We start from the raw sequence: 144,179 nt of genomic DNA, 5'->3' as shown, positions 1-144,179 counted from the left end.
TGGGGTATGATGATTTTTAGGTGGCGGAAAGATTTAGACTTTACAAGAAAGCTAACATTTGCAAGAGATAAAGTGGTTGAAAGTTATTTTTGGATTATTTGGGTATACTTTGAGCCTTAATACTCTCTTAGTAGAAAGATGTCGACAAAAGCAATAGCCATGTCATCTATCATTGACAATACATGTGGAGATCCACACCCAACTTGAGGGTATTTGTTAAACATTTAACTTAAAATCAATTGACAATAAATGGATATTAAAATTTTATTAAGTAAGGAATAACTCACTTTAATAAACCCCAATAAATCCCCATCATGTGTAGGCAAAGATAAAATAAGTCTATCACGTGACAAATTTGGAAAGAGCAATAGAAAAGTTTTTTGGCTTTAATATCATATTAAACATTTAACTTAAAACTAATTAACAATAAATGAAGGGGCTCAACTTGAATATAAAACTACATGATATTAAAAATTTATTCGATTTGGATAACTCACTTTAACATTATTGTTTACTTTGACTTGAGAATCTCATGATTTTATCTCACAAAAGATATCTCATAAGTATAAGATTAAGTCTCTACTTATATATCATAGTAAATCCTCAGAATCTCTCGATATGAGATTGGGGTGTCACAATACATATGATTCATATGCAACATATGATGAGTTCATTCCCTATATAGATGCAAGCAAGAGGATAGATTTGTTGAATATAAATTAACATTCATTTTCAACTTTTTGTATGATCAATTGATCGAATATTAAATGTATAACCTTGAAATTGTGTTTCAGGTGTGATATTAAATGCATGTATCAGGTCCCAGATTACATGAAAATAAGCTATAAGGCTCTATTAGATGTTTATGAAGAAATGGAACAACTTTTGGCAGAGCATGGGAGACAATACCGGGTCGTGTATGCAAGAAAGGCAGTATGTAACAGTACTGAACATCAATATCACAAAAAAAAAAAAAAGCTTATCAATATCATTTAGTCGAATCATAATACCTACAACTCTTTTTCCTGTCCTTGGGTTATAATCTCTTTTGTATAAAATAAAAATCACCATATAATCATTCACATTTGTTTTGAGCCAATATGATCGTCGACAAATTAATACCCAATTTGCTTTGACCATAAACATATAAATACGAAATTTCATTAACTATAGTTGTTGGATTTTGGCGCCCACGTGCCAGATGATACGACTTGCTCAAGCTTACCTTCTGGAGGCCAAATGGACTCATCTAAACTACAAACCAACATTCGAGGAGTTTAGGGCTAATGCATTGCCAACCTCTGGCTATGCCACGCTTGCTATCATAGCTTTCGTGGGCATGGGAGATGTTATAACTCGAGAGACCTCTGAAAGGGCAGCCATTGACCCTAAGATCATCAAAGCTTCCATAATCATTTTCAGGTTCATGGATGATGTTGCTGAACACAAGGTATACCATACACTATAAGTCTATAATCAAAACAAATTGCTCCCTAATTTGCAAAATCAATGTCTTCCTACAAATTGTTAATAACGAATCAAACAATAATTTTATCCTGATTTAAAACAAATAAAAGGATTAATCTTTACATGAGCAACAGCTCAAAGTTTTAGATCTAAATTGAACAATTAACCTATTTTTTTACGGCTGCAGTTCAACCACAGGAGAGAGGACGATTGGTCAGCCATCGAGTGTTACATGGAACTATACGGTGAATCGTCAGAAGAGGCATACGCTGAGCTTAACAAGCATACTGAGAGTTCCTGGAAGGATATGAATCAAGAGTTCCTGAAACCAACCGAAATGCCAGTAGCAGATCTGAATAGTAGTCTCAACCTGGCAAGGGTGTTGGATGTACTTTACAGAGAGGGAGATGGTTATGTTGGGCTAAAAGCCTCCAATCCAATCACACTAGCGGAAGCAAAATCAAACAATAAATCAAACACACAAGAGACAACAATTTAACGTGGTTCTGTCCAACTGACCTACATCCACGGATGAGAAACAAGATCCACTAGTTGTAGAGAATTACAAACATACATCATATCATCAACCTCACTCAACAATCAATACTCATAAGACACTCTCAATCTTCTCTAGTCCTATAGAGTATTCTCAACCCAAATAAACATAAACCCAAATCCTTGTGTACCCTTTCAACATAACCAAACACATACCCATATGCTCCCATACATCATACCTATGTGGACCCTCTCAATCTCTTTTAGTCCACTCACAAACAAACATACACACCCATAAGACGTAGAGCCCCAATACTCCTATGAGGTGTCTATCCCACAAAACCCTACAACTCTCTTACATCTTTTTCTCATACCTAACCCTGTAGAGACTTCACCTATTTATAACCATACAAACTTGCCCATTAAGAATCCCTCTCCTCTTAGAATTCTTCTCCTGTAAGTCAAACTTGCCTATTAAAAATCCCTTTCCTTTTAGAATTCTTCTCTTGCAAGTCAAACTTACCTATTAAGAATCCTCTTTCTCTTAGAATTTTTCTTTTGCAAGTCTTCTTGTCCATCAAGCAATATCTGACAAATCCCAAACAAATCTCTAACAAATCCCAAACAAATCTCTTATGGGATTTGAGTCATTATTCCCAACAATCTCCACCTTGACTCAAATTTCATCAATCATCTGTCTTCATGCTAGACATGCTTGGCTCCACCTACAATGGAAGTCTCACAATCATCTTCTCTTCTCTTGTGTCTTCACGCTTCATACAAACCAATCATCAATCTTCAAAACTTGAACTCGAACTCTTCTCTCGAATCGAGCTCTTCTGAACTTGCTTCTTTCCATGTCTCAAATCATGCACTTCCCAAACCTCGAACTGTCAACTCTTCCCATGTCTCGAACCATCGGCTCTTCCCACATCTTGAATCTTCAACTCTTCTCACGTTTCGAACCTTCAGCTCTGATATCACTTGTTAGAGAACACCACAGCTCTGATACCATTTGTTGGGCTAAAAGCCTCCAATCCAATCACACCAGCGGAAGCAAAATCAAACAATAAATCAAACACACAAGAGACAACAATTTAACGTGATTCTGTCCAACTGACCTACATCAACGGATGAGAAACAAGATCCACTAGTTGTAGAGAATTACAAACATACATCATATCATCAACCTCACTCAACAATCAATACTCATAAGACACTCTCAATCTCCTCTAGTCCTATAGAGTATTCTCAACCCAAACAAACATAAACTCAAATCCTTGTGTACCCTTTCAACATAACCAAACACATACCCATATGCTCCCATACATCATACCTATGTGGACCCTCTCAATCTCTTTTAGTCCACTCACAAACAAACATACACACCCATAAGACGTAGAGCCCCAATACTCCTATGAGGTGTCATCCCACAAAATCCTACAACTCTCTTACATCTTTTTCTCATACCTAACCCTGTAGAGACTTCACCTATTTATAACCATACAAACTTGCCCATTAAGAATCCCTCTCCTCTTAGAATTCTTCTCCTGTAAGTCAAACTTGCCTATTAAAAATCCCTTTCCTTTTAGAATTCTTCTCTTGCAAGTCAAACTTACCTATTAAGAATCCTCTTTCTCTTAGAATTTTTCTTTTGCAAGTCTTCTTGTCCATCAAGCAATATCTGACAAATCCCAAACAAATCTCTAACAAATCCCAAACAAATCTCTTATGGGATTTGAGTCATTATTCCCAACAATCTCCACCTTGACTCAAATTTCATCAATCATCTGTCTTCATGCTAGACATGCTTGGCTCCACCTACAATGGAAGTCTCACAATCATCTTCTCTTCTCTTGTGTCTTCACGCTTCATACAAACCAATCATCAATCTTCAAAACTTGAACTCGAACTCTTCTCTCGAATCGAGCTCTTCTGAACTTGCTTCTTTCCATGTCTCAAATCATGCACTTCCCAAACCTCGAACTGTCAACTCTTCCCATGTCTCGAACCATCGGCTCTTCCCACATCTTGAATCTTCAACTCTTCTCACGTTTCGAACCTTCAGCTCTGATATCACTTGTTAGAGAACACCACAGCTCTGATACCATTTGTTGGGCTAAAAGCCTCCAATCCAATCACACCAGCGGAAGCAAAATCAAACAATAAATCAAACACACAAGAGACAACAATTTAACGTGGTTCTGTCCAACTGACCTACATCCATGGATGAGAAACAAGATCCACTAGTTGTAGAGAATTACAAACATACATCATATCATCAACCTCACTCAATAATCAATACTCATAAGACACTCTCAATCTCCTCTAGTCCTATAGAGTATTCTCAACCCAAACAAACATAAACCCAAATCCTTGTGTACCCTTTTAACATAACCAAACACATACCCATATGCTCCCATACATCATACCTATGTGGACCCTCTCAATCTCTTTTAGTCCACTCACAAACAAACATACACACCCATAAGACGTAGAGCCCCAATACTCCTATGAGGTGTCTATCCCACAAAATCCTACAATTCTCTTACATCTTTTTCTCATACCTAACCCTGTAGAGACTTCACCTATTTATAACCATACAAACTTGCCCATTAAGAATCCCTCTCCTCTTAAAATTCTTCTCCTGTAAGTCAAACTTGCCTATTAAAAATCCTTTTCCTTTTAGAATTCTTCTCTTGCAAGTCAAACTTACCTATTAAGAATCCTCTTTCTCTTAGAATTCTTCTTTTGCAAGTCTTCTTGTCCATCAAGCAATATCTGACAAATCCCAAACAAATCTCTAACAAATCCCAAACAAATCTCAAACAAATCTCTTATGAGATTTGAGTCATTATTCCCAACAGATTACACACATGTTGGGAAAGCTGCTAAAGGTGGGATCACTTCATTGCTGATTGATCCAGTCCCACTTTGAATTACCTCTTTGGAGCTGATTCCTATGGAATAAAATAATAAGTTTGAACCTAAAGGATGGGATTTTCTCATCTCCAAAAATTAGCTCAAGAGATGAGATTTTCTTTCATATTTATAAATGACCATCAGTCCCTTTCACAACCGATTTAAGATAACCCTCCTCCTTCATACATAAAACTGTAGGAGAGAGTTTTTATGTCTGACTCAATGAAAGATATTGATAATCAGGGTTTGATACCATTAATAAGTGATGTTATGCCTTCTCAATCCTGAAAGCTCATAAGAAGTGAGATTTTTTTTCATCCTTATAAAGTGATCACCAGTTTTTTTCACAACTGATATAAGATAACTTCAACACCAATACAGTAAATTAACATAATAATAAAAAAAAAAAAAAAGATAAAGGCAAAGCAAATTACAACCAAAATACAAAAGAAAGAAATTATGAAACATATCTAGAGCCAGATGGAAAAGATTTCATCTGTCCATGTCCATTTTCGCTAAAGAATCCCAATGGCAGTTTTAATAGTCAAGATCTCATTTACATTCAAATCATGTCACCGACATGATCATATAATTATTGGTTTAATTGTAATATCTCATTATGAATTAATTGAATTATTTTATAAATATATACCATGTGAGAAAATAAAAAAGCTTAGGATATAATCCATGAAGTAAATAACATGACTATTTTTAAAAATACATATACGAAAAATGATAAAAAAACTATATATTAAATTTGATGATATATATATTATCGCAAAAGAAGCTTATTAATAGATGAAATTTAAAAAGAAAAAATTAAATCGGCTTAGATCTCCCTTAACAGCTAATGATGCCAAGTGATTTCAATAGATATAGTTCACATACTAATGAAATCCACCCACTAACCTAGAAAAGAAAATGAAAATCCTTTATTTTTATGGAAATAGATTTAATGAAGTCCACCCACTACCTTCTTGGCGCAATTATATCCATAGTCATGCTAATTGTTCTATCAATTTATTTTATTTTACTTTTAACTTAGCATATAATTATTACATAAATTTAAAGATGGAGATACTGAACCATAAATAAATTAACTAATTCATAAACCGACAATCATATACTTTATCGTCCCGTTATTTTTGTATATCTTTTTTTTTATGTTTCAAAACTATATTTTTTTTAACATTTAAAATTCTTTTTATATTTTAAAATTATTTTTTACTTTTTAATATAAAAATCATGAAACTTTAATTTTATAACAAAATTTTAAATTTAATAGTAAATTCATTAAAGTTAAAACTTTTTTAACCTTGTGAAAATCAATAACATTCAAATAATTTAGGATGAAAAGAGTATATATATATATATATATATATATATTCAAAAAATATAAATATTTCAAGCAAAATTAATAAAAAAAAATTAGTATTTTCTACATCCAAATGTTGGTAAATTAAGTATTTAACTAGAAGAATTAAGTCGATCTTACTCGGATCATAACTTTGTTCAATATGAACAAATAATAGGTATTTTCAAATAATATTTCATGTGAATAAAAAAATATCATTTAATGAAACTCATTTGATGCATAAATTAAAAATTAAAACTTATTTTTTAATGACACAAACCAAAAACTTATATTTTTGCAACATACTCAAACACGAAAAGACTAAAATATAACAATAGAAATTTGATTCATGAGTATTTATGTTATTCAATAAATATGCTAAACTTAAATTACACTAATAATTAAGTACATTTATTTATAATGAATTAGATTCATGGATATCACAAACTCATGAATGGATAAATTTATTAATAGTTAGATTCATGCAATTTAAATTTGATTCATTATTATTTATATATATTACTCAATCGTAGATATAAATCTAGACTCAAAATATTAAATTTAAATCAAATTAAATATGAAGTACATTCATTCATAACTAATTAATTTCATAAATACCATGAATTTAATTATATTTAAAATAATTAAATTCATTAATAATTAAATTTATATAATTTAAAATAATATAATATAATATCCATAAATCGATTAATTACAATTTAAATAATAGATATCTTATAATTCATTCAACTCAATACAATTAAATCTCACAATAAAATCATTTATCATTCAATTAAGCACCTTAATTGATCAAATATCATCTTATCTCTTTAATACTTCAAAATAATAGTATGTTATAAATTATTTTAAAAAATACAATTAATGCCACATGATTACTTTATTATTTATGTCATATAACGTGCCAGGAACTGTAACATCAAGTCTAGCAACGTATTGGCCGTGTTATATTCAAATTGAGTATTTAGTTGGGTGATGTTGAAAAAGTATTAAAATTTTAATTTTAATGATTAAAATTTAAATATAAATAATTTTGAATATGAAAAAATAATATTATTATTAGAATTTTTTCATAACCAATAAATTGGATAGAATTTCTTTAATATTGTTAGTAAATTGTAACACATTCTATTTCTACCTTAGTAAAAAATTTAAAAATTCTTAAATTTTTTTATTAAAAATAACTGTTAAAACCATTTAAACAATACAAGACTAAAATATTGCCACTTTTATTAAATCATCTTGAATCAAAATCACTAGTGGAGGCGGTGGCTGCTGGATATATATATGTATTGATAAGGAATATGATAATTACACGATGTTACACAATCGTAATCCACCTCACAAGTGAAAAAGAATTGATAGCTCATATCATGAAATGATAGTTCTTTAATTGGAGTAATGTACCGAAAATTTTTTGAGTATTTTTTTTTGGGGGGGGGGGGGGGGGGGGGAGGGGTTGGGGGGCCTTAGGTTCCGTTTGGATCAAGGAAAATATGAGGAAATAATGAAATCAAGGATTATATTTGTTATAATATATTTTTTTGTTTGCTGGAGAAAAGACGAAGGAAAATTCATTTAAAAAAATGTAAAGTAAAATTTCTAACAAAAAATTTCCCCAACTTTGTGAAAAAAAATTGCAAAAAAAAAAAAAAATTCCAGGTCTGACATTTCGCTCAAACAACGAGCCAAAAGCCTTCACATCTTAAGAACTTTTGGGGTGCATTTCGAATCGACCAAACTCCCAGTAGTGTTGCGGCTTGCATGAAAAGATGGGACATACAGACTGAAAACTCCGTCGGTATTTTATTTATATTTTTTTGCCTTTTTGTCCTTCAAAACTGAGTTGTAAAGATAAAATTATCCTTTTAAATTTAAATTTTGATTTTTATTTAAAAATTATAAAAATAATTGTATTAATTTAATATAATAAATAAATTTTATTATATAATAAATTAATAAATATATTTTATTATATAATAAATTAATAAATAAATGTTAATTATTTATTAACAAAAACTATTATTTAATTTCAAAAAATAATTTAATAAATTTTTTAATTATTTATTAATTGTAAATACTAAATACTTTAAGATTTTATTACATATAATTTTATAATTAATATTTTTAATGATCATTCATTTTTTTAAATTTTTTAATATTGTTAATGATAATTTATTTTAATGATCATTTATTTACATCCAAACATATATCTTATTATTATTTTTAATCTCATCATTATAATAATTAATTTGACATCTATTATTATTTTTAATTTCATAAAAATTAATCTGACTATTCATCCAATCAAATTCTTAATCACTCCAACCGGGAGACACCTCCAGTGAGTCTAGACTTTCAATTCCTTCAAAGTATCAATACAATGGACCATGAATGGAGCTTGAAAGTTCAATGTTTGACAAATGAAAGAAATGTTTGACTATGGTCACATGATTTCTGTTTTTTTTTTTTTTTCAAAAACTTGTTGAAAATGAAAGATGTGAATTATTTTTCTTTTGAAAAATATTAGCAAATTATTAATGATCATAGTTATGATTAATTACTATTTCCAATTGATGGTAGCTTTGTCTAATCTTATTTTGTTTCTTTTTGTTTTCTAGTCACCTTGAGCAACTTGATATTTTCCTTCTCATCCAAACAAAATGAGAAATTTCAAATTTTCAATTTTCATTTTTTTTTTTAAGTTTCTTTGATACCTTATACTTTCTTTTCAAAATTTTCATGAACTAAACAGAGTCTAAAAATTTTTAGACAAATTGTTATAATATATAGATTCAAAAATTTATAGTTAGATTTAACAAATGAATGAAGTCGTCACTAATCTTTTTTACTAGGTGTGATTGGTCATTTAAAGAATCTATCATTGTAGGGAACTCCTAAGCTTGACTAAAGGTCCTTAAAAGAATAAGTTCAAGTATACTAACTAGAACAAGATTCGAGAGTCGGTTACATATGAGAAAGGTTATAGCACCCCCGCATGCCCATCCGAATGATGGTACCATATTATTTTGAATTTATCCTAAGGTCTTGAGTCTAATGATTTCAAATTTTAACGTCAAATATTGGAAATAATTCATAAGATTCTTCCATCAATCTGGTAGATCTCTTAAAAAAATATTTTCTCACCTTAAGAGTATTCAAGAATCCAATTTAAATATCTTGAAAAGGCTCCATCGTCGGAAAAATGTTTGATTATTATTATTTATTATTATCATTCATATTTTTTGTTGAATATATCTAATTATTCCACCATTTGGGCCAAATTAGAAGTATTTTCTTTTTTTTGAATTTCTAAAATTTTCACTATTTGGGCTTATTTAGAAATTTTTTTATTATTTTTTTCTTTGGAAAGAAAATAATAATAATTACTTTTATTGAAATTTTTTATCTAAATTATTCCACCATTTGGGTCAAATTTAGATAAAATTTCTCACTTAGAGATTTCTTATTACCATTTAAAATTTCTAAGAATCTCATCTTTGGATAATTATCAAATATTTACAATCCAAATTTTATTTGGAAGAGAATACAATTACTTTTATTAAAATTTTATCTAAATTATTCCACCATTTGGGCCAAACTTAAATAAAATTTCTCACCTAGAGAGTTCTTAGAAAATTTATCATTTGAAATTTCTAAAAAAATCTCATCATTGGATAATTTGTATTTAATTCTAAAATTTTTATATTTTTTATATTTTTTAATTTTTAATTTTTTAATTTTTTTTGTTTGAAAATAAATATTAATTATTGTTATTGAAATTTCATTTAAATTATTCCACCATTTGAGATAAACTTAGATAAAGTTTCTCACCTAAGAATTTTATAAAAATTTACTATTTAAAATTTTTATAAATTTCATCATTGGATAATTAATATTTATTCCAAAATTTTATTTTTTTATTATTATCTTTTTTATTTTAATTTAATAAAAAACTAAGTGAAATAAATAAATAAAATGCTTAAATAAAATAAATAAGAAAATACCTAAAAAAATGAAATCGACTCGGCTTGGGTTGAAAAACGGCTCGGCTCAAGATAGAAAAGACGGCTCGAAAATGCGACTTGGAGAAGCTGACTCGGCTCGGCTCCAAGGGTCGGCTAGCACTCAAGTCAACGTGGGTTGGCGCTTGGATCAGGTAGCCCGATTTCAAAATGCGCGGATCCTCTAGGAATAATAACACCAAAATGACGTCGTTTTGAGCAAGTATAAAAGGCTCCAACCTTTGTTTTTTTCGCAGATGGCTTCTTTTCTCTCTCTCTCTCCTCTTCTTTTTTCCCCTCTTTCTCTCTAAATAGAGTCCAGATTCCGATTGAATGTTTGTCGAATCTGGAAAAACTAGTTGAAAACTTCAAAGTTGGCCAGAAATATCGCCAGAAAACTTGAATCTTGCTGAAAAATTTCATCAAATTCTGAAAATTTTTCAAAAATTTTCCAAGAAAAACCTTCGAAAAAAATCGAAAAACTCCTAAAGTAGTTTCTAACACCCAGAACCTTTTTTAACTTCTATTTTCTCTTTGTTTTCTTTTCTGATTTCTATCTGATTCCCCTCAATTCCCCTTCATATGTTTCTGTTTGAGCCTCTATTTATAGGCATTAATCAGAAATAATTTCTGATCAATTCCTATTCCCTTTTTTACTAGGATTCAAGGACCAACTCTACCAACCCCTATTCCAGAAGGAAACAAAAATTAAAGCTTTAATTTATGACCAAAAAAATAATAAAATAAACATAAAATAGCGAAAATAAGAAAATAATAAAAATAATAAAAATAATAATAAAAAAATAATAAAAATAATAATAAATTAAAATTAAAATTAAAAATTAAAACTAAAATTGGGCCAGAACTGAGCTAAGCCTAATGGGCTTAGGCTTAGCCCCTATTGAATCAAGCCCAATGGGCTCGGGCTTAGACTCGGATAAATTAGGGTATCTATAGCTATCCCTCTTTGCACATTTTCTGTGAAACAGGAATTGTGCAAAGACGTAGACACTCTGCTCATGGTCATCCCAACCAATTTATGCTTTTTTTTTTAACAAAACTCTTCTAAATAGAAGCAACAAACTTAAAAAATAAATGGCTCTTCTGAATAGAGGCAACGGACTTTGAAAAATAAATAGCTCCTCTGAATAGAGGTAATGAACTTTGAAAAATAAATGGCTCATTTGAATAGAGGCAACGAACTTTGAAAAATAAATGGCTCATTTGAATAGAGGCAACAGACTTTGAAAAAATAAATGGCTTCTCTGAATAGAGGCAACAAACTTGGAAAAATAAACGGCTCATCTGAATAGAGGCAACGAACTTTGAGAATAAATAAATACTCATTGACAATCATGTCCAAAGGAAACAAAGATCATGTTTGAAGGAATTTCAGGAAATTATACCCAAAGGTCTTACAAATTGATCCTGATACCAAGAGATATCCTTTTTCAAAGGTTAAAAACTTACCTCACAAGCTTTTTCTCGAACGAAAATTAAAAAATTTAAAAGTCTTTACATCTATCTTCTCCATATAGGGATCCTAGAATACCCTTGCTTTTTGAACTTATGCACTATGCTTACTTGAATGCAGTATATGCTATACAACATACAATACGTGTAAAATTCAATGCATGCTATGCAAATGCTGGCTAATTAATTCCCATTTAGTTATGGTACTCATGTTTTTCAAGCTTTTTCTTGGGCCTCGAACCTTTTGTTCTGCAAAGATCAAGTCAGCATAGCTTGTAATCATTTTTTCATTGAATTCTCACATTCTTTTTGCAAGAAATTTCCTTCCAAATATGTGTCCTTATTAAGAACTGAACATATCAAATTTGCCTTTATCACTCTTAACCTTTCCAATGTAATGTAGAAATCTTTCATACTATTATTTATTTATCAATCACTATTTCAATCTCAAAAGTAAGAATGCATTCACATATTTCTTCCATTGCAAGGTATTAAGGAGAAAAGAATAAGGATGGTTAGGAAATAATCAACAGTAGAGACACACAAAGAATAAAGTAGAATGTCTTTTATTAGCAAAAATGCTGACAAACTCTGGGCGATGAAAGAATTACAAAAATAGGTATAGGGAAAGTAAAGCCCAAAAATGATAACACATCTCAAAGTCCATTTGAAAACTCAACCATCTGATGCACTTAACAACTTAGAGCTTCTCAGAATATGCTAGCCTCTATACCAATGAGCTTTCAAATTCGATGCTGTATTCTCCTCATCTAAGTTGCCCTTTTAGGTTTTCAAGTTAGATGATCCTTTATGACTCAAATCGTCCTTTTCAAATTTTTGCCTTGAGTCTTCCTTTTTCATTTTTTCTCTTTTTTAATTTTTTAATTTTTAATTTTGCATTTTTTTTCTCTTTTTTTAAACATAGTACTTCTTCACAGCATTAGAATTTATAGGATAGGATAAATTATTTTCATCTATCTCTGCTAATATCAATGCTCCACCCGAGAAAGCTCGTTTCACCACATATCCCAATTCGAGGTTCATTTCCCTCTATTATCATGCTGATTTGGAAAAATTCTTTTTAAGATCAACTCTCCTTCTCGAAAACAATGAGGTTAGACCTTTTTGTCATGAGCCTTTATCATTCATCTTTGATATAGCTGACCATGGCATAACGCTGTCAATCTCTTTTCTTCAATGAGATTCAACTGTTCATAACATTTCGAATCCATTCAGCCTCCTCTAGTTTAATTTCCTTTAAAACCCTCAAGGATGGATCTTTACTTCCACTGGCAATATGGCTTCCATCTCATAAACCAAAGAAAATGGGATTGCCCCAGTAAAGGTATGCACTGATGTCCGATAAGCATGCAATGCAAATGGTAACTTCTCATGCCAATCTTTATAGGTTTTAGTCATTTTCTCAAGAATTCTTTTTATATTCTTATTAGCTACCTCTACTGCCCCATTCATTTTTGGACGATACGACGTTGAATTATGATGCTTAATCTTATACTGGGCATATATTTCTTGCATCATCTTACTATTCAGATTCTTTGTATTGTCTGAAATGATTCTCTCTGAAAGTTCGTATCTGTAAAAAATTTCCTTTTTTATAAAGTTACAGACTATAGATCATGTCACACTTCCAAATGATGCTATTTCCACCCATTTCGTGAAATAATCTATCATCACGAAAATGAACCTATGCCTGTTAGAAGCTTTTGGGGTAATAGGACCAATGACATCTATACCCCACATAAAAAATGGCTAGGGTGGTGCCAAAACATGTAACGCAAATGGCAGAGCATGAATCTTATTAGCATAGATTTAGCACTTGTGACATTTTCGAGCATAGTCAATATAATCACTCTCTATTGTTAACCAATAGTACCCTACTCTCATGATTCGTCTTGCCATCATATGTCCATTGATATGTGCCCCACACATTCCATCATGTACCTCTTCAACAATTTTCTTAGCCTTATCCTTATTTACATACTTTAACAATACTTGGTCACGGCTTCTTTTGTAAAGAACATCTCCATCTATGAAAAAATTCATGGCTAATCTTCGGATGACCCTTTTATCATTCTTTGTTGCTTGGACAAGGTATTGTTGATTCTTAATGTACTGTAAGATATCATAATACCAAGGCTTCCTATAATCTTTTTTTACATTAGAGTAGTGAGCCGGTATGTTCTTGACATCTAATTTGATGGGCTGGATGTCAACATTATCACTAATTCGAACCATTATTGTTAAAGTAGCCAAGGCATCAGCAATCAAATTCTCTTCTCGAGGTAAATGATCAAATTGAATAACTTCAAACTGCTTGATCAACTCTAAAATATACTTGCGATATAAAATGAGTTTCGAATCTCTCGTTTCCCATTCTCCTTTCAATTGATATATAACTAGACCTAAATCTCCAAACACCTTCAATGCCTTAACCTTTCTGTCTAAAACAGCTTGCAAACTCATGACACATGCCTCATATTCAGTGATGTTATTTGTGCAATTAAAATTCAACCTCGCTGTTATGGGATAGTATTGCTCCTCTGGAGAAATCAAAATTGCCCCAATTCTATGTCCCAAAGTATTGGTAGTTCCATCAAAATACATTTTCCAATGGTATTCTTTATACCTTTCCCTTTCTAACTGAGAAACAATCATCAAATCTTCCTTAGGAAATTTCAATTTCATCAGCTCATAACCTTCAGTAGTACGATTTACGAGAAACTCGACTATGACACTTCTTTTAATTGTTTTCTGGTTTACATACACAATATCATACTCTGAGAGCTTTACTTGCCATCTAACAATTCTTTCAAACAAAGAAGGCTTCTCAAAGAAATATTTAATTAGATCTAATTTTGCTATAAGCCATGTGGTATGATAGAGCATATACTGTCTGAATCTTTTAGCAGTCCAAGCTAATGCACAACATATTTTTTCTAATGAAAAATAATTGGACTCGTACTCTATGAATTTTTTACTCAGATAGTAAATAGCTCTTTCCTTTCTGCTAGACTCATCTTGTTGCCCCAGCACACATTTCATTGAATTCTAGTATATTGTGGGTATAAGATTAAGGGCTTTCTTAGAACAGATGGCACGAATTGTAGACACCCAATTTGGTCCAGGCCCGGATCAATTGGACCTGGTCCAAATAGGTAAGCCCATTTCAATTTGTTTTATTTTATTTTATTTTATTTTTATTTGTTTTATTTATTCTGTATTCTGTATTTTATGTATTATTTATTTATTTATCTATTATTATTATTTATTAATATATATATTTTTATCTGTTTATATATCTATTATATATTATTATTTATCTATTATTATTATTATTTATCTATTTACATATTATCATTTATCTATTAATATATATTTTTTATTTTATTTTATTTTTTTCTTGGTTGAATCTCGATTGGGATTAGGATTAGAAGGATTGAAATTCTGGCAAAAATTTAGGGCTGGCAAAGTTGAGATTGGATTCAAAGATTGAATCCTAGTCCCAGAGGGAATTAGGATTGATCAAAAACTCTTCTGATCAATCCCTTTAAATAGGTGTTGAAAGAACAGAAACAGGGACACAGAGAAAACGCAGACACAGAGAAGAAACAAAAGCTAAAAAAGGGTTTTTGTGTGTTAGCATAGCTCTAGGAATCGGTGGAATTTTTTTAGAATTTTTGGTGAATTGTTTTTCTAAAAATTTTTGAAAAATTTCTAGATTTCGGTTGAATTTTTCGGCGAAGTTTGAATTTTTCGGCTAGCTACCCAGTTTTCGATGACTATTTCGAGAAATCGATCAGCTTTTTTACAAACTTTCAATGAAAAACCCAGATTCTGACGAAAATTTTCAGAATCCAACGAGAATTCAGCCGGAGTTCTTCGTCTGTTTAGAGAGAACGGAGAGGAAAGGAAGGGAAGAGAGAGAGGGAAGGCTCGGTCTGCTAAAAAACAAAAGCGATAGCCTTTTATACCTGTTGAAAATGATGTAGTTTTGACATTACTGTGCCTAGAGGATCCACGCGTTTTGAAATCGGACGACCCGACCCGAGCGTCAACCCTTTTTTGACCCGCGTTCAACCCAAGTGCAAGCCGTTTCTGAAACCAAGTCGATCCGAGCTGAGTCGCGTCTTCGAGCCGTCCTTTCCACCTCAAGCCGCGTCGAGCCGAACCGCTAAGCGGAGCCATTCCCAGGTTTTTTTTTTCATTTTTTATTATTTATTATTGTTATTATTATTATTATTTATTGATTAGATTAGAATTGTTTAATACTTTTTATTTTATTTTTAATTTTATTTTATTTTATTTTCTTTAAATAAAATTCAAAAAAAAATATTTTTGAGGAAAAGTTGAAAGTATTAATTTTCCTTGAAAATAAGTTTTCTAAAAAAAATATTTTTGAAAAAAAGTTGAAAGTATCAATTTTCCTTAAAAATAAGTTTTCAAAAGTGAATTTTTGAAGAAAAATTGAAAGTATCAATATTTCTCAAAATTAAAGTTCTAAAATATATTTTAGGGAAAAGTTGAAAGTATCAATTTTTCCTGTACAAAAGTAATCATTTTTTTCTCTTTCTTGAATTTTTTTTAATGTTAAATAATCTGATTATGGAGCCTCTACAAGTGAAACAGTAGTTTTCTTGCATACTCTTGAGGTGAGGGAATTCTCAATTTTTTGCTAAAAGTATTAGAGTTAATTAAGAATAATTTTCAATAATTAATTACTTGGTAAATTTTTAAGGCTTATTGGATAACACAAAATTAAGTTGATACCATCTTTCGATGGACGTTGTGAGGGTGCTATAACCTTCTTCACACGTAACCGAACTCCCAAACCCTGTTCTAGTTAGTAGACCTGAACCTATTCTTTTAGAGACCCTTAAACTTAGGTATTCTCTGAAAGGACAGATTCCTTGGTGGCTAATCGCACCTAGATAAAAAAGATTAGTGGCGACTACTTCAAGTCAATATCTAGCGATGGATCCATGGATCTAGATGTTATGATAGCTTGACTACTCCACTAGGGATGTCTGAGAGTTAGGCCAGCAAATAAATTTGTGTTATCCAAAAGCCTAATAAAATTGAACCTTTTTGTATATATTTTATTTATTCATTCATGTTTATTTACTTTATTAATTACACCATTCATATGCATATGCATAACATGAGCTCTATACCGAGCTTTTTCCTTCTAGGAGGAAGTAAAGTACCTATTGCTTTCATGAGGTTTAATGCCTCCGCAGTGGCTAGTGAAATACTCCCATTCAAATTAAACCTTTTCCGCTTGTAGCTTGTAATGGGTGAGGATTAGGGTGCCTTACTAGTCTATGATGGACAAGGATGTAAGGAGCAATTTAGGAACCTTTAGACTTTAACCTCAAACCACATATAGTGAACCTTAAGAATGCCAACTTATAGATAGAGCCATCATTCTTCCCTTTTAGAATTGACCAGAAGCATAGGGTTCATTCCTCTTATTCTGTGTGACGTTTTAATTTACTTAGTTATTTATTTATTCTTTTTTTTTCCTGGGCATACTAACCTTTTCTCTTATTCTTTTGCATTGGTTCATGCTCATATCATAAAGTTGCATAAAGAACATTTGCTTGAAAGATGGTCTTTAACAAAAATTTTTCTTAGACTCTACAGAATGACTAGTTTGTTCTTCACCTGTATTAGCACATTGTGAGTCACCCAACAAAGTAAGGGTTCAGTAAAAAAAGATTCAACTGAAAATAGGAGATTGTTTACCAATCAGATATGATTCTACCTTGTCTCAAGAAACATCTATCCTCCTTAAACAAAATAATCTAAAAGATTTGGTTGACATATAGAAGAAGATGAGTCCGTCAAGACAATAGTAGTTTTGCTAGAGACACGGGCATAAAGCACACCTTCTTGCAGTAGTTGTTGATGATCAACTATTCAAAACTGTAATGTAATTTTGGGATCCTGCATACAAGTGTTTCATTTTTAATGAAGTTGATATGACTCCAACCATTGAAGAATATTCGATTTTATTAGGTTTGCACCTCAAGGCTCCTGATAAGATATATGTCAAAAAACACAAGTTAGGATTTCGTAAAGGTTTGGCTCAACTCATGGGGATAAACAAAGAAGTTATGGATTCTTATACAAAGAAGAAACAAAAATAGGTTTGCCTATCTTGAAAGTTCTTTTATGAGTTTCTAGTGCAACATGCCAACGAAGAACGGGGGTTAGATATATTTGCCTTAGCCATATACGAAATGGTGATCTTCTAAAAAACTTTAGGTTATATTAAGATAGCAGTGGTTAACTTCTTCGAGAGTGTGATCAATGACTGTAACCCTTCAACGATAATATTAGCAGAGACGATCAGATCTTTGAGTTACTGTCATCGAAATGAAGGGCATTTTATAGGCTATATGCAGTTATTATACTTATGGATGAAAAGCCATTTTGAGTAAGAAAAAAGGGCTTTCTCGAAGCTTTATATCCGCAATCGAGCTCTGATCACAAAATTTTGTGAAAGTGGGTAGTCAGAACGAAAGTCTAAAAAAGAATGGATAGCTTTCCTACAAAAATTGACTAGTGTCGAAGTAAGATGGTTAGCCCTATGGATGAATCATGAGCCTATGTTGTATCAATGTAGGGATAATATAGTGGTCCCACTTCTAGGTTTATGAGGAGCAACAAATTATGCACCACTCCTAGTGAGAAGGTAGTTTGGGGGAGAACAATTTATTCCTATGACGTATGGGCTTCGTCAGTTAGATTTCTCTTACAGTGAGTTAAAAGCATTTCAAAGGATGAATAAAATGATTAAAGCATGGAAAAATTCATGGAGAGTGAGTCATGGACCGTTTACTGATAAAGTCACTCCAGGGTATTTGGTTTAGAGAGCAAAACGAATACAAGAAATGGTATTCACTTATGAAAGCTTTCAACCGCCAACAGGAGGAAAACCGAAAGAGACACCATCAGAATTAGAGCTTGCGACAAAAGAGTTTAAGTTTGAAAAGGGTAAGTTAAGCAAGAAATCCAGAAGCTTAAAAAAAAAAAGACCAGTGAAAAGATAGAGCTTAAAGTCATGAAGCTAGAGTTTGCAAGATTACGAGAGAACGTGATACAGCTGTTGAAGACTTAGCAAAGCAACACCAAAAACATAAAAGGTTATGTGTGAGAGAAAAGGCCAAAGAGATAACCACTCTTGAGCTGATTAAAGAGAATGCAAGATTGAAGCAAGAGTATGCTGAATTAGAAGAAAAAACTACCTAAGTACAGATAGAGAATAACATGCTGAATAGCTATCTAAGCAGGCTGAGATAAAAGTTGAATGAACAAGAAAACCATATTGCTGCATTGGTTAGGGAGCATAAAGAGTTATCATACCAAATCTGGTGTGATAAAAGAGAGAACTTAGGAAGACAGAAATATATTGAGCACCTAACGACCCAAATTTGTAAAAAGGTATGCAAGGTAAGAGAGATGGTGGAAGAGGCAGAGGCATCGAAATAAGTGGTGACCCTAGTAGGAGAACATGGACAACGTCTATTGAACTTCATCGAAGAAGCCAAGACCCAGTATGAACAGATCAAGCAATTTTATGGTTATAATTCTAGGATGATAAACTCAATGTAAATAAAATTTTTTTAGAATAAATGAAATCTTTTAGTTAAATATCGTCTTTAAGGTAAATGTTCTTTGCATACATGCATTCTCATTCATTGTATTCTCACTCATTACACTTAACAAAGTAATCATGAGATAGTCATGCAAATTTACTAATTCTAAGATATGGTCCTCAAGGTTCAAGGATAGCTCCATCTAGTAAGAACCCTGTCCATCGATACAACACAAGATCCAGAGCTAGACAAATGGAGCAAAAAAACTCCCACAGATTTGAAAAGCTAGAAAAAACACAAGAAAAGATTGAAAATGAGTTGAGCAAGATTCTAGATGCTCTCAATAAGCTGAATAAGAGAAAATGAGTAGAAAAAATACAAGCCAACAAGTTCCCCCATTACAAGAAGTGGCTGACCCTTTGTATCCTCCAAGTTTTGGTCCACCTCAAGCCTAGTACACAAAAGGTTTCACCACAACACTTCGCATATCCTACATATCCTGGAATGCCATCAGCCTCCAATCCAGGGTATTACCATAGCTATGTAAATCTTGTCTTTACTGAAAAGACAGTAAAATCGATTCCTGATCTAGATGACTTGAAAAATAAGGAGAAAGCAAAAGTGGCAGAGTCTCAGGAAGATACAAAGATTAATATGCTAGAACAAAGATTACGGGTTGTAGAAAGGATTGGATTTTATGGTTTTGTTGATGCTGCTGGGCTGTGTTTAGTCCCGGATGTAGTCATTCCACCAAAGTTCAAAGTACCAAAATTTGAGAAATATGATGGTACGAAATGCCCCAAAACTTATATCACCATGTATTGTGGGAAGATGGCAGCCCATGTTCACAATAAAAAAAACTCTTAATGTATGTTTTTCAAGATAGCCTTACAGGCTCTGCTGCCAAGTGGTATGTCCAGTTGGACAGAACCTGCATCCATTCTTAGAATGATATGACTCATGACTTTATTAGCCAATATTAACATATTATCGATCTGGCTCCTGATCGTTTGTCTTTACAGAACCTAAAGAAAAAGGTAAATGAGTATTTTAAAGAATACGCCTAGAGATAAAGGGATATAGCTTCTCAAGTACAACCTCTTCTGACTGAGAAAGAGACTACAGTGCTATTTGTTAACACTTTGAACCTCCCTATTATAAGAAGATGATAGGGAATGCAATTAAAAATTTTACTGATATGGTAATTTTGAGAAAAATTATCGAGAGTGCCATCAAGAATGACAAGTTGGAAAGAAGTGAAGCATCTAGCAAAAAAGTCCTGAAGAAAAAAGAGACTGAAGCTCAAGCTGTGAGCTTTGATAGATAGTAATTTGAGGGTTATCAACCCTACTCACCACAAAGATATCTTTCATATTACCCTACTGTAAATAACACTTATTTTTACCCATACCAACCATTTGTACAGTCACCTTATCCCCAAACATATCAACCTCCTCTTAAGCCTCAAAATACCATATATAGTCCTAACTTAACCTACCTTAAGACCCCAAACCTGTTCAGCTATCCCAATTGGTGGTTCACAGGAGCAACAAACTACTCGTAAAAAATTTATATTTGACCCAATCTCAATTACTTATACAGAATTATATCGGGAGCTTTACAATAGTCATTTGATTGCTCCTAGTAAATTAGAGCCCCTCAAGAAACATTACCTTAAGTGATATGATCTCACAACCCATTGTGACTATCATATGGGATTGTCGATTTCTCCATAAAAAATTACATCCCCTGAAACACAAAGTGCAATGATTAATCAAGGATGGAATGATTAGCTTCGATACAGAAGGGTTGGCTGCACCAAATGTCAGTGCCAATCCCTTGCCTAATCATAATGTGAATGCTTTAAGTGAAAAACAAAAGTGCCATTTGAAGAAAAAAGTGGCAAATATTAAAACACCTCTCAGTCAGCTGTTTGATATTTTATGAAAAGCTAACATGATACAACTAGTGAGTCCACACAGTTATCATAGAGTATATATAGCTGACACTAGTTGTAAATATCATAGTGGGGCAATGGGCCACTCTATTGAAACTTGTGAATAGTTTCACCAAGAGGTGTAAAAACTCTTAGATTCATACCAGATAAAGGTCTATGAAAGAGGAGAAGACTTAGGAAGTGTTGAACTATCCATGACTGATAAGCCTGTAAAGCTGCTTTCAAAGCCAGTGACAATTCATTGTGGGAACAAGCCAAAATCTATCATAGACAAACTCATTCTCAGGTCGATAACTTTTAAAGTTTTGACTCCCTTCCTATATAAGGATGATAAAGCTGTACCCTGAAAATATGACTGCGATACAATAGTTCAAAGGTAAGAAGGGAATGTCTCTAAAGTTGACACCTCCAATATAACTGGTGTAGGAGGCATTACCCGAAGTAAAAGGTGCTACACTCTAAAAATGTTAGAGAAGGCTAGAAGAGAGAAAGCCAAAGAAAGAGAAGGATGAACTAACCCCGAAGTAGAATCTGAGAAAGATCGCCTAAAGTCGATGTCAGAAAAAGAGGCTTGTGAATTCCTGAAGCTAGTAAAACATAGTGAGTATTCAGTTGTTGAACAGTTGAACAAAATGCCAGCATGAATCTCATTATTATCACTGCTATTAAATTCAGAGCCACACCGAAATACCCTGTTGAAAGTGTTGAATCAGGCATACGTAGCACATAATGTATCTATTGAATATATGAACCATCTGACTAGAAATCTAGTCATGTCGAATCACATTTCATTTAACGATGATGAGATTTTCTTAAAGAGAAAAGGAAATGCCAAGGCTTTGCATATCACGGTCAAGTGCAAGAGTCATATCATAGCCAAGGTCTTTATTGATAATGGCTTTGCTATCAATGTTATGTCTATGTCAACTTTGGCAAGGCTACCCATTGACTACTCTCATATGAAAGACAGTCAGATGATTGTGAGAGCTTTTGTTGGGACCAAAAGAGAAGTCCTGGGGGATATCGGGATGCCCTTACAAATTGGGCCATGCATTTTTAATGTAAAGTTTCAAGTGATGGATATCTCTCCATCCTACAGCTATTTATTAGAAAGGCCATGGATTCATATGACAGGAGCTGTGCCTTCTACCTTATACCAAAAAATTAAGTTTAATGTAAAAGGTCAATTGGTAATGGTAGTTGGGGAGGAAGACATGCTAGTGACCTAACCGTTGAATGCTCCATATATAAATGCTGTCGAAGAAGCTGTAGAATGCTCCTACTGATCTTTTGAGCTAGTTAATTCTATAGGTGAAGGATTTAAAAATCAATTTTTTTCAAGGATAGTGATGAGCCAAGTCATCAATAAAGGTTGGTATCTAGGATTAGGGCTGGGCAAAAACTTACAGAGAATAAAAGAACCCCTGACGGTGATAGATAATAGTGAAAGATTAGGCCTAGGATATGAGGTAGCAGAATGAGAGATCAAGAGAAGGCCAACAAGAAAAATAGCAAGACTAATGGTTATTCCACACATGTACATAACTTTCAGACCTAGAGGATTCATGTATCCAGATATAGGAAAAAACATGGAAAGGGTTTTTACCAGGTTAACCATTAATGCTATTAAAGATGAAGTGAGGCTTAATCAAGAGGGGTGGGTCTATCTTTGTCCGTCAAATTATGAGCTGAATAATTGGAGTGCCATTGAAATGCCTGTGACTTTTGAAACTAATACAATGTAATTGTAACATCCCAATAGCTATTACCCAAGGCATTGGGGTGATCTTTCTTGTTTGGGCCATTTATCTTTTATTATTTTAATAAAAATTAAGAATGATGCATTTTCATTCATTTTTTCTTGTGTCTTCATTATTTTCATCTTTCAAACACATCTTGTCAACATATCTCATTTCATCCAATTTCAGGTCCTTAAATGAACATGAAGATAATCATGATAACAATCAAGAAGTTAGTTTTGAGAATTCAATTAACACTTATGAACTTGACAATGAAGAGAATTTTGAGGAATATGTTATGCCTCCGGACCTAATGAGATTGATTGAACAAGAAAATAAGCCAATTGAACCTCATCAGGAGATAGTTGACTTAGTGAATCTAAGAGATGAAGAGAATAAGAAAAATGTCAGAATTGGTACTTCACTTTCATCAGGTGATAGACAACGTTTGGTAGATCTACTTCGAGAATTCATGGATGTATGTGCTTGGTCTTACCAGGATATGCTAGGGCTGAGCACAAAGATAGTAGAGCACAGATTGCCCCTAAAGCCATAATATAAGCCAGTCCAACAAAATTTGAGAAGAATGAAGCTTGAAATGCTACAAAGATCAAAGAAGAGGTGAAAAAATAGTTTGATGCAGGTTTTGTACAAGTGGCTAAGTATCCAAAGTGGGTAGCCAATATAGTACCCGTTTCTAAGAAAGATGGAAAGGTATGAATGTGTGTAAACTATCGTGATTTGAATAAAGCTAGTCCAAATGATAACTTTTCTTTACCTCATATCGACACACTGGTAGATAACACGGCTAGGCATTCAATTTTTTCCTTTATGGATGATTTCTCAGGGTATAATCAGATAAAAATGACTACAGATGATATGAAAAAGACCATTTTCCTGACTATGTGAGAAATCTTTTGTTACAAGGTTATGCCTTTTGGGTTAAAGAATGCTGGGGTAACATATCAAAGGGCCATGGTAACACTCTTCCATGACATGATGTATAAAAAGATTGAGGTATATGTAGATGATATGATTGTAAAATCTTACGAGAATGAAGATCATGTCACCAGCCTCAAAAAGTTATTTGAGAGATTAAGAAGGTTTCAACTCAAGTTAAACCCAGCCAAGTGCACCTTTAAGGTAAAGTCAGAGAAGTTACTAAGCTTTGTGGTCAGTGAAAGAGGAATTGAAGTTGATCCAGATAAGATATGGGCCATTCAAAATTTGTCACCTCCGAGTACACCAAAGGAAGTTTGAGGTTTTCTGAGAAAATTGAATTACATTTCTCAGTTTATCTCTCAGCTTATCTACAAATGTGATATCATATTTAAGCTTCTTCACAAGAGTAATCCTGAAAAATGGAATGAGGAATGTTAAGTAGCTTTTGACAAAATTAAGCAATACTTGTCAAACCCTTCAGTGTTAGTGCCACCTGTTCTAAGGAAACCTTTATTTTTATACTTGACAGTATATGAAAATTTAATAGGATATGTGTTGGGGCAACAAAATGAGTCTAGCCGAAAAGAGAGAGCTATTTACTATTTAAGTAAAAAGTTCACAGAGTATAAATCCAAGTATTCCTCATTGGAGAAAATGTATTGTGCATTAGCGTGGACTACCAAAAGACTCAGACAGTATATGCTCTATCGTACTACATGGCTCATAGCAAAATTGGATCCAATTAAATATATCTTCAAAAAACTTTCTTTGTCTGAAAGAATTGTTAAATGGCAAGTAATGCTCTCAGAATATGATATTATATATGTAAGCCAAAAGGTAATAAAAGAGGGTGCTATAGCAGAGTTCCTTGCAGATCATGCTACTGAAGAATATGAACCAATGAGGTTGGAATTCCCTGATAAAGATCTCATGATTATTTCCCAACTAGAGAAAGGGGAGCATGAAGAAAAGTGTTGGAGAATGTATTTTGATAGAGTTACCAATGCCTTGGGACATGGAATTGGGGTAATTTTGATCTCTTTAGAAGAACAATATTGTCCTGTAATAGCAAGGTTAAATTTTAATTGCACAAATAACATTGCTGAATATGAGGCATGTGTCATGGGCTTACAAGCTGCTATAGATAGAAGAGTGAAAGCATTGAAAATGTTTAGAGACTCAGCTCTAGTGATATATCAATTGAAAGAGGAATGAGAGACGAGAGATTCAAAACTCATTCCATATCATATGTATATTCTAGAGTTGATAAAATAATTTGAAGATATCCAGTTTGACCATTTACCTCGAGAAAAAAATCTGATTGTCAATGCATTAGTTACTTTGGCTGTAATGATACGAATTGATGACAATAATGACATTCAACCCATCAGGCTAGATGTTAAGGATATGCTAGCTCATTGCTTCAATGTAGAAGATGAAAAAGATGGGAAGTCCTAGTATTATGATATCTTATAGTATATTAAGGATCAGCAATACCCCGTTCAAGCAATAAAAAATGATAAAAGGGTCATCCGAAGATTGGCTATGAGTTTTTTCCTGGATGGGGATGTTCTGTACAAAAGAAGCCAGGATCAAGTATTACTAAAGTGCGTAAGTAAGGTTGAAGCAAGAAAAATCATTGAAGAGGTGCATGATGGAATTTGTGGGGCACATACCAGTGGACATATGATAGCGAGATAAATCATGAGAGCTGGATATTACTAGTTGACAATGGAGAGTGATTGCATTGACTATGCTCGTAAGTGCCATAAATGCCAGATATATGCTGATAAAATCCATGCTCCACCATCTGCTTTACATGCTATGGTACCACCTTAGCCATTCTCAATGTGGGGCATGGATGTCATTGGTCTTATCACCCCAAAGGCTTCTAATGGGCATAGATTTATTTTTGTAATTATAGATTACTTCACAAAATGGGTGAAGGCAGCATCATATGCAAGTGTAACATGATCTATGATTTGTAAGTTCATAAAGAGAGAGATCATTTGTAGATATAGACTTTTAGAGAAAATTATTTCAGACAATGCCAAGAATCTAAATAGTAAGATGATACAAGAAATATGTGCTTAATACAAGATTAAGCATCATAACTCGGTACCATACCGTCTGAAAATGAATGGGGTAGTTGAGGCAGCCAACAAGAATATAAAAAAAATATTTGAAAAAATGACCGAGACTTATAAAGATTGGCATGAGAAGTTGTCATTTGCACTGCATGTATATCGAACGTCAATGCGCACCTCTACTGAGGCAACCTTATTTTTTTTGGTTTGGGATGGAAGCTGTACTACCAGTAGAAATGGAGATCCCATCCTTGAGGTTTCTAAAAGAAGTTGAGTTGAAAGAAGCTGAATGGATTCAAAAATGCTATGAACAGTTAAATTTCATAGAAGAAAAGAGATTGACTGCATTGTGCCATAGTTAACTATATCAAAGAAGAATGATGAGGGCTTATGACAAAAAGATTCAACCCCGTTGCTTTCGAGAAGGAGAGTTGGCCTTGAAAAGAATCCTTTCAATCCAACACAATAATAGAGAAAAATGGACTCCGAATTGAGAAGGACCATATGTGACGAAACAGGCTTTCTCGGGTAGAACGCTGAAACTGACTGAGATAGATGGAAATGATTTACTCTATCTTATAAATTTTGATGTTGTGAAGAAATACTATGCTTGAAATGAAAAAAAAAATAAAAATGAAAAAAGAATAAAAATGAAAATGAAAAAAAAAAAAGTGAATGAAAAAGGAGGACTCAAGGCGAAAATCCTAAAAGGGCGGTTTGTGTCATAGAGGATTTATCTAAATTGAAAACCTAAAAAGGTAGCTTAGATAAGGAGAATACAGCATCAAATTTAAAAATCTATTGGCATAGAGGTTAACAAATTCGGAGGAGCTTTGAGTTGTTAAATACATCAGATGGTTGGGTTTTCAGAAAAACCTTAAGATGTGTTATCATAATTGTTCGATTATTCATTTTTAGGCTTTATCCCCCATACTTATCCTTGTAATTCTTTCTTGGCCAAAGTTTGCCAATATTTTGCTAATAAAAGACATTTTATTTCACTCTTTGTGTCCCTTTTTTGGTGACTATTTCTCAACCATTCTTATTATTTTCTTCTTAATACCCTACAATGGAAGAAATGTGCAAATGCATTCTTACTTTTTGAGTTTGAAATAATGATTAATGAATGAATAATGGCATGAAAGATTTTTACATTACATTGAATAAGTCAAGGTGATAAAAGCATAATCAAAATGTTCAGTTATTGATAAGGACATTGAATTTGGAAATAGAAGAATGTGAGTGGAAGAGATGATTGAGAGCTACATTGGCTCGATCTTAGAAGAGCAGCGTAATCTGGTCTTTGAAGAATAAAGGTTAATGCCCAAGAAGAGAGCTTGAGAAACTTGAGTACCATAATTAGTCAACATTCGTATAGCATGCATTGAATTTCATATGCATTGTATAGCATATACTAAATTCAAGAGAATATAGTGCATAAATTCAAGAAGCAGGGGTATTCCAACATCCCACATAGGGAAGACAGATGTGAAGATATTTTCAAATTTGAGAAAAAGCTTGTCAGGTAAGGTTTTAATCCTTGAAATAGGATGTCTTGCGGTATCAGGGTTGATTTGTAAGACCTTTGGGCATAATCTCCTAAAATTCCTTCAAACATAAATTTTTTAACTCCTTTGGACAATCTTCAAGGAGCATTTATTTTCAAAAGTTGTTGAGCCTCTGATAAAGGAGCTTTGTTTATGTTTTTCAAAGTCGTTGAGTCTCTGTTTAGAGGAGCAATTTATTTTTCAAAAGTCATTGAGCCTCTGATTATATGAGCCTTTTATTTTTTAAAAAAGTCATTAAGCCTCTGATTAGATGAGCCATTTGTTTTCAAAATCGTTGAGCCTCTGATTAGAGGAGCTTTGTTTATCTTTCAAAGTCGTAGAGCCTCTGATTAGATGAGCTTTGTTTATGTTTTTCAAAGTCATTGAGCCTCTACTTAGAGGAGTTTTAATCAGAATTTTAACGAAAAACATAAAAAAAAGGTCAAGTGGAGCCTTGAATGGGTGTCTACGTCTTTGTGCAAGTTCTGTTTCACAGAAAATGTGCAAAGAGGGGCAGCTGTAGACACCCAATTTGGTCCAAGCCTGGATCAATTGGGCTTGGTCCAAATGGGTAAGCCCATTTCAATTTATTTTATTTTATTTTATTTTTTTATTTATTCTGTATTTTGTATTTTTATATTTTATTTATTTATTTATTATTTATTTATCTATTATTACTATTTATTAATATATATATTTTTTATCTGTTTATATATCTATTATATATTATTATATATCTATTATATATTATTATTTATCTATTATTATTATTATTTATCTATTATTATTATTATTTATCTATTTACATATTATCATTTATCTATTAATATATATTTTTTATTTTATTTTATATTTTTTCTTGGTTGAATCCCGATTGGGATTAGGATTAAAAGGACTGGAATTCTGGCGAAAATTTGGGGCTGACAGAGTTAGGATTGGATTCAAAGATTGAATCCAAGTCCCAAAGGGAACTGAGATTGATCAAAAACTCTTCTGATCAATCTCTGTAAATAGGTACTGGAAGAACAGAAACAGGGACAGAGAAAACGCAAACACAAAAAAGAAACAGAAGCTAAAAAAAGATTTTTGTGTGTTAGAATAGCTCTAGGAATCGGTGGAATTTTTTTTAAATTTTTGGCAAATTTTTTTTTCTAAAAATTTTTAGAAAATTTTCAGATTTCGATTGAATTTTTTGACGAAGTTTGAATTTTTCGGTGACTTTTTCGGTAAAGTTTGAATTTTTTGGCTAGCTACCCAGTTTTCGATGACTATTTTTCAGAAATCGACCAGCTTTTCAACGAACTTTCGATGAAAAATCCAGATTCAGAAGAAAATTTTCAGAATTCGACGAGAATTCAACCGGAGTTCTTTGTCTGTTTAGAGAGAAGGGAGAGGAAAAGAAGGGAAGAGAGAGAGAGGGAAGGCTCGATCTGCTGAAAAACAAAAGGGATAGCTTTTTATACCTGTTGAAAATGACATCGTTTTGACGTTATTGTGCCTAGAGGATCCGTGCATTTTGAAATCGGGTGACCCGACACGAGCGTTAACCCGTTTTCGACCCGCGTTCAACCCAAGTGCGAGCCGTTTCTGAAGCCAACCCGATCCGAGCTGAGTAGCATCTTAGAGTCATCTTTTCCATCTCAAGCCGCGTCGAGCCGAGCCGCTAAGCTGAGTCGTTCCCAGGTTTTTTTTTTATTTTTTTTTATTATTTATTTATTAGATTAGAATTGTTTAATACTTTTTATTTTATTTTTATTTTTATTTTTATTTTATTTTTCTTTATTTTTATTTTATTTTATTTTAATTTTATTTTCTTTAAATAAAATTCAAAAAAAAATATTTTTGACGAAAAGTTGAAAATATCAATTTTCTTTAAAAAAAAAGCTTTCTAAAAAAATATTTTTGGAAAAAAGTTGAAAGTATCAATTTTCCTCGAAATTAAAGTTTCTAAAATATATTTTAGAGAAAAGTTGAAAGTATTAATTTTTTATGTACAAAAGTAATAATTTTTTTTCTCTTTCTTGAATTTTCTTTAATGTTAAATAATCCGACAATGGAGCCTCTGCAAGTGAAATAGTAATTTTCTTGCATATTTTTGAGGTGAAGGAATTTTTTCAATTTTTTGCTAAAAGTATTAAAGTCAATTGAGAATAATTTTCAATAATTAATTACTTGGTAAATTTTTAAGGCTTATTGGATAACACAAAATTAAGCTGGTGCCATCTTTCGATGGGCGTTGTGAGGGTGCTATAACCTTCCTCACACGTAACCGAACTTCTGAACCATGTTCTGGTTAGTAGACCTGAACCTATTCTTTTAAGGACTCTTAAACTTAGGTGTTTCCTGAAAAGCAGATTCCTTAGGTGGCCAATCGCACCTAAATAAAAAAGATTGGTGGCGACTCCTTCAAGTCCATGTCTAGCGATGGATCCCCGGATCTAGACGTTATGACACCAACACTGGAGGATTAGACAAGTATTGCTTTATTTTATCAAAAGCCACTTGGCATTCCTCATTCCATTTTTCAGGGTTGTTCTTGTGAAGAAACTTAAATATGGGATCACATTTGTAAGTAAGTTGAGAGATAAATCGAGATATATAGTTCAATCTACCAAAAAAATCTCGAACTTCTTTTGGTGTGCTGGGTGGTGATAAATTTTGAATGGCCCATATTTTATCTGGATCAACTTCAATCCCTCTTTCACTGACCACAAAACCTAGAACTTCCTTGACTTTATCCCGAAGGTGCACTTAGCTGGATTCAACTTGAGTTGAAATTTTTTCAACCTTTCAAATAGCTTTCTAAGATTGGTGACATAATTAAAATACATTCTTTAATGGTACTCTTTATACCTTTCCCTTTCTAGTTGAGAAACAATCATCAAATCTTTATTAGGAAATTCCAATTTCATCGGCTCATAACCTTCAGCAGCACGATTTGTGAGAAACTCGACTATGACACTTCCTTTAATTGTTTTCTAGTTTACATACACAATATCATCCTCTAAGAGCATTACTTGCCATCTAGCAATTCTTTCAAACAAAGAGGGCTTCTCAAATATGTATTTAATTGGATCTAATTTTGCTATGAGCCATGTGGTATAATAGAGCATATACTATCTGAATCTTTTAGTAGTCCAAGCTAATGCACAACATATTTTTTTAATGAAAAATAATTGGACTCGTATTCTATGAATTTTTTACTCAGATAGTAAATAGCTCTTTCTTTTTTGCTAGACTTATCTTGCTGTCCTAGTATACATCCCATTAAGTTCTCGTATATTGTGGGTATAAGATTAAGGGCTTTTTTGGAATAGGTAGCACCAACACTGGAGGATTAGACAAGTATTGCTTTATTTTATCAAAAGCCACTTGGCATTCCTCATTCCATTTCAGGGTTGTTCTTGCGAAGAAGCTTAAATATGGGATCACATTTATAGGTAAGCTGAGAGATAAACCGAGATATATAGTTCAATCTACCCAAAAACCTCAAACTTCTTTTGGTCTGTTGGGTGGTGATAAATTTTGAATGGCTCGTATTTTATTTGGATCAACTTCAATCCCTCTTTCACTGACCACAAAACCTAGTAACTTTTTTTACTTTACCCCGAAAGTGCACTTAGCTGGATTCAACTTGAGTTGAAATTTTTTCAACCTCTAAAATAGCTTTTTGATATTGGTGACATGATCTTCACTTTCTCAAGATTTTGCAATCATATCATCTACATACACTTCAATCTCTTTATGCATCATGTCATGAAAAAATGTCACCATGACTTTTTGATATGTTGCCCCAGCATTCTTTAACCCAAAGGGCATGACTTTATAGCAAAAGGTCCTTCACATAGTCACGAAAGTGGTCTTTTTCATGTCATCTCTAGCCATCTTTATCTAGTTATATCCTGAAAACCCATCCATAAAAGAGAACATTGAATGCTTGGCCGTGTTGTCTACCAGTGTATCAATATGAGGTAAAAAAAAGTTATCCTTTGGGCTAACCTTATTTAAATCATGATAGTCTACACATATTCGTACCTTTTCATCTTTTTAAAAATTGGTACTATATTGGCTACCCATTTTGGATACTTGGCCACTTGCAAAAAACCTGCATCAAATTGTTTTTTCACCTCTTCCTTAATCTTTAGTAACATTTCAGGCTTTATTCGCCTCAATTTTTATTGGACTAGTTTACATTCTGGCTTCAAAGGTAGTTTATGCTCTACTATTTCTATATTGAGCCCATGCATATCCTGATAAGACCAAGCAAATACATCTACGAATTCTCAAAGTAGATTTTTCAATTGTTGTTTATCTGTCGACGAGAGCGATGTGCCAATCTTAACCTCTTTCTTATTCTCTTCATTTCCCAAATTCACCAATTTAGTCATCGCTTAATGGGGCTCAATTGGTTTACTTTCTTGCTCAATCGATCTCATTAGATCTGGAGAAATAGTATATTCTTCAAAATCATCTTCATTATCAAGTGCATCAGTATTAATTGATTTTTCAAAATTAACCCCTTGATCGTTATCATGATTATTTTCCTGTTCATTCAAAGACCTGAAATCGAATGAAATGGGATGTATTGGCGAAATGTATGGAAAAATGGGAAAACAAAAAATGAAAGTATTAGAAGAAATGAATGAAAATGCATTTTTCCTAATTTTATTAAAATAATAATAGATAAAGGGCCCAAACAAGAAATAACGCCCCAAGGCTTTGTGCATAAGCTATTGGGATGTTTAATTACATTGAACTGGTATAAAAAATAGCAGGTATCTTAATAATGTTCCAGTTGTTCAGCTCGTAATCTAGTAGACAAGGATGAACCCATGTTTCATTCTCATTCCCATTTTTATCTTCAATTGCATGAATGAACAAATCAGCAAATGTTTCTTCCATGTTTTGTTCTAAATCTTCCTTTGCAATTGGGTACAGGAACCCTTCAGGCTTGAAAGTCTCATATAAATGTGGGATAATCGTTACTGTCTTGCTAGTTTGTCTTCCCCTAATTTTCCAGTCTTTCACTTCATAACCAAGGCCCAATCTCTTCTTGTTGTCCATTGTTGTTGGAGGCTCCTTTATCCCTTGTAAATTTTTATCCAATCCCATTTTAGGATACCAGCCTTTATTGATTACCTAACACCTCACTATCTTTGAACAATGTTGACTTTTGGGTCCCTCACCCATAGAGTTGACTAACTTAAAAGATCGATAAGAGCATTTTATTACTTCTTTAGTAGCTTCCACATATGAAGCATTCAAAGGCTGAGTTACCAACATGTCTTCTTCTCCAAACACTATTACCAACTGCCCATCCACATTGAACTTGATCTTTTGGTGCAGGGTAGAAGGAACATCACCTACCATGTGAATCCATGGCCTTCCCAATAAGCAGCTATAAGACGAAGAGATATCCATCACTTAAAATTTTACATTAAAGGTGCTTAACCCAATTTGCAAGGGCATCTTTATATCTCCAAGAACTTATCGCCTGGTCCCATCAAATGCTTTAATGATCATTTGACTATCTTTCATATGGGAATAATCAATAGGTAACCTTGCCAAAGTTGACATAGGTATGACATTGATAGCAAAACCGTTGTCGATTAAGACTTTGGCTATAATATGGCTCTTACACTTAATAGTGATATGCAGAGCCTTGGTGCTTCTTCTTCCTTCTGGAGGAATCTCTTCATCACCGAATGATATGTAATTTGGCATGACCAGGTTTCCAACTAAATGGTTCACATATTTAACAGACACATTATGTGCCACGCATGCCTGATTCAGAACTTTTAGCAAAGTATTTCGATATGGTTCTGAATTCAATAAGAGTAATAATAATGAGATACATGCCGGCATCTTATTTAACTGTTCCACCATTGAGTATTCACTATGTTTTATTAGTTTTAAGAATTCATAAGCTTCTTTTTCGATATCGATTTTGGACAATCCTCTTCAGGCACCACTTCAGGGTTATTCCTTTCTTCACTTACCTTGGCCTTTTTTTTTCTAGCCCTTTCCAATATTTTTGGAGTATAGCATATTCTACTTCAGGTGATACTTCCCACACCAGTTATATTGGTAGTATCAGGCTTAGAGACATTCTCTTCTTGCCTCTGAATTATTGTGTCACAACCATATTTCCATGGCATAGCTCTATTGTTCTGGTAAGGGAATGGAGCAGGGACTTTGAAAGTTACTGGCCTAGGGGCGAACTTGTCTACGGTTGGCCTTGGCTTATTCCCATAATAAATTGTTAATGGTTTTGGAAATAGTTTTGTTGGTTGGTCAGTCATCAAGACTTTAACATTTTTTGAATCCCAATTTTCTTCATAGAATTCAATCTGGTGTAAGTCCATGAGTTTTTGCACTTCTTGGCAAAATTGCTTACAAGTTTCAATAGAGTGACCAGATGCCCCACTATGGTACTTATAGCTTTCATCAGCTATACATGCTCTATGAGAAGTATATGGACTGACTAGTTGTATCATGTCAGCTTTCTATAAAATATCAAATAACTGACTAAGAGGGGTTTTGACCTCTGCCATTTTTTCCTTCAGATACTACCCTCGTTCGTCACTTAGAGCATTCACATAATGATTAAGCAAAGGATTGCCACTAACATTTGGTGGAGCTTCACTTTCTGTATCAAAATTGACCACTCCATCGTTGATCAATCTTTGCACTTTATGTTTCAGGGTAGTGCAATTTTCAGTGGAATGACTAAATCCCATAGTGATATTCACAATGAGTTGTGAGATCGTACCATTTGAGATATGGTGGCTTGGGTGGCTCTACTCGATTAGGAGCAACTAGATGATTATTGTAGAGCTCTCGATATAATTCTGTATATGTCATGAGAATTGGATCAAATACAGATTTTTCATGAGTAATTTGTTGCTCTCGTGAACCACTCATATGATCAGCCAGACGAATTTGAGGTTTAGGATAAGGTTGAGCATTAGAACCATAAATGGTAGTCTATGGTCTAAAAGAGGATCGAAGGGTTGCGGAATAAAGTGGCTATGGATTTGGTTGGTATTGGTAAACATTATTCATAGTGGAATAATTTTGAGAGTAGCTCTGTGGTGTGTAGGGCTGATAACCCCTGAACTATTATTTATCAAAGCTCACAGCTTGAGCTTCAGTCTCTTTCTTCTTTGAGGCCCTTTTGGTAGATGCTTCCCCTTCTTCTAACTTACCATTTTTTATGGCACTTTCAATAATTTCACTTGAGATCACCATGTCGACAAAATTCTTTGTTGCATTCCCTATCATTTTTTCATAATAGAGAGATTTTAGAGTGTTAACAAATAACACTATAGTTTTCTTTTCAGTTAAAGGAGGTTACACCTGAAAAGCTACATCTTTCCATCTCTGAGCATATTCTTTGAATGATTTATTTGCCTTTTTCTTTATATTTTACAAAGACAAACGATCAGGGACCAAATCCATGATATGTCGATATTTACTGATAAAATCATGGGCCATGTCGTTCTAGGAACGGATGCGAGTTCTATCTAACTGGACATATCACTTAACAACAAAACCAGTAAGGCTGTCTTGGAAAACATGCATTAATAACTTTTCATTATAAGCATGAGCTACCATCTTCCAACAGTAGATGGTAATATGAGTTTTTAGGCACTTTGTACCATCATATTTTTTAAATTTTGATACTTTGAACTTAGGAAGAATGACCACATCAGGGACTAAGCAAAGCCCAGCAGCATCAACTGAACCATAAAAATCAATTTCTTTCATAGTCTGTAGCCTTTGTTCTAGCATACTGATTTTAGAGTCTTTCTGTGCTTTCACTTTTATCTTTTCCTTATCTTTTTCTTCCAGTTCATCTAGATCAGGGACTTGAATTAGTTCTATTACCTTTTTAGTAAAGACAGGATTCACATAACTGTGGTAATGCCCTTGATTAGAGACTGAGGGCATTCTAGGATATGTGGGATATGTAAATTGTTGTGGTGGAATCTCTTGTGTGGATTGGGCTTGAGGTGGGTCAAAACCAGGTGGATGCAAGGGATCAGTCACTTCTTATGATGTAAGGCCTTGTTGGTTTGTGTTCTCTTCTACCTCTTTTCCCTTGTTCAACTTGTTGAGAGCATCCAGAATCTTAACCAACTCAGTCTCAATCTTTTCTTGAGCTTTTTCCAATTTTTCAAATCAATAAGAGTTTTCTTGCTCCATTTGTCTAACTCTGGCTCTGGTGTTATATCGATGGGTAGGGTTTCTGCTGGATGAAGCTATCCTTGAACTTTAAGTACCACAATTATATAATTATTAGAAACTATGTATTCTATGTATGATATGCAAATGTATGCATGAAATATACTAATATTTACCACATCACCAATATTGATAAAAGAAATCTCCATTTGAAACTTTATTAAATAAAATTTCATAATTACATCCTAATAAAGTCAAAGCAATATTCTAAAGTCCTAAACATCATCATTTGTTTCTAATGTCTCTTTATAAACTTCCTAGCTTGCTGATAATGATTTTATACCTCATCTAGGAAATCAAGCAGTTGTTGTCTATGAACTCCTACTAGTTGTACCACGGCCTTCAAATCTTTCACTTTTTCTTCCATTTTTGATGCTTTATCTGCAAAATGCATAACTGATCAAACAAATGCCTTATATGCACTTGTTTTTTTGTGCACTTGTTTTTTCATAGCCTATTCTGTTGAGTTTGTCTCCTGCACTCATCAGATAAGGCTTCTACTTATGCTGTGCATCGATCCACTATCTCTTGTAACATCTAGCTATGTCTATGTGCTCTAACAGTGGCCTTTTGTTCTTTCTCCACCCTTACTTTTCGCAATTCATTTTTTTTAAAAAATCAAGCAAGCTTAGGTGTGACTAATGAATGTGTCATATCTAGATCATTAAATAAAGCTCTTTACTGATATTTTTGCTCTGTCAAGCTCTGGATTTTTAGTTTTTGAAGTTGTAGACTCTCTTTCATTTTTAATTTTAATCGCTTATTTTTTATTCCAACTCATCTTTCTCGGATTGGAGTTTTCTCTCAGCTATTTCCATTTTAAGCAAAGGATTCTGAAAAATGGGTTTTGAAGAATGCCCTATATGTTCACTAGGAAGCACAATGTCCTTTCCCCTCTTTGCATGCCACACACTATATTCTAGGGTGACGTCGTAAATAAACCTACCTTGGTTAACCCTGGTGGTTTGCTTCCATGCTTTCTTGATCTTTTCAACTATTCCATATGCCCCTTTATCAGTGAATGAGAACTCTTACTAGTTAAGTCCATAGATTTTCGAAATGAATTGCTCACATCCAGATTATCTTTTCATCAAAGTTAGGGCATAAGTAATAGCACCCAATAAGCCTAATAAGAATACCCATGGCTAATTTCCACTACAGTATAATACTGTATCATGATGCATCCAAGGTGTTTTCCAAACTATTCTTAGACTATCAAAGGCTCAAAAATAGGAAACCCATTCTTCTTTTAATTTTGCTTGAGGCCATGTGCTGTAACAAAATTCTTAGATAGGGATGCTAGAACGAAGGTATGGTTTGTGAAATTGACTTTCTTTACATTCCATGTGACTCTTGATCCATACATAAAGCAACTGTAAACATCCATTGAATTGACCTTTACCATTTTTATGACAAAAGTTTAGAGATTGGATGGTTTCTGCCAAAATGGTTGGTGCTGCATTGACCTGATATGCTAACTGATCAACAAAATCTACCACTGCGACATCAACATATCCGATGACTTTCGAAAAGATCACCAATCCATATAAAGCTATAGCCATAGCCACTAATCCCTAATCATCATCTATGTGCCCCTGGATGAAATCTCGCAAAAAACTTCATGGAATAGCCTTACTTTCACCCTTTATCTTGACACATGAATCGACTTAAGACAAACTAAGTCCAAGCATTTGCACTAGCTTTTTACGATAGCCCACCTTGTTGGACCAGTAAATCTTGTCTGGGTTTAGTAGATTGAAGCGAAGTAGAACCATATACTCTTCGATTATGGGCACCATGTCTACTTCATTGAAGATGAAACATCTATAAGAAGGATCCCAAAATTGGATGATAGCCCTAATCAAATTATTGTCCACTTCCACCTAAAGCAATGAAGCTATATCTCCATATTTGTTCTTAAATGCTTCCTGCCTTATCCTACTCATGCATCCCCAAACGCTGCTTAAGTCAGCTAGATTATTTTGCTGTAGCTTAAGATGAACTTTCTCAGGTAATGATGAAATAAAGCCCTCAGGCAAGCAATTTTTTTATTTTTTTTGACCTTTTTATGACTTGATTTTCAGTTGATGGGCAGACTCATGATGGACTGGTGTAGACTTTGGTTGTATTTCACTTTTCATGGATGTAAATGGGAGATTTGATTTATCAATAATTGATATGTGGCAAATATTTCCTATATGCAAATGATAGTGTTAGACATGATTATGAAAATGATGCATAAAATGATATGATATAATAATGCTTAAAACATGAGGATGGAAATGATGCATAGAATGATGTAACATGATAATGCTTAAAACATTAGGATGCATGTTGTGATGCATAAAAACAAACAAAAACGGTTAGATAACGAACTATTCCTTCTTATGTCTTAATTTTGGGTTATATCTATTAATAGGTAGGAAGGGCTCTATCTTAAGGTTGGCTTTTTAGGGGTAAACTATATGCAGGGTTTGGTGGTTTTAACCACTAAAGGTTCTCAAATTGTTCCTTACATCATTGTCAATCACAGACTAGTAAGGCAGTCCAATCCTCAACCATCACAGGCTACCAACGAAAAAGATTCAATTTGAGTGGAGTATTTCACTAGCCATTGCAAAGATTATCATCTCATGAGAGTGTAGGTACTTTACTCCCTCCTAAGAGGGACAGAGCCCGAGTATAGAGCTCATATAATGCAAATGCATGTGATAGTGTGTGCGAAGGAACATATGGTTATCATCCCTATAAATTAGACAAAAATAAGAGAAAAAAACGTTAATAAACAAATAACTTAAAACCATTAGTTCAAAGGATAAGATAAATTCAAAAATTATGGCTTGACTCTCTAAGGGTCCTTAGTGGAGTCGTCAAACTGTCATAACATATAGATTCAAAAATCTATAGCTAGATTTAACAAATGAATGCAATTGCCACCAATCTTTTTTACTAGGTGTGATTGGCCACCTAAAGAATCTATCCTCTTAGAGAACTCCTAAGCTTGACTAAGGGTCCCTAAAAGAATAGGTTCAGGTCTACTAATTAGAACAAGGTTCGAGAGTCAGTTACATGTGAGGAAGGTTATAACACCCTCACATGCCCATCCGAATGATGGTACCATATTATTTTGAATTTATCCTAAGGTCTTGAGTTTAATGGTTTCAAATTTTAACGTCAAATATTTGAAATAATTCATAAGATTCTTCCATCAATCTGGTAGATCTCTTAAAAAAATATTTTCTCACCTAAAAAATGTTCAAGAATCCAATTTAGATATCTTGAAGAGGCTCCATCGTCGAAAAAATGTTTGATTATTATTATTTATTATTATCATTCATTTTTTTGTTGAATATATCTAATTATTCCACCATTTCGATCAAATTAGAAATATTTTTCTTTTTTTGAATTTTTAAAATTTTCACCATTTGGGCCTATATAGAAATTCTTTTTATTATTTTTTTCTTTGGAAAGAAAATAATAATAATTACTTTTATTGAAATTTTTTATCTAAATTATTCCACCATTTGGACCAAATTTAAAGAAAATTTCTCACCTAGAGATTTCTTAGAAATTTACCATTTGAAATTTCTAAGAATCTCATCTTTGGATAATTATCAAATATTTACAATCTAAATTTTATTTGGAAGAGAATACAATTACTTTTATTAAAATTTTATCTAAATTATTTCACTATTTAGGCTAAACTTAAATAAAATTTCTCATTAAGAGATTCTTAGAAAATTTACCATTTGAAATTTCTAAAAAAATCTCGTCATTGGATAATTTGTATTTAATTCTAAACTTTTTATATTTTATATTTTTTTAATTTTTAATTTTTTTGGTTTAAAAATAAATATTAATTATTGTTATTGAAATTTCATCTAAATTATTCCACAATTTGGGACAAACTTAGATAAAAATTCTCATCTAGGAATTGCTCCTCCTCTATATATCGTGAATTTCAATGTCAGTTATCTCTGTTATTGCCTCCTTTCCCTTTGATCACAAATTTAAGATTTTTATATAGGGATTGAATCTCTTTCAATTTTGAAAAAATTAATTTAATCAAATCTAAATTTTTTTTTAAATTTTAGTTTCTGTGTAATTTTTTTTAATAGATTGAGCTACAAATTTTTTTCAAAATTATTTAACCACTAAAGTTAAAATATGAAATAGAGTCCAAAAATTAAAATTGAATTCAAGATTTTTTATGCAAAATTCTATATTTTTTTCTTTTTTATATTTATTTTTTACCAAATGACTTTGATTCTTTTGATTAAAAAAATAAAAATTACACAAAAAATTAAACTAAAAAATTAAAATATAAATAAAATTTAAGACTGCATTTTTTAATCTAAAATTTATTTTTTCAATTAAGACACGATTGTATAATCAAAATTAAAATTTAAAATCCAATAAATTTCAAAAAAATCTCCATACAAAATAGTATATCGACGAAAAGGAACCCCTAAAATTTACGGTAAAGGCCGCGACGTTGAACAGAAAATGAAAGCAAGAAAATGAAAAAAATGAAAGAGCCGCCCCAATGAAAGCAAGAAAATGAAAAAATGAAAGAGACTCCCAAGAATAAGTCAAGCCCCCAACTAATACATGAAAACCAGCTCAAATAAGACCCAAAAGTCACAGTAAAAAATCAGTAACGGTCTCCAGTGACGTTAACCCCGAAAATGGGAGAAGAAAAACGTTTCCTCCTCATGTTGGTTCTCCTTTGTGTTGGTTTTTTTTCGACAATTAATTTTTTCCACGACAAATTATCAAAGGAGTAAACATGAAGCAATGGAAAGACCAGCAAAAATGCTACCTAACCTATGACTGTACTACCAAAGAAAAACTTTAAACTCCCCATCAACAAATTTGAAGACAGGTTCGGCTCCCCTCTTAAATATGGAAATTCTTGTCCGCTTTTATTTAATGAAAATGGAAGACAACTTAAAGCCACCTCTGAAAATTCAACGCAACAAATACCTCCAAAACCGTGACTTTTGGCAGCACATGTTTTTTGATGCAGCTCACTCATGCACAAAAAAATTGCTCTCGGCTTGGACATTCTAAGAACATGGCTTTGGATTGGCTTATGGTTTTGGCGGCTTCACCACCTCTTCAAGGCTCCTTCAAGCTCTAGAATTCATCCTTTTCCTTCCCATGCAGCTCAAGCACAACCAGCTAGTTCAAACAAAACCAAAATGTGCAACTTTTGAAGCCAAGTAAAATGCACACTGCCCAACCCCATAAAACCGTGACTGCCTTGGGTGCTAGCTCCAGTTTTTGCTGCCAATTTCAGCCTATAAAAATAAGCATTCAAATTTCATCCAATGTAACTTGAGTTTAGCGTCAATTCAGCTCATTTAACAACTTCAAGTCTTGGAAGAATCAACGCCAAATACAGTCCACAAGTGACGTCACAGCTACTTTGTTTTCTTCATGTCTTTGTCTAGCTTTTCGCGTCCAATTTGGCTTTTATTTATAGTTATTTAATTCAATCACTTCACTTTGAATTTTAAATTTAACTTTTATTTTTAGTTATTTAATTCAGTCACTTCATCTTAAATTTTAAATAGTATTTTTAATTTATTCTCCTCAATCTTTCATTTTACCTATATTTTGAATAATTAACATATTTAAATAAAAAAAATTTAATCAAGTAAAAATTAAAAATAAAAGTGTTATAATTTAACATAAAATCCTATGATAATTCTATATAAAAAAATAGAATTATCAACTGTGCTGCCAACTTTTGCTTCTCCCAGTTGCAATTAATGTGTTCTGCGGATATTTCTATTTCTTCCTTCTATATTTCAGTATCAAGATTTTAGTTTGAAAAACTTACATTTCGTTCTGAATTTTATTGTAATCACATGAGAAATAAACCTAATTGATATCATGTGATAAATTAGCTTGCTAATATGGCAGATAAGTGCTTTCTTTTTTTTAATATAGGAGATCACAATTTAAAAATAAAATAAAAAAATTACAGACGTTAGAACTCAGACTTCAGAAATTTTGTTTTTTTTTTTTCCTAAATGTACCACCCAAAATTGTTTTAAGAAGTTCATGAATGAAAAACACCCATCACTCTCTTATATGAAAGGGACTTGGAGCCTCACACGTGACATTCATTGTTTGACCGTTGTTGTCAACACCTCATTTTATTAAGAAATTTTTTGGGTATTAAATGGGTTTTGTATTCTTTGAATTTTAATAGAGTGTTGATTGAAAATTTGAATTTTAGGTCTGGAGCTCAATTCAATGTATTTATATAATCACATGATATTAAATTTGAAATTCAAATTTTAATATTTATAATTTTTTTTTTTTTTCAAGTTAAGAGCTTACTTAACATTTCAATGCTGGCAAACATCTATAAATACAACAACATGGGAGCAGTTAGGCTCACACCAAATTCGATCGCTAAGACCACAAGGCAAAAAAAATCCGTATTACAAGATCATCTCATTTTATAGTGTTTCCAACATAATTACTTAGCTCGAGAGATGTCTTCTCCACTTTCTTCATCACTTCCAGCTTCAGCTCATGATTCCAAGTCCATCAAGAATCGTCGCTCTGCCAATTTTCATCGTAGCATCTGGGGGGATCTTTTCCTTTCAAGTCCTTGTAAAATGGTAAATAATTTAGATGGTGAATTCCCCAATTCCCCCTCTAGTTTGCACGTATTGATTCATGCATGCATGCGTGTATTCGATATGAGCAAGAACGTGTGCAAAACAAAATGTTTGCCTCCTTAACATTATATTTACGAATTTTTTTCCTACAAACAATTCTGCAGAATATCAATGCTACAACTCAACTACAATACGAAGAATTGAAGCAAGAAGTAAGGACGATGCTTATGGTACATACAGATGATTCATCTCACAAATTGCATTTAATTGACATAATCAAACGCTTAGATGTGAGTTACCATTTCGAAAGAGAGATACAGGATGCATTGCAAAATATTAACGATGACCATGAGTACAAAGATGACAAAAGTCTCGAGGCTACATCTCTTCAATTTCGATTACTTAGAGAGAATGGATTTAATGTTCAATGTGGTAAGTCCAATATCTCCTATTATGCACTTCCACAATGGAGAAATTCCATATAATATATATATGTATGTATATAGTACTACTATGTCAAACTTTGGTGAATGTTTAATATACCTTCCTTGATTAAGCAGAAACATTCAACAAGTTCAAAGATGATGAAGGACACTTCAAGATGTCCTTAACAAGTGACGTGAAAGGCTTGCTAGAATTATATGAAGCTGCACATTTATGTGTGCATGGAGAACATGTACTAGAAGAAGCACTTGCTTTCACCACCACTCATCTAGATTTGGCAGAAAGTAGTAGCATTGAATATCCCCTTTCAGCACTAGTCTCCCATGCCCGAAAACGACCCATCCGCAAAAGCTTGCCAAGGCTAGAGGCTAGGCGATACATTTCTATATATCAAGAAGATGGTTCACATGACAAAACGTTACTAAATTTTGCGAAGTTGGATTTCAACTTATTACAAAATTTGCACAACGAAGAGCTAAGCAAGATCTCTAGGTAATTACTTCTTAATGCTTCTATATGAAATTGTTGTCAACAGCCATGTAAGCTGTTGGTAGAATGCCGAACAATCAGATTTCGAGCCTAAACAACTTCCGAGAACCGAACAGTATGTAATACTTGGGCTAATTGTTTTATTTCAGGTGGTATAAAGATTTAGATTTTCCTGGAAAACTGCCATTTGCACGGGATAGATTGGTTGAAGGTTATTTTTGGATATTGGGAGTATACTTTGAGCCTCAATACTCCCTTGCTAGAGAGATATTGACAAAAACAATAGCCATGGCGTCAGCTATGGATGACATATATGATGTACATGGCACATTTGAAGAACTTGAACTCCTTACAAACGCAATTGAGAGGTAATTAAGCAATTTATATCTTCAAATTATGGACTATATAGTAGAATTTGGTTGAATTTTGGATTTTATTAATCCATAATTTGTATTCCAGGTGGGATACCGACTGTATAGATCAACTCCCAACATACATGAAAATCTTCTACAAGGCCCTCTTAGATGTTTATGAAGAAATGGAAGAAGTGATGACAAAGCAAGGAAAATTATACCCTGTCCAGTATGCGAAAGAAGAAGTAAATTCAGACTAAACCACTTTCTCATTTACAGTTTTCATGAGATAAATTCGTTCAATTCAAAGGTGAAACTAAATATAAACAGTAAAAGACCACCACACACTTCCCTCTCGTTTGCCCAAAAAATATCGTTTAAAATGACAAAAAAAAATAAAGAAGAGAATCTTACATGAAAAATTATTTGGACCACAAGCTGATAATAATATAGATTCCTTGGCCTTTTCATTTCTCAGATGAAACAATTATCGCAATCGTATTTTGTTGAGGCCAAATGGTACCATGAAAACTACGTACCATCGGTGGAGGAATACATGATAAATGGATTAGTATCTGCTGGCTACATCATGTTTGCTATCACATCTTTTGTTGGAATGGGAGACATTGTGACAAAAGAGATATTTGATTGGGCATCTAGCAACCCTAAAATCATTAAAGCTTCTTCAGTAATTGCCCGTCTCATGGATGATATTGGTTCACACAAGGTGCATCATGTATCTATCTTTTTCTTTTATATCATTTTTTATATTTGAAATGATCAAAAATAAAATTTTAATTAATAAAATTAAAAGTTTTAACACTTTATTGACAAATCACATAATTAATTGACTACGTATTATTTATTTTTTACTTTTCTTGACATTGCTTAATATGAAAATTAGTATAACGCATTTTCTATCATAACTAATGAATAAGAATAAAATCATGCATTTTATCAACGACAATCAAATAGAATTGTGAGAAATTAAAGCTTCTTATTGGTGCAAAGTATTATAAGAATTAATTTTCCCATATATTTATTTAGAAATATTATGATTATGCAGTTTGAGCAGGAGAGAGGGCATGTTGCATCGGCCGTTGAATGCTACATGAAGCAGCATGGAGTTTCAGAAGAAAATGCATGCAGTGAGTTGAACAAGCAAATTGAGAATGCTTGGAAGGATATAAACCAGGAGTTGGTACTTAGGCCGACACCTTGGGTCCCAATGCCTATCCTCACACGAATTCTCAACCTTGCAAGGGTGATGGATTTCCTCTACAAGGATGGAGATGGGTACACACACGTTGGAAATGTTGTCAAGTGCGGAATCACTTCATTGCTCATTGATCCAATCCCACTTTGAAGATCCAAGAATTTACAGATAGAATAAATAAATAAGAAACTAAAAGAACAAAATTGTCCGGGCTGCCAAGAATTGAAATCTTTTGGTGTTATATATGAGATAAAATAATTTATTGCCAGTGTAATTTCACTTTTTAATATTAAAATGTATTGCACGTTTATGTGGTTTTATACATGTTTAATTTTTTTTTTAATCTTTTTTAGTAATTGGTATCGATGCAATATTTAATATTGTCAAGATGTTTCAATTTTATAGAATTTTGTCCCTACATTTTTTCTTTGATTCTTTTTACCAAAACAAAAAACTTCAGTAACCATAAAATCATTAAAGCTTTAGTAATTGCCCGTCTCATGGACGACAATTGATCACACAAAAAACATCATGTATTTATCTTGTTCTTTTTTATCATTTTTTTATATTAGAAATGATCGAAAATTAAATTTTAATCAAATAATTTAAAGCCACCTCTGAAAACTCAACGCAACAAATCCTCCCAAAACTGTGACTTTTGGCAGCACATGTTTTTTGATGCAGCTCACTCGTGCGCACAGAAATTGCTCTCAGCTTGGACATTCTAAGAGCATGGCTTTGGATTGGCTTATGGTTTTGGCAGCTTCTCCACCTCTTCAAGGCTTCTTCAAAGGTCTAGAATTCATCCTTTTCCTTCCCATGTAGCTCATGCACAACCAGCTAGTTCAAACAAAACTAAAATGTGCAACTTTAAAGCCAAGTAAAAGGCACACTGCCCAGCGCTATAAACCGTGACTGCCTTGGGTGCTTGCTCCAGTTTTTGCTTCCGATTTCAGCCTATAAAATGAGCATTCAAATATCATCCAATGAAGCTTAAGTTTAGCTTCAATTCAGCTCATTTAACAGCTTCAAGTCTTGCAAGAATTAACGCCAAAAACGGTCCACAACTGACGCCACTGCTGCCTTGTTTTCTTCAAGTTTTTGTCTAGCTTTTTGCATCCAATTTGACTTCCACTTTTAGCTCTTCAATTTTAAATTGTATTTTCAATTTATTCTCCTCAATCTTTCATTTTACTTATGTTTTGAATAATTAGCATATTTAGGTAGAAAATAGATTTAATCAAATAGAAATCAAGCATAGAAGCATTATAATTAGCATAAAACTATCTGATAATTTTGCATATAAAAAAAAGAAAAAAAAGACTTATCAACTTTGATGCCAACTTTTGCTTCTCCCAACTGCAATTAATTGGTTCTGCAGATATTTCTACTTCTCCCTTCTATATTTTAGTATCAAGATTTTTGAAAAACTTACATTTCGTTCTGAATTTTATTGTAATCATATGAGAAATAAAACTAATTGACATCATGTGATAAAGTAGCTTGCTAATATGGCAGATGGTGTCATAATGTCTAGATCCGGAGATCTATTGCTAAACATTGACTTGAATGAGTCACCACCAATCATATTTATCTAGGTGCGATTGGCCACTTAAGGAATCTATTCTTTCAGGGAACACTTAAGTTTAAGGGTTCCTAAAAGAATAGGTTCGGGTCTACTAACCAGAACAGGGTTCGGGAGTTCGATTACGTGTGAGGAAGGTTATAGCACCCTCACAACACCCATCAAAAGATGGTATCAGCTTAATTTTGTGTTATCCAATAAGCCTTAAAAATTTACCAAGTAATTAGTTATTGAAAATTATTCTCAATTGACTCTAATACTTTTAGCAGAAAATTAAGAAAATTCTCTTACCTCAAGAGTATGCAAGAAACTACTGTTTTACTTGCAGAGACTCTATCGTCGGATTATTTAACATTAAAGAAAATTCAAGAAAATAGAAAGAAAAAAAATTGATTACTTTTGTACAGGGAAAATTGATACTTTCAACTTTTCCTCGAAAATATTTTTTAGAAACTTTAATTTCGAGGAAAATTGATACTTTCAACTTTTCCTAAAAAAAAAAACCTTTTTTGAAAACTTATTTTTAAGGAAAATTGATACTTTCAACTTTTCCTTAAAGCATTTGAAAAATTTTTTCAAGGGAAATTGATACTTTCAACTTTCCCTAAACTGTTTGTTTTTTCTCTTTCTCGTTTGCTTCTCTCTTTCTTAGACTTACAGTCAGGGCACTTTTTTCCTTGCTTTTTCCCACCAGCTGGTGACTCTACACGATGGTCTACTGCATGTTGCTGCTCTAAACACAAGCTATGCCAATTTCTCTATTTCACTATGAATTTTCTTGCATGTTTCTGATCTTTAGATTTTTTTTTCTGTGATTCCTTTTTGATCTCTCTGTTCTATTTTCGTTCCCCTGTTGCTGTTGCTCACGTATTTGCAATCAGGAGACATAGTTCCTATAAAATGTTGACAGACATACTAATACAATCTCCAAGCATCGCTTCCAAGAATATCCTCGGTTGCTGGTCGCATTGGAGTTATAGGAGGATGATCGCCAGCATATGTTCCTGAGCATGGTTTATGATAACCTTCAGCAAGTAGTCTTTGGACATAGTCACTCTATAGTGGATTGCTTTCTATTACCTTAAGTGTGCTTTTGAAATCAAACGATGAAGGATATGTTGTACTTTTGGTTCGTGGATAGCTTATGAAACCTTATGTATATAAGTGTTCAGCAATTTGCATGGCCGTCTGAGGTCCAAAACCTAATGCACTTGAAGCAACCTTCAAAAGATTCACTGTGTTGATACCAGAAGGTCGACCTTTGCTTTCCTATTTTTCTGATACATCAATTACTTCAAGAATTCCATCCTCTGTCACCAACTTTTGGAACATTGTTACAACATCTAAGTCAAACAACTTTTGACGTTTCCATCCTAGATGAAGCTTATAACCATTCTGAATAATATAGGGATGTAATGCCCAAAACTTTTCGGGCTTAAAAGTATTAATTTGCAAATATCGCTGCACACAAAACCCAAGTGTAGGGGTTTAACATGGTCCATAGCTGAAATAAGCAATTAATTAGCAGATTAAATAGTTACGCCCAAGCTAAAAATAAACAAAATCATTTTTATGAAATAGTCAGAATAACTCTAGAGAATGAGAATGAATTAAGAGCAAAAAATCAACATTGCCTAGGCTAAAAGTAAAAGGTAAGACTAAAAGCATAAAATTATGTCGACAGACAAGTAAAGCCCTAAACTTTCATATAGTTGGTTAAAAAGAGAAACCTAGAGATGAAGCTCACTAGATCAATATCCAAAAAACAAAATTGTGAATAAGCAAAGGTAAAAACACCACCAAAAATGACATGCTAGCATGCATGGCATATGATATGGTAAATCAATCAAGCTTGAGTTTAAAATAGATGTTTTTGATGATGAAGCATATTAAAGCAACAATTGTTAATTAATGGTCAAATAAACATAGGTGAGAGCTGAAAGAAAAATTAAACACACAACATATAAGAAGGGGATATGAGAACATAGGAATGACATACCGTACCTTACCACTCAGAGACTGTGTAGTTAATTAAGTTATCAAACTAGCAAGGGTACAAACCTAGTGCAACAATGAATTTCGATGTCAGTAGAATATTATTGCCAACAGAACTACAATGTAACCTAGACTCCTGGTATAAGCATATGAGAATTGCACAAACTTCCCATATCCTTGGTGAGGATATCATAATTATGCAAATAAATGCAACAGAAAGAAAGGATGCATGAAAACCCCAATGAAAAATGCATAATGAACTACAAAATGCTAGGAAAGAGATGAAAAAACCAATGAGATAACCTTGGAGTCAAGATTCCCATATTTTTTTTGAAAATAACTAGTTTGAAATCGGATAAATGCAACACCAACTTTTAAATCTATCTCTTGCCGAGCATCCACAGCCAATGCCTCATGTCTGTTCGGTTCCACTAGATTGTCCATAGCCTTCAAGATGTCTTTCTCGGTCACAGAAGAAAACCTAGCACGATAAACCCTTTTCTTTGCCTCATTCACATGAAATCTTGTAAACTCAATGACTTCAAAACAAATGTTTTCTCCTTCATGATCACAATCCAACCATAATACCAAATGATGACAACCACAAGCCTCTTGACTTAAATGTCTAGAAATATGGGCCTTTAGGTTTGATTCTGTCTTGATAACTGATGCTTGAAATAGGTCTAGAGGATTAGTGGCATTCCAGTCTTGATAAGAAGCTGGAAAATCTACACTTAATACATGTCCAATAACTAAAGTCACTTTGAAATGAGAATGAAAGCCAAGAAAAGGCCCGTTGAACTCATGGACATTTGTACTGCCCTTCTTTCTCGTCATTTGGCCATGAGAGAGTACTGAAGCAATGGAGAGAGTGATGCTAGGCTTCTCCACAACCATGAGAACTTTGGAAAGAGGAGACATTTTTCCAATTTTCAGTTCCACTTTTCTTTCTTGGGTTTTAGCTTGTTGCTTTTATTTTCTGTGTTTCTCCCCCTTTTTGTTTTGTTGCTTTATTGCTGTTTATAGGACCATATCAGAAGAATTTCTAATCAGATTAAAGCCCTCATTCGACTGGGTTATCAAAAATTTAAGACTTATCTTACCTCATATTAAAACCTATAGGAACTCTACAACCTCCAATTTAGGACCAAAGATATAATTTTTTATATTTTTTATCACTAAATCTTGTTAAACTAATGATAAATCTAATAAAACAGATAAATCAACTAAAAAAAATAAAAATAAAAGTTAATTGGTCCTGCTAGTTGGATCATAAATCGAGTCCAATGGGCTTAGACCCAAACCCTATTAGACCAAACCTAATAGGCTTGGGTCCGGACTAAATAGGGTGTCTACAGCTGTCCCTCTTTGCACATTTTTTACGAAGCAGGAATTGTGCAAAGACGTAAACACCCATTCAAGACTCAACTTGACATTTTCTTTGTTTTTATTATTTTTTTTTGTTTGTTAAAATTTTGATCAAAGCTCCTCTAAGCAGAGGCTTAACGACTTTGAGAAACATAAACAAAGCTCCTCTAATAATAGGCTCAACGATTTTGAAAAAATAAATGGCTCCTCTAATCAGAGGCACCACAACTTTCTCCTATAAACAGAGGCACCACAACTTTGAAAAGTAAATTACTCCTCTAAATAGAGGCAATCCCGACTTTAAAAAATAAATTACTCCTTAACAATCATGTCCAAAGGAGTTATAGATCATGACTGAAGGAATTTTGTAATGGGAACTCAAGGATTTATAATTTGAGTTCAATATTCAGAGGTTCAAATTCGCAAGAATCTTTCAACTTCGTAAGAATTTACTGAAATTTGATTCTCAAAATTTCAGTTTCATTCAAATTTGTAATATCTTGAGATTTACATTTACAACTTGCAAGACTCGCATCCAACATTTAAAGATCCTTATTTGAATTTTGAAGATTCAAATCCAAAAGTTCAAGGCTTTTCAAAGGTTCTCATTTGGCAAACTTGAAATTCATATCCAGAAACCTAAAGCTTTTCATTTGAATTTTGGAGATTCACATCCAAAAATTCAAAGCTTCTCATTTGAGTTCAAAGGCTCACATGCAATAAAACTTAGAGTTTCACATCTAAGTTCAAAGGTTCTCATTTAAGACATTAGAAATTCATATCCAAAAAGTTGAAGCTTTGTATTTTGGAGATTCATATCCAAAAGTTCAAAACTTTTCATTTGTTCGAAGATTCACATTCGATGAACTTTAGGGTTTTCACTCCTCAAAGATTCTCATTTTGAAACTCAAAGATTCTCATTTGAGTTTTCAAAATTTCTCATCAAAATATTCACAATTTTTTTTTCAAGTGACTCAAAAATTTGCATGAATGAATGTTATGATAAAAAATGCAAATGCCTTCTTAATGATGTAAATGCAACAACCTAGATTCTCATAGTGCCATGCATGTCCAAACAAAGTTTAATTCATCAAATTATGTGCATGTACTATTCAAGCAATGATGCCAACATGTTGCATGTAATGCGAATGTCAATAATGTCATGAAATCTTAAATAATTGTGGAATATGGTCCTTAAGACCCTACCATCTCACATTTTCCCTTTATTTAGCTTCTTAACATTTTGGAACAAGCTTCATCAATTGATCATCATTGTTTCCATTACTTGATCACCATCCAATGGTTTTTCAACATCAACAAATTTTACCTATTACCCTACATGCTAGGCTTATCAGCACTAACCATTTCAAAATAAATTTCATGTTTTGTCACTTGGTCATCGTTCATAAGCTTCTCAATACTAGCCATTTCAAAACAAATTTCATCATCTGTCACTTGGTCATCATTCATAAGCTTCTCAGCACCAGTTTCGTCTATTGCCCCATATCATTTTTATCACTTAATAATAACTCATAAGTTATATCGACCAATAAATGTCCATATTCATCACTTGATTATACCATTTTTCAAGATTTGCCCCATCTTCATTTTATTATCCAATCCATCATCATATTCTCCATTTGGTCACATCATATGTCCTTCTAAATCATCTCTTTTAGGTTTCTATCATTTCTTCATTTTGTTACCACCCTCATCTTAGACTTCTCTTTAAAGGAATGCAAGACTTTTTTATGCACATTGTCATTCATTCATCATCATTTCAATTCTTGACAAATATAATGTACTCATTTTTTTGATTTATTCTAGGGATGCAATAATAAGAGAACACAAAGTGAATTATGGTAAAGATAATCAATGAAGATCTATTTTGGTACAAAACAAATGGAAAAGGAAATAAATTGGATACATGTCATTGGGATGAATAGTATGTCCAAACGATGAATATTTGGATAATTCTCAACATTAATCTAGGATTTTTTTTCAAAAACTCATTCCATATACTGTTGAAGTCATTTTGAGCTTGGCGAACTTTACCCCAATTTTTTAAGGATCTTTAGATGTCTTTGATCTTCCATCCATGTGAACCATTTGACCTAGATCTTTTTCTACCCAAATCACCTTTTCAGGTTTTCAATTTGAATCGTTTTTTTTCATTTTCTCATTTTTTTCTTTTTTTTTTCTTTTTTTTTTCTCCATTTTTTTCATTTTTTCTTTTTTCATCATCTTTTTTTCTTTTTTTTTCATTTTTTATCCATTGTTGATATCTTTCCACACATCAAACTTTAGAGCAATGTAGCATGATTCCATTGTTTCATCATGAGCATGCCTTTGTCCAACATATGATCATTTAAGTTGAGCATTCACACTTAATCCAAATAGACTTTTCAAGGTTGTAATGTAGGTCAAGGTGAGGGATCATAAAAGAAATGGATATAATAGGCTCAAAACATGTATTAAAAAAGTTCAAGACCAAAGGATCATTTGATGTAACTTGGCATTTTACCCCCACATCATTTCACTACTTTTTCTTTCCTCACACAAAATATTCTCATTATTTTACCCCAAATCATGTGTGGCATTTATTTTTTCTTTTGCTTTTCTTTCTTTTTCCATCTTTAAGACCTTTTGTGATATTTTTTTCAAAAATTACCCCCCAATGTAAAAGGTGATCCTTGGTTGGGGTTCTTCAAAAAAAAGAAATCATAATAGGATCAAAAGGGTAGCAATAAATGGTTTTTCGAATGGTAAAAGAAAGATGGTCATTTTTCATCTCAATTGTGAATACTTTTCTTGAACATCATCTATTGAACAAAGCTCATGAACCTGTATAAAAGATTGCACATCTTTAAGACATATCTATTTCACCTCTGGTAACAGCTTGCTTTTTTGCTCAAATCATCTCCTCATATTAATGTGGATGAGTTCTCAAAATTAAATTCTAGAATTATTGTTATCATTGTCTAAATATTCATCATCTGAAATTTGAGAATGGGAATGTAAAGTTATGAAAGGTAACAGAGCATGGAATAATGGTCGAGTGAAAGAGAAAATGTAATGAAATGCATTAACTTGCCTTTATTAAAATGATAACAGGTGAAATCATATTGCAAGAAAGAAATCCTAACATTACTTTAAAAGAACTCTTAGAATGATAAGAGCATTCAACCAGTTTTAATATCCTTATTTAAAATCATGCCCCTATGCAATCAAGTGAAGGATTTTTATCTCACCCCTTTGATTCATTGCGACTCTTCAAGCCTTTTTGAATTAACATATTCTTGATTCTCATTCAAAGCATTGACATTGTGATTAGGTAATGGATTAACACTAACATTAGGTGTTGTTGCTCTTCTTTGATCAAAACTTACCATTCCATCCTTGATTAACCGTTGCACCTTATGCTTTAGAGTAATGCAATTTTTAGTGAAATGGCTAGCAATTCTATAGTGATAGTCACAGTGAGCTGTAGGATCATATCACTTAGGATAAGGTGGCTTGAGCGGTTTCACATGACTTGGGGGCAATCAAGTGGCTATTATAGAGCTCTCGGTATAACTCCATATAAGTTATGGGGATTGGATCAAATACGAGCTTTTCTCAAATAGTCTATTGCTCTCGTGAACCATTTGCCAAGTTAACAAGATGAATTTGAAGTCTTGCGGGAGTTTGAATGTTAAGACTGTATGTGGGGGCTTGGGGATAAAAATGGGCTAGTATATGGATGAATTAGGTGGTTGTGAGGCTGGTTGGTATGGATAACATGAAACATTGTTCACAACAAGATAGCATGGAGAGTAACCTTAGGGTGGATAGGGTTGATATCCCTTGAACTGTCTATCAAAGCCTACAGCTTAAACTTCAGTCTCTTTCTTCTTGGGTGCCTTCTTGGTTTCTCCTCATTTCAGTTTACCATTTTTTAATGGCATTCTCAATGATTTCTCATGAGATCACTATGTCAACGAAATTCTTTATGGCATTCCTTATCATATTTTCATAATATGAGGATTTCAAAGTGCTGACAAATAATACGGTGGTTTCTTTTTCAGTCAAAAAAGGTTGTACTTAAGAAGCAATATCCCTCTACCGTTGGGCATATTTTTTGAATGATTCAGTTGGTTTTTCTTCATATTCTATAAAGAAAGATGATTAGGGGCCAAGTCTATTATATGCTGGTATTGACTAATGAAAGCATGAGCCATATCGCTCTAAGAACGAATACGGATCCTGTCCAATTAGACATACCACCTTACAAGATAGCTTGTTAGGCTGTCTTGGAACACATGCATTAATAGCTTTTCATTATTAGCATGGGTAGCCATTTTTTTATAGTACATGGTAATGTGAGTTTTGGACATTTTATACCATCATACTTCTTAAACTTTGACACCTTGAATTTTGGAAGAATAACCATATCTGGGATTAAACAAAATCCAGCAGCATCAACTGAGCCATACAAACCGACTCTCTCCACTGCTTGCAACCTTTCCTCTAACAAGTTTATCTTTTATTTAGCTTTTGAGGTTTTTACAGGCTCCTTTCTCTTTGGGCCTCTATTTTTTTTTGGATCATCCAAATTAGGGACTGATATTGGTTCTACTGCCTTTTCAGTAAAAAAAATATTTATATAACTTTGGTACTATCTTTGATTTGAAGCTAATGGTATTCTGGGATATGTGTACCCTACAGTATAGGTGAATCACTGTGGTGGTGGACCTTGTGCAGATTGGACTTGATGTGGCTCAAAACCAAGAGGGTACAGTAGGTCATCCTCTTCTTGTTGGCTAGCATTCTCTTCTATTGCCTTCCCCTTATTTAGCTTGTTCAAAGCCTCTAAATCTTATTCAATTCTTCTTCTAACTTCTCCTAAGCTTTTTTTAATCTCTTGATACGATTGGAATTTTCTTAATCCATTTGTCTGGCTCAAGCTCTTGTATTGTATTAGTGAGTGAGGTTGCTTGGTGGAGCTATCCTTAAACTTTTTAGCACCGTAATTATGATTAAAAATGCTATGCTATACTTTATGTATGATACGTTAATGCACGAATGAAATGTACATTTTTATGGATGAAATCTAATATGAAATGGATGCAAATAATTATGTTAAAATATGATCATGAAAATAATACAGATGCACAAAATCAGACAAACAACATGGTTAGTTTCATAGATGAAATGAAAGTGATGACAATGCATAATGTTACATATAATAATGAAAATGATGCTCAACGTCAGACAATCAAAATGATTAGATAAACACCCTTTTTGTGCCCTAGTTTCAGAGTATATCTATCATTGGGTAGATATGGCTCTATCTTAGGGTTAGGCACTTCTAAGGTTCACTATATATAGTTCAAGGTAAAGTCTAAAGATTCCCAAATTGCTCTCTATATCATTGTCCGTCACAAACTAGTAAGGTACCATAATCCTCACCCATTATAGGCTACAAGTGAAAAAGGTTCAATTTGGGTGAGCGTATTTTGCTAGCCACTATGGAGGCTTTAAACCTCACGAAAGCAATAGGTACTTTACTCCCTCCTAAAGGGATGAAGCTCGGGTATAGAGCTCATGTTATACATATGCATATGAATGACATAATTAATAAAGTAAATAAACATGAATGAAAAAAAATCTATACAAAAGGTTCAATTTTATTAGGCTTTTGGATAACAAAAATTTATTTGCTAGCTTGACTCTCAGAGGTCCCCAATGGAGTCACCAAACTATCATAATGTCTAGATCCAGGGATCTATCGCTAGACATTGACTTGAAGGAGTCGCCACCAATCTTTTTTATCTGGGTGCGATTGGCCACCTAAGGAATCTATCCTTTCAGGGAACACCTAAGTTTTAAGGTCTCTAAAAAAATAGATTCGGGTCTATTAACCAGAACAGGGTTCGAGAGTTCGGTTACATGTGAGAAAGGTTATAGCACCCTCACAACACCCATCAAAAGATTGTACCATTTTAATTTTGTGTTATCTAATAAGCTTTAAAAATTTATCAAGTAATTAGTTATTAGAAATTATTCTCAATTGACTCTAATACTTTTAGCAGAAAATTGAGAAATTTCCCTTACCTCAAGAGTATGCAAAAAACTACTGTTTTACTTGCAGAGGCTCCATCGTCGAATTATTTAACATTAAAAAAATTCAAGAAAATAGAAAGAAAAAAAATCGATTGCTTTTGTACAGGGAAAATTGATACTTTCAACTTTTCCTCAAAAAAAACCTTTTCTGAAAACTTATTTTTAAGGAAAATTGATACTTTCAACTTTTTCTTAAAGCATTTAAGAAATTTTTCAAGGAAAAGTGATACTTCCAACTTTCCCTAAACTATTTGTTTTTTCTCTTTCTCGTTTGCTTCTTTCTTTCTTAGACTTGCAGTCTAGGCACTTTTTTCCTTACTTTTTCCCACCAGCTGGTGACTCTACACGATGGTCTACTGCATGTTGCTGCTCTAAACACAAGCTATGCCAATTTCTCTATTTCACTACGAATTTTCTTGTGTGTTTTTTATCTTTAGATTTTTTTTCTGTGATTCTTTTTTTATCTCTCTGTTTTGTTTTCGTTCCCCTGTTACTTACGTATTTGTAGTCAGGAGACACAGTTCCTATAAAATGTTGATAGACATACTGATACAATCTCCAAGCATCGTTCCCAAGAATATCCTCAATTGCTGGTCGCATTGGAGTTATAGGAGGATGATCGCCAGCATCTGTTCCTGAGCATGGTTTATGATAACTTTCAGCAAGCAGTCTTTGGACATAGTCACTCCACAGTGGATTGTTTTCTAGTACCTTAAATGTGCTTTTGAAAGCAAACAATGAAGGATATGCTGTACTTTCGGTTCGTGGATAGCTTATGAAACCTTATGTATATAAGCGTTCAGTAATTTGCATGGCCGTCTGAGGTCCACAGCCTAATGCACTTGAAGCAACCTTCAAAAGATTCATTGTGTTGAGACCAGAAAGTCGACCTTTGCTTTCCCATTTTTTTGATACATCAATTACTTCAAGAATTCCATCCTCTGTCACCAATTTTTGGAACATTGTTGCAACATCTAAGTCAAACAACTTTTGACGTTTCCATCCTAGATGAAGCTTATAACCATTTTGAATAATATAAGGATGTAATGCCCAAAACTTTTCAGGCTTAAAAGTATTAATTTGCAAAATATCGCTGCACACAAAACCCAAGTGTAGGGGTTTGACATGGTCCATAGCTAAAATAAGCAATTAATTAGTAGATTAAATAGTTGCGCCTAAGTTGAAAATAAACAAAACTGTTTTTATGAAATAGTCAGAATAACTCTAGAGAATGAGAATGAATTAAAAGCAAAAAATCAACATTGCCTAGGCTAAAAGTAAAAGGTAAGGCTAAAAGCATAAAATTATGTCAGCAGACAAGTTAAGCCCTAAACTTTCATATAGTTGGTTAGAAAGAGAAACCTGGAGATGAAGCTCACTAGATCAATATCCAGAAAACAAAATTGTGAATAAGCAAAGGTAAAAACACCACCAAGAATGACATGCCAATATGCATGGCATATGTATGGTAAATCAATCAAGATTGAGTTTAAAATAGACGCTTTTGATGATGAAGCATATTAAAGCAACAATTATTAATTAATGGTCAAAGAAACATGGGTGAGAGCTGAAAGAAAAATTAACCATACAACATATAAGAAGGGATATGAGAAGATAGAACATAGGAATGACATACCAGACCTTACCATTTAGAGACTATGTAGTTAATTAAGTTATCAAACCAGTAAGGGTACAAACCTAGTGCGACAATGAATTTCGATGTCAGTAGAATATTATTACCAATAAAACTACAATGTAACCTAGACTTCTGGTATAAGCATATGAAAATTGCACAAACTTCTCACATCCTTGGTGAGGATATCATAATTATGCAAATAAATGCAATAGAAACAAAGGATGCATGAAAACCCCAAAGAAAAATGCATAATGAACTACAAAATGCTAGGGAAGAGATGAAAGAACCAACGAGATAACCCTGGAGTCAAGATTCCCATATTTTCCTTGAAAATAACTAGTTTGAAATCGGGTAAATGCAACACCAACTTTCAAATCTATCTCTTGCCGAACATCCACAGCCAGTGCCTCATGTCTGTTCGATTCCACTAGATTGTCTATAGCCTTCAAGATGTCTTTCTCGGTCATAGAAGAAAACCTAGCACGATAAACATTTTTCTTTGCCTCATTCACATGAAATCATGTAAACTCAATGACTTCAAAACAAATGTTTTCTCCTTCACGATCACAATCCAACCATAATACTAAATGACGACAACCATGAACCTCTTGACTTAAATGTCTAGAAATATGGGCCTTTAGGTTTGATTTTGTCTTGATAACTGATGCTTGAAATAGGTCTAGAAGATTAGTGGCATTCTAGTCTTAATAAGAAGCTAAAAAATCTACACTGAATATATGTCCAATAACTGAAGTCACTTTGAAATGAGCCTGAAAGCCAAGAAAAGGCCCGTTGAACTCATGGATATCTGTATGGCCCCTCCTTGTCGTCATTTGGCCATGAGAGAGTACAAAAGCAATGGAAAGAGCGATGCTAGGCTTCTCAGCAACCATGAGAATTTCAAAAAGAGAAGACATTTTTCCAATTTTCAGTTCCACTTTTCTTTCTTGGGTTTTGGCTTGTTGCTTCTGTTTTCTGTGTTTCTCCCCCTTTTTGTTTTCGTTGCTTTGTTGCTATTTATAGGACTAGATCAGAAGAATTTTTGATCAGATCAAAGTCCTCATTCGACTGGGTTATCAAAAACTTAAGACTCATCCTACCTTATATTAAAACCTATAAGAACTTTACAATCTCCAATTTAAGACCAAAGATATAATTTTTTTTATTTTTTATCACTAAATCTTGTTAAACTAATGATAAATCTAATAAAACAGATAAATCAACTAAAAAATCAAATAAAAATAAATAAAAATAAAAGTCAATTGGGCCTGCTATTTGGATCCTAAACTAGGTCCAATGGACTTAGACCCAAACCCTATTAGACCAGATCCAATGGACTTGGGTCTGGACTAAATAGGGTATCTACAATGGCTACTTTCTTTCTTTTTTTTTAATATAGCATATCACAATTTAAAAATAAAAAAAATTAAAGACGTTATAATTCAAACTTCAGAGTATGTTTTTTTTTTTTACATAAATATACCATCCACAATTGTTTTAGAAGTTCATGAATGAAACACACCCATCACTCTCTTATATGAAAAGGGACTTGGAACCTCACATTTCATAGTTATTGCTTGACCACAATTGTAAACACCCTGTTTTATTAAGAAGTTTTTTGGGTATTAAAATGGGTTTTGTATTCTTGGAATTTTAATTGGATCTTGGTTGGAAAATTAAATTTTAGGTCCGGAGTTCAATTCAATTTATTTATGCAATCACACAATAGTTAATAAATTTGGAATTCAAATCTATACTTATAATCTTTTTTTTTTCAAGTTAAGAGCTTACTTAACATTTCCACGCTGACAAACATCTATAAATACAACAACATAGTGGCAGTTAGGCTCACACCATATTCGATCGTGAAGACCACAAGAAAAAAAATTTGTGTTACAAGATCATCTCATTTTATAGTGTTTCCAACATAATTACTTAGCTCAAGAGATGTTTTCTCTAGTTTCTTCATCACTTCCTGCTTCAACTCATGATTCCAAGTCCATCAAGAATCGTTGCTCTGCCAATTTTCATCCTAGCATCTGGGGGGATTTTTTCCTCTCAAGTCCTTCTAAAATGGTAAATAATTTAGATGGTGAATTCATCAATTCCTCTAGTTTACACGTATTGATTCATGCATACGTGTATATTCACGTATGAACAAGAATGTGTATAAAACAAAATGTTTGCCACCTTAACATTATATTTATGAATTTTTTTCCTTCATAACAATTCTGCAGAATATCGATGCTTCAACTCAACTACAATACGAAGAATTGAAGCAAGAAGTAAGGAAGATGCTTATGGTACATACAGATGATACATCTCATAAATTACGTTTAATTGATATAATCAAATGCTTAGGTGTGAGTTACCATTTTGAAAGAGAGATAAAGGATACATTGCAAAATATTAATGATGACCATGAGTACAAAGATGACAAAAGTCTCGAGGCTACATCTTTTCAATTTCAATTACTTAGAGATAATGGATTTAATGTTCAATGTGGTAAGTCCAATATCTCCTATTATGTACTTCCACAATGGAGAAATTCCATATAATATATATGTATGTATATAGTATTACTATGTCAAACTTTGGTGAATGTTTAATATACCTTTCTTGATTAAGCAAAACATTCAACAAGTTTAAAGATGATGAAGGACACTTCAAGATGTCCTTAACAAGTGATGTGAAAGGCTTGCTAGAATTATATGAAGTTGGACATTTATGTGTCCATGGAGAACATGTACTAGAAGAAGCACTTGCTTTCACCACTACTCATCTAGATTTGGTAGTGTCGTAACGGTTTTGGGATCGTCAGATGTAAAATATTTTAAAATCGATAGAAATAAAAACAAGTCGCCACTAATCTTTATTAGGGTGTGATTGACCACCAAAAAATTTATCTTTTTAATAAAACTATAAAAATAGATTTAAAGTTTATCAAAAAGATAAATTTTGATCTACAAAAAATCAAGTTGGGTCCGGGAGTTGGTTACGTGTGGGGAAGGATTAGCACCCCCACAATGCCCATAAATTGGTACCATTTAATTACGCGCTATTTTTTGTGTTAGATAAAAATAGTTTTAATTTGAAATTTAATAATAATTCCCTTCATTTTGGAAAAATAAAATTTTGCTAAAATTTTTATTTAAAAATATTGAGAAAATCTTTAAGTTAAAGAATTACCTAAAATTCTCCAACATCTACGCATAATTTAAAGTAACTCTTTTTGCTTAAGATTTAACACAATAATCCTTAAAATGAAATAACACTCTTTATAGAAAATTGTTGGTGACTTTCCAACATCTAGGCAGAGTACCAAGAATTATTTCTTTCAGAATGTTACTTTTATTTTATTTTGTAATATCATAATTTTTTCTTTTAAAAGTATTATTCTTTTTTATTATAAAATATTTTATCACCAAGTAGTAAATAAAAATTAAAGACAGAATAGTGCAAATAAATACTGATAATAACATGCTAACGTACGTATGCAAATGAATGTTATGTAGGATGAGATGCAATATTATGTAGGATGAGATGCAATTTAAAAGTTGAATTCTTAAATATAATGAGGCCATACCGACTCTCCAATGTCTAGGCAGAGCTTAGGTGCGATTGTTTATATTTAATATCTCAATTTACTGTTATACTTTTTATTTAATAATCTTATTATTAATGCGAATTAAGAAATTGTGTAAAAAGACTTAACGAAGTAAAATTTCCTAAATACCCCATCATTTAGGTGGCATTCGAGAACAAATTGCTTCAAATGATATTTTCACACGTGTCCTTAGAATTTTTAGGATTTTAGATTTTAAAGGGTTTTGGATTTTATGGGGGGTTTTAGAAACCTAGGATTTTGAAAATTAAAAAATAGTGTTTAAGGTTTCGTTTTTAAGAAAATACGAACATCTCTAAAAATCTCTGACCTCTAGGCGGATTTTCGAAACAAGTTTGATTTTAGTGATTTTTGAAAATTAATTAAAATTTCTCATATATTTATTTTTTATGAAAATTTATTAATAATAATTCCCCAACATCTAGGCGGAATTATTTTTAGAAAAATATTTTTTATTCCCTCCAACATCTAGGCAAGGAAAATAATAATAATAATAATTATTATTATTTTTATTGAGCATTTTTAATATATATTTTTAATCATTTTCATTTTTATTATTATTAAAACAATGAGACATTTATTCTAACAAATTTAGAAATTTATCTTGCAAGAATAAATAAAACAAAACTTAAAATAACAAAAATAATAATATAAAAAAAATTTTAAAAATACAAAAAAAAAATTTTTTTTTACCTGAACTGGATCGATCAACGGTCCGGTCAACAATTAGTTCGATTGGACCGAAAGGGGTTGGTTCGGCTTACAGTTCAGTCGAATCGACTGAGGAGCGATTTAGTTCGGTTTGATTGAACTGGCTCAGAACTGTTGGAGGATCCGGGTCAGCGGGTCGTTACGCGGATCCCGGGTTAGGTCACAGGTGCACACGGATCTTCCCTGGTCCAGACGATGTCGTTTTGGTTCTTTGTTCTGAAACAGCATCTTTTGGACAGTCGAGGCTATATATAAACAGCATCAGGAATAGGGCAAAGACAAAGACAACGATTTTGTCCGAAAGCAAATCGTGAACTTTTTTTTTTAAAACACAAAACAATTGGGATGACACCGCAAGTCAAAAAATAATTAATCGATCGAGATAACATGGCAAATCAAATTTATGCTCGAAAGTCTTACAGAATTGATTGGGATAACACCGCAAGTTGAAAAATAAGAAATCAATCGGGATAATACCGCGAATCAAATTTATGCCCGGAGGTCTTAGACATCATGCCTAGAGGTCTTACAGAATCATACCCGGAGGTCTTACAGAATCGATCGAAATAACACCATGAATCGAAATTATACCCGAAGGTCTTACAGAATCATGCCTGGAGGTCTTACAAAATTGACTTGGATAACACTACAAGTCGAAAGATAAAGAATCAATTGGGATAACACCGCGAGTTGAAATTATGCCCGAAGGTCTTAGAAATCATGCCCAGAGGTCTTATAGAATCGACTGGGATAACATCACAAGTCGAAAGATAAAGAATCGATTAGGAGAACATCGCGAATCGAAATTATGTCTGGAGGTCTTAGAAATCATGTCCGGAGGTCTTAGAAAATCATGCCCGGAGATCTTACAGAATTGACTGAGATAAAACCATAAGTCAAAAATAAAGAATCGATTGGGACAACACTGTAAATCGAAATTATGCTCAGTGGTCTTAGAAATCATGTCCGAAAGTCTTACAGAATCGACTGGGATAACACCACAAGTCAAAAATAAAAAATCAATTGGGATAACATCGCAAATCAAAATTATGCCCGAAGGTCTTAGAAATTATGTCAATTGGGATAACATCGCAAATCGAAATTATGCCCGAAGGTCTTAGAAATTATGTCCGAAGATCTTACAGAATCGACTTGGATAACATCACAAGTCGAAAGATAAAGAATCGATCGGGATAACACTGTGAATCAAAATTATGCCCAGAGGCCTTACAAAATCGACTGGGATAACACCGTAAGTCAAAAATAAAAAATTGATCAGGATAACACCGCGAATCGAAATTATGTCTGGAGGTCTTGAAAGTTGTGCCCGAAAGTGTTACAAATCTCAAAATCTTTGAATGCTTATCATAATCAGAGGCAATGAAACTTTAAAATTTAAAAATTTTTTAATCTTGAAAGTCGTGCATAGAGGCTTTTAGAGATTATGCCCGAAAGTCTTATAAATCTTAAAATCTTTCAATGCTCCTCATAATCAGAGGCAATGAAACTTTAAAATTTAAAAATTTTTTAATCTTGAAAGTCGTGCATAGAGGTTTTTAGAGATTATGCCCGAAGGTCTTATAAATCTTAAAATCTTTGAATGCTCCTCATAATCAGAGGCAATGAAACTTTAAAATTTTGAAAATATTTTAATCTTTAAAGTCATGCATAGAGGCTTTTAGAGATTATGTCCGGAGGTCTTACAAATCTCAAAATCTTTGAATGCTCCTCAGAATCAGAGGCAATGAAACTTTAAAAATATGAAAATCTTTTAATCTTGAAAGTCATGTGCAGAGACTTTTAGAGATTATGCCCGAAGGTCTTGCAAATCTCAAAATCTTTGAATGCTCCTCATAATCAGAGGTAATGAAACTTTAAAAATATGAAAATCTTTTAAAACATGGCTTTCACCTGATTAGAGATTTTTGAGACTCTAAAAGTCTTTTTTGAGGAAGGTTCCCTCTAAACAGAGGCTTTGAAATCTTAATTGAAATTGGTTCCTCTTAAACAGAGACTTTAAAACTTTAAAAACATGCCCCTTTTTTTTTATTTTTAGTATTTACAAAGTTGATAAATGCAAACATGATACAAATGTTTATTCTCATCAAATGATGCTAATGGAAATGTCGATGCAAATGTCAATGCCAACATAAGAATGCAAATGCTTGATACATTTGACCTTTTCACAATGCAAATGACAATGTCATTTTCATGTAGATGCCCCTACAAATACTTTTTCTTAGGATGTAGATGCCATGATGCAAATGCAAATTCTTCTTATGGTGTGAATGCAAATGTCTTATACAAATGCCAATGTAAGTGATGCAAATACGAATGTCTTTCTTGTGATGCAGATGCAAGCGAAGCAAATGCAAAGATTTTTCTTGCCCTTCTTTTTTTTTTTTTGAAAAATTTTTGTTTAAATTTTCATTGTTTCATTTTCACCCAAAAAATGATCTTAGAATTATGTACAAAATGCTCAAATAATCTTAAAAATTTTCAAAAGTGATAAAAAATTACCTCACATAAAGTATCTTTACAATTAATGAAAAATTTAGAACTCAAGACTTCTGAATCTATTGAAAGTTGATGATTACTATTTAGAAGGGTCATGGGTGAGGTAATTGACAATTCAATTTTTTTTCACTGGTGGCATATCTTATGTAAAGCTCGATGAGGTTGCAAGGATTTCTCTTGGGCTCACAAAAGAGAAAATTTTTTAAAACACTTTTTTTATTAAAAATGTGATACTCCAATGTGAGTCAAAACTAGCCATTACTTTTCAAACAAGATTTGAGAAGAAGATAAGGCTAATTTTTTTTTTTAAGAAAGGTCTTTAATGGGTACTGATCTTTCAAAAGGCTTTGTATCGAGACTTTTTATTTCAGATAAAACCTTGGAACTCTGAAATTCATTATAAAGCCTCAAAAATGACTTTCTAAACTGCCCTTTTCGGGTTTTCACCTTAGAGCTATATTTTTTTTTATCAATGAAAAATTCAACAAGTATATACAAATTCAAGGATATTGCTTTTCAATCCAAGTATCCACATTTGATCAAAATGAGCTTTTCAAGGTGTGTAATGTAGGTTGAGGTTAAGGGTTCTGAAAGAAATGATACATAGGCTCAAAATATGCTATTCAAGGTAATTAGGCTAAGGATCTTGAGGAGCATTCTCTAACTTTCTTCCTTTACTTTTTTTTTGAAACATTTGGCTTTAATCTCAGCAACTTTACTCACCTTTTTTTTTTTACCTTGAATTCTCATTTTCAAGGTACATATTTTCTTTTTTTTATTATTCTAACTGAAGCTTCAGATTCTTATCTCTAAGGTTTCTTTGTTTTGCCTTAGAAATACTTGACTTTATTTTTGGCTGTTCATTTTCTTGAATCTTGAAATTTCAATTGAAGCCTTGTTCATTTTTTACCCCAGACTTTCACTTCCGAAAGGCATATTAGTTGCTTTCAATATCAGATACTTTTCTTAAAGTTAATCTTAAATGTATCCTAATTTTCCCCCTAATGTAGAAAATGATCCTTGGCTAAGGTTTATTTTAGAACAAAAAATTTAATAGGCTCAAATGGGTAGCAAATGGATAATTTTTATGTATGAGAAGGATAGAGAAAGATGGCCATTCATCATTTCAAACATGATCACTTGGCTAGAAGAGCAAATCATTGAATATGTCCATTTTGTTTATTTTTTTCTCTTTTTTTTTTTACTTTTTTATTTTTTTATTTTTTTTTATGCCCCATTCTTTTTTTACTCAAGGTTCTAATGACGATCAAGTTGTATAGGATTGATTGCATAGTTCAAAAAGGCTCTTTGGGCTCCAAAATTTTTTGGCATTTTCTTGGAAAAAGGAAGAAAAAAGTATAAAGGTATGAAATAAATTGTCTTAGGCAAAAAAGGATTTTTTTTTCTCAATATGCCTTCAGACATGGAACAAAAGTTATTTAAGAAAAATGCTCAAGCGTTTTTGTATCCATGGTCATAGCAAAATTTTGACACACGTTGAATTATCAATTAAAAATTTGAAAGAGTATCTAATTTTTTAAATTCAAAACAAACTTTCAAAATTAATCTCTTTTGTTCTTTACCCAAGAAAAGGTTATTAGCTCTTTAAGGTCTGAACTCAAACTCACATTTCCTGAAAAGGTTATGGTTGATGAGTCCAATCATTTAAGTGATTAAGGTCATTAAACTATTTGAAAAGGTGTAGAAGTATTTGATGAGCTTTTTCTAATAGTAATCACCATTTCCTTTAAGAATCCTTCCATCTTTATTGCAAAATAAAACTTCTTTTTCTCTTTTTTTTTATTTTTTTTTAAAGTTACTTATGTGGGACTTTTATTCAAACAAATGCATAAAGAGAAAATTTCATGAAAAAGATCCAAAGTATTCAGTTTTTCCAAAATAAGTTAAATAACTCCTAGAGACACAATGCACATGTTATATATACATAGTAAATAAAGAAATCATCCTATCCTGATTTTCAAAACATGACACCTCCATTTTCATCTCAACTTCTCACATTTGACAATTGAATTAAGTCAACAACTTCCATTGTTCTATTACCTCCAGAGTCAGAATACCATTCTTGATAAGATCTTTAACCTTTTCTTTCAACTACCTATATTTTTTAGTTGAGTGGCCAATTACCCCCATATGGTAATCACACTTGTCATTGGGATTGTAACTCCTTGTTGATGGATTTGGTGTTGTTTTCAGAGGGACATGAGTGAGATATTGACCTTTTATTAGCAAAGGTAAAAGGTGAGAAATAGGGATGGACAATTTCTCTTGATCATTTTTTGGTCTCTTTCGATTCTTTGTCGGTCAGGTAGTGGATTCAAATGTAGGAACAAGATCATGAAAGACCATTTGAGGATAGAAATTTGCTTGAAAGCCCAAATGCTAGCTTGGTTGGCAAAGATATAGGTTTTGAGAGATATGGCTTATGGCAAGGTGATAGGGTTAATAAGCAGGGTAAAGATCGTACGGGATGAAGCTATTAGGTAGATGCCCCTCCATTGTGACTGCTTGCACCTTTTTTTATTTTATTTTAATGTACTTTTCTCTTCAACATCTGTTACATCTTTTAACTTAATCCTACCACTCTTGATTGCATTTTTTATAATTTCACCATAAATCACCATGTCCAAAAAGTTTTTAGAGATATTCCCAATCATTCTTTCATAATAGGAAGTATCTAAAGAATTGACAAACAGAATAGTAATTTTTTTCTCTGACAAGGGTGGTTGTACTTGAGCTGTTATGTCTCTCTATCTATGTGCATATTCTTTGAATGTTTCAGTTGATCTTTTTTTCATGTTCTACAAGGACAACCTATTTGGCACCATATCTTTAACATGCTTGTATTATGCTAGCAAGGCCCTCGCCAATTCATTCCAAAAGTAAATCTTACTTTGGTCTAACTGAGCATACCATCTTGCTGCAGGTCAGGTGAGACTATCTTGAAAGTAATGGATCAACAATTTATCATCATGAGTGTAGCCTATCATCTTTCGACAGTACATGGTAATGTGTATTAAAGGGCATTTCGTTCCATCGTACTTTTCAAAATCTGGGGCTTTGAATTTTGATGGAATAACAAGATCAGGTAGTAGACTAAGTTCACTGGTGCCAACATTCTCGTACACATCATGACTTTCAATTGCTTTCAATCTCTCTTTCAATAGATCATACTTATTTTTCATCACTATATCTTCTGATGGATCTGGCACCCTTTTCAATTTCTTCAATTCTTTATGATCATCCATATTAGGCACAGTAGTGAAGTCATAAGAAGTATGTCCAAGATTGACATTTGTCTGTACTGATGGTAACTTGGCAAAATGGCCAATATAAGGTTGATTAGTTGTTTGAGGTGTTTGTAACACATGGGGATCTTGAACATATGTGAACCCAGATGGATACAAGGGTGTCTAGATAGCTGTTTCCTCTCTTGTCCTGTGCGTCTTAACAACTCCTTTTCTTTTTGTCAATTTCACTATCATCTATTTTAATTCTGCCAGTTGTCTGTTCATGTTTTGTTGCATTCCCATAACTGTTTCACTGATCTCTCATTGGCCTTTTCTACTCTATCTATTCAACTGGCATCTTCATTTTCCATGATTCTGGTATTGACTCGAGTGCTATAAGTGTGTAGACTCAACTGACCTCGTTTCCTAGCATAGCTATCCTTGAACCTTTTATTAATTATCAAAAGTTAAAAATGCACAACATGAATTTTATTATCGAAAATCTTTTGCCTTTGAAGGTTTAACAAAAGCATATTCACAATCATCATCTTTTGTTTTTAACTAGCATAAAAAACAATGAATTCAAATAGATGATGCATGATGTGCAAGCCAAATTTTATTATTCTTAAGAAGGAAAAAACTCGAGTTCCATCATATATTCTGGTTGGGTTATCTAAAGACATTCTTTCTTCTAAAAAAGTTCGATGAAAGTATATTCACAACTGTCACTCTTTTTCACTGGCTCCAATTATTAAAAGTGGACAGAGGCATCAATTCATAAAAATCCAGGCCAAAAGAAGTTTTCATTCATTCTAAAAGTATCAAGTTTACACATAATAAACCATTCTAGGGCTGGGGCCAAAAAATACCAGACCTGCTCCCACTTCCCTTTGTCTCACCTAAAAAATAGTTGACTATGATTACTAGGGAGGATAACTTTTTACTTAAAAAACTTTTTATTCATCCTCCTGACCAACTTTACTATTGCCTATAGCACTGCCTACCATTTTAGCATAGATTAAATAAGAGTTCCTGTGAATAATTGGCTTCATCTTGGCATCAAAACTTAAATATCCAGTTTTCATCAATCCTTGCACCCTATGTTTCAAAGCTGTGCAGTCTTCCAGAGAATGGCCCACAATACCAAAATGGTATTCACATTGGGCGTTAGGGTTATACCATTTATGGAAAGGTGGTTTGCGAGGTTCAGCAGGGATAGGGGCAATGAGGTAGTTCCCTAAGAGCAGCGGGTATAACTCTATGTAGGACATGGGTATTGGATCAATAGGGGCTTTTCCTTTGGTGTTACCAGAGTTTTTCTGTCCTATGATTGGTTTGCTTTACTAAAAAGATGCTGGTATAATTGGTCTCGAGGTGAATTGAGAAACTCTGGGTTAAGATTGGGCTGATAAAGTGGTGATTGGATAGCATGCTGAACAAGCGATTGTGAAATGTGAGGTGAGGGATGTGAATTCAAGTGTGAAATTTTTGAAGGTTGCATGACACTTGGGGGCTTAATTCTAGGTGTTTGGAAATGAGGTTAAAAGTAGTCATAAGGAGGATTTAGGTACGGGTTAGGACTTGAGATAGTTGGTGATGGTTGTTTGAAGCCAGGTGACTCCTTATTGGAAATCAAACTCTTGAGTTCAATCATTTGCGAGGCTAATTCACCCATTCTTCTCTTGAGTTTGCCCAAGCTTTGATCACTGTTCAAATCAACCAATGCCTTAATATACTCTGAAAGAGTGCTAGAACTAACAAGAGTCGATTGATCTTAACTTGATGGAATCAAAAGTGACAATGATCCTTGAGGAGGAAGAAACTTAACTCCACCACTACCTTTAACCATTTCTATCAATTGAGCCATTTGTCGTTTCATCTCTCAAAGCTTAAGCCATAATTCCTCTTGATTCAACTCCAAAGCACTAATCCTTGCTTTCAATTGGTCTTTCATTTTTGCCATTCTAATTTCTACCAAGACAGACATTTTATTTCAGGACTTAGACCAAAAATTTTAGACTATTACCCTTATTGAATGAATATCGCAAAAATAAAGACACACAAAGTATGTTTATGAATACATGAACATGAGAATGTCACGAAATGCATATATGCCTATGACAATGGATTTTTATATGTACAAGGACGCAAATGAAAATTTTCATCAACCATGAATATGTATGCAAGGAATATAATGTTATATTGTAGGGATTGTGGAATATGAAATGCAACGTATGTTCCATACGACCCTATTATTCATGAATCTATATGTATGAAATGTTATGACATACCTGTCGTAATAGTTTTGGGACCACCAAAAGTAAAACGAGTTTAAAAATTGAAGAAAATAAAAAAAGGGGGGGGGGAGTCGCCACCAATCTTTGTTAGGGTGTGATTGGCCACCCAAAAGGTTATCCTTTTAATAAAACTATAAAAACGGGTTTAAAGTTTATCGAAAAGATAAATTTCGATTTACGAAAAATCAGGTGAGTCTGGGAGTCGGTTACGCATGAGGAAGGATTAGCACCCCCACAACGCCCATAAATTGACACCATTTAATTACGCGATATTTTTGGTGTTAGATAAAAATGGTTTTAATTTGAAATTTAACACTAATTCCCTTCACTTGAAAAAAATAAAATTTTGCTAAAATATTTATTTAAAACTATTGAGAAAATCTTTCAGTTAAAGAATTATCTTAAAATTCTCTATCGTCTAGGCAGAATTTAAAATAACTCTTTTCGCCTAAGATTTAACACAATAATCATTAAAATGAAATAACAATCTTTATAGAAAATAATTGTTAGTGACTCTCCAATATCTAGGCAGAGTACAAAGAATTATTTCTTTAGTAATGTTATTTTTGTTTTATTTTATAATATCACAAAAGGTTTTTTTTTTAAGTATTATTCTTTTTTTATTATAAAATATTTTATCATTGAACAGTAAATTAAAGAGAGAATAATGCAATCAGTTATCGATGATAACATGCTAACGTATGCATGTTAATGAATGTCATGTAAAATGCAATTTAAGAGTTAGATTCTTAAGTATAATGAGATCACCCCAACTCTCCAACATCGAGGTAGAGCTTAAGTGCGACTATTTATATTTAAGATTCCAATTTTATTATACTTTTTATTTATTAATCTTATTATTAATGTGAATTAAGAACTTAGTGTGAAAAACTCAATGAAATGGGGTTTCCTAAATACCCCATCATTTAGGCAGCATTCGGGAACAAACCATCTCATGTGAGACTTTCACACCTGTCCTTGAAGTTTTGAAATAGATTAAGGGTAAAATTTTAGGGTTTAAGTTTAGGTTGAGGTTTAATTAAAACGCGAACATCTCTAAAAATCTCCATCATCTAGGCGGACTTTTAGAGCAAGTTCAATTTTTTTATAATTTTTGAAACTAGTTAAAAATTTCTTATATATATATTTTTATGAATATTTATTAATAATAATTCCCCAACATCTAGGCGAAATTATTTGTATGAAAAAATATTTTTTATTCCCTCTAACATCTAGACAGAGAAAATAAAAAGCTTATTCTATTATTATTACTATTTAAACATTTTTAAAATATATTATTTTTTTATATTGTTTCCATTTTATTATTATTAATAACAATTAAATATTTATCCTAATAAATTTAAACATTTATGCATAAATATATAACAAATACTTAAAATAACAAAAATAATATTATATAAAAAAATTAGAAAATTCAAAAAAAAAAATTTTTTTACCTGAACCTGACCGGTCAACGATCCGGTCAACGGCGGTTCGGTTGGATGGTTTGGTTCGGCGGTTCGATTCGGTCTGGGAACGGTCTGGTTGGTTCAGCGATTCAGGTCGGTCCAGGGAGCGATTCGGTTTGGTCTGATCAAACCAGTTCAGAGCCGTTGAGAAGTCGAGTTAGCGGGTCGGTTACGCGAACCTCGGGTCGGGTCTGGGTTAGCACGCGGATCCTCCTTGGCCTAAACGACGTCGTTTTGGGCGTTTATTGAAACAACATCGTTTTGGTTATTGACAGTTTATATAAAAGTTAAAAAAAATGTTTTCATTCATTCCCTTCGTTCCTCAGAAAAAAAAACTCTTCTTTTCTCTCTTTTTTCTCTTTCTCCGACCAAACACAGATGGTCGACCGACCGTTCCTCCGTCGTCACCGTTGTCGTTTGCCGATCACCGGCCACCGTTACCAGTGGTCAAAAAATTCCCAGAAAACACTGAAATGTTCCCCTCGACCTCCTGAGTTCAGATCTGAAGTCCCTTTCACCAAAAAGTGTCCCCACTTCCCTAGATCTGCTAGTGAAGTTTCGATCAGATTTTTTTTTTTGTATTTTGACTTTTTATTTTTTTTGAAACTGACTTTGTTTTTTTTCTTTATGCAAGGGCTCTTAGCGTTGGGTTCCTCCCTGCGGGGAGGACTATTTGATTTTTTTTGTGGGTTTTTAGGTTTTTTTGACAGAATCTCCCCCTCCTTCTTTTCTGTGTTTTGGCTTCGCTAGGAGCTCTATTTATAGAGCTCCAACCATGTGTGTTTGGGGGGAAGGGCATGGGGCTCGACACGGGGTGTAAACACGAGCCCCATGCCTCTTTTATTCATTTCTGTCTTATTTGACATTTGTCAACGGGATGAATAATTAGAGGGGTGGAGGGTAGGGTATAGTGATCAGAAGGGTGGGGTGTAGGGTCTGGTGGCAGTGGTGCCAGGGATGGCAACACTGCCATCCTCGATTTTTTTTTTGTTTTCTGTTCTTTTTTTTGCATTTTTTTGTTTTGTATTTTGTATTATTTCTATATTTTGTACATTATTATTTTTATTTTTATTTATTATTTTGGGACGAAATTGATGTCTACAGCTGCTCCTCTTTGCACATTACTGATAATCAGTAATAGAGCAAAGACAAAGACAATAATTTTGCCAAAATCGAAACAAAATTTTTTTTATTTATTTACAGGTTAGGTCAAGTGATAAAAAAAATGACATCGTGTGTTGAAAAATAAAGAATCGATTAAGGCAACACCGAAAGTCGAATAATAAAGAAAGTGTCGAGACGACACTATGAGTCAAGAATAACAAGATAAAGATTGAACTTGGATTGAATCACAAGTCAAAAATGAGGAGATCGGGATTAAACCACGAGTAAGAAGATAACAACAATCGAGATTAAACTGTGATTTTAAATTAAAAAGATCAGGATTGAACTGCGAATTGAAGAATTAAAAAGATCAGGATTAAACCACGAATCAGAAGATAACAACAATCGAGATTAAACTATGATTTTAAATTAAAGAGATCAAGATTGAACTGCGAATCGAAGAATAAAAATGTCGGGATTAAACCACGAATCAGAAGATAACAACAATCGAGATTAAACTATGATTTTAAATTAAAAAGATCGAGATTGAACCGCGAATCAGAGAATAAAATGGTCAAGATTAAACCACGAATCAGAAGATCATAACAACAATCGAGATTAAACTACGATTTTAAATTAAAGAGATCAAGATTGAACCATGAATCAGAGAATAAAAAGGTTAGGATTAAACCACGAATCAGAAGATAACAACAATCGAGATTAAACTATGATTTTAAATTAAAGAGATCGGGATTGAACCGTGAATTGGAGAATAAAAAGGTCAGGATTAAACCACGAATCAGAAGATCATAACAACAATCGAGATTAAACTACGATTTTAAATTAAAGAGATCGTGATTGAACCGTGAATCAAAGAATAAAAAGGTCAGGATTAAACCACGAATCAAAAGATCACAACAACAATCGAGATTAAATTGTAATTTTAAATTAAAGAGATTGGGATTGAACCACGAGTCAGAAAATAAGAACGACTAAGATTAAACCGTAAGTCAAGAAGATATAAAAATGATCAGAATTAAACCATAAGTCAAAGATTAAAGATAACTATGACTGAACCGTAGGTCAAAGAAATAAAAACGACTAGGATTATATCGTAAGTCGAAAAGCTATAAGAATGATCGAAATTAAACCATGAATCAACTATTAACGATGACTAGGACTAAACCGCAAGTCAGGGAAATAAAAATAACCATAACTGAGCTTTGATTTGAGAAATAGGGGTTTGGGTACTCCATAAACCGACAGTTTGGTTTTAAGAATTATCTTAGAGGTAACATATTACCTTCAATTCCATCATATTTGTTTTGAAAAAGAGGACTTCTTTCTGATGTTTCATAAAGAAACCTTTTATGCAACTTACCAAGAGGTATGCGATGCATGTAATAATTGTGATGACTGAAAGGATAAAAATGCAACCAATGAATTATATCATGCATTTTCATCCAAGTTAATTCAACTTTTGGTTCAATTCTTTCAATCTTTAAAAGCCGCTTCCAATAGTCTTGTCCTTTTAAAATTTTCAATTTTCGACCAAAAATCTCTGTCTCATGGCAAACCCATCTGGCTTTTAGTCGCTCAAAAAAAATTTTTTTTATCACCTTTCTCTTTTTTGTCTTCAGTAATCAATCGATTTCGTTTCATTCTTTCTGCCCCCATATTACTATTTTTGTCATCTTTATATTGCATTCTCTTTTCGAGTGATGCATTGGTCTATTATGAACTTTATCAATCAATATCTTAATTTTAAATGATAAATGCAATGTTTTCTAGTTCAAAATTGAGTGTGAAACAAAGTCATTAATGGGACATTTTGGGTTTAGGAAGATAAAGATAAGCTTTTCGAGCCATAAAATTAGTTAACTCAAAAGCATTTCAATAACCAAATTATCAATTCTCTAGATAATGAACATTTAATGACCTTGGCCAGACCAAGTCTTTTCTAAAAACTCGTTATATTTGTGATCTTGTCGCCTGTGATTTCATATGACCAATCTTTGTCCCACATCTGTGACTAATGAGAACTTGCCCCCTAAAAATCATCTGGTGACAATTTACCCATTCGGTGCTACTCTTTCATTCTCTGAAAAACTTTCTCCAAGCTCTTTCTTCATTCAAGCCGCCTTTTCAGGTTTTCAGCTCAAATGACTCCCCTTTGATTCAAACTACCCTTTTTCGAGTTTTCACTTTGAATAACTTCCTTTTTTTTTTGTTTTTTTGTTTTTTTAAGCAAAATATTTTTTGACAATGTCTGAATTTATAGGGTTTGGTAATTCATCTCTGTCCATTTCTGTAAGGATCAGAGCTCCACTAGAAAAAACCTTTTTTACCACATATGGACCTTCCCAATTAGGCATCCATTTTCCTTTATTGTCATGCTGATATGGCAAAATCCTTTTCAAAACCAATTCGCCCTCACGAAAGCATCGGGGTCGTATCTTTTTGTCATGTGCTCGCATGATTCTTCTTTGATACATTTGTCCATAACTGAGTGCTGAGAGCCTTTTCTCTTCAATAAGATTCAATTGCTCGAAACGATCTTGAACCTATTCTACCTCATCTAATTTTGTCTCCATCAACACCCTCAGAGAAGAAATTTCCACTTCAATCAGTAGTACAGCTTCCATCCCATACACTAGTGAAAATGAGGTGGGCCCTGTGGAGGTTCGGATTGATGTTCTATAGGAAAGTAAAGCAAAAGATAACTTTTCATGCCAATCCTTATATGTGTAAGTCATTTTCCTTAATATTCTCTTGATGTTCTTATTCGCAGCTTCCACGCACCATTCATTTTTGAGCGATATGGTGCTGAATGATGATGGTTGATCTTGAACTGTGCACACAATTCTTTCATCATTTTATTATTTAAATTGCTAGCATTATCTGAGATAATCCTTTTTGAGAGATCATACCGACATATTATCTATCTTTTTATAAATCTACACACCATTGATCGCGTAATACTAGCATACGAAGCTGCTTCCACCCATTTTGTAAAATAATCGATTACCACAAAGATAAATCGATGCCCATTTAAAGCTTTTGGGGTTATAGGTCCGTTCACATCCATTCCCCACATGGAGAAAGGCCATGGTGGTGCCAAGACATGCAACGAGACTGAAGGGGCATGAATTTTATCTGCATAAATTTGACATTTGTGGTACTTTTTAGCATAATTGATGCAATCATTTTCCATTGTAGACTAGTAGTAACCAGCTTTCATGATCTATTTGGCCATCATAAGCCCATTAGCATGTGTTCCACAGATTCTTTCGTGTACTTCTTCAAATATCATTCTTACTTCCACAGTATCAACGCACCTTAGCAAAATCTGATCTCGAATTTTTTTATACAAGATTTCTCCATCAAGCATAAAGCCTACTGCTAATCTTCGAATGATCCTCTTATTATTTTTTGAAGCCTACTCTGGGTAGTTTTGATACTTGATATACTGTACAATGTCATAATACAATGGTTGTCGATCTATCTCTTCTTCCACATTTGAACAGTGAGCTGGTGAAACTTTCATTTGTACTCTAATAGGTTAGATTCCCACACCATTATTTAACTTAAACATCACTGCCAAAGTGGCCAAGGCATAAGCAATCTGGTTTTCTTCTCGAAGAACATGCTGAAATCGAATCTTTTGAAAATGTTTCCTCAAGCCAGCTATGTGCTTTTGGTATAATACTAGTTTCGATTCCCTAGTCTCCCATTCATGTTTTAGTTGATAAATTACTAAGATAGAATCCCCATATACTTCTAGTGTTTCAATTTTCTTTTCAATGGCCATCTGTAACCCCATGACACATGCTTCATATTCAACGACATTGTTTGTGTAATTAAAATCTAACTTTGAGGTACAAGGGTAATAATTTCCTTTTAGGTATATTAGCACTGCTCTAATGCCATGCCTCATTATATTAGATGCCCCATCGAAAAACACTTTCCATACTTCTCTTACAAGCTCTTTATCTTCATCCTACAAGATTGCCATCAAATCTTCATTTGAAAAGTCAAACTTCATAGGTTCATAATCTTTTATAGTTCGATCAGCAAGAAAATCAGTAATTGCACTCCCTTTTATAGATTTTTGTGTCACATACACAATATCATATTCTAAAAGCATGACCTACCATCTCGTTAGCCTGCCTGATAAGGATGGTTTTTAAAACATGTACTTGAAAAGGATCTAATTTTGATATTAGCCACGTCGTATGGTAGAGCATGTATTGTCTGAGTCTACAAGTAGTCTAAGCCAGGGCACAACATATTTTTTCTATTTGGGGGTACTTGGCCTCGTACTCCGTAAACTTTTTACTCAAATAGTATATAGCATGCTTTTTCTTACCAGTTTCATCTATTTGCCCCAATACACATTTCATCTATTTTTCTTGAACCGTTAGATATAAAATCAATGGTCTTCCTGCAACTGATGGAACCAACACCGGTGGGCTTATCAAATACTTTTTAATCTTTTCAAATGCATTTTGGCATTCTTCATCCCATTCACCAGGATTACTTTTACAAAACCTGAAGATTGGATCACATTTCGAGGTAAGTTGAGATATGAAGTGAGAAATATAATTCAATCGCCCCAAAAAGCCTCTCACCTCCCTTTGCGTGCGTGGTGTTGATAATTCTTGAATGGCTCAAATTTTATCAAGGTCTACTTTTATACCTTTTTCATTGACTATAAACCTTAACAATTTTCTAGATTTAACAGCAAATGTGCATTTGGCTAGATTCAACTTGAACTGGTATCTCCGTAATCTTTCAAAGAGCTTTATGAGATTATCAACATGAATTTTCTCTTTTTGAGACTTAGCTATCATATCATCAACATATACATCTATCTCCTTATGCATCATATCATGAAAGAGAGTAACCATCGCTCTTTGATATGTGGCACCAGCATTCTTTAGCCCAAAAGGCATAACTTTATAGCAAAACGTGCCTCACATTGTCACAAATGTAGTTTTTTCCATATCTTTACGAGCCATTTTGATTTGATTGTAGCCAGAGAACCCGTCCATGAATGAAAAAGTGGAGTGCTTAGCAATGTTGTCCACAAGGGTATCAATATGTGGCAATGGAAAGTTATCCTTTGGGCTAGCCCTATTTAAATCTTGATAGTCCACACACATTCTAACTTTTCCATCTTTCTTGAAAACTGAGACTATATTGGCTAACCATTCAAGGTACTTGGCTACTTCTAAGAAACTAGCATCAAGTTACTTTTCTACTTCTTCTTTTATCTTCAGTAACATTTCTGGCTTCATGCATCTCAACTTCTATTATACTGGTCGCCATTCTGGTTTTAAAGGTAGCCTATGCTCTACTACCTCTGTGCTAAGTCCTGGCATATCCTGGTAAAACTATGCAAATACATCCATGTACTCTTACAGCAAATTCACTAATTTTTGCTTCTTAATCGGTGATAATGAAGTATCGATCCTAACTTCTTTCTTGTTCACCATCTCTCAAATTTAATGGGTCAGTTGATTCCTGGTAGGGTTCTATAATTTTCTCTTTTGTTCTATCCATTTCAATAGATCATGCGAAAAATCATAGTCTTCTGAATTAACATCGTTATCAAGCTCGCTAATGTAAGTCAAATTTTTAAAATCAAACTCGATGTTATTGCCTTGGTCATCCATAATGTTCATTATTAGAAAACCTGAAAATGGGTATAATCACAAAGAAATATATATTGATCTTGGCAAAGGCAAAGAGAATGGTAATAAAAGAAAGGAAAAATGAAAAATAGAGAACACGGTATAAATGAAATGCATTGCATTCATCATTTTATTAAGACAATGAAAATAAGCCCATACACTTAACCTCCATATGCTCTTGGGCAGAAGCAATTGGAATTTTTGAGTTTAAAGGTTCAAGGATAATAAACACGGTACATAATTCTTTGAGTCTTCTAAAAAGGAAAAAAGATCTCTTCCTTTTGCATGACTCTTTCATCCACTTCCACTTGAAGTCGTGAGAAAGCTTCCTCTAATCCCATTACCAGTCTTTCTTGTTCAACTCCTATCGACCCAAGATAGATATGCCGGACTGAACAGAAGGTTTCATACAAATAAGGGAACATCATTTTCCCATCAATCAAATCTTGTCCTTTGAGGCGTGCCATTCTTTTTTTTTGCTCTAGCATTACATTCTTCTTATCAACAGTCGTAGGCTTATAGCCTAACCCCTATCTTTCTTTGTTTTCAATCGGGCATGGAGCTCTTGTGATCCCTTGTAGAGTTTTTCCTAAGCCTTGCCTGACTCGCCAACCTTTACCAGCAATCTGCTTAATTAACATATTCGTAGCTTTTGACAATTGAGGGATCGATATCCTTGACCCTTCTCTTACATAAGTAGCATTTGCTACTTCAAAAGCTCTAAAAGAACATTTAATTACTTCTTCTACTGTCTCAACGTAGGGAGGTGTTAAGGTTATTGTTACCAATAAGTCCTCTTCACCATCCACACAGACTTGTTTTCTTTCTATGATGAATTTTACCGTCTGATGTAATGATGAAGGTATAACTCTGGTCGTGTGAATCCAAGGTCTTCCAAGTAGACAACTATATGCTGGAGTTATGTCCATTACTTGAAATATGACATTGAAAGTACAAGAACTAATCTATAATGGGATCTCTATATCGCCAATTACCTCTCTACGTGCCCCGTCAAATGCTCTTACAATCATATGGCTATTTCACATGTGAGAGGGATCCACTGAAAACTTTGACAATGTTGTTAGAGGTATAACATTGATAGATGATCTATTGTCAATCAGCATTTTGGCCATAGTATGAGACTTACACTTGACAGTAACATGTAAGGCTTTAACACTACCACGTCCCTCCGGAGGTATTTCATCATCATTGAAGCTGATAAAATTTGAGGCTATAATATTCCCAACCATGTGGTCTACCTTCTCAAAAGAAATGTTATGCTCGACATAAGCTTGGTTAAGCACTTTCAGCAAAGCATTCTTATACGGCTCAAAATTCAGTAGTAGAGACAGTAAGGAAATACAAGCTGACAGTTTATTTAACTAATCCACCACACTGTACTCACTGTGTTTGATGATCTTTAGAAACTCACAAGCTTTTTTTTTTTATACAAGTTTGTTAACTTGAACTTTTGAGCTTACCACCGGTTGAGAATCTTGGCTTTCCCTTGTGGCTTCTTCTTTTATCTTGCCTTTCCCTTTTTTGACCTTTTTTGACATTTTAGGAGTGTAAATTCGATCACTTCGGGTCATTCCTCTTATTCCCATTATGTTGGTGGTATTCTTCACGCTTGGATTATTCGAGGTCATAGTAGGCCCTCATATCACTACATCATAATCATATCACCATAGGACTGCTTTGTTGGTCTGATAAGGGAATGGACTAGGGACATGAATGGTCATTGATGTCTTGGAAGAAAAGATAGTTTTCTCAGTTAGGGGCTCTGATTTCTCATCATAGTAAACAGTGAGGGGTTTAGGGATAAAAGACTTGCTAAAATGCTCGTCACCCACTGTATTCACACTATTTCCATCATATTCATCATAGAATTCAATGATGGCCTTATCCATCAAGCTCTGCAATGTTTGCTTAAAGACCTCACAATTTTGGATCGAATGTCCAGTTGTTTTCCCATGGTATTTAGAAAAATGGTAAGGGTCTTCATGACTGCCATTGTCATCCAAAAATAATGGTTGAATCATGCCCGTCTCATACAAACAGTCGTACATCCGTTTAAAAGGGGTCCTTACTTTATCCGTGCATCTTTTGATCTTCACATATTTTCCTTTACCCACCATATTGATTTTCCCTTCGGTGTGATCCGATAAAGGGTTTCCACTGACGCTTGGCTTGAATTTAGTATCAAAAGACAAAAGCCCATCATTTATCAAACCTTGCACCTTGTGTTTAAATGCCGTGCAATTTTCAGTAGAGTGTCTTGTAACTCCGTAATGATAATCACACTTGGCGTTAGGGTCATACCAACTTGGGTTAGGTGGTCTCAATGATTTCGCATAAGTAGGAGTGACAAGGTGGCCTCTCGTTAATTGAGGGTACAAATTGGTGTAAGACATGGGAATTGAGTCAAAATGAGGTCTTTCCCGATTATTATTATTCTGTGAGTTTCTTTGATTGTTGTTTGGGTAGGTTGGTCGGGTAAACGGTCGAGCTGGAGGTGTAGAGGTGTAATTGGATGGTTGAGGGCTAAAACTTGGTCTGGGTAGCAGTTGTTGGGGTGCTCGATAATGGTATGGTTGTTGAGAGATTTGGTTTATGGCAGGGTAGTGTCGTAACGATTTTATGTCCGCCCGACGAATTTGGAAACGAAATAAAAAAATAACGGAGTCGTTACCAATCTCTTTTGGTTAGGTGCGATTGACCACTTACTAAAACATATCCTTTTAAAAAAATTTTAAAATTTATTAAAAAGATAATTTTATGGTCAGCGAAACAGTCTGGGTTCAGGAGTCGGTTACGCGTGGGGAAGGATTAGCACCCCCACAGCGCCCGTTAAAAACGGTACCAATTAACAACGTGTTATCCTTTGATTTTGATAAAAATAGTCTAATTATCGGTGTTTGAAAAATAATTTCCTTGATTTTTTTATTTATTAAAAAAAATATTCTAGAGAAAAATAAATTAAAACCTTTTTATTGAAATAATTCTTAAAATGTTCCAGTACGTTGGTAACATTAGAAGAACTTTTTCTCACCTAAAGATTTCTTAGGCATCGCTTCTCGGAATACCTTAGAATCTCATCCTCGGAGGCTCGAATTTATTTTTCGTAAGAAATTATGTCATGCATGCTATGCAAAATGTTTCAATGTTTATGCACACATTTTATTCTCATTTGTTAGAAATTTTATTAATTATTTTATTAATTTTTTAATTTTAATTGAAATTTTGAAGAAAAAGGAATTTCATTATATTGAATATTTTCTATAAATATTTCAATATGCTGTTACTGGGAATACCTTTGAATCTCATCGTCGGATAAAAATTTCCTTTTTCTACATTTTTTATTACTTTAGTGTTATTATTAAATTTATTTTTATATTATTATTTTTAAAGTTTATTCTAAAAATTAACATAATTATATAAAAAAATTAACCATAATTTCATCATTTAATCTAATAAATATAAATATTTTAATATGCATAAATATTAATAAAATAATATATAAAAAATAAAAAAAAAAATTTACTTGAACCGGACCGGTCAATGGTCCGGTCAACGCGTGGTTCGGCTCGACGATTCGGCCTGGCGATTCGGTCTGACAGTTCAGCTCGATCTGGGTGGTTCAGCACCGATTCAGTTTGGTTAGGACGGATCAGTTTCGGTCCAGCCAGACTGGTCAGAAGCCGATTAAGGAAGCAGGTAGTCGGATCGGATGCGCGGACCCTGGGTCGGGTCGCGGGTTGACGCACGGATCCTCCTTGGCTGAATGGCGTCGTTTGGCCCTATGCTCAAAACGACGTCGTTTTGCTTTTAATGTTTTCTATAAATAATTGAAAATTTTTTTCTGTTCATTCGTTTGGTTTTTCAGAAAAAAAAAGGGAAGAGAGCTCTGGGGAGAGCTTGTCGGCCGATCGTCGGACCACCGTGCCGACCGTCGTCTAAGTCACTGTCGGCAATCGTTGTCGGTGATTTTCGGTCACCGAAAAATGTGAAAATTCTTCTGAAAGTTCTCTTCAACGCGATTTTTCTAGATCCGGTGTCTTTTTTATCAGAAACAGCCCGATCGACGTAGATCGGGGCTCAAAGTTTCGATCTCTTTTCTTTTTTTTTATTGTTTTTTTGGACAAAATCGACTGATCTTTTTTTTATAGGTGGCTTTTTTGGCGCTGGGTTCCCCTGCTTGGGGACTATGATTTTGCTTTTTTTTTTTGACAAAATCTTTTTTTCTTTTTTTTTTACCGTTTTTGCTTCGGTTCTGCCTCCCTTCTCGTTTGCAAATAATAAGCTCTATTTATAGAGCTTTTTGGGATTCAAATCCCAGATCTTCTGGGATTCAAATCCCATTTTTTCAACTGACGATTTATGCTTGTCATGCGTGATAGGGCAGCTTGTCGATCGGCCGTTGGTAGCTAGCGACAATTATTTTAGACTTTAGGGATTGTGCATTTAATGCACTAGATTTGAACCAGATAAGGAAGAAAAAGATGGGAAAAGGAAGGAGGAAAGAAAGAAAAAGAAAAGAGAAGAAGACAAATGTAAAAAATGAGAAAAAAAAGAAAAAATAATAATAAAAAAATGGTGTTTATAGTTGCCCCTCTTTGCCTATTTCTGTGAATCAGGAATAAGGTAAAGACAAACAAACAACCATTTTGCTTGAAAAGATGAAACATTGAGAAAAGAGAAGAAAAAAAATTTGTTTTTATTTATTTATTTATTTTTTTTGGTTCGATAGAAAAGGACTCCTCTTAACAGAGGTTCAATTGATATCTTTGAAAGTTTAAAAAGGCTCCTCTCAGCAGAGGCTAACAACTTTAAAATTCTCTTGAAAAAGCTCCTCTCAGCAGAGGCTTAATAACTTTAAAATCTCATCTTGGAAAAGTTCCTCTTAGCAAAAGCTCAACAACTTTAAAATTTTCTTGAAAAAGCTCCTCTCAGTAGAGGCTTAACAACTTTAAAATTTCATCTTGAAAAAGCTCCTCTCAGCAGAGGCTCAACAACTTTAAAATTCTCTTGGAAAAGCTCCTCTCAGCAGAGGCTCAACAACTTTAGCAGAGGCTCAACAACTTTAAAATCTCATCTGAAAAAGCTCCTCTCAGCAGAGGCTCAACAACTTTAAAATCTCTTGAAAAAGCTCAACAACTTTAAAATCTCTTGAAAAGGCTCTTCTCAGCAGAGGCTCAACAACTTTAAAAATCTCTTGAAAATGCTCCTCTCAACAGAGGCTCAACAACTTTAAAATCTCTTGAAAAAGCTCCTTTTAGTAGAGGCTCAACAACTTTAAAATCTCATATCATGAAAATGGCTCCTCTCAGCAGAGGCTCAACAACTTTAAAATCTCATCTTGGAAAAGCTCCTCTCAGCAAAGGTTCAACAACTTTAAAATTTTCATCTGTTTTCAAATTTGAGTTCTCATCTTTGAACAAGTAAATTTTCTCTTTTGAATTCTTTTGTTTGATCATTGTCTTTATCAAAATCTTGTTTTTCATTAAGAAATGGAAAATTTCTATCTTTGTTACAACTTCTCATGGATGCATGTACTGAGTGCTCTAAATGCAATGCATGTAATGCAATCAAAATTATGCATTGTAGTAAAAAGGTTCTCAAAATCTCTCACTTTTTGCTTCTTTTATTTAAATTCTCATATGACCAATCTGTTTTTAATATCTGACAACAATATTTTTCTTTTTCAAAAATCTGTAACATCAATGTCTTGTCATGCTTTTTTCAAATAAATATCATATAAGGATAAAAGAAAGGATAGGTATTGTCTTCAAAGAAAAGAAAGGATATGTATTGTCTTTAGTGTTTGAGTTGAAACAAAGGTGCCCAAATAATGATCACAAGATAATCATGAACAAAATATTCCCAGATTTTTTTTTAAAACTAAATCAGATGACTTCTTTGATCATTCAGAGTTCATCAAAATACACTTGCCCCTGTGTTATGAGATTTTCTTCTGATGATGCTTTTGCTTTATATCCAAGCCACTTTTTCAGGTTTTCAGCTTAGATAACATTTTTTTTAAGCAAAATGTTTTTTCACAACATCTGAATTTATTGGAGTAGGTAAATCACCTCCATCCATCTCTGCCAAAATCAATGCCCTACTAGAAAAGGCCTTTTTCACCACATACGGGCCTTCCCAATTTGATGTCCTTTTCTCCTGATTATCATGTTAATTTGGAAGGATTCCTTTTAGCACTAAGTCTTCTTCCCTAAAGCAACAAGGATGAATTTTCTTGTCATGTGCTCTCATTATCCTCTTTTGATATAATTGACCATGACAAAGTGCTGATAATCTTTTCTCTTCAATGAGGTTTAATTGCTCTAGCAATTTCGAACCCATTCTGCTTCCTCTAACTCTATCTCCATCAAGACTCTTAGTGAGGAAATTTTTACTTCGACCAGTAGCACAGCTTCCATTTCATATGCCAAAGAGAACGGGGTGGCCCCAGTAGACGTTCGGACTGATGTTCTATAAGCATGCAAAACAAAAGGTAACTTATCGTGCCAATCTTTGTAAGTTTCAATCATTTTCTCCAGGATTCTTTTGATATTCTTATTTGCAGCCTCCACTGCCCTATTCATTTTTGGACGATATGGTGTCGAATTACGATGACGGATCTTGAACTGAGTGCATACTTCATTCATCATTTTGTTGTTCAAGTTTTTGGTATTATCAAAAATAATTATCTCTGGAAGCCCATATCTACAAATTATCTCTCTTTTTATGAACTTACATACCACAAATTGGGTTACAATAGCATATGATACAGCTTCTACCCATTTGGTGAAGTAACCAATCATCACAAAAATAAATCTATGCCCATTCGAAGCTTTTAGAGTGATGGGACCAATGACATCCATGCCCCACATAGAGAATGGCCACAGAGGAGCCATAACGTGTAATGTTGATGGTAGAGCATGAATCTTGTTAGCATAAATTTGACATTTATGACATCTCTTAGCATAATCAATACAGTCACCTTCTAATGTCAACCAATAATAGCCAGCCCTCATAATTTGTCTAGCCATCATATGACCATTTGCATGTGCCCCACAAATTCCATCATGCACTTTTTCAATAATCTTCTTTGCTTCAGCTGCATTTACACATCTTAAGAGCACTTGATCTCGACCTCTTTTGTAAATGATATCTCTATCAATGAAAAAACTCATAGCTAATCTTTTGATAGTCCTCTTATCATTTTTTGTTGCATGTTCTGGGTATTGCTAGATTTTAATGTATTGCATGATATCATGATACCATGGCCTCCCATCAACTTCTTTTTCAACACCTGAACAATATGCTGGTACATCTTTTACATCTAGCTTGATGGGTTAGATTTCAGTATTTGCATCTATTTTAATCATTACAGCTAGAGTAGCCAGTGCATCTGTAATTTGGTTCTCTTTTTTGGGTAGATGCTCAAACTGAACTTCTTTAAATTGCTTGACCAACTTAGAGATGTATTTATGGTACCGAATCAACTTAGAGTCTCTTCTCTACCATTCACCTTGTAACTGATAGATGACTAGAGCTAAATCTCCAAATACGTCTAACACTTTGATTTTTTTTTCAATTGCTGCTTGTAGACCCATAACACAGGCTTCATATTCAGCCACATTGTTTGTGCAATTAAAATTTAACCTGGCTGTGATGGGGTAATAATGTCCATCAGGAGATATCAAAATTACCCTAATACCATGACCCAAAGCAATAGCAGCTCCATCAAAATACATCCTCCATGATTTTTCAACAGGTTCATTTTCTTCAATGGCCATCACATCCTCATCAGGAAATTCTAATTTCATTGGCTCATAATCTTTGACTGTATGATCAGCAAGGAATTCAGCTATTGCACTCCCTTTAATAACCTTTTGAATCATATAAATGATATCATATTCTAAAAGCATAACTTGCCACCGTGCTATTCTTCCTGTCAATGAGGGCTTTTCAAAGGTATACTTAATATGATCCAGTTTTGTTATGAGCCAAGTAGTGTGATAAAGCATGTATTATCTAAGCCTTCGAGCTGTCCAGGCTAATGCACAATACATCTTTTCTAATGGTGAGTACTTTGACTCATAATCAGTGAATTTCTTACTCAAGTAGTAAATTGCTTGTTCTTTCTTATCAGTTTTATCTCTTTGCCCCAGCACACATCCCATTAAATTTTCATGCACTGTCAAGTACAAAATCAAAGGTTTTCTTGGCATCGGTGGCACCAACACAGGTGGATTTGATAAGTATTCTTTGATCTTATCAAAAGCTTCTTGGCATTCGTCATTCCATTCTCCAAGATCATGTTTTCTGATAAGCTTGAAAATAGGATCACACTTATAAGTAAGTTGAAAGATGAAGCAAGCAATATAGTTTAATCTCTTTAAGAAACCTCGCACTTCTTTTAAGGTATGAGGAGGAGATAAGTTTTGGATGGCTTGTATTTTATCTGGATCAACTTCAATTCCTTTTTCACTGACTACAAAGCCTAATAGTTTTTCTGATTTGGCTCCAAATGTACATTTGGCAAGATTCAACTTTACTGAAATCTTCTCAACCTATCAAACAGTTTTTTAAGATTGACTATATGATCCTCTTCTTCTTGAGATTTTGTAATCATATCATCCACAAACACTTTTATCTCTTTATGCATCATGTCATAAAAGAGAGTCACCATTACTCTTTGATAAGTAGCACCAGCATTTTTCAACCTAAAAGGCATAACCTTATAACAGAATATCCCCCACATGGTCACAAATATGGTTTTTTTCATATCATCTTAAGCCATCTTGATCTGATTATAGCCTGAGAAACCATCCATAAAGGAAAATGTGGAGTGCCTAGCAATATTATCCACTAGAGTATCGATGTGAGGTAAAGGAAAGTTATCCTTAGGGCTTGCCCTATTCAAGTCTCGATAATCGACACACATTCTCACTTTTTCATCTTTCTTAGGAACTGACACTATGTTAGCTACCCATTTAAGATATTTTGCCACTTCTAAAAATTCAGCATCGAATTGTTTCTTCACTTCCTCTTTAATTTTCGGCAGCATCTCTGGTTTCATGCACCTTAGCTTTTGCTGCATTGGCTTACATCCTGGTTTTAAAGGTAACTTGTGCTCTATAATATCAGTGCTGAGTCTCGACATATCCTGGTAAGTCCATGCGAACACATCTACATATTCTCAGAGCAGCTCTTTTAGCTTCTGTCTTTTAGCTAGTAAAAGAGATATACCAACTTTAACTTTTTTTTTGTTTTCACCATCTCCCAAATTTACTAATTCGATAATTTTCTGATGGGGCTCAATTGGCTTATCTTCATGTTCTATTAATTTTAACAAATCAAAAGGCAGTGTGTAGTTATCTGAATCTTCTTCATTATCAAGTTCATCAACATGAATTAAGTTTTGAAAATCAAATATGAGATTATTGCCATGATTATCTTCATGTTGATTGTTTGTGACCCTGTAAAGGGTAAGATGAAGAGAATATTGGCACACAAAAATGGAATAGCAAAACAAAAATGATGGAAATAAAAAAAAAATGGGAAGTAAAATGAATATGAAAACAATAAAAGAAATGTGGATGCATCTTCTAAGTCTTTTATTAAAATGACAAACATAAACACACCATAAAAGATCTTCTAATACTCGTAAAAAGTAATTAAGGATTTAAAGTTTCACAGTACATTACTTTTCTAAAGTTTTAAAAACAACCGGTAGCTTTGTAACTTTTCAATTATCCAGCTCAAAATCTAAAGGACAAGGGTACACGAATAGCTCTTCATTTTGACTCTTCTTTTCTCCATCATCCACCATTTGAATGGCTAGCTCTAAAAATTTTTCCATGAATTCTGCACTTGGGGCTCTCGATAAATCTAGATAAATGTAACTTTTCGACTGAAAAAAATCATAGAGGTATGGAATGACCATGGGTTTTGACTCCAGCTCATATCCCCTAAGATTAGCTATCCTCTTATTTTTTTTCTCATTCACCATTCTTATTCTATCCCATCTTGTTGGCTTATATCCCAAGCTAAATCTGTCTCTTTTTTCATATATGGCCGATGGCTTCGTGATTCCTTGTAGGTTCTTCCTAAGTTCGACTTCAGGTCGCCATCCCATCTTGGTAAGCTGTTTGACTACCATTTTAGTTATCGTAGACAAGTGTGGTGAATACAATTTAGATCCTTCAGCTATATATGTTGCATTGGCAATCTTGAAGGATCTATAAGAGCATTCTAGAGCTTCATTTGCTGATTCCACATAAAGAGTATTTATCGGTTAAGTTACCAATAAATCTTCTTCTCCTACCACACATGTTAGCTTTCTTTCAACAATGAATTTAACTTTTTGATGAAATGAGGATGGGACAGCACCTGTCATATGGATCCATGGTCTATCCAATAAATAACTGTATGAAGGAAAGATATCCATAACTTGAAATTTCACGTTGAAAGTGTATGGACCAATCTGTAATGGCACTTCTATATCTCCTAGCACCTCTCTTCTAGTTCCATCAAAAGCTCTCATTATCATATGACTAGGTTTCATATAAGATCCATCAACAGGGAGTTTTACCAGAGTAGTCACAGGCATAACATTAATGGATGAGCCATTATCAATCAAAACCTTAGCCATTATATGACTTTTACATTTCACAATAATGTGAATAGCCTTGGTATTTCCTCTACCTTCAGGAGAAATCTCTTCATCATTGAAAGAGATATAGTTTGAAATAATCAAATTACCAATAAGCTGTTTCACATATTCAAGAGAAGCATTGTGAGACATATATGATTGATTTAGCACCTTTAATAAAGCATTACGGTATGACTCTGAACTGAGCAATAATGACAATAACGAAATTCTAGCTGGCATCTTGTTAAGTTATTCTACCACGTTATACTCATTATGTTTTATTAACTTTAGAAATTCATCTGTTTCACTCTCAGATACTGGCTTCTGACATTCTTTTTTTGGGGTTACATCAAGACCACTCTGACTTTCATTTTTTTCTCCTACCTTGGCTTTCTCTTTTCTAGCTTTTTTTAGAGCCTCTGGGGTATAGCATCTGCCACTTCGACTTATGCCTCCTACGCCCGTTATGTTGGCAGTATCTAGGTTGACTACGATGTCATAATCATACTTCTAAGGTACTGCTTTATCATTTTGATATAAAAAAGGGTCAAGAACTTTAATTGTCACTACTGGTCGAGAAACGGGCTTTTCTAGCTTCGATGTTGGCTTCTCATCATAATAGATAGTTACTAGTCTACGCACAAACTTATTCTTTGAATCAATGGTAGACACTTCAGCTTTCACCAACTTTTCTCTCTCTTGGTAAAACTCTATTCGACCCTCATCCATCAATTTTTACACCTCTTGATAGAATTGGTGACAATTCTCGATAGAATACCCCAGAACACCTCCGTGATAATTACAGCTTTCAATTGAGTTAATCACTTTAGAGCAATTTTGAGGTTTTATCAACATGTCAGCTTTGATCAAGGCTTCAAACACTTTAGCCATAGGAGTTTTGACCTCTTTTATTCTTCTTTTCACATAGCTTGTTTGCCTATCAACCAAAGCATTTATTGATGGCCTAGTATGATTCGATAGAGGGTTCTCATTGACATTTGGAGTCCCTTGTTGGTTGGTATCAAAATTTAATACTCTTTCATTGATTAACCCCTGCACTTTATGCTTCAAAGCAGTACAGTTCTCAGTGGAATGACCTGGATTCCCATAGTGATAATCACAATGAGAATTGGAGTCATACCATTTAGGAAATGGAGGTTTCATAGGTTCAACAATAACAGGAGCAAGTAGATGTTTTTCAACAAGTCAAGGATACAAATCTGTGTATGTCATGGGAATGAAATCAAAAGTGAGTTTTTCTTGAGTATTTCTTGCGGCTCTTGGACCACTATTAGGTCTCCATTCTGGTCTTGTAGGTACAGTAAGACGATTATAGGAATAGATGGGTGTCCGAAAGGATGGCTGAAAATGGGATAGATAAGCTGATGGTTGTAATAGTTGGTATGGTTGATATGGATGAGAGATGGATGTAACATTGTTTATGGAAGGGTAATGGGTTTGGTAGACTGGTACAAGGTAGGGCATGAAACCTCTGAACTGTTGCCCTACATAGTTTACTGCTTGGGCTTCATTTTCTTTCTTTTTGGGAGTTCCACCTTTTTTTACTTCACTTGTCTCTCCTATATCGAGCTTGCCATTCTTTATAGTACTTTTAATAATCTCACCCGATATCACCATATCTGTAAAGTTCTTGGTTGCATTGCCTATCAATCTCTCATAGTATGGTACTTTCAGAGTATTCATAAATAAAACAGTTGTTTCTTTCTCGATGAGAGTAGGTTAGACTTGTGCAGCCACATCTCTCCATCTTTATGCATACTCTTTGAAGTTTTCAGTTGCTTTTTTTTCCATACTTTGTAGAGAAAGATGATCTGGAACCATATCCGTGACATGCCGATATTGTGTAAGGAATGCCTTTGTAAGCTCTTGCCAAGAACGAATATGAGTCCTATCTAATTGAACATACCATCTAGCTATAGAACCTGTAAGACTATCTTGAAATATGTGTATTAACAACTTCTCATCGCGAGCTTGTGCTGCCATCTTTCAACAATACATGGTGATATGGGTCATCGGGTATTTTGTGCTATCATATTTTTTAAATTCATGGACTTTGAATTTAGGTAGAATGATCACATCAGGGACTAAACAAAGTTCGGTTGCATCTGTGCAACCATAAAAATTCATTTCTTCTGCTGCTCTAAGCCTTTCTTCTAATAACCTTATCTTTTCCTGAGCACTATTATCTTTCACTTTCTCAGATATCTTTATCCCTAGTTTTTCTCTTTCTTTGGGATCATCCAAATCAGGAACTAGGATTGGCTCGGGTGGTTTTTCCATCATAACAGGATTAACAAAATTTTGAAATTGTCCCAGAGCGGGTGTAAATGTCATTCCTGGATAAGGATTGGGATATCCACTGGGAATAAGAATTTGTACTCTAGTTCCTTAAAAAGGTTGAGTTGGTTGTGGTTCAAACCCTGGAGGGTAAACAGGATCCACCATGTCTGGCGATTGCTCTTGAAAGCTGAGATTTTCTTCCACTGCTTTTCCCTTGTCAAGTTTCCTGAGCATATCCATTATTGTACTAAGATCCCCTCTTAGTTCTTCTTGAGCTTTCTCGATTCTCTCAAATCGATTGGTCTGTTCTTACTCCATAATTCTTGTTTGAGTTCTGGTGTTGTATGAATGGTGAGTGTGTTGAATCAAAATTTTTGAAGGGTGAGCTATTCTTGAACCTTTATTACCATAAAATTTGTAGAAAAATCAGAATGCTATGTGTCAAAATTTTTATTTTTAAAATTTAAAAAAAATGATGCAAATGATGCATGAATGCAAAAAAAATATTTGCTCTAGACAAATTTCAATACTAGAAATTTTCATTGATTCCATACAACTTTGATTACATGTGATTTATCATCCTAGAATTATATCCATAGAAGCATTTCACTTGCTCATAATGGTCTTTTGCTTCGTCTAGAAAGTTTACTAAGTGCTGTCTATATTCTTCTACAGGATTGACTTCTTGTCTTAATGCTTCTACCTTTTTAACCATCTCTCATGCCTTTTTTACTGCCTTACAAACTTGACTGGTTATGTGCTCTATGTACTGTTGCCTTCCTAAATTTTTTACTTTCCACATCATGTGAGCATCTCTTTCTGAATCACATGTGAAGATCTAATCTTTTTCCCTTCTATGCTACTCATCTATCATTACTGAAATATTGTTTTTATGATCTTGCAGTTGTAGCTCCAACCCTTGGATCACCTGGTGAAGTGATTCTTTTTCATTCAGTACTTTGAAGTGCTTTTTTCTCTCTTTTGCAAGCATGATTTTCAACCTTTCTTTTTTTTTTTTTGGCATTCCACCAATCTTGTTGAGGATGTAGAATATAATCCCTTCCAATTCTAACATTCTTGAAAAATTCTAGTGGTCTCCTCTTACTTTTCTTGAGCTTTGCCCTTTCATTAGTTTATTCCCTTTCGAAGCTCATACATTTCACGTTGTTGACTAAGGTAAGACTTGGTGACTTTTTTAGTATTAAATTGAACTCGTAACCTTTTATTTTTATAGTGTAGATCTTTCAAGTCACTATTAGCCAGATCCTGTTCTTTTATGACTTTTTCTAATCTGCTCCATTGTATCTTTGCTTCATATTTTAATTGCCGAACTTTCTCACAAAGTCTTAAATTTTCTCTTCTTATTTTTTCTTTTTCAGCTTTTAATTTTTTCTTGACAAGCTCAACTTCTGATAATTGCACCTCTTCTGAAAGATTAACCAATTGATATGAGCTATCGTCACAAGGGAGTACTATGTCTCTAGGCCGCCTTACTTTCCAAATCTGGTAATCAGGAGTGACTTTATTGATGAGAGGCCCTAATCTCATTCTTCGTGTTTTCTTTCATGCTTGGATTAACTGCTTTGAGATTCTTGATGGATTCGGTTCCCCATAAATGAATTCTACTTAGACCAGGCCATGAGCAGTAGGAACAAACTGCTTTGCACCAAATTGCTTAAGTACTATCAATAGAGCGTAACTTACAATACCACATAATCCTAACAACAGTATCTATGGCTTATTTCCTCCACAATACAACACGGGGACATGAGGCATCCAAGGCGCCATCCATTCGATTTCATCCCCAATAAGCCTTCGCAAGAAAAAGACCCAATCTTCTTTAGTCTTCAATGTTGACCATTGGTTTTTACAAAACTCTTCGATTGGTGCTTTATTTCAAAGATATGGTTTCGAAAATGCACTCTTTCCACACTTGAAATGACTTCTAACCCATACGTATAATAGAGATGCACATCCCATGAATCGTCTTTTTCCATTTCGTCAACAGAAATTCAATGACCTGATGGTTTCGGCCAGGACTACTGGAGCGGGATTAATTGCTTGGGTTTTAATTTGCTTGAAAAAGTCTACCACAGTTATCTCAATGTAACCCAAAGTCTTCGAAAAGATTACCATGTCGTACAATGCTAAAGCAAACACAGCCATACCTTGATCATCAGTTAAATGCTCCTAAATGAAGTTTTGAAGAAAATCCCAACGAATGCTGAGATGTTCACCTTTAGATTTCGTAAAAGAATCAATGGTTTCTACTTTAACCCCCATAAGCTTGGCTAACTTTTTACGATAACCTGATTTTAGCTTTCAGGTAAATACTTTATCTGGACATTATAGTTCTATCCTAAGTAAAATTGAATACTCCTCGATAGTTGGCACTAAATCTTCTTGATTAAAAATGAAGCATCTATAGGATGGATTCCAAAATTGTATAGCTGCTTTGACCAGCTGTTCATCAATCACTACTGAAATGAGGGATGCAATCTATCCATACTTTTTGTAAAAGCTTTCTTTTCTTTCTTCACTTAACTGATCTCAAACAGCAGCTAACTCTTTTAAATCATTTTGTGTGAGATCTAAATACACTTTCTCGGGTAATTCAGACACATAATTGGTAGGCAAACAATCTCCATTCTTTTGTTGAGCTTCTTTCGACCAAACATGTACTTTATTATTCGATTCACATGGCACACTGACTGAGGATGAGCAAATTTATAGTTCTATGGGATCCATGAAAACTTCTTAGGAGAAATATGTCTTAGAGTAAATATTTCGATGCAAGACTGTATGATATGATTAATGCAAAAAATGAAACAAATTGAGTTAGTGTGGTTCGAAAAACTTTTTTTTTATTTTTTAGTGTTTTTGAGATTTTTTTGTTTTGTTTTGTTTTGTTTCATATTATACACAACTTTTATTCTTAAGTATTTCCTATAAGAAGATGGATAAGGCTCTACATAAGGCTGGTTTCTTAGGCTTATTATATGCTGGGTTTGGATTGACAGGGTCTAAAGGTTCCCAAATTGTTCTTCACTGTCGTCCATGTTGGACTAGTAAGGTACCCCGATCCTCACCCATTATAGGCTACGAACGAAAAGGGTTCAATTCAAGTAGAAGTATTTCACTTGCCATTACGGAGGTTATCACCTCACGAGAGCATAGGTACTTTACTTCTTCTTATAAAGGACAAAGCCTGGGTATAGAACTCATGTATGAGATGCATCGTGCCATTGTGTAAATATATATCCTAATTTATTGAGAGTAATATATACAGAAAAATAAAACATAAGAGGCATAGTAAAAGAAATGTGTGTGAATTTTTTACTTTTTATTTTTTATTTTTTGTTTTGTTTTTTTCATTTTTTTTTACTAAAAATGAAGAATAAAATTTTAAGAAATTGATTAAGACTATTTAAATCAAAATTTGAGGATAACAAGTAGTTAATTTTGGCCTAACTCTCGAAAACAAAAGGCTTCCCCAGTGGAGTCGCTAAGCTATCGTAACGGTTTTATGTCCGTCCAACGAATTTGAAAATGAAATAAAAAAAATAACGGAGTCACCACCAATCTCTTTTGGCTAGGTGCGATTGGCCACCTACTAAAACATATCCTTTTAAAAAAAATTTAAAATTAATTAAAATTTATTAAAAAGATAATTTTATGATCTGCGAAACAGTCTGGGTTTGAGAGTCGGTTACGCGTGGGGAAGGATTAGCACCCCCACAGCGCCCGTTAAAAATGGTACCAATTAACAACGTGTTATCTTTTGATTTTGATAAAAATAGTCCAATTTTCGCTATTCGAAAAATAATTTCCTTGATTTTTTTATTTATTAAAAAAAATATTCTCGAGAAAAATAAATTAAAACCTTTTTATTGAAATAATTCTTAAAATGTTCCAATACGTTGGTAACATTAGAAAAACTTTTTCTCACCTAAAGATTTCTTAGGCATCGCTTCTTGCAATACCTTAGAATCTCATCCTCGGAGGCTCGAATTTATTTTTCGTAAGAAATTATGTCATGCATGCTATGCAAAATGTTTCAATGTTTATGCACACATTTTATTCTCATTTGTTAGAAATTTTATTAATTATTTTATTAATTTTTTAATTTTAATTGAAATTTTGAAGAAAAAGTAATTTAACTATATTGAAGATTTTCTATAAATATTCAAATATGCTGGTAATATTTTACAAAAAATCTTTTCACCTAGGGATTTCTTAAAGCATCTCTACTCGAAATACTTTTAGAATCTCATCATTGGATTAAATTTCTTTTCTTCCTATTTTTATTACTTATATCTTTAATTTATTAATCAATTTTTATTTATTACTAAAAAAGAAAATTTTTACTGCATTGAAAATTTTTTATAAATACTCCAATACACTGGTAGTATTTAAAAAAAATCTTCTCACCTAGGGATTTCATAGGCATCACTACTCGGAATACCTTTGAATCTCATCTTCGGATAGAAATTTCCTTTTCCTACATTTTTTATTACTTTAGTATTATTATTAAATTTATTTTTATATTATTGTTTTTAAAGTTTATTCTAAAAATTAACATAATTGTATAAAAAAAATTAACCACAATTTCATCATTTAATCTAATAAATATAAATATTTTAATATGCATAAATATTAATAAAATAATATATAAAAAATAAGAAAAATTCAAAAAATTTTTTTTATTGAACCAGACTAGTCAACGGTCTGATCAACGCGCAGTTCGGCTCGACGGTTCGATATGACGGTTTAGCTCGATCTGACGGTTCAACTCGATCTAGGTGGTTCAATACCGATTCAGTTCGGTCTGGACAATTCGATTTCGGTCCAGTCAGATCGGTCAGAGGTTGATTAAGAAAGCGGGTAGTCGGGTCAGATGCGTGGAACCCAAGTTGGATCGTCCTTGGCTGGAACGACGTCATTTTGGTCCTATGCTTAAAACGACGTCGTTTTGCTTTTAATGTTTTCTATAAATAACTAAATTTTTTTTTCTGTTCATTTTTTTGGTTTTTCAAAAAAAAAAGGGGAAGAGAGCTCTAGACAGAGCTCGTCGATCGGTCGTCGGACCACCGTGCCGACCGTCGTCTAAGTTACCATCGGCAATCGCTGCTGGTGGTTTTCGATCATCGAAAAATGTGAAATTCTTCTGAAAGTTCTCGTTAATGCGATCTTTCCAGATCTGATGTCTTTTTTTTTTTTAAAACAGTCTCGATCGATATAGATCGGGGCTCAAAGTTTCGGTCTTCTTTTTTTTTTGTTGTTTTTTTTTGGACAGAATCGACTGATCTTTTTTTTTTGTAGGTGGCTTTTCTGGCACTAGGTTTCCCTACTTGGGGACTATGATTTTGTTTTTTTTTTTTTTTACAGAATCTTCTTCTTTTTTTATCATTTTTGCTTCGATTCTGCCTCCCTTCTCGTTTGCAAATAATAAGCTCTATTTATAGAGCTTTTTAGGATTCAAATCCTAGATTTTCTGGGATTCGAATCCCATTTTTTCAACTGGCGATTCACGCTTGTCATGCGTGATAGGGTAGCTTGTCGGTCAGCCGCTGGCAACTAGCGGCAGTGATTTTGGACTTTAGGGATTGTGCATTTAATGCACTAGATTTGAACCAGATAAGGATGAAGAAGATAGGAAAAGGAAGGAGGAAAGAAAGAAAAAGAAAAGAGAAAAAGATAAACGCGAAAAATAGAAAAAAAAATAAAAAATAAATAAAAAAATAAAAAATGGTGTTTACAGATAGTAAGGGGGATATGGATAATACGGGATAAAAAGATAGTGTGAGGAATTTCTATGAGTGACAGCATGTGTTTCCTGCTCTTTCTTCTTTAAAGTTGCTATCTTCTTTTCAGACCTTTCAATTTTGTCACTTTTGATAGCGTTCTCTATCATCTCTCATGATATTACCATGTCGGAGAAGTTTTTCATGGTATTCCCTACCAATCTCTCATAATACGTGGCCTTCAGTGTATTAACGAATAGCACGGTTATCTCTTTTTTCGTCAGTGACGGTTGAACCTGTGCTACTACATCCCTCTATCAATAAGCGTATTCTTTGAAGGTTTCCATCGATTTCTTCTTCATATTTTGTAATGACAGCCTATCAGGGGTTGTATCCAAGACGTGCTTGTACTGTGCAAGAAAAAATTTGGCCAAGTCTTTTCACAAATTGATCTTGCTTCGATCTAACTACACATTCCATTTAGTTGCTGAACCAATCAAACTATCTTGGAAACAGTGTATCAATAGTTTGTTGTTATGGGTATGACCTATCATCTTTCTACAAAACATGGATATAAGCAGAAGGACACTTTGTCTCATCATATTTCTCAAAATTTGGGATCTTAAATTTTGGTGGGATAACCAAGTCGGGCACTAGGCTGAGCTTATTGGTGTCAATAACCCCATAAATGTCATTACCTTCAACCGTTTTGAGCTTCTCTTCGAGTTGGTCATACTTGTCTTGAATTTTTGAATTTATAACAAGTTCTGACATTTCGTGAGACTTTTCTTGTTCAACAGGGTCATCAAGATTTGGTACCATGATGGGATTGACTGGGATGGGTCCCGAATTGGTATTCAAGTGGGTCTGTTGTTGATTTGTAGAATGATTGACATAAGGGTAAGGTTGTGCACTTGGTGGTTGTATGTGTATACCCTGAGGAACTTGAACCTGAACCTAAGGCGGAGTGAATCCCAAAGGGTATAATGGCTCTTTTATATTAACCTCATCTCTTATCCTTGACGCATCAGTGACTCTTTTTCTTTTCATTGATCCAAGCAACAGTTGTCTTAATTCAGTCATTTGTGCTTCGATGCTTTATTGTATTCTGATCACTCTTTCTCATATTTCCTCCTGTGCCCTTTCGACCCATTTAAATCTAGTTGTATTCTCTTCTTTCATGGCTCGAGTCTGAGAACGAGTATTATATCTATGCAAAAGTGATGGATTTTGATTCCTTGGTTTTGCTATCCTTAAACCTTAGTTTATTAACTATGAATTAGATCGCATGATATAATGTCATTAATATTATTGTTAGTATGAAAATGCATCATGAAATGAATGAAATGCAAAGTAGGGTACTATCTTGGATCGATCAAAACAAAGAGAAACTTTCATTAACCATGGGATTCTTTATACATCATTCGATCATTCTTGCATTAAAGCCATAAAAACATTTGATTTGAGCATATTGCTCCTTAGCTTCATACAAAAAGTGCAATAATCTTTGACTATGGCCTTTGGTTAGTACAATCTCTCATTCCAGTGCTTTTGCCTTTTCAACCATGTTGCTTGCTTTTTGAACAACCTTGTAGATTTGAATAGTCAAATGTTCGATGTATTGCTGCCTCCCTAAACTTTTCGCTCTCCACATCTCTCGAGTATCTACCTTCATATTGCAAGTGCGAGCCCAATAATCTTCTCTGTCTTGCCACTCAGTCAAAATCTTGTCTATATGACTCTGATTGCTTGTCAATTGAAGCTCTAAGATCATTAATTCATGCTCTAAGGCTTTTTTCTCACTTTGCAAATCGGAGTTCTTGCGTTGTTCCCTCTTTAGTTCAGCTTTTAACTTTTCACTTTCTCTTTGGTGCCTTGCTACCTTTTCAGAAGCTCTTGAAAGTTTTTCTTTCCATTCATGCTATTTTTTGATGAGTGTGGAGATCATTTCTTTGTTCTCTCGAGCTCTGTTCTTCCAATATTCTACCATATCTCGTAGTTTCTCCACATCCTTCTTGGATCCCTTCAAAGGTCTACTATCAAATCTCAATTTCTTATTTTTTTGATGTAGATTTTACAGATACTCTTTCAATACTTTTCGTTCTTTAGTCAACTTCTGTACTGTATCATCTCTCATCATCAAATCATATATTAATTGGTTAACCTAATCCATCATAGCCATCTTTTCTTTCTCTAACCTTTTCTTTTCAATCTTAAACTCTCATTGAGCGATCTCAAAAGTTGATAATATTGGTACTAAAATAGGAGCTAACAACTTCTCTGAAATATCGACTAGTAAAGGCTTAATTTTGTTAACCCTTTTTATCCTCCAAGCAAGGTAACCTTCTGCAATATTATTTGTAAATCTAGCTGGACTCATTCGATTGACTTGCTTCCATGCTTTGATGATTTCACGAACCTTTTTCACGTAGCCGGATGTCCCATAATTGAACTCAAGTGAACTGAGTCCATGAGTCATAAGGATAAACTGCTGTGAGTCATATTGTCTTTGAACCATAAGGGGTGCGTAACTCACTGCCCCTCATATTCCTAACAAAGGTACCCATGACTCATCTCCATAACTATATAAGATGGCCATCGAAAGCATTCATGGTGCCCTCCATGTTACATCTTCGCTAGTGAGCTTCAAAAAGAATGCCAACCATTAACCTTTTGTCCAATCTTTCCTCCATTCTTTAGCAATAAACTCCTTGATAGGACTGAAGTGAACGGAGAATGGCCGAAATGATGTCTTTTTTTTTTCGCAAAAATGGCTTCTGAGCCAGATAAAAAGTAATTGAGCATACCTCATAAATCGTCTTTCACTCTTTTTTCGACAAAAATTAAGCGATCTAATAGTCTCTGCCAAAATAGTTGGTGAAGGATTTATACCTTTATTTAATTGCTCAAAGAAATCAACCACTGATGTTTTTATATGTCCTAAAACCTTAGGGAATATCATCAATCCATAGACGGTCAAAGCAAACACATCCAACCCCTGATCAGTATCAATATACTTTCTTATGTACTCAAGTAGAAAAGCTGATGGAATGGTCTCAACTCCATTCTTTTCTTTCTTATGCTTGTCTATCTCTTCAACCTCTACTTACATAATCTTGGCTAATTTCTTTCTATATCCGGTAGTCTTATGCTCTTTTCAATAGATCTTATCTTGATTGGTAGACTCTATTCGGAGTAAAGAAGAATATTATTCGATCGTGGGGGCCAAGTCTTCTTGGTTGAATACAAAGCATCGATAAGATGGATCCTAAAACTGTATTACGGCTCTCATCAACTGTTCATCAACCTTCATTGACATAAGCAGTGCCACATCTTCGTATTTCTTAGAAAAAAATTCCTTTCTCTCTATTATCCACTGTTTCCAAATAGCTTCTAATTCTGATATATTATTCTGATTGAAATCCATATACACTGACTGTGGCAGCACCGATACGTGACCATCTACTAAGCAATCTCTTTCTTTCCCTTGAGTATTTTCTGAATGGCTCTTAACTTCTAAGTAGCTCTTACACATGAATGACATCTTTTAGGTTTTTTAAAAGTTTTTCTTGCTAAAGATTGATCCAAAACAATACCCTCTAGAAATATGGTACCTATATGATGCATGCAACAAAATTGAAGACAACAAAAAAATTAAACAAATCAATAATATAAATAAAACAAATAAATAAAAATGAGTAAATGAATGAACAAGTATAACATGCGTAATAACAGAATATACATAGTGTAGGTAATTTTCTCATAAAAGGGACAGCATGGCTTTATTCTGAAGTTGGACCTTATGGCTCACTATATGTCGAGTTAAGATTTACGTGTCTCAAGGTTTCTAGACTATTCCTCACATCGTCGTCCGTTATAGACTAGTAAAGCTCCCCGATCTTTACCCATTATAGGCTACTAACGGAATGGGTTCAATCTGAGTAGAAGTGTTTCACTAGCAAATACGGAGGTTATCACCTCACGATAGCGTAGCTACTTCGCTTCCTCCTAAAAGTGATAGAGCCTGGGTCTAGAGCTCACACATGAATATGCCAAGTGTGTGCAAAATAATGTATTAATCAAAATACCACAAACACAAAATTAAAATAAAACAACAACTAACATAAAATTTATCTTATTCATTAACACTTTTTTTTTGAAAAATCAAAATAAAGGAGATTAAATGAAATGTCAAATAAAACCAATTAAATCCAACAATTTTTAATAGCGTCTAATTAAAAGTTTTGGCTTGACTCTCAAATTAAGTTCTCTAGCGGAATCGTCAAGCTGTTTAATAGTTTTAGGACCGCCAGACGTAAAACGAGTTTAAAAATCGAAGAAAATAAAAAAAGGGGGGGAGTCACCACCAATCTTTGTTAGGGTGTGATTGGCCACCCAAAAGGTTATCATTTTAATAAAACTATAAAAACAAGTTTAAAGTTTACCAAAAAGATAAATTTCGGTCTACGAAAAACCAAGTTGAGTCCGGGAGTCGATTACGCATGAAAAAGGATTAGCACCCCCACAACGCCCATAAATTGGTACAATTTAATTACGCGCTATTTTCAGTGTTGGATAAAAATGGTTTTAATTTGAAATTTAACACCAATTCCCTTCACTTGAAAAAAATAAAATTTTGCTAAAATATTTATTTAAAACTATTGAGAAAATCTTTAAGTTAAAGAATTATCTTAAAATTTTTCATCGTCTAGGCATAATTTAAAATAACTCTTTTCGCCTAAGATTTAACACAATAATCCTTAAAATGAAATAACAATCTTTATAGAAAATAATTGTTAGTGACTCTCCAACATCTAGGCAAAGTACAAAGAATTATTTCTTTAGAAATGTTATTTTTGTTTTATTTTATAATATCACAAAAGGTTTTTTTTTTAAGTATTATTCTTTTTTGATTATAAAATATTTTATCATTGAACAGTAAATTAAAGAGAGAATAATGCAATCAGTTATCGATGATAACATGTTAACGTATGTATGTTAATGAATGTCATGTAAAATGCAATTTAAGAGTTGGATTCTTAAGTATAATGAGACCACCCCGACTCTCCAACATCTAGGAAAAAATTAAGTGCGACTATTTATATTTAAGATCCCAATTTTATTATACTTTTTATTTATTAATCTTATTATTAATGTGAATTAAGAACTCAGTGTGAAAAACTCAATGAAATGGAGTTTCCTAAATATCCCATCATTTAGGCAGCATTTGGGAACAAACCATCTCATGCAAGACTTTCACACGTGTCTTTAAAGTTTTGAAATAGATTAAGGGTAAAATTTTAGGGTTTAAGTTTAGGGTTTGGGGTTTAATTACAATGCGAACATCTCTAAAAATCCCCATCATCTAGGCGGACTTTCAAAGCAAGTTCAATTTTTTTATAATTTTTGAAAACTAGTTAAAAATTTCTTATATATATAAATTTTTATGAAAATTTATTAATAATAATTCCCCAACATCTAGGCGAAATTATTTGTTTGAAAAAATATTTTTTATTCCCTCCAACATCTAGGCAGGGAAAATAAAAAGCTTACTCTATTATTATTACTATTTAAACATTTTTAAAATATATTATTTTTTTATATTGTTTTATATTGTTTTCATTTTATTATTATTAATAACAATTAAATATTTATCCTAATAAATTTAAACATTTATGCATAAATATATAAAAAAATACTTAAAATAACAAAAATAATATTATATAAAAAAATTAGAAAATTCAAAAAAAAAATTTTTTTTTACCTGAACCGGATCGGTCAACAGCAATTCGGTTGGATGGTTCGGTTCGACGGTTCAGTTGGATGGTTCGGTTCAACGGTTCAGTTCAGTCTGGGAGCGGTCTGGTTGGTTCAGCGGTTCAGGCCGATCCAGGGAGCGGTTCGGTTCAGTCTGATCAAGCCGGTTCAGAGCCGTTGAGAAGTCGGGTTAGTGGGTCGGTTGCGCGGACCTCGAGTCAGGTCTGGGTCAACGCGCGGATCCTCCTTGGCCTAAACGACGTCGTTTTGGGCGTTTATTGAAACAACATTGTTTTGGTTATTGACAGTTTATATAAAAGTTAAAAAAAAAAATTTTCATTCATTCCCTTCGTTCCTAAAAAAAAAATCTTCTTTTCTTTCTTTTTTTTCTTTCTCTGGCCAAACACAGATGGTCGGCCTGCCGTTCCTCCGTCGTCACTGCCATCGTTCACCGAAATATTCTAAAAAAACACCGAAATGTTTCCCTTGACCTCCTGAGTTCAGATCTGAGGTCCCTTTCACCAAAAAGTGTCCCCACTTCCCTAGATCTGCTAGTGAAGTTTCGATCAGATTTTTTTTATTTTTTTTATTCTGACTTTTTATTTTTTTTGGAACTGACTTTTTTTTTTTCTTTGTGCAGGGGCTCTTGGCGCTGGGTTCCTCCCTGTAGGGAGGACTGTTTGATTTTTTTGTAGGTTTTTTTATTTTTTTGACAGAATCTCCCCCTCATTCTTTTCTGTGTTTTGGCTTCGCTAGGAGCTCTATTTATAGAGCTCCAGCCATGTGTGTTTGGGGGGAAGGGCATGTGGCTCGGCACGGGGTGTAAACACGAGCCCCATGCCTCTTTTATTCATTTCTGTCTTATTTGACGTTTGTCAATAGGATGAGTAATTAGAGGGGTGGAGGGTAGAGTATAGTGATCAGAAGGGTGGGGTGTAGGGTCTGGTGGCAGTGGTGCCATCCCCAGCACCACTGCCATCCTCGATTTTTTTTGTTTTTTGTTCTTTTTTTTTGGTATTTTTTTGTTTTGTATTTTGTATTATTTTTGTATTTTGTACATTATTATTTTTGTTTATATTTATTATTTTTGGATGAAATTGATGTCTATAATACCTACATGAATGATGATATATATCCTATGACTAATGCAACATACTTGTATGAAATGCACGGACCTACTATATGTATGAAATATGTATGTATGAAATGCAATGCATGTGTTATGCTGGCTTAATAAGGTAAACACTACCTAAAGATACATAACAAGATAAAATGCATGCACTACATATCAAGAAGTGCATGGGATGCATGTGCATGAAGTAAAATGCATGTGCTACCTATTGATATGGATGGGATGGAATGCACGTATTATCCTATTATGATGCGTATGGTATGAGATACATGTATTATTTATTACGATGTATGAAATGCGAAAGATGAAATAAAATACAAAATTTTTTTATTTTGAGAAGGAAAAATGAAATAAATAAGGCTTGAAAATTAGTCTTTATTCGGCCAATAAACAAAGAATATAAGAAAAATCATTAATCTTTGAAAATGTTCTTTTGCCTTTTTTTTCTTTTTTTTCCTTTTTTATTCAATGATCGACCTAAAATAACTACCACATATTCAAATATAATGCACACAATCAAAGAATATATAAAATAAAAAAATAAAATGACTCGAGAATTCAAAACAAACAAGTAAGAGAAATAATATAACAACCATACAACAAAATAACATAATGTATAATGTCCTAATTTTTGGTAATTTTTTAAAAGGTGGCATGGCTCTATCCTAGACACGTTTTCTATGGCTCACGATATGCTGGGTTAGGATTTATATGTCTAAAGGTTCCCAGACTATTCCTCACATCATCACCTATTATAGACTAGTAAGGTTCCCTGATCCTCGCCCATTATGGGTTATTAACGAAAAGGGTTCAATCTGAGTGAAAGTGTTTTGCTAGCAAATGCGAAGGTTATCACCTCACGAGAGCATAGCTACTTCACTTCCTCCTAAAAGGATGGAGCCCGGGTATAGAGCTCATGCATGCGAGTGAATATGCAAAGTGTGTGCAAGGTAATGTATTAATCAAAATAACATGAATAAATCATAACCAAAAACAAAATCGAAATGAAGTAATAACTAACACATAATTTATTTTATTTATTAACATGAATGTTTTCAAAAAATAAAATAAAAGAAATTAAATTAAATATCAAATAAAATCAATTAAATCCAACCATTGTCAATAGCGAATAATTAAAATTTTGGCCTGACTCTCAAATAAGTCTCCAGCGGAGTCGCCAAGCTATCGTAACGATTTTGGGACCGTCAAATGTAAAATATTTTAAAATCGAGAGAAATAAAATGGAGTCACCATCAATCTTTGTTAGGGTGTGATTGGCCACCCAAAAGTTTATCTTTTTAATGAAACTATAACGAGTTTAAAGTTTATCAAAAAGATAAATTTCGATCTACGAAAAACTAGATTGGGTCCGGGAGTCGGTTACGTGTGGGGAAGGATTAGCACCCCCACAACGCCCATAAATTGGTACCATTTAATTACGCGTTATTTTTTGTGTTGGATAAAAATGGTTTTAATTTGAAATTTAACAATAATTCCCTTCATTTTGGAAAAATAAAATTTTGCTAAAATTTTTATTTAGAAATATTGAGAAAATCTTTACGTTAAAGAATTACCTTAAAATTCTCCAACATCTATGCAGAATTTAAAATAACTCTTTTTGCTTAAGATTTAACACAATAATCCTTAAAATGAAATAACACTCTTTACAGAAAATTGTTGATGACTCTCCAACATCTAGGCAAAGTACCAAAAATTATTTCTTTCAGAATATTTTATTTTATTTTGTAATATCATAATTTTTTCTTTTAAAAGTATTATTCTTTTTTATTATAAAATATTTTATCACCAAGTAATAAATAAAAATTAAAGACAGAATAGTGCAAATAAATACTGATAATAACATGCTAACGTATGTATGCAAATGAATGTTATGTAGGATGAGATGCAATTTAAAAGTTGAATTCTTAAATATAATGAGGCTACCCCGACTCTCCAACGTCTAGGCAGAGCTTAGGTGCGACTGTTTATATTTAAGATCCCAATTTACTGTTATACTTTTTTATTTAATAATCTTATTATTAATGCGAATTAAAAAATTGTGTAAAAAGACTTAACGAAATAAAATTTCCTAAATACCTCATCATTTAGGCGGTATTCAGGAACAAATTGTTTCAAATGGAATTTTCACATGTGTCCTTAGGATTTTTAGGATTTTGGATTTTAGGGGGGGTTTTAGAAATCTAGGATTTCAAAAATTAAAAAATAGTGTTTAAGGTTTCATTTTTAAGAAAATACGAACATCTCTAAAAATCCCCGACCTCTAGGCAGATTTTTGAAGCAAGTTCGATTTTAGTGATTTTTGAAAATTAATCAATAATTTCTCATATATTTATTTTTTTATGAAAATTTATTAATAATAATTCCCCAACATCTAGGCGAAATTATTTTTAGAAAAATATTTTTTATTCCCTCCAACATCTAGGCAGAAATAATAATAATAATAATAATAATAATTATTATTATTATTATTATTAAGCATTTTTAATATATATTTTTAATCGTTTTCATTTTTATTATTATTAAAACAATGAGACATTTATTCTAAAAAATTTAGAAATTTATCATGCAAGAATAAATAAAACAAACTCAAAATAACAAAAATAATAATATAAAAAAATTAGAAAATCCAAAAAAAAAATTTTTTTACCTAAACCGGACCGATCAACTATCGGTTCGACTAGACCGAAAGGGGTTGGTTCGGCTTGCGGTTCAATCGAACTAACTGAGGAGCAGTTCAGTTCGGTTTGATTGAACCGACTCAGAGCTGTTGGAGGATCCGGGTCAGCGGGTCGTTGCGCGGATCCTGGGTCAGATCACGGGCGCATGCGGATCCTCCCTGGTCCAGATGACGTCGTTTTGGATAGCCGAGGCTATATATAAACCAAGTTTTTTTTTTGTTCAGTTTTCTTCTGTTCCTAAAAACAAAACAAGATTTCAGAGCTCAGGGAACCCATCAGTGACCGACCATCGGTGACCGACCATCGGTGTCATGCTGCCACCGTTCGGGCCGCTACCGGTGTGGTCGCCGGTGGCCAAAAAATTTTGAAATCCTCCTAGAAGCTCTATTCGATGCGATCTTTTCGGATCTAATCTCCTTTTCACCAAAAATGGTCCCGATCTGCGTAGATCGAGGTCCAAAATTTTTTGTTCCCTCTCTCTTTTTTTTTAAAAAAAAAAACTAAAGCTGATGATGATCTTTTTAATTTTTTTTGCAGGTAGCTTGGCACTAGGTTCCTCGCCTAGCGAGGACTATGTTTGTTTTTTTTTTTGTGTTTGTTTTTGCGTTTCTGTTTGGGTATGGTTTGGTGTGGTGTTTAGGGTTGTTGAAGGAAAAGGCTTGGAGGTTTCGAGGGTCTGTTTGAAGGCTTTTCGAGAGAGGTCTGTTCGAAGGCTTTCTTTTTTTTTAAAGAGGGTCCGAGAGTTTTTTTTTTAGAGAGGATCCGAGAGAGAGCTTGAAGGGCAAGAAGTTGAGACCTTTTAAGGAGTTCAAAAGGGGATCTAGGTGGCTGTAGGGTGGTTGTAGGGTGGTTGTAGGTGGGCTGAATAGGGGACTGGTCAGAGGGCTGTAGGGTGGCTGGTTGGGGTGGCTGCAGTGCCAGCCACCCTACTTTCTGTTTTTTTGTTTTTTGTTTTTTTATTATTTTTATATAATTAATAATTATTTTTTAAAAATTATTATTATTATTATTATTATTATTATTATTATTATTATTAAAATTATTAATATTATACTGAAATGAAAACAGTAGACCCGAACAAAACCGGTGTCTACAGGTAGAAGATAGTAGCGTTGAATATCCCCTTTCAGCACTAGTCTCCCATGCCCGAAAACGACCCATCCGCAAAAGCTTGCCAAGGCTAGAGGCTAGGCGATACATTTCTATATATCAAGAAGATGGTTCACATGACAAAACGTTACTAAATTTTGCAAAGTTGGATTTCAACTTATTACAAAATTTGCACAAGGGAGAGCTAAGCAAGATCTCTAGGTAATTGCTCCTTAATGCTTCTATATGAAATTGTTGTCAACAGCCATGTAAGCTGTTGGTAGAATGCTGAACAATCAGATTTCGAACCTTACCAACTTCTGAGAACCGAACAGTATGCAATACTTGGGCTAATTGTTTTATTTCAGGTGGTATAAAGATTTAGATTTTCCTGGAAAACTGCCATTTGCACGAGATAGATTGGTTGAAGGTTACTTTTGGATATTGGGAGCATACTTTGAGCCTTAATACTCCTTTGCTAGACAGATATTGACAAAAGCAATAGTCATAGCGTCAGCTGTGGATGACATATATGATGTACATGGCACATTTGAAGAACTCGAACTCCTTACAAATGCAATTGAGAGGTAATTAAGCAATGTATATCTTCAAATTATGGACTATATAGTAGAATTTGGTTGAATTTTGGATTTTATTAATCCATAATTTGTGTTCCAGGTGGGATACTGACTGTATAGATCAACTCCCAGCATACATGAGAATCTTCTACAAGGCCCTCTTAGATGTTTATGAAGAAATGGAAGAAGTGATGACAAAGCAAGGAAAATTATACCCTGTCCAATCTGCGAAAGAAGCACTAAATTCACACTAAACCACTTTCTCATTTACAGTTTTCATGAGATAAATTCGTTCAATTCAAAGATGAAACTACATATAAATAGTAAAAGACCACGGCACACTTCCCTCTCGTTTGCCCAAAAAATATCGTTTAAAATGACAAAAAATAAAAAGTAAAAAAGAGAATCTTACATGAAAAATTATTTGGACCACAAGCTGATAATAATATAGATTCCTTGGCCTTTTCATTTCTCAGATGAAACAATTATCGCAATCGTATTTCGTTGAGGCCAAATGGTACCATGAAAACTACGTACCATCGGTGGAGGAATACATGATAAATGGATTAGTATCTGCTGGCTACATCATGTTTGCTATCACATCTTTTGTTGGAATGGGAGATATTGTGACAAAAGAGATATTTGATTGGGCATCTAGCAACCCTAAAATCATTAGAGCTTCTTCAGTAATTGCCCGTCTCATGGACGATATTGGTTCACACAAGGTGCATCATGTATCTACCTTTTTCTTTTATATCATTTTTTATATTTGAAATGATCAAAAATAAAATTAAAAGTTTTAACACTTTTTGACAAATTACATAATTAATTGACTACGTGTTATTTATTTTTTACTTTTTTCGATATTGCTTAATATGAAAAAAAAAAAAAAAAACTAGTATAACGCATTTTCTATCATAATTAATGAATAAGAATAAAATCATGCATTTTATCATTGACAATCAAATAGAATTGTGAGAAATTAAAGCTTCTAACTGGTGCAAAGTATTATAAGAATTAATTTTCCCATATATTTATTTAAAAATATTATGATTATGCAGTTTGAGCAGGAGAGAGGGCATGTTGCATCGGCCGTTGAATGCTTACATGAAGCAGCATGGAGTTTCAGAAGAAAATGCATGCAGTGAGTTGAACAAGCAAATTGAGAATGCTTGGAAGGATATAAACCAGGAGTTGGTACTTAGGCCGACACCTTGGGTCCCAATGCCTATCCTCACACGAATTCTCAACCTTGCAAGGGTGATGGATTACCTCTACAAGGATGGAGATGGGTACACACACGTTGGAAATGTTGTTGAGTGCGGAATCACTTCATTGCTCATTGATCCAACCCCACTTTGAAGATCCAAGAATTTACATATAGAATAAATAAATAAGAAACTAAAAGAACAAAATTGTCCGAGCTGCCAAGAATTGAAATCTTTTGGTGTTATATATGAGATAAAGACAATTCATTCTCAGAGTGATTTCTCTTTCTAATATTAGAATGTATTGCACCTTTGTGTAATTCTATATATGTTTAATTTCTTTTATCTTTTTAAGTAAGTGGGACCGATAATAAAATAAATAAATAATAAAGCACAGAACAAGACATAAGATAATAAAACAATAAAACCCAACTTACCAATCAATCGGTGTCGGTCAAAGTTCCACGCAAATCAAGCTTCTTCCTTTGCTACAATCTTCTCTTCAAATCGAAACCTGTGTCTAGGCTGTGATAGTCAGATCTTGCTTTAGTCATTTGCTTTATGACAACCTCTTGTGATCGTGAATTGCTCCTCCTCTATATATCGTGAATTCTGGTGTCAGTTATCTCTGTTATTGCCTCCCTTCCCTTTGATCACAAATTTAAGATTCTTATACAGGGTTTGAATTTTTTTTAATTTTAAAAAAATTAATTCAACAAATTTAAGATTTTTTTAAAAATTTTATTTTCTGTATAATTTCTTTTAATAGATTGAACTACAAATTTTTTCAAAATTATTTAACCACTAAAATTAAAATCTAAAATAGAGTCCAAAAATTAAATTGAATTCAAGATTTTTCACGTAAAATTTTATATTTGTTTTTTTTTTTATATTTATTTTTTATCAAATGACTTTTATTCTTTTAATTAAAAAAGATAAACCAAAAATTAAACTAAAAAATTAAAATATAAATAAAATTTAAGGTTGACTTTTTTAATCTAAAATTTACTTTTTCAATTAAGACACGATTATATAATCAAAATTAAAATTTAAAATCTAATAAATTTCAAAAGAATCTCCATACAAAATAGTATTTCCACGAAAAGGAACCCCTAAAGTTTACGGTAAAGGCAGCGACGTTAAACAGAAAATGATAAAAATGAAAGAGCCGCCCCAAGAATAACTCAAGCCCCCAATGAAAGCAAGAAAATGAAAAAATGAAAGAGACTCCCAAGAATAAGTCAAGCCCCCAACTAATACATGAAAACCAGCTCAAATAAGCCCCAAAAGTAACGGTAAAAAATCAGTAACAGTCTCCAGTGACGCTAACCCCGAAAATGGGAGAAGAAAAACGTTCCCTCATGTTGGTTCTCCTTTGTGTTGGTTTTTTTTCCACAATTAATTTTTTCCACGACAAATTATCAAAGGAGTAAACATGAAGTAATGGAAAGACCCGAAAAAATGCTACCTAACCTATGACTGTGCTGCCAAAGAAAAACCTTAAACTCCCCATCAACAAATTTGAAGACAGGTTCGGCTCCCCTCTTAAATATGGAAATTCTTGTCCGCTTTTGTTATTTAATGGAAAAGGAAGACAATTTAAAGCCAACTCTGAAAATTCAACGCAACAAATCCCTCCAAAACCGTGACTTTTGGCAGCACATGTTTTTTGATGCAGCTCACTCATGCACAAAAAAATTGCCCTCGGCTTGGACATTCTAAGAACATGGCTTTGGATTGGCTTATGGTTTTGGCAGCTTCACCACCTCTTCAAGGCTTCTTCAAGTTCTAGAATTCATCCTTTTCCTTCCCATGGAGCTCAAGCACAACCAGTTAGTTCAAACAAAACCAAAATGTGCAACTTTTGAAGCCAAGTAAAATGCACACTGCCCAGCCCCATAAAACCCTGACTGCCTTGGGTGCTAGCCCCAGTTTTTGCTGCCAATTTCAGCCTATAAAGTGAGCATTCAAATGTCATCCAATGTAACTTGAGTTTAGCTTCAATTCGGCTCATTTAACAGCTTCAAGTCTTGGAAGAAACAACGCCAAAACCAGTCCACAAGTGACGCCACAGCTGCTTTATTTTCTTCAAGTCTTTGTCTAGCTTTTTGCGTCCAATTTGGCTTCTATTTTTAGTTATTTAATTCAGTCACTTCACCTTTAATTTATCTTTTAAATTATATATTCAATTTATTCTCCTCAATCTTTCATTGTACCTATATTTTGGATAATTAACATATTTAGGTAGAAAATAAATTTAATCAAGTAAAAATTAAAAATAAAAGTGTTATAATTTAACATAAAACCCTATGATAATTCTATATAAAAAAATAAAATTATCAACTGTGATGCCAACTTTTGCTTCTCCCAGTTGCAATTAATGTGTTCTGCGGATATTTCTACTTCTTCCTTCTATATTTCAGTATCAAGATTTTAGTTTGAAAAACTTACATTTCGTTCTGAATTTTATTGTAATCACATGAGAAATAAACCTAATTGATATCATGTGATAAATTAGCTTGCTAATATGGCAGATAAGTGCTTCCTTTTTTTTAATATAGGAGATCACAATTTAAAAATAAAATAAAATAATTACAGACGTTAGAACTCAGACTCCAGAAATTATGTTTTTTTTTTTTTCCTAAATGTACCACCCAAAATTGTTTTGGAAGTTCATGAATGAAAAACACCCATCACTCTCTTATATGAAAGGGACTTGGAACCTCACACGTGACATTCATTGTTTGACCGCTGTTGTAAACACCCCATTTTATTAAGGGATTTTTTGAGTATTAAATGGGTTTTGTATTCTTTGAATTTTAATTGAGTCTTGATTGAAAATTTGAATTTTAGGTCTGGAGCTCAATTCAATTTATTTATACAATCACGTGATACTTACTAAATTTGGAATTCAAATATTAATATTTATAATTTTTTTTTTTTTCAAGTTAAGAGCTTACTTAACATTTCAATGCTGGCAAACATCTATAAATACAACAACATGGGAGCAGTTAGGCTTACACCAAATTCGATCGCTAAGACCACAAGGCAAAAAAAATCCGTGTTACAAGATCATCTCATTTTATATTGTTTCCAACATAATTACTTAGCTCGAGAGATGTCTTCTCCAGTTTCTTCATCACTTCCAGCTTCGGCTCATGATTCCAAGTCCATCAAGAATCGTCGCTCTGCCAATTTTCATCGTAGCATCTGGGGGGATCTTTTCCTTTCAAGTCCTTCTAAAATGGTAAATAATTTAGATGGTGAATTCACCAATTCCCCCTCTAGTTTGCATGTATTGATTCATGCATGTATGCGTGTATTCGATATGAGCAAGAACGTGTGCAAAACAAAATGTTTGCCACCTTAACATTATATTTACGAATTTTTTTCCTACAAACAATTCTGCAGAATATCAATGCTACAACTCAACCACAATACGAAGAATTGAAGCAAGAAGTAAGGACGATGCTTATGGTACATACAGATGATTCATCTCACAAATTGCGTTTAATTGACATAATCAAACGCTTAGGTGTGAGTTACCATTTCGAAAGAGAAATAGAGGATGCATTGCAAAATATTAATGATGACCATGAGTACAAAGATGACAAAAGTCTCGAGGCTACATCTCTTCAATTTCGATTACTTAGAGAGAATGGATCTAATGTTCAATGTGGTAAGTCCAATTTCTCCTATTATATGCACTTCCACAATGGAGAAATTCCATATATATATATATATATATATTTATATGTATAGAGTACTACTATGTCAAACTTTGGTGAATGTTTAATATACCTTTCTTGATTAAGCAGAAACATTCAACAAGTTCAAAGATGATGAAGGAAACTTCAAGATGTCCTTAACAAGTGATGTGAAAGGCTTGCTAGAATTATATGAAGCTGCACATTTATGTGTGCATGGAGAACATATACTAGAAGAAGCACTTGCTTTCACCACCACTCATCTAGATTTGGCAGAAAGTAGTAGCATTGAATATCCCCTTTCAGCACTAGTCTCCCATGCCCGAAAACGACCCATCCGCAAAAGCTTGCCAAGGCTAGAGGCTAGGCGATACATTTCTATATATCAAGAAGATGGTTCACATGACAAAACGTTACTAAATTTTGCGAAGTTGGATTTCAACTTATTACAAAATTTGCACAAGGAAGAGCTAAGCAAGATCTCTAGGTAATTACTTCTTAATGCTTCTATATGAAATTGTTGTCAACAGCCATTTAAGCTGTTGGTAGAATGCCGAACAATCAGATTTCGAGCCTTAACAACTTCTGAGAACCGAACAGTATGTAATACTTGGGCTAATTGTTTTATTTCAGGTGGTATAAAGATTTAGATTTTCCTGGAAAACTGCCATTTGCACGGGATAGATTGGTTGAAGGTTACTTTTGGATATTGGGAGTATACTTTGAGCCTCAATACTCCCTTGCTAGAGAGATATTGACAAAAACAATAGCCATGGCGTCAGCTATGGATGACATATATGATGTACATGGCACATTTGAAGAACTTGAACTCCTTACAAACGCAATTGAGAGGTAATGAATCAATTTATATCTTCAAATTATGGACTATATAGTAGAATTTGGTAGAATTTTGGATTTTATTAATCCATAATTTGCATTCCAGGTGGGATACTGACTGTATAGATCAACTCCCAACATACATGAAAATCTTCTACAAGGCCCTCTTAGATGTTTATGAAGAAATGGAAGAAGTGATGACAAAGCAAGGAAAATTATACCCTGTCCAGTATGCGAAAGAAGAAGTAAATTCACACTAAGCCACTTTCTCATTTACAGTTTTCATGAGATAAATTCGTTCAATTCAAAGGTGAAACTAAATATAAACAGTAAAAGACCACCACACACTTCCCTCTCGTTTGCCCAAAAAACATCGTTTAAAATGACAAAAAAAAGTAAAGAAGAGAATCTTACAGGAAAAATTATTTGGACCACAAGCTGATAATAATATAGATTCCTTGGCCTTTTCATTTCTCAGATGAAACAATTATCGCAATCGTATTTCGTTGAGGCCAAATGGTACCATGAAAACTACGTACCATCGGTGGAGGAATACATGATAAATGGATTAGTATCTGCTGGCTACATCATGTTTGCTATCACATCTTTTGTTGGAATGGGAGACATTGTGACAAAAGAGATATTTGATTGGGCATCTAGCAACCCTAAAATCATTAAAGCTTCTTCAGTAATTGCCCGTCTCATGGACGATATTGGTTCACACAAGGTGCATCATGTATCTATCTTTTTCTTTTATATCATTTTTTATATTTGAAATGATCAAAAATAAAATTTTAATCAATAAAATTAAAAGTTTTAACACTTTATTGACAAATCACATAATTAATTGACTACGTGTTATTTATTTTTTACTTTTTTGGACATTGCTTAATATGAAAAAAAAAAAAACTAGTATAACGTCTTTTCTATCATAATTAATGAATAAGAATAAAATCATGCATTTTATCAATGACAATCAAATAGAATTGTGAGAAATTAAAGCTTCTAATTGACGCAAAGTATTATAAGAATTAATTTTCCCATATATTTATTTAGAAATATTATGATTATGCAGTTTGAGCAGGAGAGAGGGCATGTTGCATCGGCCGTTGAATGCTACATGAAGCAGCATGGAGTTTCAGAAGAAAATGCATGCGGTGAGTTGAACAAGCAAATTGAGAATGCTTGGAAGGATATAAACCAGGAGTTGGTACTTAGGCCGACACCTTGGGTCCCAATGCCTATCCTCACACGAATTCTCAACCTTGCAAGGGTGATTGATTTCCTCTACAAGGATGGAGATGGGTACACACACGTTGGAAATGTTGTCAAGTGCGGAATCACTTCATTGCTCATTGATCCAATCCCACTTTGAAGATCCAAGAATTTACATATAGAATAAATAAATAAGAAACTAAAAGAACAAAATTGTCCGAGCTGCCAAGAATTGAAATCTTTTGGTGTTATATATGAGATAAAATAATTTATTGTCAGTGTAATTTCTCTTTTTAATAGTAGAATGTATTGCACGTTTATGTGGTTTTATACATGTTTAATTTTTTTTTATCCTTTTTAGTAATTGGGATCGATGCAATATTTAATATTGTCAACATGTTTCAATTTTATAGAATTTTGTCCCTATATTTTTTAGATGGTGAATTCACCAATTCCTCTAGTTTGCACGTATTGATTCATGCATACATGTGTATATTAACGTGTGAACAAGAACGTGTATAAAACAAAATGTTTGCCACCTTAACATTATATTTATGAATTTTTTTCCTGCATAACAATTCTGCAGAATATCGATGCTTCAACTCAACTACAATACGAAGAATTGAAGCAAGAAGTAAGGACGATGCTTATGGTACATACAGATGATTCATCTCACAAATTGTGTTTAATTGATATAATCAAATGCTTAGGTGTGAGTTACCATTTTGAAAGAGAGATACTGGATGCATTGCAAAATATTAATGATGACCATGAGTACAAAGATGACAAAAGTCTCGAGGCTACATCTCTTCAATTTTGATTACTTAGAGAGAATTGATTTAATGTTCAATGTGGTAAGTCCAATATGCACTTCCACAATGGAGAAATTCCATATAATATATATATATATGTATGTATATAGTACTACTATGTCAAACTTTGGTGAATGTTTAATATACCTTTCTTGATTAAGCAGAAACATTCAACAAGTTCAAAGATGATGAAGGACACTTCAAGATGTCCTTAACAAGTGATGTGAAAGGCTTGCTAGAATTATATGAAGCTGCACATTTATGTGTGCATGGATGTCGTAACGGTTTTGAGACCACCAAACGTAAAAGATGATGTTTTAAAATCGAGAAAAATAAAAGGGGGAGTCGCCACCAATCTTTGTTAGGGTGTGATTGGTCACCCAAAAGTTTATCTTTTTAATAAAACTATAAAAACGGGTTTAAAGTTTATCAAAAAGATAAATTTTGATCTACGAAAAATTAAGTTGAGTCCGGGAGTTGGTTATGTGTGGGGAAGGATTAGCACCCCCACAACACCCATAAATTGATACCATTTAATTACGCGCTATTTTCGATGTTGGATAAAAATGATTTTAATTTGAAATTTAACACTAATTCCCATCATTTGAAAAAAATATTTTTGCTAAAATTTTTATTTAGAAATATTGAGAAAATCTTTAAGTTAAAGAATTATCTTAAAATTCTCCAACATCTAGGCAGAATTTGAAATAACTCTTTTCGCTTAAGATTTAACACAACAATCCTTAAAATGAAATAACACTCTTTATAAAAAATTATTGGTGACTCTCCAACATCTAGGCAGAATACCAAGAATTATTTCTTTCGGAATGTTATTTTTATTTTATTTTGTAATATCACAATTTTTTTTTAAAAAAAAAGTATTATTTATTTTTTAATCATAAAATATTTTATCATCAAATAGTAAATAAAAATTAAAGACAGAATAGTGCAAATAATTATTGATAAAACATGCTAACGTATATATACAAATGAATGTTTTGTAGGGTGAGATGCAATTTAAAAGTTAGATTTTTAAGTATAACGAGGCCACCCCGACTCTCCAACATCTAGGTAGAACTTAGGTGCGACTGTTTATATTTAAGATCCCAATTTACTATTATACTTTTTATTTATTAATCCTATTATTAATGTGAATTAAAAACTCATGTGAAAAGACTTAACGAAGTAAAATTTCCTAAATACCCCATCATTTAGGTGGCATTCGGGAACAAATTGCTTCAAATAAAATTTTTACACGTGTCCTTAGGATTTTTAGGATGTTTTGAGTAAGGGTTTGAGTAGAGGTTTTGAAGGTTTGGTTTTAAGGTTTAGAGGGTTTTAAAGCTTGAATTTTAGGATATGAAAGGTTTAGGGTTTTGGTTTTAGAGTTTAGAGATTTTAGGGTTTGGGTTTTAAGGTTTGGGGTTTTGATTTAAGGGTTTGGATTTCAGGGGTTTAAGAACTTAGGATTTTGAAAATTAAAAATTAGTGTTTAAGGTTTAAGTAAAATGCGAACATCTCTAAAAATCCCATCATCTAGGTAGACTTTCGAAGCAGGTTCAATTTTTTATAATTTTTGAAAATTAATTTAAAATTTTCTTATATTTATTTTTTTATGAAAATTTATTAATAATAATTCTCCGACATCTAGGCGAAATTATTTTTTAGAAAAATATTTTTTATTCCCTCCAACATCTAGGCAGGAAAAATAATACTAATAAATAAATATTATTTTGAACATTTTTAATATATATTTTAAATTGTTTTTATTTTAATTATTATTAAAACAATGAGACATTTATTCTAACAAATTTAGAAATTTATCATGCAAAAATAAATAAAACAAACTCAAAATAACAAAAATAATAATATAAAAAAATTCAAAAAAAATGTTTTTTTTACCTGAACAGGACCAGTCAGCAGTCGTTCGAAGAGCTTGTTCACAGGTCGGGTTGCGCGGATTCCAGGTCGGATTCGGGTCAACACGTGGATCCTCCTTGGTCGAAACGACATCGTTTTGGTTCTTTGTTTTTATATATAACTGAAAATTTTTTTTTTGGTTTATTCTTTCTGCATTTCAGAAAAGAGAGAGAGAGAGAGAGAGAAAGCTCTAGGGGACAGCTCCGGTTGTCTTGCCGTCCAGCCTCCAGAGCACCGCGCCGGCCGCCGCCTAGTCCACTGTCGATGGTGGTTGCCGGCAATTGAAAACACAAAAAAAATTTCCAGAAGCTCATTTCAACGAGATCTTCCCAAATCTGAAGTCCGTTTTACCATAAACAACTCCAATCGGTGTAGATCGAGGCTTAAAGCTTTCGGTTTCTTTTCTTTTTTTCTTTTTTTTTTTGAGAAACTGACTTTTTATTTTTTGGTTTTTGCAGGGCTTGCTCGACGCTGATGGTTCCTCGTCGTAGGTGAGGACTGTGTTGTTTTTTTTTTTGTTTGTTTTCTTTGGTTTGGGTATTTGTTTCTGATTTTGCGTTTTTGCTTTTGCGTTTCTGTTTTGGGTATTTTAGGGGGTGTTTGGGGTTGTTGATGGAAGAGTTTGGCTTGGTTTGAAGGGTATATTCGAAGGCTTTTCGAGAGGGGTCTGCTCGAAGGCCTTTTTTTTTCGAGAGAGGGGTCCGAAAGAGATGTTGAAAGGGATTCAAGAGAGCTTCTTTCGAAAGCTTGAAGGGGAAATGGCTGGAATTTTTTAAGGGCTTCAATTAGGGGGATCTTGGTGGCTATAGGTGGGCTGAAAGGGAGTTGGTCAAGGGGCGTCAGGGGGCTGACAGAAGGCTGTAAGGTGGCTGATCAGGGGCGACAGCAGTGCCAGCCACCCTACTTTCTATTTTTTCTCTTTTTTTGTTACTTTTTTTTTTCGTTTCATTTTTTTTTGTTTTTTTTTATATTTTTATATAATTAATAATTATTTTTAAATATTATTATTAATAATATTATCATTAAAATTAAAACAGTAGACCCGAACAAAATCGGTGTCTACAGTTGTCCCTCTTTGCACATTACTGAGAATCAGGAATAGGGCAAAGATAAAGACAACGATTTGTCTGAAAGTAAATCGTGATTTTTTTTTTGAAACACAAAACGATTGGGATGACCCCGTAAGTTGAAAAATAATGAATCGATTAAGATAATATCATGAATCGATCGGAGGTCTTACAAATCATGTCCGGAGGTCTTACAGAATCGATTGGGATAAACCGCAAGTTGAAAAATAAAGAATCGATCAAGATAACACAGCGAATCAAATTTATGCCCGGAGGTCTTACAGAATCGATTGGGATAAATCGCAAGTAGAAAAATAAAGAATCGATCGAGATAACATCGCGAATCAAATTTATGCCCGGAGGTCTTAGACATCATGCTCGGAGGTCTTACAGAATCGATTGGGATAACACCACAAGTCAAAAGATAAAGAATCGATCGGGATAAAATCACGAATCGAATTTACACCCGGAGGTCTTAGAAATCATGCCGGAGGTCTTATAGAATCAACTGGGATAACACCACAAGTCAAAAGATAAAGAATCGATCAGGATAACACCACGAATCGAAATTATGCCCGAAGGTCTTAGAAATCATGCTCGAAAGTCTTATAGAATCATGTCCAGAGGTCTTACATAATTGCCCGGAGGTCTTACAAATCATGTCCGGAGGTCTTATAGAATCGATTGGGATAAACTACAAGTTAAAAAATAAAGAATCGATCGGGATAACATCGCAAATCGAATTTCTGCCGGAGGTCTTAGACATCATGCCCGGAGGTCTTACAGAATCGATTAGGATAACATTATAAGTCAAAAGATAAAGAATCGATCGGGATAACATCGCGAATCGAATTTATGCCCGAGGTCTTACAAATCATGCCCGAAGGTCTTACAGAATCGATTGGATAACACCACAAGTCAAAAGATAAAAAAATAGATCGGGATGCCACTACGAATCAAATTTATGCCCAGAGGTCTTAGAAATCATGCCCGGAGGTCTTATAGAATCATGCCCGGAGGTCTTACAGATTATGTCCGGAGGTCTTACAAATCTCAAAATCTTTGAATGCTCCTTATAATCAGAGGCAATAAAACTTTAAAAATTTAAAAATCTTTTAAAACATGGCTTTCGCCTAATCATATATTTTTTAAACTCTAAAAGTCTTTTCTGAGGAAGGTTCCCTCTAAACAGAGGCTTTGAAATCTTGATTGAGAACGGTTCCTCTTAAACAGAGACTTTAAAACTTTAAAAACATGCCCCTTCTTTTTTTTTAATACTTACAAAATTGATAAATGCAAACATGATACAAATTTCTATTCTCATCAAATGATGCTAATGGAAATGTCGATGCAAGTGTCAATGCCAAAGTAAGAATGCAAATGCTTGATACATTTAACTTTTTCACAATGCAAATGACAATGTCATTTTCATGCAGATGCCCTTACAAATACCTTTTCTTAGGATGCAGATACCATGATGCAAATGCAAATTCTTCTTATGGTGTGAATGCAAATGTCTTATACAAATGCCAATGCAAGTGAAGCAAATACGAATGTCTTTTTTGTGATGTAGATGCAAGCGATGCAAATGCAAAGACTCTTCTTGCCCCTTTTTCTTTTTGAAAAATTTTTGTTTAAATTTTCATTGTTTTATTTTCACCAAAAAAAATGATCTCAGTATTATGTGCAAAATGCTCCAATAATCTTAAAAATTTTCAAAAGTGATCAAAAATTACCCCACATAAATTATCTTTACAATTGAATGAAAAAATTTAAAACTCAAGACTTTTGAATCTCTTGAAAATTGATGATTACTATTTGAAAAGCTTATGGATGGGAGGGTAATTAACAATTCAACCCCTTTTACTGGTAGGCATATCTCATGGAAAGCTCGACAAGGATTGCAAGGATTTCTCTCAGGCTCACAAAAGAGATAAAATTTTAAAACACTTTTTTTTTATTGAAAATATGATACTCCAATGTGAGTCAAAATTAGCCATTACTTTTCAAATAAGATTTGAGAAAAAGACAAGACTATTTTTTTTTTAAAAAAAAGAAGGTCTTTATGGGTACTGGTCTTTCAAAAAATTTTGTATCGAGACTTTTTATTTTGGATAGAACCTTAAAACTCTGAAATTTATTTTGGGGCCTCAAAAAATGACTTTAGCTCTAAACTGCCCTTTTGAGGTTTTCACCTTATAGCTATATATATATTTTTTATCAATGAAGAATTCAACAAGTATATACAAATTCAAGAATATTGCTCTTCAATCCAAGTATCCACATTTGATCAAAATGGACTTTTCAAGGTATGTAATGTAGGCCAAGGTTAAGGGTTTTAAAAGAATGGATAAACAGGCTTAAAATATGTTATTCAGGGTAATTAGACCAAGGATCTTGATGAGCACTCTCTGACTTTCTTCTTTTGCCCCCTTTTTTTTTGAAACATTTGACTTTAATTTCAGCAATTTACTCATCCTTTTTTTTTGGCCTTGAATTCTCATTTTCAAGGTACATATTTTCTCTTTTTTTATTTTTTTTTTAATTCTAATTGAAGCTTCAGATTCTTATCTCTAAGGTTTCTTTGTTTTGCCTTAGAAATACTTAACTTTATCTTTAGTTGTTCACTTTCTTGAATCTTGAAATTTCAATTGAAGCCTTGTTTACTTTTTACCCCAGACTTTCACCTCCGAAGGGCATGTTAGATGCTTTCAATGTCAAATACTTTTCTTGAAGTTAATCTTGAATGTATCTTAATTTTTTCCCCTAATGTAGAAAATGATCCTTGGCTAGGGTTTATTTTGGAATAAAAAATTTAATAGGCTCAAATGGGTAGCAAATGGATAATTTTTATGTACGAGAAGGATAGAGAAAGATGGCCATTCATCATTTCAAACATGATCACTTGGGTAGAAGAGCAAACCATTAAAGATGTCTCTTTTATTTTTTTTTCTTTTTTTTCTCTTTTTTTTATTTTTTTTTGCTTTTTTTTTGTTTTTTTATGCCCCATCTTTTTTATTCAAGGTTCCAACGACAATCAAGCCGTATAGGATCGATCGCATAGTTCAAAAAAACTCTTTGGGTTCTAAATTTTTTTTGCATTTTCTTGGTGAAAGGCAAAGAAGAGATATAAAAGTATGAAATAAATTATCTTAGGCAGAAAGGGATTCTTTTTTTTTTTTTGAATATGCCTTAAGACATGGAACAAAGGTTATTTAAGAAAAAGGCTCAAGTATTTTTGTATCTATGGTCATAGTAAAATTTTGACACACATTGAATTATCAATTAAAATTTTTTTTAAAATATCTTATTTTTGAAATTCAAAAGAAACTTTCAAAATTAATCTCTTTTGTTCTTTGCCCAGGAAGATTATCGACCCTTTAAGGTCTAAACTTAAACTTACATTCCCTAAAAGGTTATGGTTGATGAGTCAAATCATTTAAGTAATTAGGGAGATGAAAGTATTTGAAAAGGTTTGAAGGTATTTGATGAGCTTTTTCCTAATAGTAATCACTATTTCCCTTAAAAATCATTCCATCTTTATTGCAAAAGAAAAAATTTTTTCTCTTTTTTTTTGTTTTTTTGTTTTTTTTTTAAGTTACTTATGTGGGACTTTTATTCAAACAAATGCATAAAGAGAAAATTTCATGAAAAAGATCCAAAGTATTCAATTCTTCCAAAATAAGTTAAATAACTCCTAGAAACACAATGCACATGTCCTACATACATAGTAAAAAAATAAAGCATCATATCCTGATTTTTAAAACTTGACACCTCCTTTTTCATCTCAACTTCTCACATTTGACAATTGAATAGAGTTAACAACTTCCATTATTCTATTACCTCTGGAGTCAAAATACCATTCTTGATAAGATCTTCAACATTTTCTTTCAACTGCCTGCATTTTTCAGTTGAGTGGTCAATTACCCCCATATGATAATCACACTTGTCATTGGGATTGTAACTCCTTGCTGATGGATTTGGTGTTGTTTTCAGAAGCACATGAGTGAGATATCAACCTTCTATTAGCAAAGGTAAAAGGTAAGAAATAGAGATGGGTAATTTCTCTTTATCATTCTTTGGTCTTTTCTGATTTTTTGTTGGTCGGGTTATGGATTCAAATGTAGGAACAGGATCATGAATGACCACTTGAAGATGAAAGTTTACTGAAAAGCTCAAATGCTAGCTTGGTTGGCAAAGATATGGGTTTTGAGAGATATGGCTTACGGTAGGGTGATGGGGTTGATAAGCAAGATAAGGATTGTACGGGATAAAGCTATTAGGTAGATGCCCCTCCATTATGATTACTTACACTTTTTCTTTATTCTGTTCTGATGTACTTTCTTTTTCAACATCTATCGCATCTTTTAACTTAATCCTACCACTCTTAATTGCATTTTTTATAATTTCACTAAAAATCATCATGTCCGAAAAATTTTTAGAGAGATTCCCAATCATTCTTTCATAATAGGAAATATCCAAAAAATTGACAAACAGAATAGTAATTTAATTCTCTGATAAGGGTGGTTGTACTTGAGCTGCTATGTCTCTCCATCTATGTGCATATTCTTTGAATGTTTTAGTTGATCTTTTCTTCATGTTCTACAAGGACAACCTATCTGGCACCATATCTTTAACATGTTTGTATTGTGCTAGAAAGGCCCCAACCAATTCATTCCAAAAACAAATCTTACTTCGATCTAACTGAGCATACCATTTTGCTGCAGGTCCAGTGAGACTATCTTGAAAGTAATGGATTAATAATTTATCATCATGAGTGTAGCCTGTCATCTTTTGACAGTACATGGTAATGTGTATTAAAGGGCATTTTGTTCTATCGTACTTCTTGAAACTTAAGGCTTTGAATTTTGATAGAATAACAAGATCAGATACTAGACTAAGTTCACTGATGCCAACATTCTCGTACACATCATGGCTTTTAATTGCTTCCAATCTCCTTTCCAATAGATCATACTTATCTTTCATCACTATATCTTCTGATGGATCTAGCACCTTTTTCAATTTTTTTAATGTTTTATGATCATCCACATTAGGCACAATAGTGAAGTCGTGAGCAGAATGCCCAGGATTGACATTTGTCTGAACTGATGGTAACTTGGCATAATGGCCAATATAAGGTTGATAAGTTATTGGAGGTGCTTGTTACACATGGGGATCTTGAACATATGTGAACCCAGATGGACACAATGGTGTCTCGACAACTATTTTCTCTCTTGTCCTGTGCGTCTCAACAACTATTTTCTCTCTTGTCCTGTGCGTCTCAATAACTCCTTTTTCTTTTCTCAATTTCACTATCATTTATTTTAATTCTGCCAGTTATCTGTTCACGTTTTGTTGCATTCTCGTAATTATTTCACTGATCTCTTCTTGGGCCTTTTCTACTCTATTCATTCGACTGGCACCTTTATTTTTTATGATTATGGTACTGGCTCGAGTGCTATAAGTGTGCAGACTCAACTGACCTCGTTTCCTAGGATAGCTATCCTTGAACCTTTTATGAATCATCAAAAGTCAGAAATGCACAATAAGAATTTTATTATAAAAAATCTTTTGGCTTTGAAGGTTTAACAAAAGCATGTTCACAATCATCATCTTTTATCTTTAACTAGCATGAAAAATAATGAATTCAAATAGATGATGTATGATGTGCAAGCCAAATTTTATTATTATTAAGAATGGAGAAACTCGAGTTTCATCATATATTCTGGCTGGGTTATCTAAAGACATTCTTTCCTCTTCAAAAGTTCGATGAAAGTATATTCACAACCATCACTTTTTTTCACTGGCTCTAATTATTAAAGGTGGACAGAAGCATCAATTCATAAAAAATTTAGGTTAAAAGAAGTTTTGATTCATTCCAAAAGCATCAAGTTTACACATCATAAACCATTCTAGGGCTAGGGCTAAAAAGTGCCAGACCTGTTACCACTTTCCTTTGTCTCACCTAAAAAATAATCGACTATGATTACTAGGGAGGATAACTCTTTACTTAAAAAGCTTTTTATTCATCATCTTAACCAACTTTACTATTGCCTGTAGCACTACCTACCATTTCGACATGGATCAAAGAAGGGTTCTCGTGAATAACTTGCTTCATCTTGGCATCAAAACTCAAATATCCAACTTTCATCAATCTCTGCACCCTATGTTTCAAAGTTGTACAGTCTTTCAGAGAATGGCCCACAATACCAAAATGGTATTCATATTGGGCATTAGGATTATACTATTTAAGAAAAAGTGGTTTGTGAGGTTCAGCAGAGATAAGGGCAATGAGGTAGTTCTCTAGGAACAGCGAGTATAACTCAGTGTAGGACATGGGTATTGGATCAATAGGGGCTTTTCTGTCCTATGGTTGGTTTGTTTTGCTAGAAATGTATTGGTATAGTTGATCTCGAGGTGAATTGAGAAACTTTAGGTCAAAGATCGAGTTTAAAAGATAGTGACGAGATAACATGCTAAACAAGTAATTGTGAAATATGAGATGATGGATATGGGTTCAGATGTGAAATTCTTGGTGGTTGTATGAAAATTGGGGGTCTAATCCTAGGTGCTTGGAAAGGAGGTTGAAAATGGTCATAAGGAAGGTTTAAGTATGGGTTAGGACTTGAGATAGTTGGTGATAGTTGTTTGAAGCCAGGTGACTCCTTATTGAAAATCAAACTCTTGAGCTCAGTCATTTGCGTGGCTAGTTCACCCATTCTTCTCTTGAGTTCGCCCAAACTTCAATCACTGTTTAAATCACCCAATGTTTTGGCATACTCTGACAGAGTGCTGGAACTAACGAGAGCCAATTGACCTGGACTTGACAGAAGTGACAATGGTCTTTGAGGAGGAACAAACTCAACTCCATCACTACCTCTAACCATTTCTATCAATTGAGCCATCTGTTGTTTCATCTCTCGAAGTTCAAGCCATAATTCCTCTTGATTCAAGCCATAATCCTTGCTTCCAATTGATCTCTCATTTTCATCACTCTGATTCCCACCAAGACAGACATGTTATTGCAAAACTTAGACCAAAAATTCTAAACTGTTACCCTTATTGAATGAATATCACAAAGAAAAAGACACACAAAGTATGTTTATGAATACATGAATATGAGAATGTCACGAAATGCATATATACTTATGACAATGGATTTTTATATGTAGAAAGACCTAAAAAAAATTTCATCAATCATGAATGTGTATGCAAAAAATGCAATGTTATGTTGCAAGAATGGTGGGATATGAAATGCAATGTATGTTCCATGTGACCCTATTATTCATGAATCTATATGCATGAAATGCGATGACATATTTATGTGAATGATGAGATGTATTCCTATGACTAATGCAGTATACTTGTATGGAATGCATGAACCTATCAAGTGCTCATTATATTTTTACATGAAATGCAATGCTTGTGTTATGTCATCCTAATGAACTGACACACCTTTAAACATGTAATGAGATGGAATGTGCGCACTACTTATTAAGACACGTATGGTAGGCATGTATCATTTATCAACAAGTATATAACATGAGATGCATGCACTGTCCATTAATGTGGATGGGATGAAATACTCATATTATCCTATTATAATGCACATGGGATGAGATACATGTATGACGTATGAAATGTGAAAGATGAAATAAAATATGAAATTTTTTATTTTGAGAAGAAAAAAAAAGAAATAAGGCTTGAAAATTAGTCTTTATTCGGTCAATAAACAAAGGATTTAAGAAAAATCTTTAATCTTTGAAAATGTCCTTTTGTCTTTTTTTTTTCTTTTCAATGATTGACCTAAAATAAATACCACATATTCAAATATAATGCACACAAAATAAAATAAAATAAAATAACTTAAGAATTCAAAACAAACAAGTAAGAAAAGTAATATAATAACCACACAATAAAATAATATAACGTATAATGCCTTAATTTTTGGTAATTTTTTAAAAGGTGGCATGGCTCTATCCTAGGCAGGCTTTCTATGACTCACAATATGCTGGGTTAGGATTTATATGTCTAAAGGTTCCCAGACTATTCTTCACATCATCATCCATTATAGACTAATAAGGCTCCCCGATCCTCGCCTATTATGGGTTATTAACATAAGGGTTCAATCTGAGTGGAAGTGTTTTGCTAGCAAATACGGAGGTTATCACTTTACGAGAGCGTAGCTACTTCACTTCCTCCTAAAAAGGATAGAGCCCGGGTATAGAGCTCATGCATGCAAGTGAATATGCAAAGTGTGTGCAAGGTAATGTATGAATCAAAATAACATGAATAAATCATAACCAAAAACAAAATCAAAATGAAGTAATAACTAACACATAATTTATTTTATTTATTAACATGAATGTTTTCAAAAAATAAAATAAAAGAAATTAAATTAAACATCAAATAAAATCAATTAAATCCAACCATTGTCAATAGCGCATAATTAAAATTTTGGCCTGACTCTCAAATAAGTCCCCAGCGGAGTCGCCAAGCTGTCGTAACGGTTTTGAGATCATCAGACGTAAAAGATGATGTTTTAAAATCGAGAAAAATAAAAAGGGAGAGTCGCCACCAATTTTTGTTAGGGTGTGATTGGTCACCAAAAAGTTTATCCTTTTAATAAAACTATAAAAACGGGTTTAAAGTTTATCAAAAAGATAAATTTCGATCTACGAAAAATCAGGTTGGGTTCGGGAGTCGGTTACGTATGGGGAAGGATTAGCACCCCCACAACGCCCATAAATTGGTACCATTTAATTACGTGCTATTTTCGATATTGGATAAAAATGATTTTAATTTAAAATTTAACACTAGTTCCCTTCATTTGAAAAAAATATTTTTGCTAAAATTTTTATTTAGAAATATTGAAAAAATCTTTAAGTTAAAGAATTATCTTAAAATTCTTCTACATCTAGGCAAAATTTGAAATAACTCTTTTCGCTTAAGATTTAACATAACAATCTTTAAAATGAAATAACACTCTTTATAGAAAATTGTTGGTGACTCTCCAATATCTAGGCAGAGTACCAAGAATTATTTCTTTCGGAATGTTATTTTTATTTTATTTTGTAATATCATAATTTTTTTTTTAAAAAAAGTATTATTTATTTTTTAATCATAAAATATTTTATCATCAAATAGTAAATAAAAATTAAAGATAGAATAGTGGAAACAATTACTGATAAAACATGCTAACGTATGTATGCAAATAAATGTTATGTAGGGTGAGATGCAATTTAAAAGTTGGATTCTTAAGTATAACAAGGCCACCCAACTCTCCAACATCTAGGTAGAGCTTAGGTGCGATTGTTTATATTTAAGATCTCAATTTACTATTATACTTTTTATTTATTAATCATATTATTAATGTGAATTAAAAACTTGTGTGAAAAGACTTAACGAAGTAAAATTTCCTAAATACCCCATCATCTAGGCGGCATTCGGGAACAAATTGCTTCAAATAGAATTTTCACACGTGTCCTTAGGATTTTTAGGATGTTTTGAGTAAGGGCTTGAGTAGAGGTTTTGAAGGTTTGGTTTTAAGGTTTAGAAGGTTTTAAAGCTTGAATTTTAGGATATGGAAGGTTTAGGATTTTGGTTTTAGAGTTTGGAGATTTTAGGGTTTGGGTTTTAAGGTTTGGGGTTTTGATTTAAGGGGTTTAGATTTTAGGGATTTTGGATTTTAGGGGTTTAAGAACTTAGGATTTTGAAAATTAAAAATTTGTATTTAAGGTTTAAGTAAAATGTGAACATCTCTAAAAATCTAATCATCTAAGCAGACTTTCGTAACAGGTTCAATTTTTTATAATTTTTGAAAATTAATTTAAAATTTTCTTATATTTATTTTTTTATGAAAATTTATTAATAATAATTCTCCAACATCTAGGCAAAATTATTTTTTAGAAAAATATTTTTTATTCCCTCCAATATCTAGGCAGAGAAAATAATAATAATAAATAAATATTTTTTTGAACATTTTTAATATATATTTTAAATCGTTTTCATTTTAATTATTATTAAAACAATGAGACATTTATTCTAACAAATTTAGAAATTTATCATGCAAGAATAAATAAAACAAACTCAAAATAACAAAAATAATAATATAAAAAAATTAGAAAATTCAAAAAAAAAATTTTTTTTTTTACTTTAACCGGATCGGTCAACGGTCCAGTCAACGATCGGCTCGACTGGACCAAAAAGGGGTTGGTTCAACACGTGGTTCGTTGAACGGCCTACGGTTCGATCCAATTCAATTGGACCGGTCAGCAACCGTTGGAAGAGCAAGTTCATAGGTCGGGTTACGCGGATCCCGGGTCGAATCTAGGTCAACGCACGGATCCTCCTTGGTCGAAACGACGTCGTTTTGGTTCTTTGTTTTTTATATATATAACTGAAAATTTTTTTTTTGTTTATTCTTTTTGCGTTTCAGAAAAAAAAAAGGAGAGAAAGAGAGAGAGAAAGCTCTAGGGGACAGCTTCGGTTGTCTCGCCGTCCTACCGCCAGAGCACCGCGCAAGCCGCCGCCTAGTCCACCATCGGTGGTGGTTGCCGGCGGTTGAAAACACCAAAAAAATTTTCAAAAGCTCCTTTCAACGAGATCTTCCCAGATCTGAAGTCCGTTTTACCAGAAACAGTTCGGATCGACGTAGATCAAGGCTTGAAGCTTTCGATTTCTTTTCTTTTTTTCTTTTTTTTTTTTTTTGAGAAACTAACTTTATTTTTTGGTTTTTGCAGGGCTTGCTTTGCGCTGATGGTTCCTCGCCATAGGTGAGGACTGTGTTGTTTTTTTTTTGTTTGTTTTCTTTGGTTTGGGTATTTGTTTCTGTTTTTGCGTTTCTATTTTGGGTATTTTGGGGGGTGTTTAGGGTTGTTGATGGAAGAGTTTGGCTTGGTTTCGAAGGTCTGTTCGAAGGCTTTTTGAGAGGGGTCTGCTTGAAGGCTTTCTTTTTTGAGAGAGGGGTCCAAGAAAGATGTTGAAGGGGATTCGAGAGAGCTTTTTTCGAGAGCTTGAAGGGAAAATGGCTAGAGATTTTTAAGGGCTTCAATTAGGGGGATCTAGGTGGCTGTAAGTGAGCTGAAAGGGAGCTGGTCAGGGGGCGTCAGGGGGCTGACAGAAAGCTGTAGGGAGGCTGGTCGGGGGCGACAGCAGTGCCAGCCACCCTACTTTCTATTTTTTCTCTTTTTTTGTTACTTTTTTTTTTTTCGTTTCATTTTTTTATATTTTTATATAATTAATAATTATTTTTAAATATTATTATTATTATTAATATTATCATTAAAATTAAAACAGTAGACCCGGACAAAACCGGTGTCTACAATGGAGAACATGTACTAGAAGAAACACTTGCTTTCACCACCACTCATCTAGATTTGGCAGAAGGTAGTAGCATTGAATATCCCCTTTCAGCACTAGTCTCCCATGCCCGAAAATGACCCATCCGTAAAAGCTTGCCAAGGCTAGAGGCTAGGCGATACATTTCTATATATCAAGAAGATGGTTCACATGACAAAACGTTACTAAATTTTGCAAAGTTGGATTCCAACTTATTACAAAATTTGCACAAGGGAGAGCTAAGCAAGATCTCTAGGTAATTACTCCTTAATGCTTCTATATGAAATTGTTGTCAACAGCCATGTAAGCTGTTGGTAGAATGCTGAACAATCAGATTTCGAACCTTACCAACTTCTGAGAACCGAACAGTATGCAATACTTGGGCTAATTGTTTTATTTCAGGTGGTATAAAGATTTAGATTTTCCTGGAAAACTGCCATTTGCACGAGATAGATTGGTTGAAGGTTACTTTTGGATATTGGGAGCATACTTTGAGCCTCAATACTCCTTTGCTAGACAGATATTGACAAAAGCAATTGTCATAGCGTCAGCTATGGATGACATATATGATGTACATGGCACATTTGAAGAACTGGAACTCCTTACAAATGCAATTGAGAGGTAATTAAGCAATGTATATCTTCAAATTATGGACTATATAGTAGAATTTGGTTGAATTTTGGATTTTATTAATCCATAATTTGTATTCCAGGTGGGATACTGACTGTATAAATCAACTCCGAGCATACATGAGAATCTTCTACAAGGCCCTCTTAGATGTTTATGAAGAAATGGAAGAAGTGATGACAAAGCAAGGAAAATTATACCCTGTCCAATATGCGAAAGAAGCAGTAAATTCACACTAAACCACTTTCTCATTTACAGTTTTCATGAGATAAATTCGTTCAATTCAAAGGTGAAACTACATATAAATACTAAAAGACCACCACACACTTCCCTCTCGTTTGCTCAAAAAATATCGTTTAAAATGACAAAAAAAAAATAAAGAGAATCTTACATAAAAAATTATTTGGACCACAAGCTGATAATAATATAGATTCCTTGACCTTTTCATTTCTCAGATGAAACAATTATCGCAATCGTATTTCGTTGAGGCCAAATGGTACCATGAAAACTACGTACCATCGGTGGAGGAATACATGATAAATGGATTAGTATCTGCTGGCTACATCATGTTTGCTATCACATCTTTTGTTGGAATGGGAGACATTGTGACAAAGGAGATATTTGATTGGGCATCTAGCAACCCTAAAATCATTAAAGCTTCTTCAGTAATTGCCCGTCTCATGGACGATATTGGTTCACACAAGTTGCATCATGTATCTATCTTTTTCTTTTATATCATTTTTTATATTTGAAATGATCAAAAATAAAATTTTAATCAATAAAATTAAAAGTTTTAACATTTTTTGACAAATCACATAATTAATTGACTACGTGTTATTTATTTTTTACTTTTTTCGATATTGCTTAATATGAAAAAAAAAAAAAAAAAACTAGTATAACGTATTTTCTATCATAATTAATGAATAAGAATAAAATCATGTATTTTATCAATGAAAATCAAATAGAATTGTGAAAAATTAAAGCTTCTAATTGGTGCAAAGTATTATAAGAATTCATTTTCCCATATATTTATTTAGAAATATTATGATTATACAGTTTGAGCAGGAGAGAGGGCATGTTGCATCGGCCGTTGAATGCTACATGAAACAGCATGGAGTTTCAGAAGAAAATGCATGCAGTGAGTTGAACAAGGAAATTGAGAATGCTTGGAAGGATATAAACCAGGAGTTGGTACTTAGGCCGACGCCTTGGGTCCCAATGCCTATCCTCACACGAATTCTCAACCTTGCAAGGGTGATGGATTTCCTCTACAAGGATGGAGATGGGTACACACACGTTGGAAATGTTGTCAAGTGCGGAATCACTTCATTGCTCATTGATCCAACCCCACTTTGAAGATCCAAGAATTTACATATAGAATAAATAAATAAGAAACTAAAAGAACAAAATTGTCCGAGCTGCCAAGAATTGAAATCTTTTGGTGTTATATATGAGATAAAGACAATTCATTCTCAGAGTGATTTCTCTTTCTAATATTAGAATGTATTGCACCTTTGTGTCATTCTATATATGTTTAATTTCTTTTATCTTTTTAAGTAAGTGGGACCGATGTGTATTTCTACTATTTCATCTAAAGACAATAAATATATTTCAAACTAAATTTATGGTTGAAATTTCATAATTTTAAATTAAATATAAAATTAAAAAATTAATTTAAAAAATAAAAATAATTTAAACAAATATTCACCATATACTTAGTTGAAAGTGTATTTATCATCTTTAGATGAAATAGTAAAAACTTTCATTGATTTTTAAACAGTGGAGAGGATCTTCTCCCAGGAAAATGACCTTTGTGCCAACTTTTGCTCCTCCTAATTGCAATTAATGGGTTTTGGGGACTACTTCTCCTTTCTATAATTCAGTATCAGAATCTTTGTTTGAACAAGCATGAATAAAGAAATTTCAGATACAGAATTGTCTTTGCTAGTTGCTACTATTACTTGGCCCAAGCTAGCAAAGAGACAGGTAGCTCAAGGAAGTTGAAAATTGGGCCTTTGGGTTTATCGGACAATATTTTTGTTGACGTTTACAAATATGGGCTTTAGATAACAATGTTTTATGGGTAAATTAGTTTGGAAATGGGTTTTCCATGGGCCATAAACCTTTCTTGTTCTGTGAATAAGCTTTTACTTTAGCTGATGGGTTTTGCCTAAAGTTTATTTAGCTAATTAAACATCTATTCTCAACATTCTTTTTTTTTTTCTAATAAGAGAGTATCACAATTCAAAGCTAAGATTATTCTAGAATGGAAAATATCAAGTTCCATCATTTTTCAAGTTATTTGTAATTGATAAGTGTTCCTCGTTATAAATCAATAAGATACTTCGCAAAATCCAATGTTTCAATGCCACAATGCATAATATATAGGTCTTCAGTGCCAAGATTAGCATTTGATTAGAAGATAGAGTTAGATTTGAGCCTAATCTGAAAAACTATTATAACATGGTCAAAGAGGATGATATTGAATTCTATTAACTAAAGGATTGAGTCCCGAAATAAATACAATTAGTAACACTTACTAACAAACCGAAGGGAATATGATTTAAATATAATAATTTGCGTTATCTTTCATATAAAATATTATATTTTATCGTATTTTATATGAAAATCATGTATCATAGTTTATGTCTATAAAAATATATATATAATTTTTTTATTTTATTAAACTTATTTATAATTTTTTTTAATTTTAAATAATGTTATCTTTATATTTTTTATTCGTATTATTTTCATATCATATTATTATATCGTGTTTCAAATTATCATATTTAATATGATTTTTGTATCAATTTTTGCTTATCACGATTACAATTAATGAGTTATGAGGACATTTCTACTTCTCCTTTTCATAATTTAGTATCAAGATCTTGATTTGAAAACTTACATTTCGTTCTGAATTTTATTATAGTCACATGAGAAATAAAACCATTTATAATCGAACTCATGTGACAAAGTAGCTTGCCAACATGACAGCTGGTTTTTGTTTTTAACATAAAGTATCACAGTTTAGAAATTAAAAAAAAAATAGAAAAAAGTTAAGAATGTTAGGACCAAATCTTGCGTGCTTCATAAATGTACCACCTACTACTGTTTTAGAAGTTCATAATGAAACATACGCATCACTCTATTATATGAAAGGGAACTTGAAACTTCATATTTCACTTTCATTGCTTTATCACTACCAATGAAATTTCATCCAAATAAAAAAAAAATTATTCAATTGAATCTAGTCGAGAAGTTTGGAACATACCAAATAAATGTCACATCACCTCCCCAAGGTGTCAATCTTAGTCAACGAAACTAATATTTTCTTCCTTTAAGATAATGATTTTGAAAGTGAATTTTTTTTTCGTAAATGAACGTGGATTTTCATGATTAAACAGTAATGCCTTGTTTAATAAACAAAAGAAATTCCACTTTATCTTGAACTCTTATAACAATTTCCAATCACTTTTTAATTTACCGGTTGGGTGTCAAAAGCTGATTTTAGAGATTCAATGCATGTTTCCACTCATCTATTGATAAAATAGTGAGACAGTTTATCTTTTCATCAGCCTCTTTAACACTTAATCTTTGTATCAGACAAATACATGAAAATTAAAATAATATTAAAATCAAACACTTTCCTGTAGGAAAAAAATACATAAAAATGTGTATTCCCAATTACACGTGTATCTTCCCCAAATCAATGATTAGATAACCTCCACGTGTCAAACCCACAAATCATTACACCTAGTCACAAACCAAGGTAGGGAACTTCCCTATACGTAGAGTTCATGCGAATAAAAACCACTAATTTCCGTAGGTAACCAGGAAAAACTAGAAAGACAAACACACCGTAGTTATGGCTACCTTGACAGGATCGGATCCCAGTAGCCATGGCTCCTTATTGGAGTCACCCTTACTCCTTCCATCCAAAGACTCCGGATGGGAATCCGGACCCGGATCCGAACCCCATAAGCTTTGCATAGACGACATGTTACAAATATACTGCGGAGAATTCGGGTCCTGGCAATTCAGACACTTTGTTTTAACAAGCCTCGCACGGGCTCTAGAAGCTTTCCATACCATGGTCATGATATTTGCAGGTCAGATCCGAACCCCATAAGCTTTGCATAGACGACATGTTACAAATATACTGCGGAGAATTCGGGTCCTGGCAATTGAGACACTTTGTTTTAACAAGCCTCGCACGGGCTCTAGAAGCTTTCCATACCATGGTCATGATATTTGCAGACCAGGAACCTGCTTGGCGTTGTACAAAAGGGTCAGGATCAGCCTGTGATGAGAAGGAGAAAAGTGTTTGTGGGCTTGAACCAGGGTCTTGGGAATGGAAAGGTGGTTCAGGAAGCTCCACCGTCGCTCAGTGGGGATTGGTTTGTGGGGATAAGTACAAGGTTGGGCTTGTTCAAGCCTTGTTTTTTGGCGGCTGCATGATTGGTGAGTTGTTTCCAGCTGATCTTTCTCTTTTTTTTTTTTTTTTCGTTGTGTTGTTGCTGATCTTTCTCTTTCGTTCTTATGATCTTGTTATCTGTCGGATAATTTTTTTTTCTTCACTATATTTTCTAGTTATCAGGTTTAATGTTCTATTTTTCTTTTAATACGGGTCTCTTCAGGTTTTATCTTATACTAATCTCCTTTCTGCAACGATTTTGCATACTCCTTCATATTTTTATCTTAGACTAATCTCCTCAGGTCCATAAATTATACATTATGGCACCTGGTTTCCATCACAGTAAAACCTGTTATATGTTCCTAAAATAAATTTCCTTTAACAAAACCAGACTTGCTTTTTACTAATTTCTAAAAGAATAGTAATTTGTAATGATGATCATTTGGTGCATATTACGAGACAAGAAATATGAAGGTCAAGAGGGGATAATGTCATTTATTTATAGCTGGAGAATGGAGATACTACATAACAGGCAAAGAATTGGCTGTTTTTTTCTATGATTCAGATTGTTGTGTGCCACTTGAAGCTTCTCTTGTCAGGGCCACATGTTTTATGTTTGGTACATCTTGTGCGTATGTGAGAAATAGAAAATTGGAAAATCAAAAGCCATGCTACTGATCAAAATGGACAAAGTGTAGCTTGGTTTTAAGTCATTTTCTTGTGGTCCGTAAATTAATTATTATCATCAGTTTCTTGAAACATCATCTTGACTTTGTTGATTTGGCTTTTTCTATATTGATTTTCCATTCCAACTTATATTTGTTATAATATATTTTTTTGTTTATTGGAGAAAAGACGAAGAAAATTCATTTTAAAAAATGTAAAGTAAAATTTCTAACAAAAAATTTCCCAACTTTGTGTAAAAAAATTGCAAAAAAAAAAAAGAAAATCCAGGTCTGACATTTCGCTCAAACAACAAGCCAAAAGCCTTCACATCTTAAGAACTTTTAGGGTGCATTTCGAATCGACCAAACTCCCAGTAGGAGTGCGGTTTGCATGAAAAGATGGGACATACAGACTGAAAACTCGTTTGGGTGTCCATGTTATGGAGCGATTATCACCGATTAATCACCGGAGAATTTTGTTCCAGTCATTCTCCGTGGGTATTTTATTTATATTTTTTTACCTTTTTGTCCTTCGAACTGAGTTGTAAAGATAAAATTATCCTTTTAAATTTTAATTTTGATTTTTATTTAAAAATTATAAAAATAATTGTATTAATTTAATATAATAAATAAATTTTATTATATAATAAATTAATAAATAAATGTTAATTATTTATTAACAAAAACTATTATTTAATTTCAAAAAATAATTTAATAAATTTTTTAATATTTATTAATTGTAAATACTAAATACTTTAAAATTTTATTACATATAATTTTATAATTAATATTTTTAATGATCATTTATTTTTTAATTCTTTTAATATTTTTAATGATAATTTATTTTAACGGTCATTTATTTACATCCAAACATATATTTTATTATTATTTTTAATCTCATCACTATAATAATTAATTTCACATTTATTATTATTTTTAATTTCATAAATATTAATCTCACTATTCATCCAATCAAATTCTTAATCACTCCAACCGGCAGACACCTCCGGTGAGTCTAGACTTTCAATTCCTTCAAAGTATCAATACAATGGGCCATGAATGGAGCTTGAAAGTTCAATGTTTGACAAATGAAAGATATGTTTGACTATGGTCACATGATTTCTGTTTTTTTTTTTTTTTTTTTTTCGAAAACTTGTTGAAAATGAAAGATGTGCATTAATTTTCTTTTGAAAAATATTAGCAAATTATTAATGATCATAGTTATGATTAATTACTATTTCCAATTGATGGTAGCTTTGTCTAATCTTATTTTGTTTCTTTTTGTTTTCTAGTCACCTTCAGCAACTTGATATTTTCCTTCTCATCCAAACACAATGAGAAATTTCAATTTTTCAATTTTCATTTTTTTTAAAAAAAATTTCTTTGATACCTTATATTTTCTTTTCAAAATTTTCATGAACTAAACAGAGTCTAAAAATTTTTAGATAAATTGTCATAACATATAGTTCAAAAATTTATAGTTAGATTTAATAAATGAATGAAGTCGTCACTAATCTTTTTTTTTAAGTGTGATTGGTCACTTAAAGAATCTATCATCATAGGAAACTCCTAAGCTTGACTAAGGATCCCTAAAAGAATAGATTTAAATCTACTAACCAAAATAAGGTTCGGGAGTCGGTTACATGTGAGGAAGGTTATAGCACCCTTACATGTCCATCTGAATGATTGTACCATATTATTTTGAATTTATCCTAAGGTTTTGAGTCTAATGGTTTCAAATTTTAATGTCAAATATTTGAAATAATTCATAAGATTCTTCTATGTAGATTTCTTAAAAAAATATTTTTTCACCTTAAGAGTATTCAAGAATCCAATTTAGATATCTTGAAAAGGCTCCATCATCGGAAAAAGGTTTGATTATTATTATTTATTATTATCATTCATTTTTTTGTTGAATATATCTAATTATTTCACAATTTAGGCCAAATTAGAAATATTTTTTTTGAATTTTTAAAATTTTCACCATTTAGGCCTATTTAGAAATTCTTTTTATTATTATTTTTTCTTTGGAAAGAAAATAATAATAATTACTTTTATTAAAATTTTTTATCTAAATTATTCCACAATTTGGGCCAAATTTAGAGAAAATTTCTTACCTAGAGATTTCTTAAAAATTTACCATTTGAAATTTTTAAGAATCTCATCTTTAGATAATTATCAAATATTTACAATCCAGATTTTATTTGGAAGAGAATACAATTACTTTTATTGAAATTTTATCTAAATTATTTCACGATTTGAGCCAAACTTAAATAAAATTTCTCACATAGAGAGTTCTTAGAAAATTTACCATTTGAAATTTTTAAAAAAATCTTATCATTGGATAATTTGTATTTAATTCTAAAATTTTTTAATTTTTTATGTTTTTTTAATTTTTAATTTGTTAATTTTTGTTTGTTTGAAAATAAATATTAATTATTGTTATTGAAATTTTATCTAAATTATTCCACCATTTAGGACAAACTTAGATAAAATTTCTCACCTAGGAATTTTATAAAAATTTATCATTTGAAATTTTTATAAATTCCATCATTGGATAATATTTATTCCAAAATTTTATTTTTTTATTATTATCTTTTTTTATTTTAATTTAATAAAAAACTAATAGAAATAAATAAATAAAATGCTTAAATAAAATAAATAAGAAAACACCAAAAAAAAAATGAAATCAACTCGGCTTGGGCTGGAAAACGGCTCGGCTCAAGACAGAAAAGGTGGCTCGAAAACGCGACTCGGAGAAGTCGGCTCAACTTGGCTCTAAGGATTGGCTAGCACTCGGGTCAACGCAGGTTGACACTCGGGTCGGGTCGCCTGATTTCAAAATGCATGGATCATTTGAGAATAGTAACGCCAAAACGACATCATTTTCAGCAAGTATAAAAAGCTCCAACCTTTATTTTTATCGCAAAAAGTTCTTCCCTCTCTCTCCTCTTTTTTTTTTCCCTCCTTCTTTCTAAACAGAATCTAGATTTCGGTTGAATGTCTACCGAAATCTGGAAAAACCCTTCAAAAACTTCAAAGTTGGCCTAAAATATCGCCAAAAAACTTGAATCTCGTCGAAAAATTTCACCGGACTCTGAAAAATTTTCAAAAATTTTTCAAAAAAAACCTTCAAAAAAATCAAAAAACTCCTAAAGTAGTTTCTAACACCTATAACCTTTTTTAACTTCTATTTCCTCTCTATTTTCCTCTCTTATTTCTATTTGATTCCCCTCTAATTTCCCTCCATATGTTTCTGTTTGAGCCTCTATTTATAAGCATTGATCATAAATAATTTTTGATGAATTTCTATTCCCTTTTTGATTGGGATTCAAGGATTGAATCCCAGTCCAACTCTACCAGCCCCTATTCCAGAAGGAAACAGAAATTAAAGCTTCAATTTCGAACAAAAAAATAATAAAATAAAAATAAAATAACGAAAATAAAAAAATTATAAAAATTATAAAAATAATAAAAATAATAATAATAATAATAAAAAATTAAAACTAAAAATTAAAACTAAAATTGGGCTAGAACTGAGCTAAGCCCAATGGGCTTAGGCTTAGCCCCTATTGAATCAAGCCTAATGGGCCCAAGCCTTGGCCTGAACAAATTAAGATGTCTATAGTTGCCCCTCTTTGCACATTTTCTATGAACACAGGAATTGTGCAAAAACGTAAACACCCTGCTCATGGGCATCCCAACAAATTTATGCTTTTTTTTTAACAAAACTCCTCCAAATAGAAGCAATAGACTTTAAAAATAAATGGTTCCTCTGAATAGAGGCAACAGACTTTGAAAATAAATGACTTCTCTGAATAGAGGCAACGAACTTTGAAAAATAACGAACTTTGAAAAATAAATGGCTCATTTGAATAAAGGCAATGGACTTTGAAAAATAAATGGCTCCTCTGAATAGAGGCAACGGACTTTGAGAATAAATAAATACTCCTTAACAATCATGTCCAAAGGAATCAAAGATCATGTTTTAAGGAATTTCAAGAAATTATGCCCAAAGGTCTTACAAATCGATCATGATACCAAGAGATATCCTTTTTCAAAGGTTAAAAACTTACCTCACAAGCTTTTTCTCAAACAAAACTAAAAAATTAAAAAGTCTTTACATCCATCTTCTTCATGTGGGGATCCTAGAATACCCCTGCTTTTTGAACTTATGCACTATGATTACTTGAATGTAGTATATGCTATGCAAAATATAATACGTGTAAAATTCAATGCATGCTATACAAATGCTAGCTAATTAATTCCCATTTAGTTATGGTACTCAAGTTTCTCAAGCTTTTTCTTGGGCCTCAAACCCTTTGTTCTACAAAGATCAAGTCAGCGTAGCTCGTAATCATTTTTTCATTTAATTCTTAAATTCTTTTTGCAAGAAATTTCCTTTCAAATATGTGTCCTTATTAGGAACTGAACATCTTAAATTTGCCTTTATCACTCTTAACCTTTCCAATGTAATATAGAAATCTTTCATGTTGTTATTTATTTATTAATCACTATTTCAATTTCAAAAGTAAGAATACATTCACACATTTCTTCCATTGTAAGGTATTAAAGAGAAAAGAATAAGGATGGTTAGGAAATAATCAACAGTAGAGACACATAAAGAATAAAGTAAAATGTCTTTTATTAGCAAAAATGCTGAAAAACTCTAGGTAATGAAATAATTACAAAAATGGGTATAGGGAAAGTAAAGCCCAAAAATGATAACACATCTTAAAGTCTTTTTGAAAACTCAACCATCTGATGCACTTAACAACTTAGAGCTTCTCAGAATATGCTAGCCTCTATGCTAATGAGCTTTCAAATTCGATGCTGTATTTTTCTCATCTAAGTTGCCCTTTTACGTTTTCAAGTTAGATGACCCCCTATGACTCAAATCACCCATTTTCAAATTTTTGCCTTGAGTCTTCCTTTTTCATTTTTTTTTTATTTTTTTTTATTTTTCATTTTGTATTTTTTCTTTCTTTTTTTTAAGCATAGTATTTCTTCACAGTATCAAAATTTATAGAAATGGGGTAAATCATTTTCATTCATCTCTATCAGTATCAATGCTCAATTCGAGAAAGCTCATTTCACCACATATGACCTTTTCCCAATTCGGGGTCTATTTCTTTTTATTATCATGTTGATTTGGAAGAATTCTTTTTAAGACCAACTCTCCATCTCAGAAACAATGAGGTCAGACTTTTTGTCATGAGCCCTCATCATTCATTTTTTATATAGCTCACAATGGCATAATGCTGTCAATCTCTTTTCTTTAATGAGATTCAATTGTTCATAGCGTTCTTGAATCCACTCAGCCTCTTCTAGTTCAACTTCTTTTAAAACCCTTAAGGATGGGATCTTTACTTTCACTGGCAATACGACTTCCATCCTATAAACCAAAGAAAATGGGATTGCCCCAGTAGAGGTACGCACTGATGTCCAATAAGCATGCAATGCAAATGGTAACTTCTCATGCCAATCTTTAAGGTTTCAGTCATCTTCTCAAGAATTCTTTTTATATTCTTATTAGCTGCCTCTACTGCCTCATTCATTTTTGGACGGTATGACGCTGAATTATGATGTTTAATCTTATACTGGGCATATATTTCTTGCATCATCTTACTATTTAGATTCTTTACATTGTTTGAAATGGTTCTCTTTGAAAGTTCGTATCTGTAAAGAATTTTTTTTTTTATAAACTTACAGACTATAGATTGTGTCACACTTCCAAATGATGCTGCTTTTACTCATTTCGTGAAATAATCTATCATCATGAAAATGAACCTATGCCCATTAAAAGCTTTTAGGGTAATAGGACCAATGACATCCATACCCCACATAAAAAATGGTCAGGGTGATGTCAAAACATATAACGCAGATGATAGAGCATGAATCTTATCAGCATAGATTTGGTATTTATGATATTTTTTAGCATAGTCAATGCAATCACTCTCTATTGTCAACCAATAGTACCCTAGTCGTATGATCTGTCTTGTCATCATATGTCCATTGGTATGTGCCCTACATATTCCATTATATACCTCTTCAATAATTTTCTTAGCCTCACCTTATTTACACACTTTAACAATACTTGGTCATGGCTTCTTTTGTAAAGAACATCTCTATCTAAGAAGAAATTCATGGCTAGTTTTCAGATGACCCTTTTATCATTCTTTGTTGCTTGGATATGGTATTGTTGATTCTTAATGTACTGTAAGATATCATAATACTAGGGCTTCCCATCATCTTCTTCTACATTAAAGCAGTGAGCTGGCATGTTCTTGACATCTAACTTGATGGGTTGGATGTCAACATTATCACTAATTCGAACCATTGCTGCTAAAGTAGCCAAGGCATTAACAATCAAATTCTTTTCTTAAGGTAAATGATCAAATTGAATATCTTTAAACTGCTTGATCAACTCTAGAATATACTTACGATATAGAATGAGTTTTGAATCTCTTGTTTCCCATTCTCATTTCAATTGATATATAACTAGACCTAAATCTCTAAACACCTTCAATACCTTAGCCTTTCTGTCTATAGCATCTTACAAACCCATGACACATGCCTCATATTCAACGATGTTATTTGTGCAATTAAAATTCAACCTCATTGTTATGGGATAGTATTGCTCCTTTGAAAAAATCAAAATTGCCCAAATTTTATGTCCCAAGGTATTGGTAGCTCCATCAAAATACATTCTTCAATGGTACTCTTTATACCTTTCCCTTTCTAACTGAGAAACAATCATCAAATCTTCATTAAAAAATTCTAATTTCATCGGCTCATAACTTTCAGCAGCACGATTTACGAAAAACTCGACATGATATTTCCTTTAATTATTTTCTAGTTTACATACACAATATCATACTCTGATAGCATTACTTGTCATCTAGTAATTCTTTCAAACAAAGAGGGCTTCCCAAAGATGTATTTAATTGGATCTAATTTTACTATGAGCCATGTGGTATGATAGAGCATATGCTGTTTGAATCTTTTAGCAGTCCAAGCTAATGCACAATACATTTTTTCTAATGAAGAGTAATTGGACTCGTATTCTATGAATTTTTTACTCAGATACTAAATAGCTTTTTCCTTTCTATTAGACTCATCTTGTTGCCCTAGCACACATCTCATTAAATTCTCGTATATTATGAGATTAAGATTAAGGGTTTTCCTGGAACAGGTGGCACCAACACTGAAGGATTAGACAAGTATTACTTTATTTTATCAAAAGCCACTTGGCATTCCTTATTCCATTTTCAGGATTGTTCTTACGAAAAAGCTTAAATATGGAATCACATTTGTAGGTAAGTTGAGAGATAAGTTGAGATATATAGTTCAATCTATCCAAAAAATCTCGAACTTCTTTTGATGTGCTTGGAGGTGACAAATTTTGAATGACCCATATTTTATCTTGATCAATTTCAATCCTTCTTTCACTGACCACAAAACCTAGCAACTTCCCTGACTTTACCCCGAAGGTGCACTTAGCTGGATTCAACTTGAGTTAAAATTTTTTCAACCTCTCAAATAGCTTTATGAGATTGGTGACATGATCTTCACCTTCTCGAGATTTTACAATCATATCATCTACATACACTTCAATCTCTTTATGTATCATGTCATGAAAAAGTGTCACCATGGCTCTTTGATATGTTGCCCCAGCATTCTTTAACCCAAAGGGCATGACTTTATAGCAAAAGGTCCCTCACATAGTCACGAAAGTAGTCTTTTCCATGTCATCTCTAGTTATCTTTATCTGGTTATATCCTGAAAACCCATATATAAAAGAGAACATTGAATGCTTGGTCGTGTTGTCTACCAGTGTGTCAATATGAGGTAAAAAAAAGTTATACTTTGGGCTAGCCTTATTTAAATCATGATAGTCTACACATATTCATATTTTTTCATCTTTTTTAAGAACTGGTACTATATTGGCTACCCACTCTGGATACTTGGTCATTTTCAAGAAACCTGTATCAAATTATTTTTTCAACTCTTCCTTAATCTTTAGTAACA

General features: G+C 33.1%; 4 protein-coding genes and 5 pseudogenes across 6 annotated transcripts; 6 read left to right on the top strand and 3 right to left on the bottom strand.

Annotated features, from left to right (window-relative positions):
* Positions 1–5,484, top strand: part of LOC111276467 ((+)-delta-cadinene synthase isozyme A-like) — a 6,073-nt pseudogene extending 589 nt beyond the window's left edge.
* Positions 5,485–8,571: 3,087 nt separating this feature from the next.
* On the bottom strand, positions 8,572–14,796 carry LOC149511716 (uncharacterized). Its single transcript, XM_089754385.1, has 12 exons — positions 14,645–14,796; positions 14,267–14,551; positions 14,066–14,191; positions 13,816–13,975; positions 13,571–13,734; positions 13,189–13,327; positions 13,018–13,119; positions 12,203–12,324; positions 12,036–12,118; positions 11,845–11,860; positions 10,461–10,606; positions 8,572–8,621 (listed from the first exon to the last, which is right to left on the bottom strand). Exons 1-12 carry the CDS (start codon positions 14,794–14,796, stop codon positions 8,572–8,574), a joined length of 1,545 nt encoding a protein of 514 aa, XP_089610511.1.
* A 27,488-nt stretch (positions 14,797–42,284) lies between these two features.
* LOC111276468 ((+)-delta-cadinene synthase isozyme A-like) lies at positions 42,285–45,339 on the top strand. 2 transcript variants are annotated; one of them, XM_089754259.1, is made up of 7 exons: positions 42,285–42,515; positions 42,680–42,947; positions 43,076–43,451; positions 43,598–43,816; positions 43,908–44,046; positions 44,280–44,537; positions 44,868–45,339. In XM_089754259.1, exons 1-7 carry the CDS (start codon positions 42,387–42,389, stop codon positions 45,165–45,167), a joined length of 1,689 nt encoding a protein of 562 aa, XP_089610385.1. In that variant the 5' UTR covers positions 42,285–42,386; the 3' UTR covers positions 45,168–45,339. The 2 variants fall into 2 exon arrangements, with proteins under 2 accessions (XP_089610385.1, XP_022717945.1); XM_022862210.2 differs by having other exon boundaries at positions 42,289–42,515; positions 44,280–44,528.
* Positions 45,340–47,224: 1,885 nt separating this feature from the next.
* LOC111276469 (DNA topoisomerase 3-beta-like) lies at positions 47,225–49,532 on the bottom strand (annotated as a pseudogene).
* A 6,166-nt stretch (positions 49,533–55,698) lies between these two features.
* LOC111276148 (DNA topoisomerase 3-beta pseudogene) lies at positions 55,699–58,813 on the bottom strand (annotated as a pseudogene). Its single transcript, XR_016333611.1, has 3 exons — positions 57,998–58,813; positions 56,569–57,206; positions 55,699–55,797 (listed from the first exon to the last, which is right to left on the bottom strand). The product of XR_016333611.1 is annotated as a DNA topoisomerase 3-beta pseudogene (transcript).
* Positions 58,814–59,985: 1,172 nt separating this feature from the next.
* Positions 59,986–109,750, top strand: LOC111275741 (putative terpene synthase 2; annotated as a pseudogene).
* Positions 109,751–112,584: 2,834 nt separating this feature from the next.
* Positions 112,585–115,568, top strand: LOC111276470 ((+)-delta-cadinene synthase isozyme A-like). Its single transcript, XM_089754431.1, has 7 exons — positions 112,585–112,791; positions 112,956–113,220; positions 113,360–113,738; positions 113,885–114,103; positions 114,195–114,333; positions 114,567–114,815; positions 115,164–115,568. Exons 1-7 carry the CDS (start codon positions 112,663–112,665, stop codon positions 115,461–115,463), a joined length of 1,680 nt encoding a protein of 559 aa, XP_089610557.1. The 5' UTR covers positions 112,585–112,662; the 3' UTR covers positions 115,464–115,568.
* Positions 115,569–115,607: 39 nt separating this feature from the next.
* Positions 115,608–131,308, top strand: LOC111276149 ((+)-delta-cadinene synthase isozyme A-like; annotated as a pseudogene).
* Positions 131,309–131,524: 216 nt separating this feature from the next.
* On the top strand, positions 131,525–132,480 carry LOC149511715 (sesquiterpene synthase 2-like). The gene is made up of 2 exons (XM_089754520.1): positions 131,525–131,782; positions 132,135–132,480. Exons 1-2 carry the CDS (start codon positions 131,525–131,527, stop codon positions 132,423–132,425), a joined length of 549 nt encoding a protein of 182 aa, XP_089610646.1. The 3' UTR covers positions 132,426–132,480.
* The last annotated feature ends 11,699 nt before the right edge of the window (positions 132,481–144,179 follow it).

The sequence above is a fragment of the Durio zibethinus genome, chromosome 25 (assembly GCF_047325235.1).
Source record: "Durio zibethinus cultivar Kanyao isolate XHJ-2024 chromosome 25, ASM4732523v1, whole genome shotgun sequence".
Classification (NCBI taxonomy): Eukaryota; Viridiplantae; Streptophyta; class Magnoliopsida; order Malvales; family Malvaceae; genus Durio; species Durio zibethinus.
The sequence above is the reverse complement of the archived record's forward strand: the minus strand, read 5'-3'. Positions and strand labels throughout refer to the sequence as shown.

Bases quoted from the DNA above. Each gene is read 5' to 3' on its own strand.
- LOC149511716 (XM_089754385.1), bottom strand. From the start codon at position 14,796: ATGAAATGTGTGCTGGGGCAACAAGATGAGTCTAGCAGAAAGGAAAGA. The intron at 14,552-14,644 runs GTATATGCTCTA...AAGAATTGTTAG, and splicing joins ACTGCTAAAAGATTCAGACA to ATGGCAAGTAAAGCTCTCAG. The intron at 13,328-13,570 runs GTGCTAAATCTA...AATTTTTTACAG, and splicing joins TATGCTCGAAAATGTCACAA to ATACGAACTTTCAGAGAGAA.
- LOC111276468 (XM_089754259.1), top strand. From the start codon at position 42,387: ATGTCTTCTCCACTTTCTTCATCACTTCCAGCTTCAGCTCATGATTCC. The intron at 44,047-44,279 runs GTAAATTCAGAC...TTCATTTCTCAG, and splicing joins TCCAGTATGCGAAAGAAGAA to ATGAAACAATTATCGCAATC. The intron at 44,538-44,867 runs GTATCTATCTTT...ATGATTATGCAG, and splicing joins GTTCACACAAGGTGCATCAT to TTTGAGCAGGAGAGAGGGCA.
- LOC111276470 (XM_089754431.1), top strand. From the start codon at position 112,663: ATGTCTTCTCCAGTTTCTTCATCACTTCCAGCTTCGGCTCATGATTCC. The intron at 112,792-112,955 runs GTAAATAATTTA...ACAATTCTGCAG, and splicing joins TTTCAAGTCCTTCTAAAATG to AATATCAATGCTACAACTCA. The intron at 114,104-114,194 runs GTAATGAATCAA...TTTGCATTCCAG, and splicing joins CTTACAAACGCAATTGAGAG to GTGGGATACTGACTGTATAG.
- LOC149511715 (XM_089754520.1), top strand. From the start codon at position 131,525: ATGAAACAATTATCGCAATCGTATTTCGTTGAGGCCAAATGGTACCAT. The intron at 131,783-132,134 runs GTATCTATCTTT...CAGTTTGAGCAG, and splicing joins GTTCACACAAGTTGCATCAT to GAGAGAGGGCATGTTGCATC.